The sequence below is a fragment of the Nilaparvata lugens genome, chromosome 4, assembly GCF_014356525.2.
Source record: "Nilaparvata lugens isolate BPH chromosome 4, ASM1435652v1, whole genome shotgun sequence".
In the NCBI taxonomy this organism is placed as follows: domain Eukaryota; kingdom Metazoa; phylum Arthropoda; class Insecta; order Hemiptera; family Delphacidae; genus Nilaparvata; species Nilaparvata lugens.
Window position 1 is genome coordinate 18,357,189 of NC_052507.1, and position 130,457 is coordinate 18,487,645.

Here is a 130,457-nt window from a genome sequence, read left to right on the forward strand (position 1 = left end):
GCTCAAGTAAAATCGAATGTTATTCATGATAAAGAGAAATTATGTTATCTATTAAGCGATAAGAGAACCATGCAAAATAGTAATTCAACAATAATGAGAATTCTTTGGCAGAAATAAAAATTATAAAGCGGCTTGTTTATTATTGGCAGATTATGAAAAATAAAAGTTTGCATGTACATTTTGAGGTTATAATTCTTTGTTTTGTTCTAATGAATCAATCGATCTGGGATCAATTGACAGTTCTTTGAATCGATACCTAACGAATCAGCTGATTGCTCGATCAACCAGTATGAATTGAATTATAAGTTTTACTCACAAAATATATATTATATATACTAGGGAAGGTTTATGTAAATAGATAAGGACAACTATTATTGTTACACGAGTATTCATTGCAATCTCAAAAAGTATGAAAACCAAGAGTACACAAAACTCACATAAAAAATTAAATGTATATCATATTATAGCATCATATATCGAGATTTAATTATTAGAATACTCTCAGTCTATTACCTAATTTATTTATGTAAAAACTTTTTATTTATCTTTGTATAACAAAGTTGGAGAAACCCTGAATCTGAAGTAACCAATTACATTGAGTCTTACTAAGATCAGAAAGCCATTCAGAAGGAAGCTTATAAATAATACAAGGAAGAGATGAAACTTTTCTAGAAATCATTCTCTCTGGCTTGTGATCTCGATCCGTGAGGAGCACATGGAGATTAGGGCTTTTTCTTCCAATTAATTTTTGTTAAAGTACAAGCCAATCCCCTTTTTAAACGTCAAATATATGTAATTAGACTACTGTTGATTATTTGTGAACTCAGTGTTGCTAAAGAGTTCTTAACTGTAACTTATTCCCGTAAATATATTTTTTAATACTGATAGAAATCTATAATAAATCTGAACCATGCACGAGCCCAGCAGAGACGAAAGGACCTAGCTAATTAATTATTTAAAATAATCAATTTACTCTACAAGACCTTCAAGAACATCATTATAGTGAGTGTGCAAAATTTGTCTTAAATGAGCTCATTTATTGAGAAGGCCTTTAGCAGTGAATTGGGGAATTGATCAAAGCACTATATAAATTTATTCAAGTTTAAGAAATTCGCAATGTGTCGACTACTATCATATAAGTTATAAAAACTCTTTTATGAATTTATTGATTTATGTAGGAAGCTTATTTCCATGCACGGCACGAACTCATAAACCCTGAGATAGTAAATTGTTTTTTTTTTTTATTAATTATTATTTGTTCATTGATCAAAGTATGTCCTGTTAAATCTACAGACCGAACAGGTTTTGAGTTGTAGAATTCTGAATTGACTTGAAGTCCACGTATCAGTATTAAATATACCTATATATTTTTTAAAGCACACAATATTGTGAATGTTCATAAACTCTGTGATAATTATTCAAATATTAGAAAAGAATTTATTTAACGAAAATTATAGATATAAGAATATTTTATATATATTATTTTGTGGGAATATATTTTATGTTTTATGTCAGCATACAAGATCCTAGAAGTTTTTATTATTTCCTAACTCATCTCGTGATATACAGTTTGAGCTGTCTTGGTACCAAGAAATATTCGTCTGCAGCAAATAAAATCAGTGAATCAATTAATATTGATCTTATTCAGAGCATTTATTACTTATCATCCTTTGATGATAGTCATACTATTCAGCCAGAAAGATCTTACTGATAATTATATTAATAAGTCTACAGCATATCATATAAGGATCCAGAGAACTTAAAGAACTGGCGTTGTAAGTTTTAAGGAATTTCGAAAGAGTAAATTGGTGCATACCTGTATTCATGACGAGCGTTTTAAAAGTCAACTAGAAAAACCATAGTTGATCTTCATTATTCTCGATTGGATATATGGTTACTGGTAATCAGTCACCAACTATCTTTTTGATTTACTAATTGGTATTCTTCCAGAACTTCACGGAAGCAGCGGTAAGAATTATTGATCACCAGTCATTGAACCCTGTGGTGATTAAATATATTTGGAATATTCATGCATCTAATACTGAGCTAGAGCTGCGGTTTGAACCCAGCATATTTGCGAGCCGGACGGCCTTAACTTTTTGCAAATTTATTTGCAAAATAGGGATTTTAGCAACTGCTCCAGTACATATCAAATATACCGCACCATATATAAATGGTTTGCAATTTACCACTTTACACAATGTCGCCCAACATGGATGGCGAAAATTCACACCATTACACAGTCTAAAAAAATAATTATCAACTTTGTCATGAGCTGTTCCAGGTTATTCTAGCAAGAGCATCCTCATAATATTATCTATTATGTAAAATCCATTTGATCAATTCTCATTAAACTCAATGATAATTCAATTGCATGGATGCGATACTTTCAAACCACTGTTACTACAAAATTGTACTCGCCCACAAACATTAGGGTATATTTTTTACTTTCCTTGCCCTATTACCATAGGTAAGGAAAGTATTGCTTTCCGAAAAAAATTGAGGTACCCCAATTTCTAAATTTCTATACTACGTTCTATATACGTTTTAAGGTCCCCTGAGTCCAAAAAAGTGGTTTTTGGGTATTGGTCTGTATGTGTGTGTGTGTGTGTGTGTGTGTGTGTTTGTGTGTGTGTGTTTGTGTGTATGAGTGTATGTGCGTCTGTGTACACGATATCTCTTCTCCCAATTAACGGAATGACTTGAAATTTGGAACTTAAGGTCCTTACACTATAAGGATCCGACACGAACAATTTCGATCAAATGCGATTCAAGATGGCGTCTAAAATGGCGAAAATGTTGTCAAAAACAGGGGTTTTCGCGATTTTCTCGAAAATGGCTCCAACGATTTTGATCAAATTTATACCTAAAATAGTCATTGATAAGCTATATCAACTGCCACAAGTCCCATATCTGTAAAAATTTCAGGAGCTCCGCCCCATCTATGCAAAGTTTGATTTCAGATTTCGAATTATCAGGTCTCAGATATAATTTAAACAAAAAATTTCTAGTGGAAACGATTGAGCATGGACATCTCTTCAATTAATGTCCAGTAACATTTTCATCTGAAATTGAAAATAAGCTTGAATTTTGAGAAAATTCAATTGGAAATTGTTGGCAACTGTTGAACTGTTGATTCTATTAAATCATTCACTATGAAGAGATAGCAGATCTCGTGTGTATCCAGCGTTATTGACCTGTCACCAGCTGGCTCAGATCTTTGACTTGAGATGCGCGTTTACCCTAGCGTCAGGTGATCAATTTTCATAACGGCAAGGAAAGTTGTGTGAGTGCGCCACACCAGATTTTTCTTAATTGAAATATTATGAAATTGAATTGTGATACAAGTAATTGTGTTTATATTCGTACATGCTAGGACACAAACTTATGTAATGAATTAGCAATAAGATTTGTTCTGTTATTGGCTCGAGTTATTCTGAAAATAACAAGTTTGTTTGAAAAGTAGTTGTCAAGGATATCAAAAGCAGACTACGTATTTCTTCTTGCAGCATAGAAAGCCTTTTGTAGAAGTTTGGAATGGTCAGCGCTTATCAGCCAGCGAGCGCAAAGAGCGCTTCAAACTCGGCAAACAGAATGCACGCCCAATCGTCCAAGTCCAACTTCCAAGGAGCGCAAGTTCGGCAAAAATATAACTTTTGATTGTCGAAAGCGATCTTGAAAAAGCGAAGACCAAATCCTAAAAAATGGGACTCCGTTCATTTTGTTTATGAGAGAAATGCGAGACTCTGAACTTTTCTGACAGCTTTTTTCGAAGGCGAACTCTGGGAGAGAAAAGTTTTCTGTATAGATCCACCTTGAGTAGGGTGAGAGATCTCCAGCATCAGATTACGCATCGCAATGGCAGGCATCCTTCCAGCACTAATAGGATAAAAACTTGAATTAGCCAAGATGCAAGTTCTAAGCTGAGGTTGATGAGTCCGCCAAAGGAAGCTGGCTATTGGCTGGGCCTGACTCGGCTGGGTCAACAAGTTTTTTATACACGGCTGATTTCAGTAATTATCTGCCACGTCAAATTATTTGTTTCCGGTCGTCTTCAGTCACCTAATTCACACCAAAGTTGATGGCTGGATCTTGGCAAGACTTTTCAAAGCTGTTGATTTAGTTTGATTAAGTTACTGTTCACTTCCACCAGTACCAACACTTCCACTTGGTGCAGTAGCTGATTAAAAATGTTAAAGTTTTATTGTTAAAATGCTAACACAACAGCAACTTCTCAGACATTTTATTACTTAATTTTTTTTTTGTTTTGTGGGTCTCGTCATAGAATAAAACAATTCCAAGTTTTCTCTGGTCTCGTGTTTGGCAGCTCTAAGTTTCCTTTCCTATTCAATTCTTTTCATGAAAAGTACAACAGTCTCCCTTCCAAATCTGCAACTTTCCAATTCAAAATACAAATGTTCAAACTGTAGATCTTGTTTCATATTATTTTACAACTTATATCATTCGTGAAAATTTTTAACTCGTTGACTTGTTAAACTAGAGTTGTGAATTCGTTTAAGATCATGGAAATGAATCAAAATAACGTCTTAAAAAGTTCAATATTCGTAGAAAGCCTGTTACAGTAGTACCTTATGACCTCAACTGTTAAAGCCTGGTAATAAGAGTTGAACATTCGTCATCGAGTTTATTATAAGTATTTACACTGTAGTTACTAATAATATCAGTAATTACATCTAAATATTTCTCTATTTGTAGAGTCAGTAGTAATACAGAACTGAATTATTAATTGAATATACAAAAACACATTTCAGCACAATTATTACACCAAATTCATTCAAATAGTGAAGCACGTTCTGAATCATATCGACCAATGCGATATAATATGTCATCATGTGTCCAATATGCATTTAGCCATTTTTGAAGAATCACACAAAATTCAATTTGAGTCTTTTCTGTGAGCTCAATTATTCCAATGCATTATTATTATACATTCGATCTGAAAACAGCGGAGACATTACCGGTATGACTTCTGTGAGTATTAAGTTGATTGAAAACGCCAGACAGGAGTACAAACACAAGGCTGCTCGCAACTTCAAATGTCAAAGTTTAGTCAAGTTCGAAACAAGCCTCATTCTACATTGCATCTATTCAAATTGAATTGCTTTCCACCCTCTCTCATTCCTCACATTCTCTCTTTCTCTCTCTCATGTTCCACCACCAGTTTCTTTCAAGCTCTGCCATTCCAATTTCCCCTCAAGCTCTGTTAAGATCAACTTGGAGTTCTCGGTAACACTTTGTCATACACACAAACTGGTATTATGTATCACACTTTGTGAAATTATTCCGCTTCCGATCTCTATATCATGGGGATAAGATCACCTTAATCTCTTTTCAATGATCCAATTCCTCTCTCTTGTATTTCCTTGATTGAGATGAACAAATAATTACATAGTGGAGAATATAGAAGTTGATTTGTAATCGAGTTGGTGAGAGATTTCTACTTGGATAATCTGCCAGAGGTAGGTACCTAGACACACAGGTACCTGGTACCATAGAGGAGAGAACTCTCTTACATCACTGTTCAAGTACTATTTTCATTTATTTTTGACCGCATGAAGGAATTCCAATCATCTAAGTACCTACAACAAAGTTCTAATTGAAATTACACTTCGAATTCGTTTGAGTCAATTGGGAACAGAATTCCCGGAAATTTATAAGAAAGGCGAGTCTATACGAATACTGAGAATCATAATAATTTTCCAATGTATTCTCCAACGATGATGAAGGATCGTCATACGCACAGATATTTCCGACTCATGGGCCAGGTTCACATTGCATGTGTTTTAATATGAAAATTTATCGCACGAAATAATTACAAAAACTCTGGAACTATTAGTGCCGGTTGCAAAAAAGCCAGTTAAATTTTAATCGTGATTAATTTCATTAGAACCAATCAGAAAAGCCGTCTTATCAAAAAGGCCTTCTCTGATAGGTTCTCGTGAAAATAATAAAGGTTGAAATTCAACCGGCTTTTGTGCAACCGGGCCTTAGTCTACAATATTTCGAAGTGATGTGAGTGTTCACATCGCACACATAAACGAACGTCAATGGGTTATCCCATTTTATTAGAGTTACCATTATGGTCACACTGAAGAAGCAGTGACAAAATGAGTATGACTTTTGATTACTTGCTTTATTGAATTGAAAAGCCTGATGAATCCTTGCTAGAACTAATCTAGTACTTCTAGTGATCAGTTGAGGTTGGAATCGTCTAACAGTCTTTACTCCACTTTCATTGTTCACAGAATTTATGTTACCACTGAAAGTCATGCACCTACACTTTCAGTAAGCAGAATTATAGGCACATTTTCCTCAAATATTATTTGTATCAGGTTATAAACAATGGGAAATAGTGAAGAAAGATGTATTCATGAGATTTATCTATCATATTCGGCAACAACAAATAATAATTTTTTACCCACTTTTATCATATGATAACGCTAGGAAATACCACTGCTATTAACAGCAGCTTATAATTGACAATAATAATAAATTTATTGCCAATATTGACTGTGAACAACTTTAATATTATAGGTACTAGGCCTGGACTAACTATCCAGAAACACTGACTTTCATTCATGAGGAAGATAATAGAGGGCTTCTCGTGAAAAGTGAGGTGGGCTACTCACAAAGGAAGATTCTGGAGGGGAAGATCTGGGAGGGTTTACAGTCGATACGCAATGTGCTTATTATGATCATGGTGAATAATGGATGAAAATAAACCAGTTGATGATTATTTAGAAAAAAAAATTATGTAATGAGAAGAAATTATTTCGAAACGATGCGATTTTCATAGTCTACTGCTGGCCAATTTGACATTGTTCATTTAACATGTATATTTGTGTGGTTCATTCAATATTGACCTTAATGTGAATCAACTACTGTATGTCAATGTGAGTCACTATAATTCTCCGGTCAATAGAATTCAAAGACTTTTCAACTGTTTCTCTGGGCAACTGGACATCTTCTGGTTCTCTCGTGAAAAATTTCATAAAATATTAAACAGTCTATTGTGAGATATCCTTGCTCAGTCATATTATCGATTGTTCATTGCTGTATATAGGTGTGTATCTATTGCACTGAGTACTCGTAAGAAGGAAATTCGTACTTCTTACTCATTTTGTTGCTTCATTGGCAGGTATCAGTCCTCTGACATTCATTTGTTAGTTTTATCCATTCTTTGTAACATTTTAATTTTAATTTTAGAATCTTTTCATTTCTATATTCAGTTTTATGATAATTTTCTGGTATATATCTTTTTTTCTTCTCTTTTATTTCTATAGTTTTTTTAACAATATTGCAATTGTAAGTTACATTGCTCATTGTATTTCCATTGTATAATAATCTTGTATTGTTGTATTTGTGAAGGAGACACATTAGGGGTAACCTGTTGTCTCCATGAATAGATAAATAAATAGATAAAAAAGAATATATTTGGATTTGCTTAGCTTTACCATATTGATCACACCTTTTTTTAGCTGACTTATACACATTTGTAATAGAAGCCCTATAATGAACCAAATAGGGTTCGAACAAAGTATTTTTCGCAGAAAAAAACATCAGATTGAAAAAGAATTATTTTTGTTGAAATGGAATAAAGTTCACATTATATTACTAGTATCTGATTTTGATTTTAACATAGTAGTATAATGCTATAATCTTCTCAATTGATCGTGTTTGCAAAGAATGAAGGAGGGATTACGGTTTATTCAACTTTATAAAGTTGACCTATTATTTAGGATAGAATAAAGGGTACCTACAATTTCATAATATTTTCTTTTTCTTCATTGACACATCCACTGACAAATAATCTAAGTTTTGTACAATCGTAAGTTTTTGATTACATAAGTTTTGTCGTGGAGGAAACTCGCGTCTAATTTTGTCGATAATTTATTATGCAGGCCTGAAAGCTAGTAAAATAGCTGAGTTTACACCAAAGTTATTAACAAAATGTTTATTTTCAGTCCTAAAATTTGGTATACAAGTTCTTTGAAACAAGGTGCATAAACGTATTTGTAACGATTTTTGATAAGACCTCTGGTTTTTTGTAATTTAAAAAACCGCAGACCAACCTCCATCCAGAAAGATACTTTTTCGTATCTAGCGCCGTTATCTTTGAAGATACAGCCATTTTTATTATTCTAAAAAATAAAAGATCCTTGGATTAACATGTAATATTACATTTTTTCTCGATTGGAATCGAATCTTCAATTTGAGATCTATAAAACTTGATAGTAAATATCAGAGTAATCGATATGTGGACAACTTTTTAACTGAGAATTTATCGTAAATAATTGTGTTGCATTCCATGGTATCACCGAAACAGAGAAACAGAATTAATAGATTATTTAAATATAGATGATATATAAATTTAAATAACAGTTTCGAAATAAAGTTTTATTGAGAACAAATGTAAAATGTAAATTCTAAACTTGTAATTTATAATTTTTTGGTGACGTGTTCATGAAGTCATCACTGATTTTGAGGTGTGTCTACAAGGCTTTGCTCTGTACTTTGTGCTTTTCCTTCTCTCTAAAAAAAATGATGGCTGGTGATGTGTTCTGGTTTTGTGTTCTCTGGATATTTTTCTGTTTAAGTGAATTTATAATGTTTTAATTTGAGTTTTGAACAGTTTTATGGTGTTCTAATTTTGTATAATTTGTTTTGTGTGTCTACAAGCCTATAGCCATTGTATTCAACTATATAAACTGGATAAGTATTTTAACTTGTAATGATGCTATATTATGTTAAGTGTTGTTTTTATGAAGATTATAAGTTGGTTTGCTCTGAAAACTGGATTTCTCATTCATAAGCAATAGATCCATTCATAGTTTATCAAGAATCTACTATTTTGGAGCCGATAACTTTCCTTAGGTTAATAGGTAAAAAATGCTATCCAACCTATTTAAGAGAAATTGGTAGCACGGCAAACAATAAGTTAAGAGAAAATCGTGCCCACAATAAATATGAGTAAAAAAATTGGCTTTCATTTTTTAGAATAGAAATTGTGCCGCTCTAATATGATTGTGCTGTATTGAATGAATGGTGTGCTGTATTGGAATGATGAAGGAATTCTATCGACCTATTTTCAGATCAAGAGTTGTCAGCGGTAAACCTTGAGAACGTCTGAGCCGCTCCAAATCATACTGTATTTCTTAATTGAAGAAAACTTCTCACTGATGCACCATTTCTTCCCTTTCCAACACGAATTTCCCCTGTTTCATAGATGAATAGTTTCTAGACCTACGGAGCCGGCCGGAGGCATTACAGCTTTTGTTTTCCTTTTAGTAATTAGTATGAGATCGGAAACCGACTTGTGAGCATTAACATTCTGCATAGGCATAACAAGCCATAACATTGAATCCACTTTTTATGAAATGCATCATTAGCAACCTCCTGTCATTGTCACCAACAAACCCATCTTATTTAGAATCATTTTCCGTCTCACTATCGTCTGTGAGACGATTCATCGTCTACATTGCCTACTGCATATTCCATTTTTCTGTCAGTTGACCGATTTCTTATAATTAATTATTGGAAAAGTTGTAATATTGTAAATATGGGGACGATATGAAGGTACCTCCTTTAGAAACATTTATAAGTCCGGCGTCCCTGGAAACAATGTCTCTAGCACTTTCAATGGAGAAAATAATAGATGACATGGATAAATCTTCACAATATACTGTACTTTCTTAATGACCCTTCTAATTAGTTTGAAAGTTGTAGGCTACTCATGAGCGAGGTCTACTGTTCGCAGAACTACTAGTAACTTTGATCTAAACGCAGCTTAAAGTTGGAAATAAGAAAGAGACTAATTAAGAGTTACATTTGAAGTATAGCCACTACCTTCGTAAACAAAGTCATAGTGCATTCTGGTGACGTCAGCACAGGTAGGGCTACTCACCACCTCCAATAAAATACTAGCTGATGTAGATCAGCTGAAATCAACAAATGTGAGTTAGTGTTTTTATTGGTGTATGAGGTGGTGAGTAGCCCTACTTGTGCTGACGTCACCAGAATGCACTATGGCTTTGTTTACGGAGGTAGTGGTATAGCTCTCTATGGGCCTGAAACGTGGACTGTTGGTAAGGCTGAGGAAAAGACTCTAAATGCTTTTGAAGTGTGGTGCTGGAGTCGAATGCTCAAAATAAAATGGACTGACAGAGTTACGAATGAGGAGGTATTCCAGAGGGCGGTGGAAAAGAGACCTCTTCTGAATTTTCTCAGGGACAGACAACATTCTTGGATTGGACGACGCATTCACGTCAAATATTCTGGAAGGTACAGTTGATGAACAAAGGTGTCGTGGAAGACCCCGGCTACAGTATTTAAGACAAATGACGAAGGATCTGGGTGCTATGAGCTATGTCATAGCCACCTCTAATACCTGTATTAGAGGTGGCTATGGCTATGTTCAATGGGAGAAAGTAGCAATAGACAGATTTAGATGGAAGGCTGCCAACCAATCGAAATATTGAGCTGGAAGAAGCTATTTAATTAAAATGTTGATCAAATGTTAATTATTGGAATTTGATTTTTTGGAGGTTAGGGGGTTCTGAGAGAGGTCTGGTCCAGGAGGGCATCTTATTGTTATGGCAGAAAAAACAAAGTTCAACAGTCATATTTAATTTTTGTTACTTTTATATAAAATTGACATAATCTATAGCCTATACAAAAGTTCTCTAGGAAAACAATTATTACATACATTACATTGAACGATATACAAATAGAGAAATAATCATAGATATCTTGATCATCTGAAAAATAAATTCAGTTTAATGATAGCAGGACTAACATAGAAACTGAAAGTGAAATAGATCAACGGTACAATAGAGCCCTTGAAGTTGAAGAAACTTTCAGCGATTGTAATAGAAAAGTGATTAAAAATCATCATGGATATGTAAGCCTAATTATACATCTGAATCAAGATTTTTATTAATTTACAATAATATGTTGTTTCAGGCTACTTACTCCCATTATTACATTCTGAATATTTTCAGTATGAAATTATGAAGAATTCAAGATGTCGGCATAAACTACATGATGTACTACACAATTATGAAGCTTCTCCAGCTTGAGAAATGCTTGGAAGAGGAATTTAAATTTTCTGTTCTAGGTGGTGCCGCACCATGTGTTTTTTAATAATATTTTCCAACGTGAATATTATACTTATTTATGAAAGATGTTGGTGAGCTCAATAGAATAAGCAATTGCTCTACCTGTGATTATAATGTTACAAGTCTCAAAAATAATTTAGGTCTTGATGCCTCAATATATGTAAATAATCATATTACATGAAGTAAGTAAGTAATGAAGCAACTCAACAAATTCGATTTGTCGAATTGATAGAACAGAGTCGTAGGAACATTGAAAGAAATGACTAGAAAAGTATGCCACAATATTTAGGTAGCAAACAAAGTCAAACACTAAATTATAGATGATAGACAACAAATTTTATAAAAGATAGACAACAAAGTTCGATCATAATTCGTGTGGTATCAATCACAGCCATGAAAATCAAACGTTTTTCACCAGATTCTAAAAAACAACGGAAAAGTTGTAATATTGTAAATATGGGGACGATATGAAGGTACCTCCTTTAGAAACATTTATAAGTCCGGCGTCCCTGGAAACAATGTCTCTAGCACTTTCAATGGAGAAAATAATGGATGACATGGTTAAATCTTCACAATATACTGTACTTTCTTAATGGCCCTTCTAATTAGTTTGAAAGTTGTAGGCTATTCATGAGCGAGGTCTACTGTTCGCAGAACTACTAGTAACTTTGATCTAAACGCAGCTTAACGTTGGAAATAAGAAAGAGACTAATTAAGAGTTACATTGGAGTATAGCCACTACCTTCGTAAACAAAGTCATAGTGCATTCTGGTGACGTCAGCACAGGTAGGGCTACTCACCACCTCCAATAACATACTAGCTGATGTAGATCAGCTGAAATCAACAAATGTGAGTTAGTGTTTTTATTGGTGTAGGAGGTGGTGAGTAGCCCTACTTGTGCTGACGTCACCAGAATGCACTATGGCTTTGTTTACGGAGGTAGTGGTATAGCTATCTATGGGCCTGAAACGTGGACTGTTGGTAAGGCTGAGGAAAAGACTCTAAATGCTTTTGAAGTGTGGTGCTGGAGTCGAATGCTCAAAATAAAATGGACTGACAGAGTTACGAATGAGGAGGTATTCCAGAGGGCGGTGGAAAAGAGACCTCTTCTGAATTTTCTCAGGGACAGACAACATTCTTGGATTGGACGACGCATTCACGTCAAATATTCTGGAAGGTACAGTTGATGAACAAAGGTGTCGTGGAAGACCCCGGCTACAGTATTTAAGACAAATGACGAAGGATCTGGGTGCTATGAGCTATGTCATAGCCACCTCTAATACCTGTATTAGAGGTGGCTATGGCTATGTTCAATGGGAGAAAGTAGCAATAGACAGATTTAGATGGAAGGCTGCCAACCAATCGAAATATTGAGCTGGAAGAAGCTATTTAATTAAATGTTGATCAAATGTTAATTATTGGAATTTGATTTTTTGGAGGTTAGGGTTCTGAGAGAGGTCTGGTCCAGGAGGGCATCTTATTGTTATGGCAGAAAAAACATAGTTCAACAGTCATATTTAATTTTTGTTACTTTTATATAAAATTGACATAATCTATAGCCTATACAAAAGTTCTCTAGGAAAACAATTATTACATACATTACATTGAACGATATACAAATAGAGAAATAATCATAGATATCTTGATCATCTGAAAAATCAATTCAGTTTAATGATAGCAGGACTAACATAGAAACTGAAAGTGAAATAGATTAACGGTAAAATAGAGCCCTTGAAGTTGAAGAAACTTTCAGCGATTGTAATAGAAAAGCGATTAAAAATCATCATGGATATGTAAGCCTAATTATACATCTGAATCAAGATTTTTATTAATTTACAATAATATGTTGTTTCAGGCTACTTACTCCCATTATTGCATTCTGAATATTTTCAGTATGGAAGTATAAAGAATTCAAGATATAGGCATAAACTACATGATGTACTACACAATTATGAAGCTTCTCTAGCTTGAGAAATACTTGGAAGAGGAATTTAAATTTTGTGTTCTAGGTGGTGCCGCACCATGTGTTTATTAATAATATTTTCCAACGTGAATATTATACTTATTTATGAAAGATGTTGGTGAGCTCAATAGAATAAGCAATTGCTCTACCTGTGATTATAATGTTACAAGTCTCAAAAATAATTCAGGTCTTGATGCCTCAATATATGTAAATAATCATATTACATGAAATAAGTTGAGCAATGAAACAGCTCAACAAATTCGATTTGTCAAATTGATAGAACAGAGTCGTAGGAACATTGAAAGCAATGACTAGGAAAGTATGCCACAATATTTAGGTAGCAAATACGAAGTCGAACACTAAATTATAGATGATAGACAACAAATTTTATAAAAGATAGACAACGAAGTTCGATCATAATTCGTGTGGTATCAATCACAGCCATGAAAATCAAACGTTTTTCACCAGATTCTAAAAAACAACGGAGCATTCAACTTTTGGAATAATTTTATGAATTTTAACATCTTTGTCCCCTCCCCCCTTGATGTCTTCCTCTCCCTCCTTTTCTTCTCTGTTTGGCTTGTACGGATTCCTTGTCTTTGTTCATCAACTCGAGTTGGTAGAGATGCTTCTCCTTCGTTAATGTTGCTATTTGTTGTTCTTTCTCTTTCAACTGCTTGGCAAGCTCTTCGATTTTTTTGGCTGCACTAGAATTGTCTTTATTTTCATCACTGCAACAAACAAACAGTATTTAATTCTCTAATATTTTTTCCTGATAAATTCGATGCTGGTCAAAAGGTTTTTTATGTTGATTATCATTAGAACTAGTCTCAGAGACTAACCATTAATTTTAATTCCACTATAAATCTCACACTATGAAAAACTATAAAACTTTAGTTCATCCATTGATGACCCAAGTAGTTCTTATATAGTCTGCATACACTATCACAAATTGATTTTAGACTATTTAAAAAGGCTTCCTTCTCTTCAACCTCCTGGTAAGTTAGTCAAAGGGTGAAAGTAGCTTCATCAATTTCGATGAATTGTCTAAATTTTACTTGCACTATTCAATATAAGAATTGAACTGGATGAATTGAATGACTTCCTTATTTGATAACAAGGCTAAATTTGAAAAGTAATGTTCAAACTCCCACTCAACAAACCCTTATTTCGAACAATATTTACATTTTAATAGTCTAAAGCCACTTGTTTCAAAGCAATGGTCATTTTGAACAGTGCACGGGTGAAGGTTCTTCAAAATAAAAAGAGACCATAATATTTTGATCATGAAGAATTCCAAAGAAGTTTCATACAATTTGAAAAACCAAGTTACAGTGAATTCTTTCTCCGAATTAAAACATTCCTATTATATAATATTCTATAGATGTTGTCTCTTTAAACCACTTTACATCATTTTCTCTTCACAAATCTTGGTGATATTTCACGAGCTGTGAAATAATAATTGAAAGTTATTACTTGGCAATGCATACCGGTTATTTTGTTGTCAAATTCTCAGTTATGATGTAATGGTATGCATATCAAAATGGTGATGAGGGTTTCATGATAATTGAACTATTGCTGTCGAGATGTAGAACTCACAGCTTTCCTTCTCGAATTTGTGGAAGGTATATCCAATTATTCAATATTAAATAATTTACCAAATGAACCCTTAATTAAAAGATTTTTACAGGAGTATATAAGAATTATATGAATAAAAATTATAAATCCAAGTACCCTTTTAAAATCAGTGATTGAACAATTTGATAAGGGTACTAAGATTTCTAAAATATTGTATCCTCAAAAATTAATGCATTTTATAACTACATTTTTTATACAGTTCTGGACACCTCCATCTCAGCGTCCCAACAACTCAAGGTGCTAGAGTGGCAGAACCCCACCGAAAATCCGGGTTCCTTCATATCTATAATCCTCTATATTCTTCATCCTTACCCCTCACCTAGCCTTAATATCCTCCCACATGTAACGTTCATATTTACCACTTCCCTGTCAATTCTGCTGATTCAATTCATTCATATCACCATCATTTCCATTTTCAGCATGAATTTTCACAAATATGTTTTATTATGTAGGCCTATTATTATTGTAGTTGAATTTTCATCATAGAAGTGTTATTATTTTGTTCATTATTAGCAGTGTTTACCATAGGATTGTCAGACCTGGCAATGTAAGATGTATTAAATAAATATTAAAATATCTCAATAGGTACTTCTCTAATCAAGAACTTGTAAGTGCATACATGCTTGAAATTGAACATTGAAATCATAATGATAATCTATTACTTATTTTATCAAGTAACATTGCGTTAAACATATAATTATTTTTATATTGGTTTTCCTATTATGTAACATAGACTAGTTTGTTTCTCCACAATAAGACGTTTATGAATTATATTTTAGAGATTGGAAGAGGCAGGCAACTGAACGATTGAGAAGTTCTAACAAAAGCCATGATAAAGTGGCTAATCTAGAAATATGTAGCCTACTAAGTTAGCTTAATACGTTAGCCAGCAAGCTCTCCTGATCCGGGGTATTTAAATTTTGTCATTTCAAATAGTTTTGTATGAATTTTAGTTTTAAATGAATATTCTAGCACTATTAATTCTCAGTTGATTCATTTTTTTTTTCTGTAGGCTTACAATACTGTACCTTACTGTACCTAATACTGTACCTACTTAACCCTTACTTCTGTACCTTACAATACTAGTGTTTTGTGCCTGATGAGAACAAATACTTATCTTGGCAATATCTATATACATTTTTCTATTAACTTACAAAGTCTTTAAAAAATCTATAGAAATAAATATTGGGAAAGATGACTGAGATGATTGAATGCTTCTTCTGTTCTATGTTTATCGTTGCGATGAATGAAGGAATAGAGCAGGTAGATTGTGGCGTGTGAAAATATGTTTTTATTGGAAATAATATGAAAGTGAAGATATATTCGAAATAAAATTCTGATTTATATAAATATTTTTGGACTGGAAAATTATGAAAAGTGAAGACTCAACCATTTTACGTGATTTGAGTGTGTCTTAAGGTGACTTCTACTCTCTCAATCATGATTCGGTGATATTTTTGTGAATATTAAAAATGTATATTAGAACTAATAAAAACACTACACTTATATGGGCTACTTTTGTACAAATTAATAGAAACAACTTTTATACTTTTGTATATTAGAGGGTACTACAAGTTTTTTTATTGTTGTTATTAATTAGAACTAATTTATTTATCCTGTCAAATACAAACATTCCCGTTCAGAGCCCATTTGATTTAGTCTTTGGTTTCTAGGACAATTATTAAATCTAATGGAACATTGAATCTATGGGTTCAATAGTCCATGAATATTATAGGTTCAACGGTCTATAAATTGTGTACATTAGCTTTAATACGTGCCCAGGAAATCGGGCCATGAAATAGTAGTAATTCAAGTATTGCAACTGTTCAAGAAAAAAGTAAACAACTCAAAGTTCGAGTATTATCTATATAGTCCAGGCGCTGGCTTACATTGAGCATACATGAGAGAAGCAGAGAATTTGACTTCGGATTATTGTTAGGGGGTCTTCAGTGTATATGAAACTCGATGTCGTCACGTCCCAGGGTGATCGACAGCTTGGGGGGGAGGGGGGTAAGTTGTAAAAACGCGCGGTTATAAAATCGCCTGTCCTGCAGTTACTATTCGTAGTACAGCTTTTAATTTTTTCTCAATATCATGTACACATAACTGGCTTTCAATGTGGTCCTCTACATTTTTGCGATAAACCGCATAGTTTATCCGTAAAAAAATAAAATATCTCGAAAAATGTATTTTTTTATTATGGACTTTTTGTTATTTCTCGAATATTCAAGTAATCAGCCGACTTGGAAAATGCTCCCAATAAACGTTGTAGGCCGTTTCTTCCTGGATCCAATTATATATATTGTTTGGGGGTTACGATCATAGATGCGGCAGTGGGAGTGGGATGAGTAGCACTGTTACGCTGTGGCGCGGTCCTCCCCCATGATTAATGCGCGTAGTGGCCTGTCTATCACATCGCTCCTACTAGTCTATGCATTCAAATTATGTATTTCAGGAACGCTATTTTATGTATTTTCGGTCGCTGAACACGATTTTTCAACTCTCAAGTCTCAATAATTGATAATTCTCATCATCATATACTAATTATGGACAAAATTACAAACTTCATCTCATTCTGCAAGGAAACTAAGAAATGACTGTTTGAAATAAACGAAACTTGGGTTTCAAGAAATATATTACGTTAGAATAATGATAATATTTATATGTGTTTATGTTCTATTGTTTTTATCTCAAATTAATTTATTGTGATGCGCTGCAGGCTAAATAAATTATATTATTAATTGCACACTGGCCACGCTTACTTGATAATTATAGTGGTCAGTTAATTTCCAAGAAATATTTGTGGAATTTCTTAGTTCTTCATGGTGGAAATGGAATTCATCATTCATTCATTATCATAATGATTATGTTTAGTATGAAAATGTTAATCTTTCGTGAATCTCCAGTTTGTCGTGAACTTTTGAGAAATTATATCCAATATAATAATAGATATGTGTCAAAACAAAATGAAATGAAAATTTAAATATTCATTCATATTATTTCTAACAGTATTATTATAATGATATTTCACTAACTTTTGATTGATTCATCTATTATGGTATTCCCGTTCAGACTCTTTTGAAATGGTAACAAGTTATTCAGTATAAAAATTTGGGATTCGAATAGTTTTGGGCCATGCCTGTTATTCTTCCCCAAACATATTTAAATGATTTGTAATTTTATCCACAAATGAATGAATGAATGAATGTATGTATTCCTGTACGTAGCTGACGTATGGATTATTCCTTTATAGATTCTTGCATGTCACATTAATAAATCTTTGCCACAGATTTAGAAATCAAGTCTCGATGGTTTGGAGAGCATATTATTGGAGTGATTCTTTTACTCTGCTGCTTCTAATATGTTCACTACCTTTGTTTGATTTTAGACCATAGACATGAAAATCTATGTCCACCTGTATCACTCCATCTTTATTGAGAATTTTCATAACTCTTCTCATCACAAAGTTTCCATAATCTTGCAGCGTATTGAAGTTTTGAAAAGTTAAGTAGGAGTTGAATTCAGGAGAGCCATGTCATCATTATGCGAATTTGTCAACGATATTAAGGGATTTAGTCAAATCCACAACTAGTTTCACTTACAATTTCATGGGCCAAGTGAGATTAAGAGTTTTTTCAAATATCCATCAGATGTTGACAGAGATTGCGGTTATTGTAGAAATGCATGCTGCACTAAAACTTCAATGCTGAATTATCTTTAAACAGCTACCTAGTAAAAATACAGAGATCAGATCTTTTTGTTCTAGAATTAACTACGACTAGGATTTTTGTTTGATTGCATCGTGGAGAATGAAAGAACTCTGTTTCTTTTTATAGGTGAGAATACACTTTTACAATTTGCCACAAGTATGTTCAGATAAAAATCGTTGGAGACCGAATAACTATTTCTTTCTATACGTTCAAAAGTGAATCACACACTTCTTCACTTGCTTCCAGACCATTGATAACATTATGTAGATTCTGTTGTCCATCAGAGTCTTGAAGAAAAATGTTATGTTGTCTTGAGAAGGTTATGCTTCTGGAAATAATTCTCATCTCTTATTATTCTTGTTTTACTTTCGATGACTTTCTTCACAATCTCCAGTGATATCCATAATGATGTCATCATACTTGAACAGAATATCTTTGATGGAAGATTTATTTATATAGTAGCAGCCATTTTAGGAAAGCCTTTGAAGAACTAGCTATTCCAATCACTCAGTTTTGGATGATCGAATGAGGTTTTGCTCCAAAACATGATCAATTGTCACATTATTAAAGTTTCAAGGTTTCATTTGACAGAGAGTCAATGTATTGACTGTATAGAGTTAATGTTTCCTTATTGGACATTATTTTCTACTTCTATGGTATTTTTTTTATATATTTTATAGATATAACACAGAGTCCATAACATAGCTTGTGTGATTGAATGAAAAAAGTATGGGATCTTTTCTCGTACAGTTTGTATGTGCAATACCAGAGTCCTTCCTTATGAGCATGAATACAATTTAAGATAATTTAAACTATGTTACAATAATCAGTCATAAATTTCAAGTAGTCATGGATTTTGCATTGTGATTCTAAAAAAACTCCACAAATAGCTCCTGACTTCTTCCAAATATACTTTGACAATCTCTCATATTTGAACCGTTCATGAGTCCTTGTAGTTGTTTCATTGAATTGATTGCTTGCTCTCACACCATAATTATACTGATCTCCCCTCAATAGATTTCCAACAGTATTCTCTCCAAATATTTCAAATTCAACAAAGATATCTCCCATTCCACTTTCATTCAAGTACCACCCCAAGACAATCAGTCAAACTCAGCCAGATGAAAAGTATCTATTCGTAGATATAAGTTACAGAAATCAGTTGATAAAGCTGCGTTTACACCAAAGTTATTAACAAAATGTTAATAACTTGATCTCTATAGATTCTATTAGATTGAACGGAACTTAGCAAACACATATGTCCATCATGTGTATGATAAGTTATGTTCAATCTAATAGAATCTATGAAGATTAAGTTATATTAACATCTTGTTAATAACTTTGGTGAAAACGCAGCTTTAGATTTGTATTTCCTTTGTAATCAAATATTTAGTCATATCACATGGGAGTAATTGGCATTTAGATATATGACTCGAGATTTCTGCTCCAGCATTGTTTTTTCATCAGTTTTTTTCTTTTTTCAGTGGACTCGCTTACCTTTATTTTGAGTACCTATTCCTCTGTTTTCTTCCTTCCCCCCATTTCTCCCTTCCTTTTTTTTCCTCATTACTTCTCTTCTCTTCTTTGCCTGCCTATTACATGGGAAACCATAGTTGGCTAGGTACCTTCCTCTCTTTTTTTTTCTCTTCTCCAACACACCCAAACACTAAGCCCATTGTTTTTTTATATTTGTAACATTTTATTGTGTTTTATTTGTTTCGTAAATCTTTGTAATTTTGTTTTGTCTTGTTTTGTGTGTTTTTAATAAATTGAAAAAATTGAAATCAGTGTAGGTGTAAATTGTGTTGGAGCGGTTTCATAGATCAGATTACACCATTGCAAGACGCTAGCAGGGCTCACTCAATCCATCTGCTTTATTCTTTACTAGCAATAAGGAACCCGTGCTCCGCAAGGGTCTATTTTAACATAAACTTGACGTAATGAAATATTAAAGAATTGAAAATAGGCCTATAATCATCCTTGGTTAATTAAGAATCTATTTATTCAAAATTCCAAGTTAATCAGTCCAGTAGTTCAGACATGATGATGTGTCAAACATAATTTCCATATCCCGTAAGTGTGCAAGCCAGTTCTTTCCTTTATCATACATATCTATGTAATATGTTGATTGTTAGTGTCTTTTGGGGGTTTTCACATAACTCTATGCATTTTTTATGATAGAAAAACATCTACAATAGTAAACCAATTCTGTAATACCAAAGTGCTGTATTATTGTTATTTATTATTGTAAATTTCCGTTTAGTTTAATTATAGTGAGTATAGTGAGTATTTGTGCTTCAACTGTAAATTTATATTAAGAAAATATTTTACTCCTGTTACACGGTGCTCTATATGGGGTAGCCTATATTATTTGTTTAACTTACTCCATTACTTGACTTTCGCAATTCCAAGTGATCATTGAACTAAATCGAATAATTATTCACTCTTAATGGAATATCTGTTTTTTATAGACTGAGAAACACATATAGGATTCCTAACAAGATGGTTTATCATTATAATGTAATCATAAATAATGATAATGAAATGAAGTTTGTAATTTTGACCATAATCTGTATTATTATGATGAGAATTAGTTGAGCCATTTTACTATGAGCATACGGTGAAAGTCTGCTCCAAAGTAGAGTCACCTTTTTGAAGCATTTGCTTCAAAAGTTGAGCAAATGCTTCAGTTTATTCATACAATTTTGAGCGAAATCTTTTACTTTTGAGCAAATGCTCAAACTATTTTTTTGATGAGCATGAGCAAAAGGTTTTGCTCACGTTTAATTCATACAAAATGAAGCAAATGCTCCATATTTTAGAAGTATGAGAAAATGCTCAACTTTATCAATATGGCCCATTATTTCATCATATTTCCTTTCATTACCCAACAACACAAGTTATATGACAATATGATGTGTTAAATGAGTGAGTTATCGCATGTTATATGTCACTATCTAAGAATTAGATCCAACAAGCATGAAATGAAGAGAAGTACTGAGACAAATTATACAATGTTCTAATAACGTATTTCAACACTGCTACTTGATTTGTTGGTGGAAAAATAATTCTATAGTACCCTTTTTTTAAAAACCTTTTTCAAATAAAATAAAAACTAGTTGCTATTGTATTATTTTTTTAGATAAAGTGGGGTACTATGGAATTATTTTTCAAATGACAAACAATTTTCATAAATATTATAATATTATAATATTAGTACATATTTGCATGAAATGCACTGTAGTTGCATGCTCACCGTTTAGCTGATGATGCAATTGTCTTCTGCAGTTCTTCGACGTTGCTTTGCCAAACGCCTATTTCCTTTTGATGTCTCTGATGCATCTCTTCCAACTGCGACTGGAACGTCTCCTGTAGCTGTTGCTCCCGTTGTCTGCATTAAATTTAAAAAACAATAGATTAATTAATGATAAAATTGAATACAATCACAAAGTATATAATTATTATGCAATGCAAAATAATGTATATCGAGTTATATTCAGATAAGTAGTAAGTACTTGGTAGACAAAGGTTAACTGGATTTCAAAAATTTTCAGAAGTTGGATTATATTAATCCAAAAAATAGACTTTTTTCTCTATCAGCCTTCATTGAATTTTTAAAGAAGGCTACCCAATTTTCATTTTGGAATTGAAAACACAATAGATATATGTTGTCCTATTCTATTTGAATTGTTCACAAAATGTCAACACTTCAATAATGATGTTCGATGTCCACAGAATCATGGTTTCAACTTGAATTATAACACAATATGTTGTCTTCTTCTATTCTGATTGTTCACAAAATCTCAACACTTGGATAATGATTTTCGAGGTTCACAGCATCATGGTTTCAACTGAAAATACAACTCACGAGAATGACAGATTATCATTGGTTTCTTTCTGTCGATGGAATAACTAATCATCGTATTTAATAAACAAGAGATACCATAGTGTGCTATTGTTCCATCGTAAAACAATTCAAATTTCTAAGAAAAACAAAGTTCAAAATTAAAAATTAGAAGCATAATATTTGTTAAAATGAATATTGGTTTAATTTCAATTTATGCTGGATTGCATAAACTACGACCAATGTGAATATAGAACTAAGTATACTGGATGTGACCTTATTGAGATTGCATTTAATCTCGGTTTGTTAAACAATAGAGAAAATATGGTGCAGCCCAGCATTAAGTGAGAATGTTGCAGGATATCTACTGAAAGGGGGAAAATAAGTGAGTTTTTAAAATACTGAAACTTTCTATTATTTTCAATTATATAATTAGTATATATCTTGCATGAGATAATTCCTCTTTTGCAGGTGTTATCTACAGTGATTGTATATATTTTATATTTTCACACACTTTCAAGATTTGAATCATCAAGTTTTATAAAAATCTTTTATTATGAGAGTATGAAGTTATAGATTGCAATGACGATTATTCTTTACACTCAAATGATTCTATGATTTATTAAAGAATGTATTTGAATATAATTGGATGAAATCGTGAAATTTCACTCAAAGTATTATTTTGACAAGCTTCATTATCATTGTTTTGTAAATATACAATTGTAAGTACCAATCTTGGTAAGTACCAAGTTGAGTTCATTCAATCATGAGATTAACTAGATTGACATCATGAAAGCAAATTGAATTTTGATCCTATTAATTTAATAATTTTTCTAAATACCATCTTCATTTCATCTTCAATCATTTCACAACCATGAAAAATTATCAAACTATTATTCCAATAGATTATTGATGAAAATAAATGTTAATTATTACTGCCATTCGAATTTCGGAAAACCACTGTATTCAACATTTCAACACTCAACTAGCCTAACATTATTTTTTGAAATAATGATGGAAAATAATATCGAAATTCATTGTGGAAAACATTTATTTCAAACATAAAAAAGAATAACTATATCACTCGACATATTATCACAATACATCACAGTAAACATTTTGACAGTTTTTACAAACATTTATAATTCGCTAAACAAAATACAAAAATTTATATTAGACAATAGCCGTCTTATTCAACATGCATGAAGCTTGAAACAAACGATAACTAAAATAATTAGACAATCAATTAGATCTACTTTACATATTTTAAATCCATTATCACACGACACAGCACTCGATAACAATATTATTGAAAATAATCGATAATTTTCAATTATTGAAAACTTCAAGGAAGCCAGCAGGAGCACACAACACTCTAGAGCGACAGGCGAGAAGGGAGATATTAGACGAAAATAATTAGAAAAAAGCAAACCATTCTCCAAAAATGTATATAAAAATAATATGTTGCTATACTGGGAATTTTACTCAGTTGTGAATCTATTTTTCACATAATTTTTATGGGAGTTGAAAGCCTTGTTTGAATTTGTCTCAAATCAAAGCGAAAAAAATAGAAATTTATCACTATTCATTGAGGAGAATATTGAATCACTTGAAAGGAAAAAATATCCAAATTTGATACGTTTGATGACAATTTTGAACAACATTTCATAGTTTTACATGATAAAGTATTCGTTTCCCACATGTATGACAACACAATTTGAGTCTTGCTTGAAGTTTTCACAAAAAAGCACAAAACTCTGAGAGATGTCTCTATGATCACTTTTCACTGGGTTGCATCACTTCACAGACAAGGAAATTGACGTTGTGAGGAGAAATAGAAAAAATAGAGTGATCGAGGAGGTACTTCCCTCGCGTGTCGCTCCCGTGAGTGTGAAGCAAATCGGCGATTAGCTGACGATTAACTGTTGATAAGCTGACGATTAGCTGACGATTAGCAGCAAGGCCAACGCTAGTAAGAAAGAGAAGAGTGTGAACGGGTACGAGTTAAAAACGAGCCACGATAGAAACGGAAGTAGTAATACGGTCATAGCTGTCCGCATAGAACCGCTCTCGCTATTGCTATCAAACAGAGAAAACAGATAGAAACGGTACCAATTAGTTATCTTATGTGATCATGCATTATGGTACAGGAATCTATGGTTATTTGTACAATAATTCAAAGTTTGTGTCGCTTCTAAGTTGATTAGATTATAATAAATTTATTCTGTTGAGGTTAATATGGAGAAATTGGGAATGAAATACATTCTAGAGAATGGGAAATCGAGAGCATTCATTGAACAATTGTCTCTTTGAATTTCAGACCATTTTCAGCGATCCATAGCGAGCAAGCTTCGTTCATTGAATTCATATTGATTTAAGCTTGTGATTTATGTGAAGGCAATCATTTGAATTTATGTTGTTGGAGTGATTTTCAAGCAGCTATCAGGACATGAAATACATTTTCTAAAATGGGGAAGAGGAAAATTTTTAAGAAATGAGGAATGAAATTTCGTGTCTATAGGTCAAACTACAGTTGATTTTGATAGTTGATAGGACAAACTATAACAACTTGATTTTTCAAGTGTTGTACAAAATCATATAAAAGTTTCAAGCCTCATCAATATTGATTGGTTATTTTATCTTCACAGATAATTATTCTGCAATCTAATACAATATTCTATTATGCTACGGTATTAACCTATCTTTTCTATGATAGCCAATTATTAGCAAGCTAATACAAGGATATATTATTATAAAAAATATAATTGATTTTTTATGGGTATACTTCATTTTAGAATGGCATAATTAACTGAAACTAGTAGTGTATGGAGAAAAATATGAATAAAGGTAATATAAATAGAAATTAAAATCTTAGTACCCTTCTTTTGAATTATTTTATCACATGTTTCAACATTGATGCCATTTTCAAGTCTTGAAAAATAATTCAAAAAAAAAATAGTAATAAAAATAGAATAATTCAAAAAAGGGTACTAAGATTTTTATTTTTATTTCTATTTATATTACAAGTAGCCTTATACAGAAAAGAGACAATAAAGGTAGCCTACTAGTTTATCCAATAAAAACATAGATGATAATGATTCTGTTCGATGTGAATGGATTTCATAGGAATGATAATCATTAAATATTCTACGGTATGATACACAATTTCGCAGTTATATTATTATTTATTGTGTTTCTTGATCAACTTCTGGGCCATGGAAAATAGCGTAACAATAAGATTTAAAGCTTTATGAGGTACCTTATATCTGAATAATATATTTCAGGGATAATATAAGTCATATTACAAAGTATGTCAGATAGTCAACTAGAAGCTCTGCAGCATCAAATATAAAACTATAAGCAGATACCTAATTTCACTTCAAAGTATCTACAACTCACTCTCTTGTTGGTTTTCATCAGAAATCTCGAGTTTTAATTACTGTCAGTCATCAATGTCCACCTGCTGCTAAAAATAATAAGTTTAAAACCTACCGACATAAAATTGCAAAGACAAAATTCTACTATCAATTACAACCTTATGCACTAAGAATTCAATATGTGTTATGCTGATCCTGAATTTTAAAACTTATAATAAAGTCCGACAATAATACAGAATTATTCACTAACTGTACCTTATCTGATACTAATAGAATGGTAATTCCAGGGTTATTTACTTACATTGTTTATAATGCCCCATTACTACTCCCCAGTTAATATAGCCTTCAATTATCAGGAGGAGGAGCTATCATAAATATGACAGCTAGTGTTAGTTGATGTTAGCGTGTGATAAATTAAAGTTATTTGTCTATGGTTATCAATTAAGTGTAGTCTTACTAACTTTATTGCAGAAATAATTAATTATTAGTTTATTATATTATGATGAATAATTATACAATATAGTCAATATTATACATAATGATACATGATAGAAATATTGCATGTAAGCTGTAAAACTGCAGTGTAAATAAACAAACATTTTAAGAGCATGCATTCTTGATGCTTTTGATGATGCAGGCAAAATATGAGTGAAATGTAAAAATGATAAAAAAGTATAATAATTTACATAAGACTACTGTATGAAGTGAATTGTTGGAATGAAAATTCATTTTTTTTAATATTTCTGGATAAAATATACATATGGTTGATTCGAATATGTGACCCACCTGCTTTAAAAAAAAAAAGCTTCAGTTGTAAGGACTGTATTGCAGCATTGGTAGAATACCAATAAGCGATATGCCAAGCTTCTCAATCAGTTATTCTTATACTTTCATCATGAACACACATACATATACATTGACATCTTGGAAGACATCTTTATCAAATTCAGTTTGAGTGTTTTATAAACAAGTCGACTGAATTTAGTACAGTTAATGCATTACAATGTTATCACAAGTAATACTGCATATGAGTTGGTGGTATATTAATTGTAATTTTTTAAATATATGAATCACTTGAATATTCTTTAAATGCAGATACTACAATCAAACACATTGATAGTTCAACAATGTTCAATCATCAAATTAAGACTATTAATTATCCTAAAGTGAATGGAAGTAGCTAACAAAGCTGAATCAATGTTAAATTTGTAATATTTCGATTCAAAGCATGATGTGCTGGCATGAGTGTGATATTATGTAATATTAGTGCTGAGTAAGCATGAATTATTTGTTAGAATGTGGATGAGGAACAAACAGAGAATAATATGTACAGTTGTTCACATGGATTAGATGAAGCTGAAGTACATGTATGATTTTAGAACACACAATTGATTTTTAGAATAGGTACTGGATGTGGATAATCCAAATTTCAATATTTTTACATGATAGATCATGTTTAATCAGAAGTTCATAGCTCACCTTAATACCTCTTCTCCTTCCTTCATGACTTTAGTAATTTGTTGTGCTTTGTTGTTCACTTCACAGTTCAACACCTCCAGATTCTCCTGAAGTTCTTCAACGTTTGATTCCAAACTTCCAATGTGTGTAGTTTTTCCTGAGAGCTCCTGCCTCATATTGTTTAACGTGTCTAATAACTAGCAACAGACAAACCAATCTATTATTAGATAGAAACATTGTGGAAACTATCATCAATATGAACATAATGAGATATGATATGATATCATTAACATCAAACTCAAGAACATCACCTGACAAATCTTTCAATTTAGTTTACTGCAACATATTCCATACCAAACCTTAATCAATATACAGACAATATCGGGGCACTGAGCTCCGCTCTGGAGTACAAAAGCATACAAAATTTATTACGAAAGAAGAAATTATAATATATTTTTAGTTCATACAGAAAGGTTCTATCTAATCACAGTGGATTGAGATTAATTCCCAGAGGAATGCGAAAATTTCTCTCACAAACGCATGTTAAATTTTAATCCAAATCAGAGAAGACCATTTCATTTCACTAAGATAGCTAATCAGATTGGTTCTACTGGAATTAAAATTTAACCGGCTCTTGTACAACCGGCACTAAGTACCTGATTGAATGATTACAAAAGTTCAACAACAGAGTCATAACTTTGTCTCAGTTCCACACACATGCAATCGCTCACTCACTTCCATCATCAACAGACGACGAAATTATCAGCTATTTTTCCAAGGATGAATAAATCCTTTTCATGTCCTTCAGCGAGTTTTTCCAGGGATGAGACCAAGTGCAATCAAATTTTTATATTATAAACCTACTATGTTCTGAATTTCGTGAGAATCGTGCATTATACGGTAATGATAATTTTCATTTCCAACAAGATGGTGCCCCGCCGCACTATCACAGAGACGTACGAGCTTACCTGGATCAAAATTCGCCAGGCCAGTGGACGCAGGGGGGCAATCGAGTTTCCAGCACGCTCTCCAGACCTTACACCACTGGATTTCTTCTTATGGGGCACAGTAAAACATGAGGTGTACAAACCTAAACCACGTAACCTGGACATTCTTTGGAATGAGATTCCAACCTTGTGTAGAGAAATCTCATTGGACGTTTTGATACGATGTACAAAATTAGTGGCGACTCGTACTCAAAATTGTATTGATGCTGCAAGTCACCAATTTGAACAGTAGGCTATTTACATTTGTTATTTATGTTTCATTTACATTGGATTTTCAGCGTTTTAATTTTCTGAAATTCAACTTTGTAGAATTGTAAGTAAATTTTCTATGGAGGTTCAAAATGTGTATACCTTTTTTTGAAACACCCGGTACTCTCCATAAAAATCATATATTTTCAAAGGAGAGTCAACATTTCACTTCAACAGTTTTATGTGTCGAGTTTCATGCCTTCAAGTACAGTAATTTTAATTGGAAATGTGCATTCATTCTCTCACGACATGCTCTCAAAGAGCAAGCTTCACCAAGCAAAGGAGCCATGAGGCTACTCACACGACTCCACAAGGAATTCCAAATACTATCATTGATTTCTGCATTTGCAAAAGAATTCTGCAAACATAATTCCTGCGAAAAACAGGACATTAAAATTGTTGAGATTGATGAGAGAACAATTTGTGTGGAATTAATATTGGGGAATCCATCAACGCTATAACTTGGATGTGTTAGAAAAATTTGATTGAGTTCTCTGAACCACATCACTAAATAAAACAACATGGACCTTTCAAGGTGTGGAAACCAAATCTGAGATCATCAATATTGGTGGGAAAGTGTGAAATATAATGAAAATGGAAAAGTATTTCGATTTCTCTACAGAGAAAGCAAAAACACAGTTCTTGATTATTTTGGATTTTCAAGAATGATTGACATTTATAGATTGCTCTTTTATTAAATCGATTATAATTGGAAATATTAGTTTACTATTTACAATGTCATTTCAGTAACAATATTACAACCAATTTGCTCATTAGCAATATCAATCCATCATGGATCTGAATTTTCATTGAATTTGAGTCCTTGATATTATTTATTATGATCAGTTTATTTATAATGCCTGAGTTTTTAATGCTTATGCCAGCTTTAATAGAATAGAAGCTGTATTATTCATGTACAGTGACTGGAATACAATCGCATTTCTATTGCCAATCAGGAACAGCATTTTATTGGAGTCTAATCTCTTCTAGATTCATTGCATATGTTTGATGATGTTCAATGGAAGAAGCAAAGATACAAATTGTGCCAAAAAGTTAAGTGATGAAAGTATGATCAAGAATGGGCGGATTAGATGAAAATGGAAAATTCAAACACAGCATTCTACAATAGAATTTTCATCACAAGGTTGGGACACAATTTCTGTCTTAGCTACTTCCATTATATACCTAATATGAAAATGATAGAGAGTTCAAATTTTGAGAGTTTGAATTTTCTGTTAAGTACCTCAGTCTCACGAGAATCTCTGCCCTTGTAAATTGAATCGAGTTCGTTGCGGAGTTTTTCCATGCTGGTTCTGTGCTTCTGCTCGATCATGGCTATTGCGTCGTCACGCTCCTGCACCAATTGCTCCCACTGCTCCTCTGCAATAATACCTCATACTTAGCCAACAAATCCTTGAAAATGAATAGAACTTCATGACATCAATTCAAAATCAACATATTCATTGGAATGTCACTATGGCTCTAAGCTATGGATTCCCTGGGAGGATAAAGCTTCTAGAACTAGCAAATTCGTTTAGCATTAGGCCACGAGGCTGGGTCGCCAGTGGCACAAGATAGCCAACAAATGGTAGCTGATGTACAGCAAGCTGGGACACCAGTAAGAGACTAGGATTGGTGGCCGAGCTGGAGACCCGTGTGAGACACTAGCAAGCCAGCAAAACTAGTGTAATAAGCAAAATAAGAACTGAAGCCCCACTTAGTGTCCCAGTGGTGGCCTCATGTAATACGAACCTTAAGGCATTTCCACACAAACATGGTATCCATCCATCCTGCGAATATGACGCGCTAGTTTACACTGTACAATATTAAAAAAGTCTGGAGATACGAAATGCGCATTAGCTATCCACCTTTTACAATCTAGCACTTTGAACGATGGACAAAAGTCACGCGTCTGCGACGAAAAAGATGTCCGCTATGACTCACCATGGCGGTGTGAATTGGTGCATTTGATGAAAACATCAAGAGCTGGTTTTAAAACATCCTTCTATCCTTTGGAGTGATACAACGACCACGATTGTGTGAAATGGCCTTCAAGGTTTGAATTCATTTCAATTTCAATTTTATCGATGTCATGCATTGTACAATAATACAATATTGACACAAGTCAAATACATAGTCACATTGGTAAATTACATTGTAAAAAATATTAACATATTTAAATAACAAAAAATAATTCAATTCGCTGTCAAGATAACTAGAATCACATCATTTTAAAAATTTCTCAATCCAAAAAGTTCCGTTATACTGTAAAAGGATTTTTCGATCAGCCAATCCTTCAACTTAATCTTCAACAAAACTTCAGAGTCAATCTCAGATATAACAGGTGGGAGAGAGTTCAATATTTTCCTGCTCATGTGATTAGGACTACCTTGGAAAAAAGACGTTCTATGAGCATCTAGTCTTAGAGCATTCCTAGACCTCGTGTTGTACCCGTGTATATCCGATCCTCTAGCCCAGGAAGCTCTAGGTTTGAGTCCTTGTATTGCAGCCGCGAGTATGTATAGACAGGGAAGCGTCATGGAACAGTGGCCTGCAAGGGGTGATGGGAGGTTTCCCCAGCATCATCCTGACCAATCGCTTCTGTGCCTTGATTAGTTCTGTTCCATTCTTGATTTGCTATGCACATCTTTGTTAAGTGGAATACTACTACCAGTGCAGTGTTCTATCTCGATGGGAGCAAGTACTAAGAATAGTAGTATTACACTACATAATATTTTTGATCAAATATATTTGATATCATTTCATAAAAAAATCACCATGGAAAACTTTGATGCAGAATAAGAGCAGATTGAATTGACAAGTTTATCTCATATTTTTCCAATCCTGTGAATTATTATTGGTCATTACTTTGTATTACTATGATTATTCATGAAAATACAGAATTAACTGAAACAGGATGAAAATAGACAGAATAATGTTATTTATCTTAATCTTACAATTCATTCTACCACAATTTTCTGGATTAGGCTAAATTATCCAATATGGGTTTGAAATCACTTTATATCATCATCTTCAAGAAGCAAGAACTGTCAATTTCACCAAGTTAGTGGAGATTTAAAACTATGAAAAATAAACTTTAGCCTACACTAGTTCAATGAATTATCGTATCCCAATAATTCCATTGAAATATGAGAAAATGGTTGAATCAACAAACCTGAATTATTCGCCTACTGATATTTTGTAGGTAGTAGCCTACGTACTGTGGACAATGCTGTTGAGCTCCTACTTTGCCATGGGGATGAATAGTGATGATAACTTTTCGATAACTTATTAAAATTGTGATGAATATACTCACATGTAAAGAATATTTGATATTAATAATATTAAAGTAGTATTTTTTCTTTAATATAACTACCACCCTTCACTTTGGAAATGATGAGGATATGTGAGGAATAGGCTCACAATATGAAGAATCAAAATTATAATATATTACATTATTGCGTGCTCTGGAACGATTAGATTGATGTATTATTTTGACAAGAATTTGAAGTTATGACGTAATCAAAATTTTATAAAATGTCTGAGATATACCAAGTTGTCTGCGGTGATGTTCACTAAGTTGTTGCAGTTTTTCCTGTGATTCTCGGTGCATTTGCTCTTTGACGAGTTCAATGGTTGTGCGAGATGCACCAATCTGGTGTTGGGCGTTCAGTTCACATTGCTGTATTCTCCTGTCTGCGTCTTCCCGCACCTCAACTGTAACCAAATACACTCGAGTGAATAGGCTATTCATTCCATATTTATCCACTCTATAAATCTGAATTTCAGAATATACCGTAGGTACTTGATTTCCATCTAAAAATTATTAAGTTCATTGAAGGAGGTGCAGCCAATAGTTCTTATATGGCTGTTTTTCCAATTACTTGAAAGTATCATCAGGTGTTCCACAGGGTTTCACACTAGGCTCTATCCTTTTTATTATACATGTTAATGATCTTCCTGCAGCAATTAGTTCTAAAAATGTGAAACCATTTATGTTTGCTGATGATTTAGCTGTTTAAATAACAAATAACATACGGTAAACGAGATAATTGAAGATTGGACAGCTTTTAATTCATTATGTCTTAATAACGACAAAACTCAATTCTTGGAATTTGGATTTAGATTACAACCTGACAATGCAAAGTTTCTTGGTACAACAGTTCAAAGCAATTTAAAATGGGACTTACACATCAAACTATTATGTGGCAAGCTGTCGAAGGGAATTTTTATGTTAAATAGATTGAAATTCATTGTTGTTCAGTGTTTTAATTTCAGTGTATTTTTCTTATCTTCAATCTCTCTCTCTGATGGTCAGTGAGTGAACACGTGTGCAGTTCGGCTCCGTTGAAAAGCGTTATTTTTTAGGGTTATCTTGTTAAAATCGATTCGAGCGTTACATTAGTTGATTAAGTTTTTCACATAGTTTAATAACATATTTTTAAAAGTCTGATTTTCATTGTAATTACGCAGTAATTACAATAAATAGTATTACATAACCTCCAATTAGTTTGACCACAGTTTGGTTTATCTATTGCAACATGGTGAAGAGCAACGGCAAGAAGCAGGAAACTCCCACACAAAAGGCAGGTAGGCGTGCAACGGTACATGTGTCAACGACCCCTCCCTGTCAAGACACAACGCAACTGGCCGACGAAATTCTACAGAGGATAAACAAGGAAGTAAACCAAGCTGTCGCAGAGGCTTTCTCCTTCTTCCAATCCGAATTGGATCGATTGCAGGGTGAGAATAATCAACTTCGGCAGAGGATGGCAGCAATTGAGAAGGAGACAGAATTAAAAATCGACGATCTTGAACAATATGGTCGCCGTACCTGCCTGCGATTCTTTGGAATTCCGGAGACCAAGGGGGAGTCCACCGACCAGATTGTTCAGCGAGTCTGCAAGGAGAAGCTGAACGTGGAGTTGAAGATCGACGACATTCATCGTTCGCATCGAGTGGGACCAATCCAGCAGCCAGGTCAGGACACGGGCAGAGCAGCAGGCAAGGAGCGTCATCGTCCCATCATCGTGAGGTTCGACGGCTACCGGACGAGGCAGAGGGTGTTCGCAGCCAAGCGGATGCTCAAGAACACTGGCATCACCGTGAGGGAGGACTTGACGAAACACCGACTGGCACTCTTGAACGCAGCAGCAAACAAGTACGGGATAAGGAACACGTGGACAGTCGATGGCCGCATCAAGTACGCCGTCGGAGAGGGACCTGGACGACGCATCTACACCGCCGAGCGTCTTGCCGACCTCCAGTAAACACTTCACGGTGTTGGCACGTCATATCTTCCTACTAAAGGTGAGCTCTCATTATTTCAATTGTGCCTCTTCATGTAATCATCACTCTTCTCTCTTTTCATTTTTTCAGTCTTTTATTTTTTGTTGGACAATTGCCCTATAGATACCATTTTTACCAAATTAATTTTTGCTATTTGAACATATATAATACTGTTTTCATGGAAAAAATATAACTGGATTCTATGTTTACAAATCTTAAAATTAATTTTTGCTTTCTTGAACATATATAATACTGTTTTCATGGAAAAAATATAACTGGATTCTATGTTTACAAATCTTAAAATTAATTTTTGCTATTTGAACATATATAATACTGTTTTCATGGAAAAAATATAACTGGATTCTATGTTTACAAATCTTAAAATTAATTTTTGCTATTTGAACATATATAATACTGTTTTCATGGAAAAAATATAACTGGATTCTATGTTTACAAATCTTAAAATTAATTTTTGCTTTCTTGAACATATATAATACTGTTTTCATGGAAAAAATATAACTGGATTCTATGTTTACAAATCTTAAAATTAATTTTTGCTTTCTTGAACATATATAATACTGTTTTCATGGAAAAAATATAACTGGAATAAAGCTATATCAATTTAGTTATAGCAATTATTCATCTAGTATACTGAAACGTTTTACTGATTGAATCATCCAATACTCAATCAGGAAACTAGTTTTCCATTAGACATAACCGAATGATGTTTCCAGCTAATCCAATGTGTCACTTTTTATCTAACGATAGCATAGTACAAAAATAGAACCTTTTCCACTGCTGATAAAATTATGAAAATTGCTCCGAAACCTAAGTTCACTTTAATAATACATTTATAACCTATTTCGAATTGCTGAGTTTATAACGCTTCTTCCTCATCTCAGTTCATTGTCAATCCATAATCTATTAAATCCATTTCTGTTTATCAACAAAGCCTGAATCCAGTCTCCACATGTATATTACTAGTGTGTATAGTAAACTTACAGCAGGATTCAAGTTGACTTTTCGTGGAATTGACAACAATAACAGAAATAACAGTCATCGTAATAATGACGGTAAACTTATGATTGGCACTTCTATTGTGATTTTCACCATAGTCACATTCCAACCTTCTATTCGCGTATTCTATTTATATATCCGTTATTCTGTTTTCTTATATGCAGTATTACCTGTCTGTAACTTCTATAATTTCTTCTCTTCCTACCTCTTCTCATTCTGACCTCCCTCCAAATTAGCTCAATTCATGCTCAAAACTAGTTATACTGTATATTTTTAATAATATAGACATGCTTACTTCATTTCTATACCAGATCATTAACACTGTACTCTATGCTATCTGTATCAATCCCTTCGCTCTCTCTTACTCACTCCCTCTCTCTTTCCTTCGGTTTTTCTCATCCCTCCAATTTCATTTTCTTATTATCTATCTCATTTTATGCACCGGATATTTACTACTTTCTTCTAATATCTCTCTCTTCATCCACCTTTTTAGACAATAATCTTACATAATCTATGTGTATTCTCACACAGCTTAGTCCTCTCTTCACATTCTTCTCTCTAACAACCGTCAACTGCAATTTGAAATCAATCTACTGATTCATATTTCTCGTTCTTATTTTCCATCTCTCTGTAGGTCTGTACACTCTCTTTTAATTGTCTATCCTCTTAATGATTTTCATATACTTTCTGTACTTTTTTCTGCTGTGTTTCTGCTGGAGTTTTCTTCCTGTTTTCAGACCTGGTTCCTGTGACTTCTTGCACGCGCTCTCTCTTGCCGCCGCCCTGGCTCTCTCTCGCTCCCCCACCTGCTCGCTCCCATCAGCATCTACCACTGCAAACTGCCCACCACATTGGATTATCTGCTGGACTCTGACATGAATAAAGGAATCTGAATCTGAATCTCGCTCTACCTCCACTTGGACCCGATTCTTCCACTACCGGATACCTACTCGCTCTATCTCCACTTGGACTAGATCTCCCACTACAAGTTCTTCCTCAATCTTCATCTTATTCACCATTAGGATTATTCATCACCGGAACTCCACACATCTACATCTTATTGTGTTTAGTGAATTTTTTGAACTAGTGCTATAAATAGTGAAGGGAGCCGAACTGCCAAGGCATACTGAATGCACTCGAATCAAGAGACTTTTTCATTTAGGTTAAGTTTTATCAGTCTCATCCCCATTTTCCCCGTCATGTGTCGTTCTGAGGTCGGTTCACGATTGGTCTGCTGCTTCCATGATGCCTCTCACTGACACGTCAGCTCGCTCGCCCTCAAGTAGGTATGATTATTTCAATAATAGTAATAATGACGCAGGTATGTTTCTAGCAAATAAGCTCCACTCTTTCAAAAAACTTTTCAAGGCTGCTCACCTCAACGTACAATCCCTCAGCTGCCACATTGATGAACTCAGAGCAATCTTCCGTTTTCAGGACTTCAATATAATCGGAATTTCCGAATCATTTTTGAAGCCTAGTATTCCATCAAATTTTGTTGCTTTGCCTGGATATAATCTTTTCCGGAATGATAGATTAAATAAAGCTTGTGGGGGTGTAGCAATTTATGTGAAAGATGGTATCAAAACAAAAGTTTTAATCACATCTAAACAAGAGTATTGTTCAAGACCAGAGTTTATGCTACTTGAATTATCCTTATCCAGTACTGATAAATTACTCGTTGGTATCTGTTATCGCCCACCAAAAATAGGTCATTTCACAGATTTCGAAAGTGCCTTGCTTTCTCTTATGCCTTGTTATAACCGTATACTAGTTATGGGGGATATGAACACCGACTTGAACATGACAAATCGGAACTTTGACTACTTTCAACTGACTACAATTTTCCAATGCCTAAACATGACTATTTTACCTCTCGATCCAACTCATCATACTAATGAATCAGACACACTCATTGACCTTCTCATTGTTAGTGATCCCAATGAGGTTGTTCAAGCAGGCCAAATCTCAGTCCCAGCTATTTCTAGACATGATTTGATCTACTGTGTACTTTCCCATAAGATACCCAAGCCAGAACAGAAAATTATCACTTATAGAGACTTCAAAAACTTTGATGAAGCCGCCTTCCTGACTGATGTGGCTCAGACTCCATGGCATCAAATTGAAGCATTACCCTCAGTTGATGACATGGTCAAGACTTTCGAGAATTGGACTTTGACTCTGTATGACAAACATGCACCTTATGTGACAAGGAGGATTAATAGAAAACGACGAGTACCGTGGATGACTGAAGACATACTTAAGATGATGGGACGTAGAGACAAAGCACATAGAAAATTTAAAAAGACATTTGACTTGGACAGTTTGATAGAGTATAGGAGCCTTAGAAATAGAGTTAAACAGGAATTACGGAACTCAAAGATTAGGTACTTGAATTCGTTTATGACAAACAACAGACAAGACTCTAAATCACTTTGGCAGGGAATAAAAGAATTCGGGCTTGGCAAGCAGAAATCGAATCCACAAATTGACTTAGCATTGAACAATATAAATGACCATTTCGTTTCACACTCTAACCAACGCGACGAAGTTGTCATTGCTAATCATATCGATGATCTTGAAGAGCAGGTTACAAACTTAGATTTACCAATTACTGATCAATTTCATTTCCATCCAATCTCAGAAGAAGACACTTTCAGAGCAATTCAACGTATTCATAGTAATGCTACGGGTGTTGACAAAATTCCTATTAAATTTATCAAGAAAATGTTATTTGCTGTTTTACCAACCATTACATACATTTTCAACAAGTCTATTGAAGAAGGCATTTTCCCTGAAAACTGGAAGTTTGCTCTGGTTCGCCCTCTAAATAAAGTTCCATCACCCAATAAAGTTGAGGATTTTAGACCAATCAGTATTTTACCTGCATTGTCCAAAGTGCTAGAAAGACTCATTCATGCTCAAGTTGTAAAATTTCTAGACAACAATAGTAAGCTTCATAACTTTCAATCAGGCTTTAGAAAATTCCATTCAACTGAAACAGCTCTGCTTCGTGTCACTGATGATATAAGGTTAGCTATGGACCAAAGAAAATGCACCATCCTCACCCTATTTGATTTTTCTAAAGCATTTGATACTGTTGATCATACAGTCCTTCTGAATAAGTTGGCTATTCTTGGTTTCAGTCACAACTCGTTAGTTTGGTTTAAATCCTATCTATTAGGTAGGAAACAATGTGTATCTGTCGGTGACAAAAAGTCTACTTGGAAAAACGTTATGCATGGAGTACCACAAGGTTCAATTTTAGGCCCTCTCCTCTTCACTTTGTATGCTAATGACCTTTCTTCCATTATCAAATTCTCCAGTTTCCATACTTATGCAGACGACCTTCAAATATATTTAAGCTGTCCCATAACAAAAATTAACGAAACAGTTGGAATAATGAATCAGGATATCAATTCGATAGTGGAATGGACAAAGAAAAATGGCCTTAAGCTTAATCCCATCAAAACACAGCCCATTATAATTGGATATTCTCGTCTTATAAACAATATTGACTATGAATCGATTCACAAAATTAGTGTAGATGGTAATGACATTCCTTACTGTAGCTCAGTTAAAAATTTAGGCATTATTATGAATAATACTCTTGACTGGTCAGAACAAGTGAACAAAACTTGTAAAAAGGTATTCTCAGCCATGCATGCATTGAAGAAAATGCACGATATTCTCCCTAGAAACATTAAATTATTATTGGTTCAATCTCTCATCTTCCCACATTTAATGTATTGTAATTCTGTTCTTAACGATATGCAAGTCACTCTGAATGATAAACTACAGCGTTGCCAAAATTATTGTCTACGTTTCGTCTACTCTCTCCAACGCCATGATCATATCACCCCAGCCCACATTGCTAGTTCAACATTAAAGCTTCCCGATCAGAGGCTTTTTCGAATAGTCAAGCTTGTTAGAGATATCTTGAAATACGGTAATCCGAACTATTTTAAAGATGATTTCAAATTTGTCTCCGAAGGTAGGAGGATAGATGCTTCACATACTAGAACCGGAGAAAGTACTTTAAGGATACCCAATCATCGAACTACTATTTTCACAAAATCCTTCTTAGTCAGTGCCTGTCGTGCATGGAATGCACTTCCTGTTTCTATCAGGTCCATCGAGAGCCGAGCGAGCTTCATCCTGACTTTAAAAAAACATCTTTTGGAACAAATGACTGAAACTGTCCGGCCCTAGAACGATCACATGACAACCATCCCCCACCCATCCCACAAATACAAACCTTTAAACCTGTTATAGAACGAATTGTATATATATATATATATATATATTATATAAACTCATGTTATTTCAATTATTCACTGCATACTGCTGTATATTACTGAAAGTTGATTACCCTGATCTACTTTCAGCATACTTCATTTTATTAATCAATTATTAATTATTTGATCTTATCTACCTATATAATTATTTTACTTCATAAATTTTCTGTTTTTTTTTTTCTCTTAAATATTCATATTGATTAAAACTTTCACAATATTTCCATTAATAAATAAATCCTTAGTTTAAATAATGAAATTAACGTTTTGGTAGAGAGTTAGTGGGGAGGATATTTTTAATATTCTTTCCGAAGAATGGACATTGATATGTCCAAACCTCCGCCAATTTATGTAGATGCATAACAATATAATTATTATCTATAGTTATTATATTACAAATTGCTTTTTTCATATCATATACAGTTCAACAATTATTTTCTTAGTCTATAAAATGTAAATTCATCTATAACTTTGCTGTATTGTAAGCTATTGTATATAAGTGTATAAGACAGTATATATTGTAATCTACATAAATAAAGTACTCAATCAATCAATCAATCAATCAATCTCATTTGTATCATGGTGTGGTTGCCTGGGGAAATACGAATGTAAACAAATTATTTGTGTTACAAAAACGAGCAGTAAGGGTCATTGCTAATTTGGATAGTCAATTTCATTGTGTATATTCATTCAAAAAATTAAAAATTCTGACTGTACCAGCTATTTACATTCTTGAGTGTTTTATGTATGTAAGAATTAATTTAGCAAGTATTTCTGTGAATAGCAACGTTCACACTAGAAATTCTGAATTTCTTAGAGTGAACCAGTGCAATTATGCAAATACATTGAACTGCTTTAAGGAGTTTGGTATAAGAGCTCATAATAAGCTTCCTGCACATTCAAAGCTAGAAGTGGGTAATTTTAAGAGAGCTATAAAAACGATTTAATAGAAAAACGCTTTTAATAGAAATATGTCCACATATGAAAGAGGAGTATCTACTTTGAGGGTATTTTGTGCTGCTTGTATGCTTGTGTTTGAATTTGTATTTCTTTGAATGTGAATACTTTGTATTTATCATGTTTATTTTATGACGATGCTATTTAATGGTCATTAAATTATGCTATGCATTTGGTCGGAATTATTTTCTGCAATAAATAAGTCTTGAATCTTGAAATCTTGTTCCAACGGTATTATAGAAGTTTTATGATAGATTCTTCTACTATTCATCCTGGAATATTTTTCTTCTTTATACCGTACCTCTTCCTGTTGTTTACAAAAGAAAAACAAAACCTTTGCCATTCAATTATAACTGAATTTATTTAAAAATAGATAAGGTACTTATTTTCAATTATATGAATTATCTACTGAATAGCCAGCAGGCTCACCTTATTCCTTATTTGTCTGTTACAGCCTCCACCCTCTAACCATACATTTTATTAAGGTGGTAGCTTACCGTACTATGGGAGATAAAGCAGCTGACCGCTGGATCTTCTGAGACCTCCTTCCCTATTATCATCATCTTCATCTACTTCATCACCCATTTTAATCATAGACCTAACTCATATCCGTCTAGATATCCGTTTCTAGATAAGCTTACTAAGCTACTACATTCATAAACTTAAAGAAAGATAATTTAGAATTTTTTAAAAGAAAAGTAATACGATAATCATTTTGTTAGAAGAGAAAACAAATCAAGTTTTCCAGGATCAACTGGATTTTATTGAGCAGTAGAAAATTGTTGAAAATGAATGAATTTAGAATGAAGCCAATCACATTATTAGCTTACTAGGCTATTTGAAATAACTAATAGTTGAAATATCCGATACTTTGTAAGTTTTGGAGAATGAATAATTAATGTAACAAAACTATAATTACAATCAACTTCAAATGCAATTGTTATAAATAATTACAAACTTGTAAGGTATTACTTAGTTTGTGACTCAAAGTCGACATTCTGAATAGAATTAATTGAAATTAATATCTCACAAAATAATAAACGGCAAATAATTTCCCCACTAAACTCAAACAATTGATTCTATCAAAATTAATAACTTATAACCTATTGATATTTGAAAAAGAAAGTAAACAATACTAAAATGACATAACCTCAAATTTCTCAATTCTCTGGCATCAATATTACTATCGATTATTTTCAACTATCGATGATTGTGCATAAAATATCGATAGAAATCAACTTTCCACTATCGATGTTTTTGACTAATATATCGATATTGACATATTGTCATTTTTATTGGAAAATACTATTTTTTTATCTCTGCAAAAACAGAAACGACATCCCAGTGTATTTATATTCGATTTATCTATTTTGTCTACAACAATATTCACAGTATTATTCCAGAAATCCACTGTTTTTAGTTCTTGAAGTTTTATTAGTCATGTCAATTTATCGATAGTTTTTTTAACGACATTTCTGTTCGTTGATGCTCGATACTATCAAGGTATTGAATATCGATGTCAAACGTTCCAAGAGACCTCTGGTTTGTTTACCCCGCACTGATTGGATCTAGGTTTCAAAAGTTAAAATTGCTCGATTATAAATTAGACGTTTACTAGTTTTTTGATAATTACAATATTGAACTTGAAGAGAAAACAAAATCTTCAACAATTTGAATATAATATATTATAGATATAGTATTATTATCCAATACCGTATTGAATTTACTGTATCAAATTTCAATAGGAGATGATCTCACTGTCTCTATAAAATTAATGTCAGATCTATGAAACTTACCCAGCTCTTTTTCATGCTTTTGTTGTATCTTCTCTATTTGCTCCTGATAAGATAAGTCAATCTTATCCAGTTTTCTTCTTAATTCAAAGATGTCTCGGTCAGCTTTTGTTTGAATAGTTTCAAACTCCTGTATATAGTAGTCTTCTTTTTCGGAAAGTTTCGTTTTCAAGCTATCAATCTAGAAAAACCATTAAGAATGGGAATAAAAATTTCGTTATATCCACGCAAACCATCTATGACAACAAAAGATACATAACAGCGTATTAAGGCCCGCCGCAAATTAGACCGACGCTAATCCACGAAAAGCAACCCACGCCATGGGATGTTTTGTAAACCATTGCTAGGCTTCTCTAGACAACTGTGTAATACATGTAATGAATAATCCACTTGTCAGCTGATTATTAATAATTCTATAGCAATGGTTCACAAAACATCCCACGGCGTGGGTTGCTTTTCGTGAATTAACGTGGGTCTACTTTGCGGCGGTCCTAGATCTGATTAGTTGAGATTTTCTTTCACTGTTGATAATTTTTAGTGGAGTAGCCTGATAATATAATATCATTCTGTATCATGTTCCATTCTAATTTTTCACAGTAAATAGTTTTCATCAAAACTGTGTAAACTAAATCATATATCTTATAATGGAGTACAATTATTTTTCTCAGTCTTAAGAAAATAAAAAAATAAATGGTTATTTCTATAAATTTAATAATTCTCATCATTATTATCTCTAGTGATCTAAACCGCCGACCTCTATTTTTATTCCTTTTAATTAAAAAAATGGTTATTTCTATAAAGTTATAAGTTGATAATAATTATCATCATTATTATCTCTAGTGATCTAAACCACCCACCTCTTTCACGCAGGCTGTATGCTTCTTTTCCCAGGAAGTTTCAAGTTCTCTAAGTTTGTGCTGATGCTGGCTTTTCGCTTCATCAAGTGCTTGTAACTTTTCCGTTCTGTGATTTCGATCTGATTCAGTTTTTATTCGTTGCGTTTCTCTTCTCATCTTATCCTCCCACTGTAAAATATTACATTGAACAATGAAATTACTACCTATATAGTTGAAACTATTTATCCCATTAATAATTTACAAAAAAATACAGTATTGATTTGTCCTATATGGTACGACTGAACACCAATTTTTCATTTCCTTATTCATCATGAATTGATACCTAATATTGTAATGATTGGATAGTATATACAAAGACCTTAAAGAGATATAGACCCACAATGCCTATGCCTTCCCAATGCATAGTTCTTACTTAAAATTGAAGGCCGCCATTGGGGTATTTTAGCACAAGATATTATATATATATATATTATATATATATATATATATATATATATAATATTTGTAATACTATATAGTTCACAATGGCATTGGTGGCATTGGTATGTAATAATCTTATGGGTTGCCCCCTCAATTGCGGATTTCAATTCCAAGTACGACACTAGCGCTGCATGTGAGTCTATGCATCTTTAAAGGTCTTTGAGTATATATAAATATATTATAAATAATAATAACAAAGACAAATATAGCCCAGTAACGTTTAAAAATTGATTTCATCTTGTATTCTCATCATGTAGGTATTGGAAATTTTATCTTTAAGCTTCACTGTTTCTGTAAAATTAATACCAATTGAAATACCGGTATGGTATTTGAAATTTCACCATTGATTATGATGTAGAGACTTCTCTTGAAAGAGACGTTTCAAATAAAGATATTATTTGATAATATTATATAATATCATTTATGATGGGAATCCATTGGCTAATAAATGCGAATCCAATATTATTATCTCAATTTATGTAATGCATTCTACGAGTTCCATCTCTCGCGAAAAATGAGCACAGCAGCATAGACTTTAATTCCTTTTTTATTATGATCAAGTGGATCTTCACACACCGTACAAAATATTATATTATGAGAATCATCGGTATGAATAAGATATTAATCTATCTCGTTTTGAGCTTGATGAACATAATCGGGATATTTATGCATTTCATTGTTTGTTTTGTGGAAGCTTATGAATTAGGATAGAATATTTATTTTTTTTCAATTATCTACGTAGTCAACTTGTGTAGATCATCAATACTATTACTTATTAGTAAATTTAATGTATTTTGACAATGAACTTGATAGAGAAATATTTGTCAAATAACAAACTCAAAGTTAGCCTCATAAAACAATTTTTCAATTATTTCATTTCAAATAAACATTACAATTCAAGTCAGTACATTCAACATTAATGACCCATATATTCTATACATGAGAGTCAGAGGATTCACATTCTACATACAATCTAGTGATAGGATGTATTCTTTCAATAATATTGTATAGGTGCACTTACTTCAGTATTTATCTCAGTCTTTTGTTGATCCAATTTGAATTGATGTTTTCTATCTTTCTCGGCCAGTTCTCGGTAATGGATACTCTGGAATGCAAGGGAGTTGTATTAATTGTCTGATTTTCCTAATTTCATTTCTTCCGGCTCTATAACTGATAAAATTCATGGAATTGGAAGATTAATTAATATGTTAATTCTGATACCACTGTCAAACTCCTGTATTATTGCATATTATTCAAATTCTAATTTCGTTCTGTGATGGTTGCATTTTTTAAGTGCAGAATTAAAGCTGCATTGTTTCATTGAAAACTGAATAAATCCATCATTCCATTTTATTTGTCTACACACACACACACACACATATTCATTCGATTATATTGATAATTCATCCGAAAAAAGGTGAGCAGCGTTTAGAATGATACACTGATGACATTTTTTTCTATTTCAAGGGTTTCTAATTTCAGTTGTGGGGAGGGGGTTTACCCCTGATGAACAGAATGGGATTTTATACTCGTAAGACCCCTGTGATTCAGATACCTTTCATTGATAAATCCTAAATTGTACTTTTTCTATATGTCTTCTATGTGTTGAGGCAGAGTGGAGCCTGAAGCTTCCTTAATTATCCCATCAGAATGGTAACGAGATCATCCTATTTGTAGATACAATATGGATCAATCAATCATAATGATTATTATTTTAGATTTCACATTGCTGACATGATGATTGACTACACATGGTATAAATACCGGTATGTCACCTGCACAGTCGTAAGATGCGACTTCTCCTTTTCCAGTAGTTGTTTGAGCTGTTGAATCTCTTCATGCTGCTGCTTGTCGGAGTCCTGCAGCTGTTCCAATTGTCTAGTGGCAGTCCGCAAAGTTCGCTGTTGTTCAATACTTCGTTCTCGTAGATGATTCAGTTCTTGTTCGCATTGTTTCAAATGAGGGAGCTGTGAAATTACATCGAATTTTGAAAAAGTTCAACTTCAAAAGTCAATCTTGTTAATGAATTAATATAATGGTGTGAGGAATAAATAAGAGATAGAAAGATCATATTAGAGTATGACATCAGTATAATGTATATCACTGAATCTGCAGTAGGTAGTCAATCGCTCACAACTATTTGGGCGGGTCAAAAAGACATCAATAATACAAAACTTTCACAAAAATTAAAATCGAATTCAATTTTATAATGACTTGGATTTATCTATCAATGCCGATTGTCGAAATATTTGTGATCTGTGACTCTTCTTTTCAATAAATGAATTTTTTACTTCTCTTTGAAAAAAACACCTAAAAGTTTTTTCCATTGAATCTTCAATGATACGCTACGGTATCTATTACAAAAGTCTGAAATATTGTTCTATTCACCTGTGAATAGTACGTACACCCGTATACGTATAGGAGAAATTTCAATCCTTATATCCAACCGAAATAGAATCAAACTCCTAATAGATTGGAATAACTATTAGTCCTTGAATGCTTCTCGGTTTCAATGAGAAAATTCATTACTGATCTATTTTATTATATTATGTTTATCCAATTGTATATTCAAATGAGGAATGCAGTTTGAAATTTGATGAAGCCTTCCGTTTCATTCAATTTTCACTTTGTTGTATGAATTGATAAAAATAATTTATTCACATTGAAATGATTCTTCGATTTCTAATTTTGATGTAACTACCGTAACATGTAACTACTCTGTAAAATCATAGAATTTACATACATGTTCATGTTATGTTTATTGCTCGTGTACGTTTTTTCAATAGTGGTATGATGTACTGCTGCATGCAGTAGAGCGTTTTTGTGATAACTTGTTGCAACTCAATTTATTGTCGTACCTCCTCTGAGTACGATATAAAAAATAATTAATATGTTAACTATAGTAAATAGTTCAATGCAGCTCCTTGAAAAGACTATAATCTATCATGCTGTTATGAGCATGAGCTGGTTCAAATAAGCCATCTGAAATCATGTTGTAAACCTAGCTGTTTCTTGCCATCATTTCTCCCATTACTCCCCCTCAAGGGTTCATGAGGTTCTCTTATTTACAGAAAATAAAAAATACTAAATTTTTAAATACTACATCTGAGTCACCAGAATATAGAAAAGAATTTGAGCAATGCAGTTGCATACTCACCTGAGCTAGTTTCCCTTCGGCGACTGTTAATTTTCCCTCGACTTCTCTGACTAGTTGCTTTGAGGTTTGCTCTTTGTCATCCAACCGCTTCTTACACGCCTGCTCCACTTCTCTCAGTTTCCACTCGAAATCGTCCAACATTTTCTGCTCCCTGTCGATGTTGGCGGATCTAAGCTTCTCGAACTCTCTTTCATACTTTTCTTGCATGGCTAGTTTTTCTACCATGGCTTCGTCAAGAGCCTGTAAAACCATCAATCTATTTTATTTATTCATTCAATTTTCAAATAAATCCTCATTCAAAAAAATGAACAATTAAATACATCCCAAAAAACAAATACAATATTGTTTCCTAATTTCTAATATCTCTGTTCCCTATAGACTACCAATTTATGTCAAGAACAACAACTTTCGAATAAGTGCTACTCACAGAAAAAAAGATAATGTTATAATAAAGATTTTCTGCACGTGATATACCTGAACTTTGATAACACGAGAAACGAAGTACGTTTATGACGAATAATAACTGTCACACCTCATAAATCAGACTGAATTATCAAATGTTTCCATCTTATGAATTTTGATTGAAAATGTTTTATTTAAAATATGAGATAATAAAAATGATTATAATATATACTTAACATATTATTTTATGAACACCTTTAAAATATTTTGCGGAGCATTTGAATTGAAGAGAGCTGGAAGATGGCGTCATTATTGATTTCATACTGCATTGAATTGATGAGGATCAATAATGAAGATGACCAGTATTATGATTACTAGGAGTCTCATTAAGTATCATTAACAAAAATAAATGATGAATAGATGTAGCTTCAAACGCCAATGTGTGAAGTGAATTAACAGTGCTGATAAAATCTGATATATCTTTTCAGGTCGATGAGTAATATTCATTCATCTATTAGCATTGTTTTTGAATAATCCTCATTGGATTCCAACTCAGCAAGTTCAGTACACTCAAATACAGATACTGTGATTGTACTGTTCTCATTTCCCAGTCCCTTCAATAATTTATGATACCGTACTTTCGTTTGTTGTTGAAATGTGGCGTGTAGTGTTAGCGATATTTAAAGGCGCAAGTTTATCTATTACGCCACTTAGGCGATCTGGAAGGAATAATTCGAGGATGCGCAGATCGAGAGAATCTTATTAACCTTGTAAGAAGGTTTACTATATGGTGTAAGAGATTTTGCTGTAAAAATGTATGCTCTTATAGACGGCATTTTTAAAAACGTTTTCAGAATAAGCATTTATTGATCCAACTTCAGAAGCTAATTTTCTTCTTGACCGATATATGATAGAAAAAATAAGAAAAACTGAAAGGCGAATACCGAATAGCACTTAAAATAAATGAATCAATATTGAACTTATTGAACTATGCTATTCTCTATTTTGGTAAAATTTATATTTTATAAAAATGGAAAGTGGAATATGAAAATAAAGTGGAATAAAATATTAATTTTACCGAAATGGAGAATAGCGTAGTATAAAAAAAAGTATTTCTTCATTGGATGTGCTATTTTGTATTTAACTTTCAGCTTTTTTTATTTTTCCTATCATATCTGTCAAGAAGAAAAGTAGCTCCTGAAATTGGATTGGTAACTGCTCTTCCTGAAAACGTTTTTAAAAATTTTGTCTATAAGAGCATGAATTTTTTAGTATCCAAGTATCTAAGTAACTGAAGTTACCGTGTAGTAACTGCAGTTCTAACTGGTACTGTATTCATAATTCGATACATGGATGAAGGCCTTACCTCTTGAGCTACTTTTCTTTCCTCCTCGCTCTCAGCTAATAACTCATCAACTTTCTTTTTCAACTCATCTCTCTCTGCCCTGGTTGCCGATAGAAGAGCTTCCAATTCTTTCACTCTCCTGGTCAGCTCTTTACCTTCATTCTCTAATTCCATCACTTTCCAGTAATCATTCTCGTTCTCGATTTCTGTGAAAAAATCAGAATGAAAAGTATTTTCAATTAAATATTTCTATTGAAAATATTACGTGAAGTATTATTGATGAATTCCTGTAAAGAATAACCAGGATACATTCTATATTCCATGCTTTCAACCCTCATCTGATATTATATAAAAGCGAATAATATTATATATATAAATCGACACATAGATGTTAAATGTTCTGTGTAACTTGAAATTCTGAAATTCAAAAAAACACAAAGTTGAAAATTTTCCCACATAGAGGTAGTAGTTTTTCTTAAGTCATGATTTTTGGGTAGTGTTGTGGTCAGAAATTACCCTAATGGTGAAATTGTGATGGAAGTTGAAGGTGTTCATGCTAAATAAATTAAATATTCTCTATTATCAATTCACATTACAGAGGCTATGCTACATGTTCCAACCTCTCTATTTAGAAGTCAAGTTCCCTAGAATATGTGTGGAGTATTTATTTATAAATAATTGTGTGTGAATACGTACATTATTCAAGCGCATACAACAATAATACTCCATTTCCACTCAATTGAGACGCTACTTGTATATTAACCAATTTTGAAGAACCCTTCTTGTTTTCGAACTTTATACATCCAACATTGGATAACAAAAACAATGATGAGTATTTCAGGATATTAGCAATATTATTTCATCATATCTGTCTGAGGGATTGAGGGGGGCATCCTCTCATTGAGCAGCAAAATAAACAATAATGAATAATTATGTTATATTGATATTGATTTGAACTATGTATATCAGAATGATCTACATAACATGTAATCAGAATCATTTTCATATACAAATTCAAACGTCTGTTTCGAATTATTTTGAAACAGTGATAAATGTTGAGTTGTGTGCATCAGTGTGATTCTACAAATGTTTGACTCAAAACTTCTAAATTCGCTTGTTATATAAATTGAAAGGGGTGACTTGGATTGTCTTGACACACTGACCAATTCTAGTCAAGGTTGATCTCATTAAAGTGAAATCACAAACTTTTCAACAAGAATCAGGCTACGGCCATCAATATAATGGGTGCTCTAACTGGAAGACTGCCAGTTTGTGTAATTTAAACAAGGGTCTTTTGGTTGATGATCAATATACTAATTATTTGAACAGCCACGAGTAAATTGTTCATCTAAAGCTTATTCGTCTCGTTTCCAGGAACTCTATCATCTTTGAACCGGAAATGTCAACTTTCTGTGGTTGAATCAAGATTCCTGGAACAAAAGGTATTCACAAAGTTCGCAATTGATTCCTGACTTCCTCCGCAATTTACAGAACAGTAATTGAATTTGGAGCACCATAGCTCGCTTCTTCAATCTTTCCAAGGATAAGGAAATTCACAGTAAAGTTAGAATTACACCTTTATTATTCCCAAGAACAGTGATGATGAATCAACAAAAGACAAGTAGAGTGGAATGGAAAATTCAGTTTTCTGGAAGAAGTTTACAGCCATTGACATCACATTCTAGCTTACAGCTATCCAAACAATAATTTATTTATTTATCATTTACAATCAACTTGAGGACAAAGAAACTTAAGGGAATAATATTTCTCATATCAATCAATTTGAGATTGATGAACGAATTGCTATGAATGGGAGATATTGTGAATGCTATTGGAATTGGTAATGTACTTTTTGTTATTGAGAGATAGTTTCATGCTTGTGGTTTCCCAACAAGAAGAAAGTTTTTGAATTTCTGCATAACTTCATGTTCTCTTGTATGACGCATTTTCTTACAGTGCTCCACCATTGGCAAAATTGAGGTTCAAATGCTCTATCCTCTGGAATGAGAAAGCATTGTACATAATCAATTGTTACAAATGTTTTTAATGGCAAATATTCAGAAGCACTCATAATTATGAATTATCCATATAATCATCCATTCCAATAATGAAGTAATAATATAGAATTCACTGATAGAATTTCTACGTCAATTTTCTTTGAAGTGATAAGTGGATATGAACATTTGAAATTAATTATTGTTTCCACTAACCTTAGATTAACAGAAAGAAAAGATGGTATTAGCAGAGAGTAACGTTTCAGTTTAACCCAAGATGTGTCTGTTCATGATGACTTACCAGCCTTTTGCCTCAATTCCTCGGTGAGATCAGAGTTTTTTTGTTTGAAGCTAGCCAGCTCCTCTTCCAGTCTCTTTAATTTTCTTCTGACAAATTCAGAATCCTTGTAAGCAGCAGAAAGTTCAGCTTGCAGTCCTGAGAAAAGAGATTGTTCCTTGAAATCACTCCCGAATAGGAATCAAAACGGGAAATTATTTTTTATCGGACAGATGATAGCGATATAACCGTGTAAGCCATGAGTTGTTAAGTTAGACTGACTTGGAGCTAAATGGCCGTGAGTGGTGGGAGATGTTACTACAACAAAATTTGTGTTGAGCTATTTTGAGATGATTTGAGAAACAAGAGTACTCTATGAAGTTGTCTCTTAGACAAGTATTTAAGAGTTGGAGAGGTTGTTGGCACCGAGAATTCATGAATCATACCCTTCCTTATGAAAAGGAAGTGGTTTCAACTGTCACATGTCTTTAAGTTTCTTAATAATTCTTGGATAAAAAAATACAAGTATAAAAATTCCAAGTATATTATTATTATATCACAAAGTATAATAATTTTATAATCTTGTGAAGTTGAATGTCACAATGGATTAGTGAGGTACTGGTATAATGCGCACAACAGGTGAAAACATTGGAACTTCTTCTGAACTTATAGTCAATTATTTAGTGAGAGTTTGTCACTGCACTTAGCCAGCCTCTCAACATAATATATAGTTTGAGGAAAGAATGGTTTGACGTTTTTTAAACTATTGAAATTTAATATCCGAAAGGTTGTGGCATATTATTCATCCTCTCATTCGGAGAAGAATGAAGATGGCGGATGATGTCAGTGATGAGGGGTAATACTTAAGAGAAAAGCACAGGTAATGCTGAGGTAATAGCTAAGGTAATGATGAAGAGAAACCACAGGACAGAGAGGAATGGAGAAGGAGGAATCATGTTAAATGGACCTGCCCAAGGGCAGAATACCGATCACGATAATGATGATGATTCGTATCTAATTTATCTAATGCACTACAAAATATCATCTCCTCTTAAATTTCTCCTTGGTCAATGTCTAAATATTGAAATTTAGAAAAAATGAACTTCTTAACAACTATTCTGTTTAACATTGCGTGGAGATACTTCAGATCTATTCTAATGAAAACTCACTGATTTTCTTATAGAGGAACAAGTTTAGTTTAAATTGACTTAACCAGTTGAGTTGATCTCTTCATATATAATCTTACGAGAAAGCTATTGGACTATTGAAAGTCAGCGACACTTAGTGACAACCTCAACTTACTCTCCATTCCTCCTGTTTTAGCGATTGATTCCCGTTGTAAGTCTTGAACTTGGACTCTCATCCTGAACATTTCCTTCTCACTGTCATCCAATTCTGATTTCAAATCAGCCATCTGTTTCTCTGCCCGTTTCTCTGCATTGACAAGATGCTCCCTGCAAAAGTCAACGATTACCGATATCAGATTATGAATAATAAATAATAAATAAATGGATTGCTATCTCCAATTCAATACTCACTGAATTAAATCCTCACTAGTATAAAGTACATAATCAAGTAGGCTAATCACTATTCAAATAGGTTAATAGTTCGACAAGTGTCACCACATTCTAACATCCATTACAACCATTGCAAATTAAATGAGAAAACCTTCTATCCTTCTATTAGTCTACATCCACAGCGATATGAATGGAATGATAAACTTTCCTAAATTTTCTGCTTAGTAAAGGTGGACTGAATCTTAGTTAGGAAATTACACAGGCTCGCGAATAAAGAGTTGCTTGTCGATGAAAATGGAGTGTAATATATGGGCAGGAATTCATCCATTCATGATATTCTGAATATGTTTCCGTATTCCATGAGGTCGAAGTATCGATGGTTTGGGAAAATCTGAATAGGAATTCCACGCTTATGGCACATTCTTCAATATTCGAGAGTAGTACAGCACCATCGATTATTACACTCACGCTCAAAGTATCTATACGTGAGGGAAAAATTCAAACGTAAGCAATATTTTAATATAATATCATATCATGCTCAAAATTGTATTTTTTGTTCGTTTGACGCTACAATATATTGAGTTTATGAATTTATTTTCGTCAGTTGATTTCTTCAAGCAATCTAATTTTGATTAGAATCAAGAATCAAGAATGTTTTACTCTCACAAACAGAATAATTGCATTGACAAAAGTAACTCCATAACAATACAGTAACTTTGATACTTTGTAGTGAAGTACACGTTATATATATTATAATATAACAAATTGAAATACAAATAGGCTTCTTAAATATTTTATCCATGGATAACAGTTACAGACCAGCATTTCCTCGATTGAATAAAATGCTTTATTTTTCAACCATCCTTTTATTTCTCTCTTAAAACTCTCAAGATTACAATTCCGAACTTCCAGTGATAACCTGTTGAAAATTTCCACTCTTATTATAGCAATACATTTTTTGTGTTTTGGCAAGCCTAGCACGCCCCAGATCAATCTGACTACCTGACCGAATGTTATGCTCATGAATGCTTCCTCTCAAATTGAAAAGATTAGAATTTTGCTTTACAAATATTAAACAATCCATAATGTAAATACATGGAAGTGACAATATACCATTGTCTAAAAAAGGCTTACAGGACTCCCTCATGCCCAGATTAAATACAGCACGGATAGCTCGTTTTTGACACAGGAACACCTCTTTTGCGCCACTAGAATTTCTCCACAGCAATGTACCATATTGAAGGTGAGAGTGGAAAAGTGCGGAATATGCGTTTAGAGTGAGACTAATGCTAGTACAAGATCTCAACTTCCTTAATAGAAATACAACCCTAGATAATCGAGTACTAGGTGCATCAGAATGACTTTTCCAAGTAAGTTTCGAATCAAGGTTTATTCCCAGAGGTGTCGTCCGATGAGCGATTCGGCAAGAAATAGTCCACTGAGCGAACCATTGTTCAGAATAACAATAAGGATAGGCAGACGCTAAGAATGGGAGGACTTGAGTGTCATTAATCATCAGGAACTGTGACAGGAAGGCTATAAATGGGTAGTGTCATGTATATTCGCAATACCATTTATTGATGATAATGATTGGATCAGAAATTTAGAACCCACCACCCTCCAAAAAAAACTCCTTAAGGCTGTGCAAAGGCTAACAATAAACTTTCTATTGTTGATATTTTTCAAAGTTTTTCGATTTGTATCATCAAGCTATCAAAATGAATAAGTTTTCTTGTGAAAACATTTTTTTCCGATCATTACTTTCTGAGATATGAGCGCCTAAAGTTTAAATTTTTGGGACAGAATATTTCAAATTCGGTAAGAGATAAATCGATGAGATTTAGAGGATAAATTCTTCATGGTATTGTTGATCTAGTTAGACAGATATTTTCTTAAAATATAGATTTTTGAAAAAAATATTCAATTTACTAAAAATTACCAATTTGATAGTATTCAACTTTGAAAAATATCACCAGTAGAAAGTTTATTTTTAGCATTTGCACAGCCTTAAGGTGTGAGGCTAAAGGCTTTTTGAAAAAGCTATTCCATTTCCAATAAATGACTGAATAACTAAATTCCAGTTATTGATTGACAATTGGATAACTTTATCAAAAATTTATGAAGGTGGGAGGTGGTATGTACTGATTCAATCATCATCAATATAATATCGTATTGCGAGTACTCACTTAAGCTTGTGGCCAGCCTCTGTCACTGTCCCTGATGATTAATGATACCCAAGACCTCCCATTCATAGTGTCTACCTATCCTTATTGTTATTCTGAGCAACGGATCGCTCAGCGGACTGCTAACCCCCAAAATTGCTCATCGGAAATCACTCATCGGACGTAACAGACGTTTAACAGACTTTTGTTGACACTTCACACTAGAGCTAGAGGTTACAGTTTCAATTTTGCTCTCATTGACAACCAGCCCGTTGCAGAGAGCCCGATGTCAGCTCCATGAACTGTTCTTTATAATATACAGCAGTATGATATATCAATTGAACAACAATATCCATGTTGTATAAAGAGTACAATGATGTTATCATTTTTTTAATTTCCATGGGAAATAGAAAACACAATGGAATGCACAGGGTTCAAAAGTGGACCGTTTCAGGATAATAATTCACATTGTATCATATTGCGCACTTGTAATTGAAGATGTAGCAAAATGCTGCTAATAATGCACTTTGAACGAGTGTGCCCTTGAGCTCGAATTTGTATTTTAGATTCAGTTACCGTTGCCGCGTCTGGCGTACATCCCGAAATAAAGCAGTAGTGGGCCACATTAGCCGGCTCATTAGAGTGAAGCTCACAAAACTCGACATTTAGTCATTAATTTTTTCCACCTCTACCCTGAAAATAGCTTTTGTTGAAATTGTAACGAGTAAAAATGCTTGATAAGGTTTTGTTTCATTATGAATTTTATATAATAAGATTGCTCTTCTCTGTACTCGAGTGAAATAGTGCACGGGTAAGGGGACTTGACTCGGAAGTATATATATGTATTCTACTGCTCGATGATCAAGCTTTCAGTCCACTAGAAATTGATGATGGTTTAACAAACGTGACTTTCCCTCTAAAAGTACTGACTTTCTATCAGAAAAGGTTTAATAGTTTTAAAGCTTGAAGAAAAATTCCAAGTCGCTTCATTATCTTCTCTTATGGGGAGATTTCAGTCGTCGCCATGAATAGAGCCAATATTGTGCTCTTCGTCAACTACCCATGACCTTATCAACCCGAATCCAATGACAGGATTGATACAATTCAATGTATTCCTTCAATGGAATATACATTTGACTATCCTCTTGATTTATTTTCGATTGCATGAAATGCTAGAGACTTCTGATCTTCTGATACATGACTTGATTGTAAGAAAAAGTTTGAATAGATGTGTGGGTGTTTGAAGATCAATTTCAAGTAAGTACCAATAAGTAATTTATTCAATAAAATAACTTATCTTAAAGAAAATCTTATCTCATGGGGAGATTATGACCTATCAACCTGAATCCAGTGATAGGAATGATACAATAATTAATTATTGTATTCCCTCATCAAAATCTACATTTGACTATCCCATTGATTCATTTTCCATTTCATGAGTTGCTAGAGGTTTCTGATTTCCTGATACATGACTTGATTATAGGCTAAGGGAATTCATTTGAATAAATTAATTAATTACTCGGAATCAATCAAATTGATTACATTCTGGAAACACAATACAACAAAATGCGGTGTAGGGGGAAATCTCATTCAAATACGCGTGAATTGAACAAATTGAATGGAATGATGGGTGGGAGCTCAATCACCGTGAACTGAAAAGATGATGACGCTGTTCCGTCAACCTGTGTACAGAATTCACTTAATCTTGAGAGAAGAAAAGTAAACTTGTCAATAGGCTCCAGCCTATTGACAAGGTATACAAGAGTATACCCCTTCTTTGAAGGGGTTTTCTCACTCATGGTATGAATGGTAGAAGCAATCATACAAATTTAAGCAAATACGAACTCTATGTGTGACTTTAAATTTTTCCTCAAACTTCACTGTTCAGGGAATTTTCATTGGCAAAACAATTGCGCACTGAAGAAAGTTTTTACCCGTGATTATTGAAACCTCCTATATATTCTGGAGTAATTGAAATAATCAGTATTATAGTAATAGTTTTGGAGAAGTGTACTAGTTTATGATGTAATATGTCCATCAAAGTCTTCATCCTTTTATTTTTTTGCCAGTTGCAATAATGGATTGAACTATTGGAAGTTTCTTGAGAACTATTCCTTGAAAAATTCATGAACTCCATGAGAATTCATGAATTCGATGTGTGATATCTCATAATGAGCGTCCCTCCAAGCTTTAGAATCGAGAATATTCGAAAAATTAATCTATAAAATGAATGGATAGCTCTTGAGTTTTTTATTATTGATTATTCATACTATCAATTCATAGCTTCTGCTTAATTTTTACAACATATTGTATGTATATGCCTACACTCCATCACAAAGAGATGAACTGATCATAGTTTTCAAGACGTCAAATTGATAAGACTCCATTATTCAATATATTAATATTATATTTGACAGTACCGGTATGTGAGATTGTGATAGAAACTTATTTGATTCCCACCCTATTGATAGTTTCTCTCGTAAAAATGGAAGATTTATCCATTTTTGCAATGCAGAAATGAAACAAGCATAATACTTAAATGCATCTTGGTACTTGAGTGGTGTATCGTGTCAATGTATTGATCGCAATCTGAATTCATCAAGAGATCATCGTCGTTTTTCCTCATTATTCTTGTCCTTGAATGACAGTCTGAATCGTTCATGAAAGTTTGATTGTTCCCATAAGTTGAACGTAAATTCATTGTTTGAAAGGAGAGGAAGTTTTTAACGTGAACCTTCCTTGATCTTAATTCACAGAACCGTTACGAGATCTGCTTTGGAAGTTCAAACACTCTGCGATCTTTGTAAGGATTCATCATGTTCAAACTCCCTTTCTCAAACGAAGTCTCTCTTCTTTTACTTCTTATGAGTGTAATATCCCAAAGAAACTTCGTATTGAACTTCATTTAAGAGAGGCAACACAACAGGAATGAATTATTGTTCCATAGAATTCAATAATCTATTATTTCTATTGCAATCAGTTAAAGCTTATTTTCTGGATGGCCAGTGGAGGAGAATATTACTCTATTTCAATGGTCGCTAAACTTATAAGCCTGGTGAGCTAGAATAGCATTTTTATAAATCTTCTAGTGAGCTACCAAAAAATATTAGAATGAACAAAGTACGGTACGCAAAATTAAATGTTCACACTTTTATTGCCTAAAAATACATTTCTAGTGTTAAAATCTACTTATCTCGTAGCAAAAAGTATAAAAAAGTTGAAATGTTCATTTCAATGAGAGCAGTGGAACTCTTCTTGGTCATTAATTATTTTCATGATGTTTGAAGTGTGCGTTGTAGCCGCCAAGTTGTCCAAATGTTCATCAATCAGTCTGTTCCTATATCGATTTTTTATGAAATTCCATACTTGAAAAAGATGCTTCACACAAGTAGGTAGAGCTAAACATAGCTTTCAACCTCAATGCAAGTTGAATAATATTTGGATATTTTTCTTTGGGGACTTGAGGCGAAATATTTCCAGTTGAAGAAAGTGATCGTTTTGAAAATCCACAAATTTCATTTTAACTGAAGCCTGATCTTCACCAGAATGTTTTACAACACAAGCTGCAAAATCTTCTGCATCGATCTCTAGAAAAGGAGAGTAGAAGAATATTGTATTTCCAGTTGAAGAAAGTGATCGTTTTGAAAATCCACAAATTTCATTTTAACTGAAGCCTGATCTTCACCAGAATGTTTTACAACACAAGCTGCAAAATCTTCTGCATCGATCTCTAGAAAAGGAGAGATGATGAATTATTGTACCATATTAGATATGCTTTTAGAATCTTGAAATCGTTGATCAAACTGCTGTCTCAAGTCTGAAAGAATTGTAACATATTCATGGTTATTACTGCGGTGCTGTGAAGGATTTTTTTGTCATTGATTCTCTTCAGACGGGGAAAGGGATTATATTCAATTTCAAACTGGAAGACATTTTTTTCCCACAAGTCGAGCTTCTTGGAAAACGATGTTACGTACAGTTGAAATCATTCCACCGATGTCCTTATCTTTCCCTTGAAGCTGCAAATTTAAATCATCCAACTTTTCAGTTATATCTGTGAGAAATGAAATATTTTGTAGCCATGTTTCTCAATGCATGGTTGCCAACCCAAGCACTTCTGTGAGATACCAAAAACTACTCTACGAGCTACCGGTAGCTCGCGATCGACTGTTTGGCGACCACTGCTCTATATTCTTAAAATTTCTATGATAATATTACCGATTTATCGGTGTCTCATTTATTATAATTGAAAAAATTGATCAGTTTCTCACTTATTCCTCATCAAATCCTCCTCCTCCTCCCCACCACATAATTTGTTTCGTTAAGGTTAACATGTAAAGAACAGAAGAAGCTAGAGATCGTCCTTGTAATTCCACAGAGACTGAGATCAACAGATGTGTACGGACCAAAAAAAACTCTCTCAGAACGCAGCTCAACTCAGTTAATTACTCTTTTCTTAGTCCCTAATTGCAAGAAAGAGGAAACGCTATTTCAATTTGTAGAAAATGTCGGAATGGCCTCAGACCTCAGAGAAGCATCTCTCGTTTCGAATTAGGGATTAATTATCATTGGAGCCTTATTTTGCGATATTAATCACCAGCACTTCTGAAGAGCTTCTCCCCGTTCCAAACATCCAAAACTGAGAATATTTATTCAAGTGACTTATTTCCATCTCTGAAAATATAAAATGGGGTTTCCAATAATGAGAGTTTCTGTGACGAGAAAAGGGCTTGAAATGCTATTATAACTCTGATATTATTGAGGGGGATTTTCCAGTCACTGGATATAATGAGAATCTGATTTTTTCACATTTATAGATTGATGAATATTTGGGTGAGAACAAAACAACATTCAATCAAGCGTAGATATTCATTTAATTTTTTATAGAGAGTTTAATTTTCGTGATTGAACAGTACTTGAAAATATATGATATATAAAATTACCAGTCTCAATGGTTTTTGGGATTGTACAAAAGAAGGTGAACGGATAATGAGATGAAAAAACAATTTCTACTGAGAAATTACAGAACATTGTGAGATGGAGATAGATAGATAGATAGATAAATGACTTTTATTTACACTTTACAATAAAAGTGATGTGGGCGGAACTGAGGCAATAGAAGCCCCCTATTCCATTTAACCCACGATGATAAGTTACATAAAAATAATAATATACATTACAATTTGAAATTAAATGATAGTTAAAAATTATAAGGAAACAACTAAATCAATTCACTACAAATTGAATAAATTAAGAGGAAAAAAAGAGAAAACTAAAAGCAAGAAATCTTAATAGTGAATAGTAAAACCGCCTAGTTAAGCCCTACCCCCCTGATCCACGCCACGACAGCCGCACTGAACCGGCGTTGACTGTCGAGCAGCCTAATATGAGCTGGCAGTGAATTCCATAATCTAATCGCACTAACATGGAATGACTCATTATATAGCTCAGTTCTGTGAATTGGAACGGACAATGAGCAAGCTCCGTGACGCGTTCAGGAGAAGAGAATCGAGGAGTTAAAATATCTTATATTGTAAAAACTTCACTTATATGGGTTACTTCATTCAACTCAATAAAAACATGTAGTACCTTTTCATTAAAACATAAAAAAAATTAAAACTTGGAAAAAAATCTGGTGTGGCGCACTCACACAACTTTCCTTGCCGTTATGAAAATTGATCACCTGACGCTAGTGATCCCGCGCATCTCAAGTCTTCTTATAAACAAAGATCTGAGCCAGCTGGTGACAGGACAATAACGCTGGATACATACGAGGTCTGCTATCTTTTCATAGTGAATCATTTAATAGAATCAACAGTTTGCAATTGGATAATCACATTTTCTCGAGTTCCGTGCTTATTATTTTCAATTTTAGGTGAAAATGGTATTCATGCTCAATCTTTCCACTCAAAATTTTCTGTTTAAATTGTATCTGAAGCCTGATAATTGGGGATCTAAAATCAAACTTTGCATAGATGGGGCGGAGCTCCTAGAATTTTTACAGATATGGGACTCATGGCAGTTGATAGAGCTTATCAATGACTATTTTAGGTATGAATTATATCATAATCGTTGGAGCCGTTTCCAAGAAAATCGTAAAAAACCCTGTTTTTGACAATATTTTCTCCATTTCAGCCGCCATCTTGAATTGCATTTGATCGAGATTGTTCGTGTCGGATCCTTATATTGTAAGGACCCTAAGTTCCAAATTTCAAGTCATTCCGTTTATTGGGAGATTAGATATCGTGTACACAGACGCACATACACTCATACACACACACACACACACACACACACACACACACACACACACACACACACACACACACACACACACACACCACACACACACACACAACACACACACACACACACACACCACACACACACACACACACACACACACAACACACACACACACACACACACACACACAACACACACACACACACACACACACACACACATACATACATTACATACAGACAAATACCCATAAACCACTTTTTTGGACTCAGGGGACCTTGAAACGTATAGAAATTTAGAAATTGGGGTATCTTAATTTTTTTCGGAAAGCAATACTTACCTTACCTATGGTAATAGTGAAAGGAAAGTAAAAATATGAAACATTAGAAAAAAATTTAAAAACATTTTAACGACCAGTTTCGACCATTGGCCATTTTCAAGTTCAGGACTTGAAAATGGCCGAAGGTTGAAACTAGTCGTTAAAATGTTTTAATAAAAGAGTACTACAAGTTTTTATAATGTTTTTATTAATTTGTCTTCTATTAGTATGATAATATCATATGATACATTGGAAACGAGTAATTTTCTACTGCTTTTTTTCATAGAAATGGAGTAGAAAAAAAGTAGCCTACCTACCTATGTTTTCGCCATTGTTCTAAAAATACCGTATAATTACTTGGATTTCCCAATTATTTGTACTCAATGGTTTGATTCATTTTAGAAGTACTGGAAAACACTCTACAAAAAAAATTATCATGAAAGCTTATAGAATAATTGTCTTGTTTGTAAACCATGGTCGTGTACCAAATTAAAGTGTAGAAAACTGACAACATCTATGTGTTTTTATTTCATCATGTCTTGTTTGTATTGTGGGTGTATGTGATGTCTGGTGCGTGTATGTCATTGTAGAGAAGAATAATGCAATATAGCTTTTACCCTAAAAATATTGAGGAATAAAAGCATTCAGATCCGGAAGACCTATTTGAGAGTTCTTTGTCTCCAAGTTGTAAGGGTGCCTCCACCAATTATGTAAATGGTGGGGAAATGAAAAACAAGAAATGATCGTACTGGTTTTGATAATTAAAACAAAACAATAAATTATTTGTACAAAAAAATTAGAATTATAATTATAAATTATGAAATAACAATAAAAATATGAATATTTTCAAGGGCTACTCGCTTGGCTGCTAGTGAAGATTAAATTTGTTGTGAATATGGAAATTTTAAAACAATGACTCAGTAGTCACCTACCTTTATGATAATGGCCCCAAATTTGGCATCCACTGGTTAATCGCGACGTTAATTATTAATGAAAAATAAATAAAAAACTGATCTAATGAAGTGGGTTCAGATCCCCTCCTATTCAATAATACAATTCTCTTTAAACTGCCCGAACTGTGACAGGAAAACTGTATTATAGAACAAGAACAAAATCTATCCCCTTCACCAGAACAGCCGGACTTTAACTCCCAGTCCTAACGAACGAGCTCACACACCACTAGTAAAATTTTTGGGTATTAATATATAACTCAGTCAATGCCAACATGAAGCCATTTCAAATACATATTTTTATCAGTCGCACAAGCCGAGCACGTTTGTTTTCAAAAACAAAAGAGAAACTACAATAATTTTGATAACAAGTGAAATAAACAATCTTTCTGTCGATGACAAACCTGTTCAAAGGCAGAAACACCGTTCATTAAACTTTTCGTAAAATAAAACTCTAAAATCCTGATCAATATGAGATAAATATATGAATCATATATATGTCCCATATGACCAGGTGACAAAGTCTCACCTTCAAGTTGGTGTCGTCGTTCGTTTAGCACGTGTTTTTTTAGTAGTCACACTCTATTTTGAGCGCCATGCTGCGTCCGATCCACTCTGACTATTTCGGTTGCATGTTTGGAGACATCTTCACTTTGACGTCACAAAGAGGCCTACTTCATTTCGAGCTTCTCAAGAATGGAGGAGCTTCGAAAACTTGCATTTTATCTATTCGATCGTATAATGGATGGGTATTCGATCAATGGATGTTCAAATGGATAATCCAATACTGTTCCTCATCCACCTTATGAGCCTGTGTTGCATTATTAATATCATTTCACTTCATACAGTCAAATTTTTCCTGTAATCTTACTTGATAAATAGCATTCATCTACTTTTCATGTACCAATCAATTATGCACTCAATATAAATGAATAATTCACTAATTCATTATCTGGATTATCCATTGCATTGAGCATAAAATGGAACATTGATAAGAACAATATAAAAACTTGTATGTAGTACCCTTTATTAACACGCGAGTAGTCGCACGGACTTGCAGAACGTCAGTGGTCGCGTGTCAGCATTTTGCCATAGGGGTTTGCCATTAGGTATACCTCCATATTTGGAGCCATAAGGGTGGCTCCCTGGGCTGTAAACAGTTGGTTTTGACAATGCTCTTTCAATATTTATTAATTTTAAATCTTTCTCAACGTGTTTTATGTTATTATATACTATTAAAAATAGTATATAATATTAAATAGTATATAATAACATAATACATGGAGGAGATTCCAAAAATACATAGCCTACTACAAATTTATTGTTAGAATTTATCATTTTTATGGGTTGAAATAATCTACTCATGAATGGAATGAATATATATTCCTTCTTCATTTGACTCATTTTTCGACATCTAGATAGAATAACAAAATAATGAAAGTTTAAATCAGAAGATGGAATATAAAATAGGAAGATAATACCTATATATTGAAATCAGTCAACGTTCATTCTGTCATCCTCAAACTGTTCAAGTACTCAAACAGTTCAAGATTGTCTAGAGGACAGTCACAGCGAGGATTACATGAGCTGCTTACCTTGGAAAACGATAATTTCCAAAGCTACATACAAGAGTTACAATTGTGCGGCAATTTGCCGCGGGCGCGACTACTCGCGTGTTAAAAACTTCAAAATATTTTAACGACTAGTTTCGACCATAGGTCAATTTTAACTTGAAATTGATTTTAACTTGAAAATGACCTTTGCTCGAAACTAGTCTCTATTTTGAATTTTTTGATGAAGGGTACTACAAGTTTTTATATTGTTTTTATTGATTTGAACAAAAGTAGCCCATATAAGTGAGGTGTTTTCAATGGAACATTGATAATCCTAAGAAACACAATGTACACAATTGAATTGAATGCACAAATGTTGAAATGATAGAAAATTTTATTCATAGATGAAAAATAGCAGTAATATCAATGAGAGCGCAATCTCACAGTTGTAGCAGTTTCTTAAATGCAGCAGTTTCTGAGAAGCTGATGAGTCAAGGATGACTTCTGTAACCGTTCATGTTCAATGGTTTCTTAAAACCTTTCCTTTTTCTCTTGATATCACAGTTCCCGATACAGGGTACAGGCTTCTTCACTCCAGACGTAAATTGTTTGAGAAGCTCTGTTTATCATGTAGGAACTGTTCCCTGTTATCCCATTTTCCATAGATCCCACGACTTTATAATATATCTGGTCTTCGGATGGAAACTACTATTTCAACAGTTTTACAATTTTGAAGGTATATTATTTTGTGAGCAGAGAACCATAAAAGAGACCAAGTTAACATGAAAATATTGAATGGAGAGCAGAGATACCAGTGGAGCTTCAATTCTCAGAATTCAAGCTTAACATTCAATCTACTTTGAAGTTCATGTTATTTTATTCTACAATTTTTTTTCAAGTGCTCTACACACTGAATAATGTATAGCAAGTTCTCTGGTAGAGGAAATCAGGCTAGAAATCCCAGAGAAACGCATGCCAGTTTTCCACCTGAAAATTCATTTCAGTTGGAATTTGAGTATTTCAGTTGAAATTAGAGTGAATTATTATATTTCAACAGTGATGAACAGAGATTCTGTCAGGCTCATGATCATGAGAAGGATAGATTTCGGCGGTTCACAGTTACATTCAGCCCTTTGATAGCTGAGACCAGATTCTATTTGCGTTCTGATTTGTGGAAAGGCTGTATGAAGACTGATAGAAGTCGGAAGTAGGAAAAGCTTAGGCTCAAAGAGAGAATCATGGGTAAGAACATAAACGGGAGGAAATGCGATTGAAATGTGTGCACGTGGGTGGTAAACAAGAGGAATTGAGTGCTTAGAGAAGAAACGTGCGACAGAGATGGAGAACGTATCAGATCTCAGTGGAAAACTGAAGCTCTGAAGGAAGAAAAGAGGTGGGCCAGAAAAAGAGGGAGTAAGAGAGGGTGATAGAGAAAGAAAGAGTAAGAGAAGAAAGTATAGAAATGCTCGAGAATATTGAATCCCCTTCTCATACCGTTGTAGAGAAGACCTCAACCTTGACATTGTGACCATTATGATCATTTGTGGCAAACGAAAGGAAAAGTTATTAGTGTGCATCATTGTATTGCATACTTGGTGAATAACTGTTGAGAACAAAAATCAATATTATACATATTCCTGTTCTGAGAGTAAAGATTTTTTGATCTATCTAGTGTGTTGATCTATGAGTGTTCTTCATATCTCTTGAATAGTATTGAAGCTACAATGCAAATGACACTAATGTAATAACATTGAAAGATGAAATAATAAGGTAGTCCTTGTGCTATTTTTCTTCCAAATTTATAAGTGACAAAGTCCAAGATAAGGTTAGAATTCCACGAGTACAATTTTTATGAAATTTTAGTCCAAAATAAACATTAAAACTATAAATTTTTAATTTAGATGGCTTGAATTAATAAATTAATTAGAAATATTCCACTCAATTGCCACTTGTAATAATATTGAGTTATTTAAGAAAATTTGGCACCATTCAAGAAACACCAACTTGAAGTTCCCGAAAGATTGAATTGAACCACTCTACTACAGATATCTCTATGAAATTGATGTTTCAATGATGTCAAATGCCTAAACATCAATTCAATTCCAAATATTAATGAGGTTAATGAGATGGATGAAGCATCTATCATGTCAAAACTGATTAATCCAACTGTTGAAGCTATGAAATACCTTTAAACTGATTCCATGAGTATTCCAAATTCCTTTAAGATAAAGGTAATGTAGTATCTAGCATCTCAACGGCCTCAATCGCAATTAAATGCGATATCACTGTCGAGACATGATTCAGCGTCGTTTTGGTATGGTTCAGGATCAACAATATCAGGAGTCTCAATCATTAGCATGTGCCAGAGCAATACCAGCAATGACTTGAATATCAATCCGATAGCAATTGCATTCAAATTAATGCAATTGGATTTTGGTGAGATTGATTGTAATCCTCAGAGTAATAATGTGGTAATTGATAAGGCGATAATCGTTATCCAACAAGCTGAGATATAACATTTCTAGTATAACTTTATTCTTATTAGTGGAATTGATTCATCTGTTAATAGTGCAAGTTGTTTGGGATTCGAGAGTATTCATTTTAAATTTGAAGTTTCGAATTTCAGAGACTACTTGAACTTGAGATCCGTAAATCGTCATGCTTATTTCTACTGTTCTTGCAGATATTCATACAAAACAAAATAAAACAAGTAATGCAGCAGGTCTCACCAAATACTTTCGTTGGTTCTGTATATGCAATCATTGGCACAACATTTTCTACACTAGATGGGATATGGTAATATTATCGAATGAAATGTAAAACGATGAAAGATCTCTTGGATCATTGTCCAACAATAACATTAGTCACATAATAAATTATTGGCATCTTCAATCAATCTGACTGCCAACTGAAAATAATGAAATTGCATAGACGCACTGACTCCACAAAGACAATCTATTTTGTTATGAATTCGTATATAAAAAATAAAATGATTCATTATTGAAACGATTTTTTTTTGGGGGGGGGGAAGAGAGAAATTTATTCAGGGTTCAATATTACAATTGATTTGTTCTTGAACAAAAGTTTTAAAGTCCACATAAAACTCCAGCTTTTCTTTATTTCCAGGGTTCTCTGAGTTTTCATTTCGTCCATCAGAAACAGATACTATCTATTAGTTCTGTGAGAGAATCGTACGGTGAACGATCAAGACTCAATTCAGCTCTGAACAGTTTTCAATATAAAAGGAATGCTGATTCATCTCTATTCCCAACCGGTATAGGACTATTATATTCAATTTTGGAGTTAATTACTGTTTATGTTGTTCTTTCAGAGTTTCAAATTCCTAAATAGTGGGTTGACAGAAGTTGATGAGCACAGATATCCCCATAATGCGAAGCTTACTGCTCGAGGAGAATCTAAATTACAAGCATCTAAGCTTTCAGGAAACAATTTGTCTTGCAGCAATCAACCATCCAAGCTGTAAGAACCGAGAATGTTTATTCTACAGAGTAAGGGAGTATCACCAACTCAATATCTCATGCTTTATGGATTCAAGCTCAGTAATAGGTCACTGGAGACCGCTTCTAATAATCTCCCCATGAATAACGACCCATTCTACCACTTTCTTCCAAAAATGATTGATTGTCATTCATATTGTGAATATGAATCAACTTCAATATTTCTTCTTAAGATAATGTTTTACATCCGGATTCAATAACTTATAGCTTATAATGATGGAGAGGAGATGCGTTATTTAGGAATTGGGCTCTGTTGAGAAACAACAGAAACTAATAATTTTCTCTATCCATTGCTCATAGCAGTAATGACTGTCATGGTTAGCCTAGCCATAATTATATTGTTAGATTACATCAATCATCACTTGATATACCATATCATCACTATAATAATATTATATTTTATACCAAATTATACATGAGATAAGTATTACAAGAATTATTGAAGAATAACTAAAAGTGGTTCCCCTGACTTCTCTGGACATTCTCATCATGGATGATAACTTTTCATAAAGTGGTGTTATTAGTTATTACTATAACTTGCAAAATAAAAGTTTATATCTGGAGAGTTGAAATCCCATATTTTGGGAAAAAGGGAGCTTAATTATTGGAAAAAAAACTTAATAATATACTTTAATTGAATAATAATATACCATTTATCATATGATAATATATTATGGAAAAAAGGGAGCTTATAATTATTGGAAAAATAACTAATAATATAACAAAAAAATAATATTTGCATACCCAAATAATTGATTATCTAATACTTTTATATGTTGTTAGAAGTGTTGTGAGAAAATATGATTCAGGCTTGAAAAATTTAATTTTCTTCTAAAGCATGATGGATGAGGGTTATATGCATGTTGAATTATCAGTTTCTAGGCTTCATTAAGCATAAATCTGTCTAAAAAGGCAGTATATTATGCGTCAGTAGTTGTTAATAACGATGAGCTGAAAAGCTCTGAAGAAAATGTTCTTACTTTGTTCTATCGAGCATCACCGCTTGGACTTGGGCAGCTGTGTCTCTCACGCAAGCCGAACTCTCTCCTTGTTGCTCTCCATCCAGAGGTTTCTCCTTATCCACTAAGAAGTCGGATCTCTCCATAACCGTCAACGGTTCTTCGCTATCATCATCATCGTCGCTGCTTTCTTCATCCCCATAAATCTCTCCACAATTCTCTTCCGTTTCATTCTCCTCGTGTCTTACAAATCCGTTTTCTTGCTCCTCGACTGATTCTATAATAATTTTTGGGAGATTTTCGATACCCGCTGGTTGGAGATCGGCTTTCGTGCTCTCACTGCAGCTTCCATCTACCAAACATCCATTATTATTCTCGGCGACGGGACACAAGTTTTCCACTTCACGAATCTTTCCAGCGGCACTCTCACTGTGTTCCTTTTCCGCTTCACTTGTCCGGTTACCTCCGCTGAAAACCGACTCCGTTAAACCAGCAGATTGAATTGATTCACAATCGCTTACTTCAGTCGAAACCTCCTCTTCAACTTTTGCTCCATCGTTTCTCCCCATCGAAATACACACAGACACTTCAAAGTCGTTACTGAAGCAAGAATTGCCCATCGAGTCATGACCAGAGTTTAATCCTCGAGCATCAGCCACGTTTTCCACTGATGATTCGTCATTTGTAGCTGGCTCACTCTTCTCGCAAACAACACTTTCGTCCTCAGATTGAGAAGAAGAATTGTCAGGAAAATCAGTACTCAACTTCACTAAAAGTTCGTCACAGTTGGGAAGTCTTGAACCAATATCAAGTTTACTGCCAAACTTGATACTATGATTAGTAGATCGATTTGTTGGATTTGACGAAGACGACAATTCCAGAGCAGTGTCAAACTTTTTCCTACCATGACAGGTTTCTGAATCCTTATCATCCTCTGTCTCTCGACTTTCAGTATCAGTGGCACTACTACACGAATTTATGTTTCTTGTGTACTCATCCACTATAACTCTTTTACTGTCTTGTGGGGGATTGAACTTCACCTCTCCCGATATAAGAGTAGAATTCGGATCAAAATCATCATTGTTTTTGAAGAAAGCTGAATTTCGGGTTTCAATCACTACATCCTCACATTCTTTTTCACAAGATTGTTCAGAGATTTCACAAATAGATCGTACATCCGGAGTGGATGTCGCTGCACTATCGATATCTGGAACAATTTTCTCATCTGAATTCTCTTTTGAGTTCACAACATTCTGTTCATTGTCAATTGGTGAACATTTTTCGTTTTTCATACAGTCACTATAACTTTCCAAATCACCAGTAGCTTTTTCACCGTTTACAGTTACTGAAGGCTCAACCTTGAAGTTCATCAAATCACTAGAAGACCTCTCTCCGTCTACAATTGGCTTAATATCGGATTCCTTGAACTTAGAATCTGAACCTGTATTATTGATGTTCAGAAGAACAGGTTTCACATGGTTTGAGGGATTAGCATCAGGTTTCATGTCTTCTTGGTCACTGTCAGGTACTTTTCTACCCATAATATCACTGTCCCCTATTATCTTTTGATCAGTTTCTTCCTGTATATTATCACATTCTTGTAGATTTTTCTCCATTTGGGGGAGTTTTGTATCCTCGAAAATAGATGGAAGCTCAGCTGGCAGAGTTAGTTGTCGAGGACGATTGTCGTCACGAGACAGTACAGGCGTGTTGGGAGCAGTCTTGAAAACTATATCGCTGTCAGGTGTACTCTCCTTCTTTTTCCGCTCATTGGACGACGCACTTTCCCAGGAACCGGTTCCGCGCAGCAAATCTGAAACAGTTGGCGAGCTTGTTGAATTGCTTGTCAAGCTATCTGCCTTTCCAACAATGCCATTCGCATTTTTATCCAAGTGCAAGAATTCTGTCCTGGCCGTGTTCGATTCAGCCTGTTCGTTGCCACCAATCGTGTTAAGCCCTGGAGACGAGCTCTCAGATTTACTCTCAGTATTACCCATCACTTTCTCTCCAGTAATCTTCTCCAAATTCAAACTCTCACACACCTCATCTCGCTCTCCATTACTGGTCTCTCTTTCTTGTTTGTTTTTCGTCTCTTCTTTTGATTTTGTTAACTGTGTACCACTTTTTCCCGAGCTATCCGTGTGATAATTGGAGGCAACAGTTTGTTGTTTTCCTTTTTTATTTTTGTTGTTCCCTCTCGTTGAGCAATTGTTATCTTTCGATTTACTTTTTTTGAAAAAATTGAACATAACTAATAACAAAAGATTGGAAGGGATGAAATGGAATGAGAATATGAACCTGAAAATCTCCCTCTCTAGAACAATTCGAATTCTTCCCAGAATCTATCCTATTCCGATTACTTGGTAATGCTTCACAAGAGCAGAAACAACATTCCGTCGATTAAAAAAATTTGATAGAGATAATTTCCGCACTGTTTTTTCAGCTTTACAGACATTTACATAATTGGTAGCCGATCGTTCTACACAACATTAATCTTATAATTTGGAGGATTTTTCCCATAATCGTTAAATAAGAACGTTCTTTCAGCCCTACATCAGCATTATTGGGATACTGTTTCTCTCACAAATTTAGATTGATAGATCTAAATGAGGTTATGATACTAATTCTTATACGAGTAATATCTATGATGTTCATCGTTTCAAATGATTGTCCTGTTTAAAGCCAGAAAGTATTGAAGATATTACATTTGCTTAGTATCTCTCATGTTCTTCTATACTCCTTGATTATAGCCTTCTTTGTGGAATTCATGGGATGGTTTTTCATGTTTCCAGTTATCAATCACTGCGAAAATATGTTGTATACATATAGATGAAAATTCAATTCATCTAAATGGACTACTATATATCCTCAATCAATTATCTTCAATTCAATTTTTAAATCATTTGACAATCCAATGAAATAAGTTTCAAATTATTCTGAAACTATCTTAATCTCTCTTTTAACATTCACCGTTTTTCTCTCTCAGTCCCTCGAACTTTTTCATCTGGAACCGACATCATCATAACGTTTCATATTTATTCCATCTTCTCAAGACTATACACACTTTTCAGACACTTTCTCTCGTTCGTTGTCTCACCCCTCTCGCTCTTCACCCCTCACATTCTTCTTCTCTTTGTGTTAACTGTTTCCCACTGTTATCCACTCTCTTAATTCATGTATCCTATCTCTCACAAACACATTAACACACACACAGTCTCTATCTCTCTCACTCTCTCTATCACTTCATCTTTAGCTCTCTTCTCTTGCTTTACCATCTCTTTCTTTGGTCAGGCTCGGTCAGGCAAATCGATACAAAGATAGAACAAACTCAAGTGACGAATCTCCTTCCGCCTTCTGCATCACTTATTTTGCGTGAGTGTAAGTGAATGTGTGTTTACGCTCACGTAGTGCAACCAAGATTTATTTGTCTAGAGCAAACTGCTGAAACGACTGGAATTATAAATGATCCGCTACGATCTCTTTCATCCGCCCTCAGCTTACAGCCAACACATATGCTCTTGACGCTTCAGGGATTCGTGCAGATGGCTCAAACTCTCTCACAATTCAGAATAGTTTGGGTATATAAAGCAGATTCGGGCTCCAGAGGAATTGAAACTTTGAATAGTATTTGAAAAGATGCTTTTTTAACGAGTACCATTACTTAGTTGTTCAATAAATTTTAATTTAAACTTAGTCAGATAGACCTGTTATAGCATGATACTCGCCACCAATATACTCCCAATTAAATATATTCTCAATAAGTACTCCCAATATACCCCTAAATACTCTCAATATATTCCATCTCTCACCGCTTATCAAACTTATTTAGGCCCTTCGAAAAATCCAATCCTGGAGCCGCCATTGATAGAATAGTTTCGGTCAAACTTGAATATTTGATGTGAGATTTGTATTGAAGAAGGCTCATTCTCTTAGACTTCACTGATTGAAAAGTTACATTGATTTGAGGACTGGAGCATACTCTAGATAATCATTTCTCAACGCGGAAATTACAATGAAAAATAAATTGAGGTGGAAAAGTAATTTTACAAATGTTGTCAAATCCACAAAAATTTAGTTTATTTAAAAACCATAAGTTACTCGAGTTTCAACGCCGTACTTGACATCATCATAAGTATGGCGTTGAAACACGAGTATAGTTTTGAATAAACTTACTTTTGTGGATTTGACAATATTTGTATAATTACTTTTCCACCTCATCATGGAGAAGTTCCACAACATTTCTGAAAGCAGTGTACATTTTGAAAAATAAATTCATCATAAGAGGACCTTTACTTTATCCCATCTGGAAATGTCTTTGAACATTATACAGATTTCATAAAATTCCTATTAAAGAATATCTGAAGAAGAAGTCTAGCTTCAATTTGTATAACTGTTCTAAGTCTTGAGAGTCTAGCCTCCGCCAATGAAGGAAGAGCTCCACCTACATTGGTCAACAGATGATGGCCAATCAAAGGGCTTCGCGCATAATATGTATTTGGCTGCTCAATGTTTGAGCTTCCTGTTTCATAAAGATTGATAATGGTGTAACAACCAAAACCAGTATTTCATATTAGTGGTTTTGACAGTATGAAGTCGTTTTCATCGAATATTATGAATATTTACAACAAAATTGTGTCTATGGAGACAACATATCGATTAGACTTGTTTAGTTTTGTTTAATTATAGAATTATACTTGTTTTATTGATTCTCTAAAAGGATTTGTTTAAAAATGATTCTCTTGTGAACCTCGCAAGTATTAGATTCCGACCGATTTGGAACGCTTCGGATTGGATTCTGATGATCATCGATCGTTCAGAAAATCGAAGTGGAACACTGAATGGACATGGCTATACTGCTCCATGCCCCAGACCGAATTCATAAGAGTGAGGCCGGAAAAGCCTACAACTTGTAGTTGGAATTCCATATCTAGCAGACTGAACGTTCCGGTCCAGTCGGGTGGAATCTCCTGTACAGGAGATTCTGTACAGAAGCGATACAGAATGATCCTGTACAGATCAATAACTGAGAAGAATGTGTAGGCAATTTCAGTTGTCAGAAACTCTATTTGCAGAAAAAATATGTGCATATTCACTTCACAAGTCTGTCGTTCACTCACTCACTCAATAGCCTTTTTCACTTTTCCTGGCTTTTATGCTCGCTTGACTTGGCACATGGAAATGAGCTTCAAAAGTAGAGCGTTTGACAAGTGCTCAGTGGTCAGCACATTCAGATAAGAGCCCGAAACTGCCGAAGAAACGTATCCAGTTTTGCTTTAGAATACATCTAAATTCAGGATACATTTTTTCATTCTATTGTATATTATTTGATATCTCGAACTTTCAATAAGTTTCTTCTAGTATCAGAGCATAGAGAAACAATATCCCATTGATATCCCATGGTATAGGGCGTTTATGTCGCAACTTTTACTGTTATCTCAAGGTGATAGTCCACTTAGTTCTTTCCTGTGAAGCTTTATGACGCTGGTAGTCTCTCATATTGTGCCGTTCATACACTCTTACCCCAACAAAACAGTAAAAATCGACAATAATCGACAGTAATCGGCTTTAGATAACAGTAAAAGTTGCGACATAAACGCCATATACCATGGGATATCTACTTACACTATTGTTTCTCTATGATCAGAGTCAGTGACCGGTACAGAGATAATATGAATGCCATGATTTCTAATAGGACTATTACCACTCAGGCCAGCCGTTCCAGTATGAATAGAATTAGAACTCATGGTAATGATACTCTCACTTCACCTGACACGTTCACTCATCCGACTGAAGTGGGAATCAGTCTTCAATCTTCAATTCATACAAAGCCCAAGTACTCTACGAGAAACGAACTCACAATAAACTAATCAAAAGAACAAAAGTTATTTGATCAAAAGAATGAAGAGTTCATGGGAAACTCCGTGAAAGCATGGAAATAATGATTATTTAAATTATGAATTATTATAAATTAATCAACAGCACCTATTGACAGTTATTGCGTACTGATGACAAAATCGGAAGTCAGACAGAATCCTGCATAGGAGAGGGATATGACGAAGATATGGATTAAGACGGAAGTTTTTCCTCCAGATTTGATTGAAATCGCTAGTGAATCAAGACTTGCAGGAACAATTTGAATCTCTTGTTGTAGAAAAGCTTCTGAAATAGTAAGTGATTCAACCATTCAAATAGCTGTTGGAATAAAATAATCCAAGCGCACTAGCAAACTGTCTCCTCTATATTCAACACGATTCCAGTTTACGATTTTCCCATTTCTCCCTTCTTAGAATCCAAGCTTTCAAAGCTTTCCATCTTCTTTCCCATTAATTTTATACAACGCTCTCCACCATAACGATTCTCATTTCTATAATTTTACTGTCTCATTATAATTTTCCAATGATTGTGGATGAAGAGAGGTGGAGATAGGACAATTTTCTTAAGAACTCATCAGCTTTGCAATAAACTTGTTCATTAATCTTAGCTCATGAAATTTGTGATAATAAATTAACTATGGATCTCTTCATAAGTTAATTGACTAGGGAGATTTCATACAACATTCTCATTCGAATAGATTAGTTAGATAGATCAGATAGATTAGATAGATTAGTCTCATGAAGTGAATTATGTAATCGATTTTCAATGGGTTTGTTGAGAATCTAAAATTAACGGAATTTGAAATCTGAATACTGTATCAAATGTAAAAGACATGTTCACATTGAAAATGGTTGTCGTGGAAATTGATGTATGCACTATTTGAAGGAGAGAATTCGACACTACAATTTCGTAGATTCGATTCTGTGAGTAACAAAACTACATTATATAAAAAAAATTGGAAAAGCACACACACAAACGTTCCTTTTAAAGATACAAAAGACTGTGGGAGATATAAATTCGAGGTACAAACGTTCTATGGAAGATGAAAAAATGTTCAACAGAGTTAAGTTTGTTAGTTTGATCAACTAACGATATAGGCATCAGATCAAAGACACAGGGTTGATAAAGCAGGGAAGGTGAAGGCAGCTCAGCTCACCCGTATCCAAGCGCCTCCAAAAAGCCAAACATTGTGTCATTGGGCGTCGGCGTCGGCGTCACTCGCGGTTGAGGGTTCGTGCCCAACTGCGTATCGGTTGCGAAGTACTGAGAGCCGAATTATCCGGGTCAAAGCGACCATCGTCACAACAGCCAACTACTATTCCTGCATTAGGGTCAACCTGCACCGTCAATCTTCTCTAACAAGTTCAAGCCCAACTTGACAAGTACTGGCCTCGCTTTAGCAACTATGTTCTCAAGTCATTCCAATCGTAGTTCAAGTAGGCTTTCTCAGAGAAGTACCCTGACAGAATTTCCAAATCATCTAAAATCGTCAGAAGTCTTCCAAGTTACAGTTGAGATTCTGTTGAAAATATTTTACAGATTCTGTTGAAATATAAGATTACAGTTGAAAATATCATCTCCTTTTTGTGAATTTCTTTCGCGAGCAATTTTATATTCATTTGAATGAAAAATTTCAAAGGATAGGAGGAGATCACAAAACCATTATGAATTGATCCTTGAAAAACAGTTTGGTTTTTCAAAGTTTGATGTGTATCATAAAATGTTAAAATTATAATATGATCGAGGGCTATTCTTTCCAAATAAATCATTGATTGAATATAGCAAACTGTTGAAACTATAAAAAAAAATAATAGTAACATATTTTTATCACTCCATATCTCTTATTGGCAATTCTTGGAAATGGTGAAAGAGAGTTGGATGAAGTTTCCTCTAGATATTTTTTTTCTGTAGGCGTGGAATAGTGCGATTTGAAGCAACTCAATTCATTTCTTCCATGATTTCAGTCTGATAGAAGGGTTATAGAAAATGCTTATCGCACTTTTATATCTATGTTATTATCTTGAGAAGGAAAATTCACATTGAATGAGGAAACTCAACTGTACAATATAATCAATTTTGTATCATAATATAGATATATATATACTGTAATCGTCATTTTCCGGATCATCCTTCTACTCCGAATCTCCCTTCCTTATTATCAGATCGAAGTCAGTTAAGCTGGAAGAGTTTCAAAATGTTACAAAATCAAATAATATCATTGATGAAGAGATCATCGTAATGTAAATGGAAAAATCAGGTTTTCCTCATAGGAAAAATATGATCGGAATGAGTGATTCGATGTTCAATATCCCAACATCTTCCAACTAACATCACAAAACTGCACGTTCTGAAGGATAATTTGCTGTTGAAGATGCACTAATTTAACATGCATCAGCTACTCCGATATTGATTTCATAATGATGATTCATATGGTAAGACATTCCAATATTCTTGTTTTCATAATTTCTCAGCGGGAGTATTCTATTACAAAACTATTGGGTTCTTGGAAAAAGATACACGTGCAACAGGGTATAAATTTGTTTATATCCTGTAAGTCTGGAAACAGAAAGGTTTCCACGAATCTGAAGAAATACGAGTGAACTTTCTCGCTACAATGAAGCTAGAATGAATTTTGCTTTTCAACGTGTTCTTAAACATTGACATTGTCCAATCATGTATGTTAGAAAACTGCAATTCAGGTAAACTTTTATTACGTTTGAATAACGAGCGTCTGTCTATTCAACACTAGTCAAATATTAAATTCCTGTTATTAAATCCCACACTATAAAAAGCTACAATTGAGTAGCTGTAAGAGAAACTTTCCTAACGTTTAATTCAATCCTCATATTATTCCTCGGAGATTTCAAATACATCACTCTCCAATACTGAGAATAATTAGAAAAATCAAATACTTGTAATTTTCAGCCAGGCCACAATATTTATTTTTATAGCGGTTTGTAATTTCAAGGAAAACAGGTTTTGAATAGCGAGTACTTGTTGCCCTAATTATATGCATGAGACTATACGTAACTTCAAACTTGTTATGAATTCACTCAACTTTCAACTAATTCACTAAAACTATACTAGTACAAGCGGAACAGTTTGCGTTTCGAAACTAACTCAGAACCTCGGAAGTCTTGTGTGAACTATTTATTACTGCGTAGCTGACTAGCTGTCGGATCGATTTGACTCCAAAGTGTTCGTGAGCCGTAAATGAAACTAATTGAGCAATCTGTGCTTTTGCAGAGAAAATTTTATAGAGAAGTTTGCAAATCGTTTCATTTTCAGTGTCGACAAGTTAGTTGAAAGGTAGTAATGACGGTTTCCAGTTATTCATCATAACAGTCTCAACATTTGAATTCAATAGAGCAGCGATCGCAAACTTTCTTGAAATACAAGGCCAATTCACGAGTATTTGTGATGTACCTTTATAGAACACAATGTATCTCGAGTCCGATTTGAGATGTGGAATTCGAGATGATTTGGGATTTGCAGAGGATGATGAACATAGATTATTGGATTTAGATGAGCTAATGAGATTTATAAAGGCCCAATTTAATTTCGATTGAATTTTTCCAGTATTCTGGTAGTTCATCGTATCCTTCAAACGATTTCGCAACGGTGTGGAGGTGTTTGCAAAATAATAAAGTTATCTGCTTTGTCAAATGACATACAACAATACCTAAACAATGTTGACGTTATAACGTGAATGCCACTATGAAAACCTCCATCGCTTAGTTCCAAAGTGCTTTGGGAACACTGATATTATATTTTCAACTGCCCAGATATTATCTTAGAGAATTCATTGCACTACATGGGACTTTTTAATCAGAACGTCAAATAGAAGGTGAAGAATACGAATTTCATGAAATATGATAACATTACGATCATTGATGTGATACGCACAGTGAGGATAGAATGTAATATATTCTATACTCTCTCTTACATTCTGTACACTCTGGATACGCATTGATTCATTGCGCGAAATGTTATTATGCCATTTGTCAAACATGCTAGAATCAGCACGGAAACGAATTTCGCGTAACGTTTCCAAGAATCTTATTGATATAAATCAAAAAATTCCATCTATAGTTGAATCGTCAATATCTGTTTGGCAATGTTTTAAGTTTTTAAATCAGTTGGTGACAACAATTTGTAGAAGATGATGTTAAGAAAATACATTTTCAATCGTCTCTGTAATAATAAATTATTATCCAAGAGTCTTCGGGATAACATTTTTCCAACGAATGAGTTTCTAATAGTGTTGGGGAGAGGGCTGTATCAATTTTGTCTGTACTAATAAATCAAGATCGCTTGTGGCCAGAATTAATGACTGTAGCGAGTAATGTAATTGCGAAAGCGTAGGGTGGTTTGGTTTCCACCTGATCGGAGATTAACTGAATTGTAGATTTTTAGCTCAAGAACAACAAAAGACCAGCGTTTTCTGTTCCCCTCATGTGTGATGAAAATCGAGAAATTAGTTGAGATCTTCCCTTGACTCATGATGTGATCAAAATGAAATGGGCACATATTTTCAATATGATGCAGACTCTTCGTGGGACACAGTTACAAATATTATACAAATATTAAATATTCTTATCAGTATTCCATTACTCCTAATAAACCTTAAAAAATTCTACACAAGTCTCCATTAAGGACTGTAGTGATACGTTATTTTTGAGAACAAAATAAGCACTGATTCATGATGAATTTCAAATTCCAAATTCAAATTTATTTCACACTCATCAATCATGTACTGATAATCAAAATAGAGTCTATCATGACAAATACAATAATTCAACCGAAATTCAACAAGAGATTGTAAGTGAACAAACCACTGGCATAAGATTACTCTTGCCTCTTGTTCGCCAGTACTTGGATTTATCTCATATTTATAATCTAGTTTTTTCTATGAATTCTACTACAATGAATCTCCAACTACTTCAATCAATTTAGCTGCCATTCATTTTCCAATAACCGATTTTCATCACTCGTATGCAACTCATTAGCCTCTGGTAAAGGACAAAAAATTAATGACTCACCACTCAGGAATTTATAATAATTCTCTTCAGTTTGAGCTTCAGGGAGAGAATTACTTTGAAAATTGAATATCGATCCTATTATTAAAATAGAGCTTGCAATTTCCACGTGTCATTCACAAAATAAAGAGACAACTTCCCGCTCCCATTCAGGCGATTAGATTGTCTACTAATCACACGGATATTAGACTCAGGTACCGTGAACATTGATATATCTCTATTAGTGTCGATAAAGTATAGAAACAATCATTATAGCATTCACCCACGCCAGCTTCCTCTCTCGGCTCTTCACATTTCTCTATTTTGAAAATGCTGACGATCAAACTTTGATCTCAGAGATGATCAGACAGATTCCTTCAGTATCTCAAATTCTCATGGTAGCCTTTTTTGAGGAAGGATTTTCACTCAGCTAAAAGAAGTAAGTACCTCATCAATTGAGCTGCTATAGCTTCAACCCACTGTTGTCTGTTTTTATTACTCCCTGCGTCAAATCAAAACGAATCTTTCAATGACAGAAAAAACAAAGTGCAATTATGTGATAAAATTTGATAAACCTATACAATCTCAACAATAATTTTTTTTAATAATATTTCTGATCAAGTTTGTAGAGTGAATGTTGTGGAACTTCTCCATAATAGAAAAGACTTGATTAAAATAAGAATAAAGTGGGTGTTTTGACAATATGTCAAGTCTCTTCAATTAGCCTCTTATTTCCGAGTTTGCTAGACAGATAATGTTGATTCAACTAGTCACTTATTATTTCTATAGATAAGTTTCCGCTACAATGAAAGAATCCGAGATTTTCAGTGATCACTCTTTCCGCCTCAGTTGAATCCGTGGGCAGGAGTAAATGTCAAGACCAAGGAGAAAATGGATCATTTGAAATTTGTTCGAATTTGCGTCATGAAAATCATCTCAACGGGGAAATCCCATCCAGAATTATTCCCTTTCTGAAATACGTAGCCTACAACACTTGACACAGGATCAGTGCTGCCAAAAAACGATTATTATCGAATTCGTTCCCTCACTCTCCTCCTCCAACACTCCTTAAACAATTTTTCTATTCTATCTCTTTCTTACTTTTTCTCAAATTTTCATGCTGTTCTCTCTCTTTTCTAAGCACCCTTCCTCTTAATTATTCACTCTCGGTATGTCTCTCTTTCCTGAATATTCTCACTATCTTTCTCAAACTTTCTCTCACTTTGTCTCTCTTCCCCTGTTCATTGACTGTAGAGCGCATGCGTTCCACTCAGTTTCCATTGCAGCACGAACAGAGCAGTTTGTTGTGCTATTTGTGTTCAAGGGTGCGATTCAAAAACAACGTTTTAATTCGTCGCTTATAAAAACAACGCCTCGCATTTACGTCACACGCCGGCTAACGATCTTCAACAGCTGTTTTTCTTCATCGATAAATTTGACGAATGTTGAATATTATTACGTTCAACAAAAATATTCCAGCAACAATTATTTTGTAAATACATTGTATTTACTTTGTAAATAATGAACACCAAACATATTCCAACAGCAATTTACTTTGTGGGTAACGAACTGCATTTCATTGCGACTGAACTGGGGAAAAGTTTCTCTTTCTGCTCGGAAATCCATAAAAATGGTAAACTGCTGAATGGTAAATCACATGAAGTGACTGCGAACAAAAACATAATTATTATTAGTATCGCTATTCGAGATTCCATTCAATATTAGTAGAAATCCAGAAATCTAGAATTGTAGATAAAAATGACACTCGGACTACTTGAACCATACGAAAAAAGCATGCTTTCCTGGTCATGCATGACTTTTGAGGTACATAATAAGTTGTTAGTGAGGAATCCGAAAAATACAGGTTTATTATGTTAATGGTCACTATCATAATAAGGAAAAGGAACAGAGTAAAAGGAAAAGAGTAAAACTGAAACTAATACTGAACCTAATACTTCATACTAGGCTACAGATTATTGAAAAAGGGTTCAGTATACATTGTTTTTCATAGTATGTTTAGAATAACATAATATTGAGTAGATCATTCATAGAAAAAAATAATTCTTTAATGATATTGAATTAGGAATAATACTAGAAGTGATGAGAAATAAAAAATGAATAATATTCATATCAGGTTTTTTAACCTCGCAAGGACCTTCCTTATTTCTATTGTATCATTTAATTCCAAACTCTGTACTATTATTCTAATGTAATTATAACTTTCAAGCTTTTCATCTTTTGTTATTATTATTGAGGATAAATACACTATTTTTTTGTTGATATTATGAAAAGAAGGATGTGCTAAATAAAGGCCGCGAATGTCAATAAAGTTCAAGCCAAGCTTCGAACTATAACTGATTTATCAATTCAAACAGTTAAGATTACAAAGAATTACAAAGCAATTTGCAAGCTGATCCAACAAATTTATTACTAATTCCAAATACTGGGATATGGAATATTGCAGATAATTATCACTGAAGTTCATTAACATACCATATTTAGAATATTGTACGGGTAACATCAGTGATGCGGCATTCACATGTTGAATAAAATAATAATATAGCCTACTAATTATTTATGCTCCAATTAAATTGGATTTTCACCAATCCACACATGTCCAGAATAGAAAACAACTGCTGATATTATATTTAACTGCCAGCGATAGCTTTTGTCCAAAATGTTGGAATATTTCTCTCTCGTAAACTCTGTATAATTATATGCTCAGAGGAATGGTGGAAGTAATTTCGAAGCACTATGGAGGAGAAAATAGATTTGTTCTACCGAATCCTGTTCATGAGAGCCTATGAGGTCATTCATAAATTATGTAAACCATTATGTATTTTATTCAATGAGCGTAATGTATTTCATATCCAATTGAATTCATTTTCTACTATATCTGGTAGCTGAATATCATACTCCACTTGTTTTAATATGATTTTCGAATAATGGAAATCTGAGCATGACACTTCTATTTTGTGATGCGCTTGAAGATGATTTTTAATAATGCATGTACAGCTAGTTATACAGTGAATGTGCATACAATTCATTGAATAACGATGTATCCTCCTCTGAAATGTTCAATTCTATTTACCTCAAGTCATGCAATTGGAACCGTATTCGCGTAATATCAATACGATATTGACACCAAACTGATGAATTGCATGTACTAGCCTGCGATAAAATAACACTGATTTTGTGAAGGAAACTGACAATTTCGTAGTCAACTTGTTTGATAGAATTGCTAATTTTTCGCTTCCAGAAATGTAATTCTCATCGGACTGAACATCAATCACCCCATTGAAGTGCAAAATCAATTGTACGTTTCACTTCAACAAGTCTAGTGGTGCTTGAAGCTTTGACCGACTGACCTATTCGAGGAGAGTACAAGTGATCTGGTTTGAAGATATTATTCGTTTGCCTTCTATTCCCTATCCATTATCCTTGAAGTTCAATTACCAAGGGGTTTTCAACTCCGCTATTCGAATGATCTATTTATTACCCGGCCGATCTCCGATTCATTCACCTGTGTCAAATGGTCAATGAAAATCCCAGTGACCTGGTGAACTGGCTCTGTCAATTCTACCCTACCCTTTCTATCAATTTTTTATCACAGATGAGAGAAGAGTTTCATAGAATCAATTAAAAAACTGTTTCACAACACTTCTGGTTTGTCGATGCTTGTTATAGAATGCTTCAAAAAAGTTAATTACAACTCTGGCTTTAACTAACATATAATTTTCTATAGAAAGTATCACTTTTCTCATCATCATTAGTCAGGATGAGAATGTGATAGAATAAGAAAGAAATATGATATTTTGATAACAAGTGTTACATGTTTCGTCATTATTGATGGAGATAAGGGTGAAGCCCTTCAAAAATGGTAGTTGACTAAAGTTGTATTCTCCTATAGACCGCATCTCGTATTTGACAATCAATTTTTTTTTATAGTTGTATTCTCCTATATACCGCATCTCGTATTTGACAACCAACTTAAATAACTCTGCAATGATTATGACAAGACCAATGAACGACTATGAAGTTTGCTATAAATTATTAGTTTATTAGAATGCAGAGTATTGCACTCTGCATTAGAAGGTGAAGTTGATAAAAGTCTGACTTTATGATGATCTAGAATTGAGTGTTGAGAGTCAGGTTAACCCTTTAAGGTTCAATTATAACAAATTTAAACTATAAAGTGGGAGTAGTAGAAATGTGAGTCACATTATAATATGATATGGCTGAATCCTGAATGAAGTGGAAAGGACTTAAGAAGATGGGAACTTTTTATCACGTCATTCTATTATGAGAACATTAAAAGAGGTGACTGTATTGAGAGATGATATTAGAAGATTTCGATTAAGAAGTTAACTGAAATGGATTTACAAATGATTACAAGAGCAAATTTCAACTTCAAACAACTGTCATCATGTAACAACATGTAACACTTATATTATAATTTGGTCCTGGATAATATTTGAACCTTGATCCATAGAAATACAAATCTCAATAGTGATCATGGATAGGAGCGATAATTATTGAGACTCAAGGAAAGATTCTAAATACAGTTCACAATTCCTCCACTATAATTTCATTGAAAGAGAACAAGATTTTGAATGTTATCATATCTCCAATCTTGTTATTGTAGTATATTGTAATTGGAAAGGTTCAAAAACATCAAACCGGAGATATGAAATAATGAACAACACAATTATAACAAGATCATCCAACTTTTGTGAAATAGAAGTTTCAATACTGATTATATATGATTATTCTGATTATACTAATAAATCCCAATTGAATTCGAGTGATGTACTGAATTATTATTATCATTATAAGTGATTTCAAACAAGCTAAACATGATGTATTGGATAAGTTACACAGCTGAATGAGATTGTGTTGGAATAGTAGGGGAAGAACAACATTATTTGCTATGGTAGCTCACCGCAGATGCACTTTTCAGCGGAAATTTATCGTGTAGTGGTGGCGAGTGAAGAGTAGAGACCGGATGTTCTTTCGAGCACTCACCTCACTGGCTACTGACTAAATTCGAGCTGCTGTGACGCTCTTTGTGGGCGGAAAATCTAAACAGATCACCGACAAATGTTGAGATGCTCGTTTGGCCACTTGCATCACTGCATCAATCACAACGGAGCGATTGTGACCTTGATTGTCTCTCGACATTAATGCCATACTTTGTAAACAGCTTGGAACAATTCTAGATTCTAATGTGGCTATGTCTTCAATTCAAGCCTTGAGAATATGGAACAAGACAGACAAAAATACCATTCCAATTTTGAAGTTCTATTCAATTTCTTGGTATTTAAATGCAATACAAATTTTCTACCAGCAGCTCTATGAAAAGATTGAAATATATATCTGAAACACATTCAAAACAAAAACCAAATCGAACAGAGAAATTATAATGTAACAAAGGAGAAGGTTTTTGGAAGTTAAAGAGCCTAAAATGAGTGTTGTAACAGTCATTAGAGTTTGAAACAGTTAAACGAAGTGGTTCTATTCAATTGAGAAGTCAACTAATTTGTCAGGAAAACTGGGACAAGAGAAACCAATAAACTATTGGTTTTCTTCGAGGTATAGTATTTCTCTAATAACAAAAGTTGAAAATCATTTGTGAAAAATTTGGATTTACGAGTACGTTTTGATTTAAACATAATCTTCTTGTTTTTCGACCAGGGTTGAAAAAAAGTTTTTTTAAAAATACAGTAATGACTTTGAATAAGTGGGTGGTGATTGAATACAATTATTATATATTTTTCTTACAATGATTGTTCTATAATGTTAAACTTAATCCAAATAATATTTTCCTAGATAACTTGGTTTTTAACATAGTAGCATATAATAGAACGTGGTCTTCTTTTGTACTAGCTTGAAACACCATACCAAAGCTTATTAAATAATATTTTGCATCCTATTAAAATATGTAATAAACACCAAGGTTTCTCATTGGAATATTTATTTTCACTCATCACTCCTGTGATGAAGAGCTATGCAAAAATCAACCTTCAACACAATGATATTCGGTACAATTCAAAATGATACTTATATTATATTCGTAATGAACCTGCTAGAATATTTCTGTTGTATTTGTCCAAAATGTACAGAAGTGTCCTCAAAGGATCAGAATTTCCAATTTCCCGAGAGAAACATCATCATAGAATTAGTGAAGTAGTTTGTCATGCTCAACGTGTTCTCAAAGTTTCGAGAGATGAGGAAAAGATAATATATATATATCGCAAACACCAGAGAACAAGACCGAAGATGAATTTCATGTAGCTTAATCCTTGACATTTATTATTTATTGGTTTCCAACCGCAGGTGGAGCTGTGGAGATCAGGGGTTGAGTATCTAGGGAGGTGAAATTTATGGTCCAGTGAGTCCAAGAACCGTGTTAAGGCCAAATTTATCACACGCTCATGCGAGATCTTCTGCCCACCAGTAGTAGCCACAGCAACTGAGCTATAAATAAGGATATTATTATATTCTAATTTCCAGCAAATATCTTGTTTTGGCAACTTTCCCTCGTGATCTCTCAATTTTGACTCAAAATGAACTGTTCTCGAACACTTAATGAAAATGAATGAATTTTAATATTAATACTGTTATTCGAAGTGTATCTCCAATGGTTTAATGAAATAGAGTTATAGGAAGGGACTAAACTTACTTCCTGAACTTTTCATGTCAACTTGTAAGTCTCTGTTCGTTTACATGTACAACATTTCCGTTCAAAATTTACATGTAAGTGAGAAGGAGAGCTGTATGAAATATTTCGTGGAAAAATGTCTCGTTGAAACGGAATAGAGATGACTATAGCTCACACTAAACAATGATAGATCGAAAGAAAAATAAGTGATGCCACTTGAAAATGGCATCAATGTTGAAACATGCTGTGATGAAATAATTCAAAAAGGGTACTGAGATTTTTATTTTTCTTTCTATTTTTATTACAAGTATCCCTATACAGAAAAGAGATAAATGGTAGAACGGTATGGATGTAATAAAGAGGTGCTTAGACAGTTTTGGACAATTTTCATGTCAACTTGTCCAATGTCTCTCCAACGTTTATGTTTAAAATTTATATGTAATTGAAAAAGAGAGCTGGTGAAGGGGAACTGGTGTGTGTACATAAAAGTCGGCTGATCAGTTCTATAAACTCCCCTCCCATAAATTCACATGAAAGAGTCCACAAATGACTAGCAGAGAATTAATTGATGAGCTGTATAAAATGTATTTTTTACGTAACATGTTTTTCACAATCTAGAAGAAAGAAAACTGAAGAGCAAGGAACTGTGAAGAACCGTGTATTATTGAAAATAATAAAGATCTAGAAAAAATCCTCCACTGACAATCAAATCAAATCAAAATTTTTATTCACAATACAAACAATTGAGGTCCTGCCAAACCCGAAGATTTTTCGGCGGGTGCCCAGTTACAGAAAGAAACGAGTTACAAAAGATAATAAACTCTAAACTCAGACAAAATAAAATTAGACTTCAAAGATTTTAAGTATAAGATGAAAGAAAACAAATAAAAATTGTAAAAATAAAATAAGAAAATGTAAATGGAAAAAATCGTCTTCCATGATTCAGTCATGGGGATAGAGTAGATTACCGTCATACGTCATACTTTACATACATAGAGAATAATCAATATTGTTTATTCCTTGAAAATATTGAGCTTTATTCACACATTTTAAAAAAAAGTATGTATGAATTTCCGTATTCAAACTTCTCCATAGCATCAACTTAAAAAGCAGAACTGATAGAAGAAACAGAAGCCCGGATTGAGTTAAAATTGTAAATCCGATTCTCTAATCCAAGCTATTCGGAGGCGAGAAATCCAGGCATCTAGAATATAATATTTTTGCTGTATATACTCGTATAAGAGCTGTAGTGGTGATTGCATTAACACAAATCTGGTTACGGATGAAATAGAAAACTCTTCTAAACACGAGGAGCTTCGACATTCAGGTAGCAGGAAAATTAATCTTGAGATCTCATTTTCATACAATAGGATCAATTATTTCAATCATTCATATTTCACGGAAGAGCATCATCTGTTCAAATATTAGAATATTCAATGTTCCTTTTTAATGTATCTATCTATATCATTTAATGGAATCGATATCAATGCAGTTTGATTATTGTGTAGGTTATGTCAAACGCGGAAAAAGCATCCCATATATTAAGAGGGTAATGATTTATATCCTGAATAATGATTCCACTAAATGAACCATTGCATTTACTGAAAAAACTCTATTTGTAACATTGGTGAAAATAGAGGTGAGTTCTCACTGAATTCACAGGTTTATTTGGTTGCTAATTCTGAACTTCAGAACAGGCACTGACTTTCGCCCGTTCTATAATTATTATTATGTGTTGAAAAGCGTACATTCTGTTCAGTGAGGTCACCATGATTGAACAGAAGGGTCACCACTGGATTCGTATAATCGGCTCCAGGGTTAATTCACTGTGGAGCTCGTTTATCAAGAGCTGCACTAGAAACAGTGAGGCCTCATTCTGTGATTAGCGACATAAATCGAGAATCCTTTCAAATTTGGACATGTGTAATTCTGTCAGTTCTTGGAATACTTCCATTCAATTCTGTAATTTCATGAATATTCAAAGGTGAATAACTCATGCAATTCTCCAATTCATTTTGATCGATGAGTATATTGTGTACATCATTTTTCTTTTTGCCCATTCGAGTTTTATAGTTGATTATTCAATAATTTATTACTACTATGTGAGGGATTAGTAAGATTTATCGTGAGATAGATCATATGATTCTTTCTACCCATTTGAGCTCCATAGTTAATCATCTATAACAAGTATTTGAGGGATAAGTAATATTCTTCATAATTATATTATGATTATCGTACAATGAATCATGAGATTTACCATGAGGGAATTTATTTGATTAACTGAGAATCTGATTATCTGCCATCTCAGAACCATATTTTTTAAAGACTTTATGAAAATAGAATAGTGTTTAGCTGTTTAGTGGACTATATACCCGTTCTAAAACATCGAACGTCTTGAAAATGTTTTCTTTCCATCAACGTTAGTAGACAGTTAACCATTATACTACCCGTTCACTAGTAGTTCTGTGAACAGTAGACCTCGCGCTCAGTAAGTCACATTGACCTGTTGTTATGTTTTCTCAAAAATTAATGAATAATTTATCAATTTAAAATTACAAGAAAAAATCCTAAATAAACATAGAGCTTTCTGTGCTATCGTACCGTGACGTGCCGTCCCGGAATGTGAGTGTGAGCGCTGTTATCAGATCTGGCTGCAACTATCTACAAAGTTGATGGAAAGATACATTTTCAAGGTGTTCGATGTTTTTGAACGGGTAGTATTGTAGTCAACTGTCTACTAAAGTTGATGAAAAGATACATTTTCAAGATGTTCGATGTTTTTGAACGGGTAGTATCATAGTCCACTGGACAGCTGATTTATGATGAATAATAAATTCTAAAGTCTAATTTTTACGGTAATATTCGCGTTCAGAGGAGACTCCTTTTCCTTTTGTATTATCCTTGAAATGCAAAACACCGTATGAATACGTCGACGCGAAATTCAAAAAGGAACATACCTGTCAAATTTCATGAAAATCTATTACCGCGTTTCGCCGAAAATGCGCAACAATATAAACATTAGGAGAAATAATGCCAAACCGTCGACTTGAATCTTAGACCTTAACTTCGCTCGGTCAACTAGATCCCCCTGACACCAGTTCATCTATTATGGCAGATAAGAGCACGCTCAAGACTATACTAACAAACATCAAGATGACTGCAGATGTATTGGTTGCCATGGAAACGACTGCTCGCTGTGCAGTAGATCACATGACCTACTCCAACCTTCAAGGTTAAGGCAAGCTGTTGTGATTGTTTGCAAACTGTCATGAGGTTATTGTTATCGTGCCAGAATCAGTCAACAGACCAGAACTTATCTTAGAAGACAGATTCCATGAGGTATCGATTGCGAACGTCACTACATCTCGTCATTGAACCATTGCGGCTTCAAGTTTTTTGAAGTTTGAAGTTTATTCTTCCAAAAAATACATTTCATAACAATAACAACAACCCCTGAGTTATCATAATTGATTCGGAATTATTGGCTTTTATTGCGTATGTACATCACAAACCATTCTGGTCAAAATAAATTATTGACAGCGACAAATTAAAACAACTTATATATTGAAAGAGGGGATGGCAGACACAACTTTCCTAGCCGTTATGAAATTGATCACCTCACGCTAGTGCTCACGCGCATCTAAAGTACACTATTCAAAGATCCGAGCCAGCTGGTGACAGGACAAAAACGCTGGAGGCACACGAGGTCTGCTATCTCTTCATAGTGAATGATTTAATAGAATCAACAGTTGCCAACAGTTTGCAATTTAATAATCTTATTTTCTCGAACTTCGAGCTTATTTTCAATTAAAGGTGAAAATGTCACTGAGCATTAATTGTAGAGATTTTCATGCTCAATCTTTTTCACTTTAATTCCTTTGTTTGATTGAAGCCTGATAATTGGGAGTCTAAAACCCAACTATGCATAGATGGGGCGGAGCTCCTGAGATTTTTACAGATATGGAACTTGTGGCAGTTGACAGAGCTTATCAATGACTATTATAGGTATGAATTCATAAAAAAAACTTTTTTGACACATTTTCGCCATTTTAGCCGCCATCTTGAATTGCATTTGATTGAAATTGTTCGTGTCGGATCCTTATATTGTATGGACCTTAAGTTCCAAATTCCAAGCCATCCGTTAATTGGGAGATGAGATATCGTGTACACAGACTCATACACACACCCACATACAGACCAATACCCGAAAACCACTTTTTTGGACTTAGGGGACCTTGAAACGTATAGAAATTTAGAAATTGGGGTACCTTAATTTTTTTCGGAAAGCAATACTTTCCTTACCTATGGTAGTGGGGCAAGGAAAGTAACAAGAAGTACCTTATTAATAACAACAAACCAAAGAAAACCAGGTCACTCAATTAAACTCCTATTATATCATACACTGTCAATGAAGGAGAATATTATCCCACTGAATTCCAATCAGGAAGCAATTGATACTCTCCCTGGTATCTGCTGCCCATGAAAAAGAAGGGTGCCGCTTTCATTGTAATGAAATTTTTAATTATTGAAGATTGATTTTTCAAAAATTGAACTGCATCACCAAAATAAAACTGAACCTTGCATATGAAAATAGACTGCCTCTTGAAAAAACCTTTGGCAATGATTTTAACATTTGAAGTATAAATAATTTGGAGCATCTGCTTGAAATAATACAAGCATTATTGATGTTCGTATATCGATACTCACACGCCTCAGAATATTCTATGTAGAACGCATACCCTCTTTGCTTAGGCAGTAACTCATTTGGTGTTACTCAATGTTTTGTGTGGAGTTTTCAAGCCAAGAAGGTAGGTACTTGACTACGAGTTTCTGTACGAGGAAAAGTTTTGATTTCTTTCTGAAAGGAACACCCGAGAACGAATCGCCCCTTAAGTGACAGCTTGGAAGTGGAAGTGTGGTTTGGAAGTTGTTCTCCCAGAAAACATTCTGAAATAAAATCGAGTTCAGCTTGTTATTTCCAAAAGTTGTTTTCGCAGACAAAACCTAAACAAAGAAGAAACTATAACCTAACCCACACAAAATTGAAGTTGATTGAATTTGCTACGAATAAAATCGATCACTCATCCTATTTCTTGAGTGGTAATTCTTCTCTTATGAAGCTGTTGATGTATTGTATCGAGTAGACAATAAAATTATAAGAAGGGAAGGAGGAATGCATTAGTCTGGAATCTGTGCTGTCCCATAGTTTTGTCAAGGTCAGGAAGGAGTTCAAATAAAGAATTCCATCAACAATCATCCCGTTGAATCATTTGATTTATTGATTTATTAGTGATCAATTAGAGCATTGAAATGTTTAGTTTCCAGTTTAATAATAAAAGGTGACAATATTTCTAGAAAAATCTCAAAAAATCAGGTTAAATCCCCAGGTTTAATCCTTGTTTAGAAGGTAAAGAGAGAGGACAACAATATAAAATATTTTTTTCAATCGCTAAAAACAAAGAGGAATAATAATTTTGCATTAAGATTTCTATGCAATTACTAAGTACAATCATAATCAGAGAACCCAAATCCATTTCAATTCAAATGGAAAGACATCTATTAATATTACCACATATATTGACAATATATTGTCACAGTAAATCCGGTTGTGACTATAAAAGAAGATTTAGCCTATTGGAGTCTTCGTAAACTTTTCTGGGATAGGAAGTTACTATCATAGTTTTCGTATCCTAATCCATGTTCCTCATTTAATCGTATCCTACGATACAATTCAACTACAAAATCGCGAGTCACATGTTATAAGGCTACGTCTTTCTACGTCACTTTTATAGCGCTTAAAATGAAATTGTTCTCATTGTGGAACGTGAAATCATACTATGTGTTATTGAAGTAGCCTTACCATAGTAGCCATTAAATTCCAGTAGCATTCGTTTCCTGAAATCAATTGAAGCCATATCCAGCACTATAACTTTATGAAACCCTCCAGATTCATGAAAACTCATGTATTAGCCATGTAGCCTACAATATACGAGTTTTTTATATCTCTAGAATACGATCATTTGACAGTTGGAACCTGAAAACCAGGACTAGACCAGGATACAATTTCATGCATCGGAACTATTTGTCATTGAACTTTATCACTCTTCGGACAGGTAACTCAAGTTTATTTGCTAGGAAAGAACTTTCATAGTACTGTACATGTACGGATGTTCCGAATTCTGAAATAACTGAGTATGCTGTTTTACAGAAAAACATTCTTGGATAGATTTTTCTCATCCATTTACGCATGAAAAATTAATACGCATGAATACCATTTATATTGTAATATCATAAATCAATTTTGACTCAAGTTCAAAGAAAATGGTTTCATTATTTTTGGTAGTAATTGAGCCCAGGAAGCGCTGGTAACATTAATTTGAGAACTCTGTATTTTTGGATATTTTCTCAAGCACCTGCCATCCAAAAATATCACCTTTATCACATTTATATCAGCTTCTCGATTTTTGAAGTGAGAAATTTCAGGCGTCTAGAATGGTCATGCAACTTCCATTACAAAAAGAAACAGTAGTTCAGTTAGTTTAGATTGTGGATCCTATTATGAATTTTATTATTCGTCATTTGATATAATGAGTAAATAATAATTTAGAGAAACTTCACGATTTTCAATGAAAATTGTCAATTAGAATGATGTTGAGTATCATTTGCAAGTAGCAAGAGTCAAAACAAAACAATTTGGACATGAAACATTACAGTATATCTCCTGAGTAATAGGATGTGGTTGTGACCCACTAAAGGGGTTTCCACCACTGAATTTCTCATGCGCATTGTGGTTGCTTGGTTGGCAGACTGACACTTTCTAAGTGCGAGACAACATCCTTGTTTTCGTTGAAAGGAAACTTCTGCAGGTGCTTCAGCCTGAATTAGAAGTTTTGGAAGACGTTTTGAAATACTCCTTTTGTTGGGGGAATATTGAAAGTAGAAATCTACTTGAACATTCCGCTCAATCTATGAAGATCAGTTTTGCTCAACTCGTTAATGGAAATACTTGAATAATATCACTTATTAATAATTCAACAATTATTTAAAGTGGTATTTGGATACATAAATTGCATTCGAAGTGTGGTTGATTCCAAAAGAGTTTTTCCACTTGAAAAGGTAATGATATTAATAATACGGCAGGAAGTCTCAATTTCATGTTATGAGTTGCAATCAACCTTTATAGAAGATTTGACTGGATTTTGTTTCTTGTATAATGTTGAAGTGATCGAGACTTACAAAAATGAAAACTAGAAGACGAGAGGAACAAGATTACTCCAAATATGTAATCTCTGAGCTCTTGTAATTTCTGAGTATATTACAGAGATTGTGACGCTGAAACACCAATTATAATAATAGAAGTATTATTTGTAATGATCTCGTCGAACAAAAAAGAGTTCTGTGCTATACGGTATCAGTTATGAGATCGAATCATAGACTTCTATTGAGTATTCAGATATCAGGTATCTGGTGTGTGCTGAATTGTAGGTTCTTGCATTTGATTGGTTGAGACTGATTAAAAGAAGATCCACAAAGGAAAGAACAAAGTTGTTCTTCCTGCCTCAAAAATAGAGAAGTGAAAAACAATTCCCTTTTCCCACTTAACTTATGTTGAAATTAATTTCCATAGATACAGAGCGGGGGGGAAGTTCTGTGAACTATTCATTTCACATTCTATGTGAAAATTTGAACTTTCCATTTTCATATTTACCTGTTCGTTCCTAACATTCGCAGCACGCTATGGCACAACCAATAAATTTTTGAGCAAATTGTCTCTATTGTATTACTGTTGTGTCTATTCTTCTATTGCTAGTCGATGTCACTCACAGGCACAGTTATAATACGGTCAATACAGAGACAAATTGGCTGTTCAGAATCGGTGACAGTGCGACGGGAACGGAGCTCTGAAGTTGTTTCCACAGTAGAAGTTCGAATTAACTCTAATACATCTAACCAAAGATTAAACCATATTCCTATCTCCTATCATTAAATAAATCATACATTTGTATCAGAAATTATATTATCACATTATATTATCTGGGTAACGCATTTTATACAGTTTATAGAAGTCCGCAGATTCATTTTATTCATTTTATGACTCGATGAATTTGTACAATTGATATTTTATAAAATTCTCACCTTTTTTCCATGCATGCTGAACATTATAAGTTTTGATAAGTTCCATGATTAGTAAGTAGTACTTGAAACAATCAGCCATATCGATTTAATTCAAACAATGTCTTCAGGAAGAGTTATTGACCTTGATTTTAAACTATTTTCACCATGAAGAACTTCTTCAATGTGATTTTCTCACATCATTTTCAAATACTGAATTATTATTTCTTCTAGAATTTGGAATAACTGATTCCAATAATGATGACAAAGTGCTTTATTACATAAATCATTCTCACAAAATAATTTACTGATCTCTGCTGTATCTGAAAATGCATTCTAATATTATTGATTTGATTATCTTGCAACTGCAAGTGAGTTTCCGATTTAATTCAATGATATGCAGAGACAACTTCTTCATAACATTAGTTGTTGATGTCGGATGCCAATCTGTGACAGTTCTGAGAGCTGTTGGCACCAAATTAGTATGTTCTCCCCCTCCCTCCGGCCGGACACGCTCTTCATTACAATGCCGCCAGCTTGTCTCTAACCTTTGATCAAGAACTGCTACTTAAAAGCGGCTCGGCCCCTTCAGACATCTCCTGAAAATTTTAAACGCTCGTTCCTTGAACTTTGTATTGAAATTTTGAATCTGCACTTGTCTTATCCCTTGAATAAGAGAACACGACGCGAATAATTATTCTGTTTATACCATCTGTTGTGTCATTAATAATAGTAATGCGTAGTTTGCATTCCACTTGATCTAACTGAGTACTAACAAGGAAACAAAGCTCTCTCTCTCTCTCTCTCTCTCTCTCTCTCTCTCAATAGCTGACTTTCATCATTTTTTAGCTCTTACCAGTTAAAAAATGTGTATAAGTATAGAGTGAAAGGTGAATAAGTATTAGCTGCAAGAGTAATTCGTTTTCATATTGGTTTCTATTGAATGCATGCAAAAACATTGCGAGGAAATAGTTACAGTTCAATTTTTTGTAAGCCATTGTGTGCAATGAAAATCGTTAACTTCGAACCAAATAATATAATTCCAGATTAAAATATAACACATCATACTTAAAATATTTTTTCATGAGCATCATGAAGTCAGAGAATCATCTCTATTGAAGTCAGAGGTCATAATAGTATTGCAATATTATGTTCCTGAACTTTGTGATGGAGTGATAATTTGTCTTGTGAAATATTCTATCAGCATTATTATTCAACATTCTCTGAGTTAAAGATTTTCCAATATTGGAAATTGCTTCTGGTTGTTTCCTAAATTCCGGTCCGGTTTATGTCCTTTTTGAAACGTGTGAGTGATAGTGAGATTCCCCTAAAGACGTTACCAGCGTCTAGTAGAGTAGTCCAATGGTGGGGCCGCCACCTTATAGCATCTGAACACACTCTGGGCTTTCATTCGGAGATCCCAACTCCTAGGCTCCTCTGCCTCTTCAGCCGTTGGGAATTGTAGTTCAAGCTGCAGAGATGCGTTCTCTTCGAAGTGTGAAAGGTTGCACAAAGTTAGACAGATTCCGCAATGATGACATTAGAAATGAGTTAGGAATATCATCATCAGCTGCACAACTAGAAATGAACAGATTGAACTGGAAAAACCATGTGAAACGAATGCCAGATACTAGGATACCAAAGACTGTCATAAAATACAGATTGAACTGGAAAAACCATGTGAAACGAATGCCAGATACTAGGATACCAAAGGCTGTCATGAAATATAGACCCTACGGTAGAAGGGATATTGGCAGACCTGTGAATAGATGGTAAAATAAATAGTTATATCCTTTGAAACAGGAACAGGTGTGTACGCCTAATCCTGGAAAGAAGAAGAAGAAGAAGAAGAAGAAGAAGAAGAAGAAGAAGAAGAAGAAGAAGAAGAAGAAGAAGAAGAAGAAAAAGAAGCTTCGGGTTGTAAAGGTGTAAAAGGGCTGTAAATTCTATCACTAGAAACGTTTCTTCTCAGAAGTTCTCTATCATGAATACGTCAATCCTTGAGAAAAGTTCAGGTTGACAAGGGAGACCTAAGACCCGTATAATTTTAAAGTTTGAAGTACTTATAAGTTGAGAGACTACCATGATAGCTTTGAGAACATTGAACATAGCTGAAAAATGATTTTGGAAAACGGTGGCCTATAGATGTATAAATCTGTCTAGTTGCTTTTATGAATAACAACTTGATGCAGCTTATTGGAAATCGCTACGAGTTTGTCTGTTTCAAGGGAGTGATCTCTGTCATTATACAATAAATTTATATTTCATCCATTGATAAACGAACATAAATTTGGTCTTGAACTATTCAGATGTTGCCGAATATATAAATGTAAAATAGTACAATAGACTGAATACCTGCCCCTATTTTTCATGAATATTATAAGCTCTGAAGACCTTTGAGAAATCTCTCCGAAAATCTTATTTGCTAAGAATTTCCTCAATAGAAATAATTTACTCTCAATTTCAGCTTGTTCCTTGATAAATGCCTGACTATTCTGCCATGCAATGTTGTTTCTTGTATAATATGAGAAGGGAAACTCCTTCATCTCCTTATTCAAACGGAGATTATATTAAGTTTAGTATTTCAAGATATCATAACAATACAACCTTGCTTCATGGAAAGAGCCTGATGGAAGATGGAAAATACCGTCTCACTCTCTCTCTCTCTCGAGCCTGAAGGAACGTATTCAGACTTCCTACTCCGGCACAGTAGCTCTTCAATAATAATTATTCTGCTCAATGGAATGAGTTTTTCTGTGAATGGTTTGGTAGGGCTGCTATCTGATATTCTCTTGAGATCTCATTACAGTTGAAAATTACATAATAATTTAAGATTCTACTTGATAGTGGATGAATCTTTTGCTTCATATTGTTTGCTTCTCCTAGAACAGCATTTTAATAGCAGACTCAAGAATCTCTTTTATCTTCAGCCCTACATTAGTTTCATACACCTGTCTTTAAAATAATTATACTAGTATCCTGAGCTTTATGATTATAATAGACTCTCGTAACAGCAAACTGTTGAGGAACTTCAAATGAGAAGAAACTGGAATGAATTCGGAATGAGTGTCTATTCAATCCTATAGTCTACAATTCATTCTTCAAGTATCACTGTGGTAGATAAGTAATACAATACTTATCATCTGCTAGATACTTATAATACTGGTAGATAAATACTTCAATCAGATTATCAGAATCTCCTTCGATTGAATAGTTCAACAGTGAGAGATGCAGTATTTCCAGTGTTGTTGTAAAGGTGATGTGATGAATATCCATATTGGATGAAAATTATGTAATACTGTCAAAACCACTCATTTTTAAAAACAGTTTGGAATACTGTTAATTCGATTGTTACACGTTCTTTAGAAAAATAGAAGCTGCATTGAGCAGCAGAATATATATTATGATGGATTGGATGTGGAGCCCAACGATTGGTCATTACTTGGGTGTGGCCAATGATAAAAGAGCTCAACCTCCATTTCTCTACAGCTAATGGCCAATTGTAGAGCTTCATCAATATTATATTATTCAAATGTTCAAACTAGAAACTAGTATCTCAAATTATTTTTATGTATTAATGGTATTGACAATATCAATATATGAGTAGTTTCTATCAAAGATTACAGTACTTTATTCATCTATAATAGCGCTAATGGAACAAATGATGGAGTATGTGGAAGTCTACTGAAATGTTTTAATTGGGTAACTGATCATGTTTTCTGGGGACTAAAACTAAAGTGAACAAAGTTCACTATCTAAAAACATGCTTTTGGATAATTACATAAATGGAAAAATTCCAGGACTGTCGAAATACCTTCTTTTATGGCTTTTTATCAATAATTGATATGATAAGTGATAATCTACTAACGAATCATAAACACTGATGACCTCCTAAGCTTTCATCAACGATGTTATTCCCAATAAATATATTATCTTATAGATGAATATCAATAGATAGCCAATAATAAAGCATTCATTCATCCTTTTTCTGTAGAAGATCCATATTACTTAAAAATATTATTGTGTGATGTAATTGACATGATATGATTGTAGAAGTAGACGAAAACACATAAAAAGTGTAATAGTGCGACCCAAGATAATCTGTCAAAGAGCTATTTTCGGTGTCTGGTTTTATTTCGGGTTTGTGGTAGAGCATCAAAGAGCCTTTTTTTCTAATGACTTCCACCTAATTGGATGAGTAATTTCAAATGTAAGAGCTGTTTAGAAAAATTATACTTATCGTGTTAGGTCAGGCTTCAGCTATTTCTTCTCACATTTTGCAACTATGAAATTTAATTAAGAGAATAATTAAGGATACAAAATGCTCAATGCGGTTTAATTAGAGGTAATTGGACATTGCACATTTCTCGTTTCATTTCAACGTTCATAATTTCTTCTTCAATTGTTTTATTTCAAATCAAACAGAAACTGAGGAAATCCTACATTTATCAAAAAATATATGAGTTCTGTATTGATTCAACTTGAAGATTCTCTCAATATGGATTGGTTCCTTATTTCGGAAATATTGTCAATAAATCACTCATCTATCTAATGAAGCTTGGTATGTCAAATTCACACAACTAACAGACTTTTCTATTCCAATAAAATAGAACAGTTTATTCAGATCTCATTAGTCAAATTCATCCAGATGAATCTCTCAAGTGTGCAGAACAAAAAATCATTACAAACAAATTTGTAGAGTTTAGATGGAAGAGCAACCATATCATGAAATCATTCCAATATGCCAAACTTGTAGATATACATACAATAGTAAACACATACTCTCCATCATATTCACTGCCTGTTGTCGAAAGCAAAGAGGAAGAATAGACGAGTTACATTGTGCCTCTGATACAAGAGTGAGTTGGAAGTAATATTAAATTATTGATAAATACACGATACATTGAAAATTACGATTGAATTATCCCAACTCATAAAAACAGTAGAATTTCAGTAGATAATGATAATGATATCATTTAAAAAAGTTCCATTAAAACAGAGTTCTTGTAATGAACATGATATGGAATTTGAGAGTTCCATCTATAACTAGTTGGATATGATGATATAATAATTAATGGTATATGAATATCAATTAGCTTGGTACCTAATTCAAACCTCATCTCAAACTGTAGGTATATTGTGATTATTGAAATTATTTTTTTCATTACCCTCACAGTCCAATATGAAAAGTGAGGCTTCTATGATAATCCAAAAAAGAATTCAGCTGATGGAATATATCAAACCAGAAATCATTTCAGATTTGGAGTTTCAACCTGAAAGTCCTCAATTTCCGGCGTTAACGAAAAGCTTTCAGAATTCCACTAAGTTTTAATGAAAAACTCTCTAGACTCGAAATAACTCACTCTAAATAATAATCACAACACTCATTATTAAATGTTTGAATGGGAAATCGCCATGAATTATAGCAGGAAAATCCAACTCACCAGTAGCCCAGGAAGCTGGAAATGGAAGGTGCATCCATATCCTTACTTCCGTTTCTTTGCATTTCCCCGACGATATCCTTGGCCACCGCCCCGGGGTCGCATCCTTCTCCTCCGTTCTCCTCCTCTTCCTCCTCTTCCTCTTCACCACTATCACTCTCCTCTTCCTTTTCAACTTCCTCTTCCTCCTCGATGGTTGGAACTGCATCGCTGTCCCCGCCGCCCGAGATCCGCCATCCTACACGTTTTCGCCACATTAATAATTGAAAAATTCGCCCGCGCACTAATCCCAATCCTGTCCCAGACCCAGCACAATGTCTAATTCAGTTCTGAATAAGAAAGCAACTACTGGTAGTTCGAGAGCTACGAGATCTGTGGGCCTCAGATTCGTATTTGGCAAGCGATCTGCTTAAAACCCTCTCCCTTCTCTTCCTCACAGGGTCAATCATATCTCTCTTCTGTCGCACGCTGCTCACACAGCTGTTCTCTTGATTGCGATATCATCTGTTCAGCTATTATTTTGTCTGAAACGACGTCTGAATAATGGAAAATGCATCAAACCTGGCTCATCGAGGGTGATTAAGCCCTGAGATCTTTACTTGATCCAAGTTAACTCATTTGAATAAGCACACATCTCTGCTGACTGAATTCCACGAAGCCTGGCTGCTGATTTGGTTCTATTCAATAAATTTTTTCGTATATTTTGATTGATCAATGCTACAAGTTATTATTCTCTTAATAGATGAATTCTGATAATTCCAATTTTCCTAGTGAAGTTTCAAAGTATATGAATGGAAATGCCTTATGTAGAGAAAAATTAATAAGGTATTCCGGCTCTCTCTAAACACTCACTGGTGATTCCTGTGAGATTCACATATTCTGAACAATTGGAAAGTTTATAAATTTGATATTCCAACGGAAATTTAGCATCTGTCATTTCAAAAGAATTCCATTGAGATATAATAATCAAGAGTTCATTAAAATAAAATATAATAATTTGTACAATATTTTTAATTTAAATACACTGAACAATAAAAAGTCAGGAATAAGAAGAAGGAGATTATTCACAATAGAGCAATCGAGCTATCAAGTCCTCTCTGTATTTGAAGTTTGAATTTAATTCAATTAAATGAAATGTATAAGTGGATGATATGTTTGGATCAATCCTCAACTTGTCAATTTTTAGGTAAAAAAAATGATTGTTAGTTCTGGAGAAAGAGATAAAATTATAGTATCAGAAGAACCATATTACTTTTCATGTAACACCCTAGAAATATAAGAATAACAGTATCATCATAAGAATATTCACCTATTTTGAGGACTATTATAATCGTACAAAACCTGGAACTTGAAAATTTTGTTCGATTATTATGTTTTCTTTAGAGTGATATTTGTGCACTAGTGCAAGTGATTTCAAACCGAACCCTGAGTATACAGAGCAAACTACAAGAGTTATATTGTTAGATTAATTCCTTGGTCGTTTATCACAGTACTCGTGTTATAGAGAGCATTTATAATAATTGAATTGATGGGACTTTGTTTATCTTCCTGGCAACAGACAAACTGCAAACATACAAACTCCATCACTATGATAATGGATGTATCATCCTGTGGTGGAATAATGGACTCCGAGTATGCTTCTCTTAATTGACAATATGTAACGTTGGATTCGGGCTGGCAATTTCTATTTGAGCAACACCAGCCTGTTCGCTTTTCCTGCTCTCAGCAGAGAACCACGTTTCCATTGATAGAGCACACATGTGAATGAATTCTGCAAGATTGATGAGCTAATCAAATTCTGATACGTTCAGTTTGCCGGTATGCAGCACCAGAGTTCCAATGCCTGGCACATTCAATTTCTACTCCATCTGAAAAGACTCATTAGTTCTACATCGTGAATTGTCACTTTGATTTCAATCTCCAAGTTTCTCACTTGTATATTTGGGACGGAGTTTCATCCACTATTCAAAGAACCTGTTTAATAAACTGCTCTGTCTTCTGTGGAATAATAAAGGGGTATTTCTCGAAATATATCACCCTTATAACTTGGTTGGCAGCATGTACGTCTTGAGACAAAATCAAATTACAAGCGTATAACTCGCAGATTTATGAATATTCGCCCTCCGCAGCCTCCTGTCATTCATCTGCCTTGTATGAGTTGTCTATTTATCAGAGGAATTCCCAGGGTTGACACAATCAGCCGTGGTACTCGTGTGGCATTTACGTAGGTGTCATTCAATTAAGACTGCCGTTCACACATGCCAAGACGCATGACAAGTCGCAAGTCACACAACCAAAATGTATGCTTCCTTGAACTTGAACGGCCCTGTGTATCATTTTAAATTTGAAAGTTCATTAGTTACGAAACATTTAGGTATAAGAAAATTCAGAAAATATATAAAACTCTGGTTTGTAAAATAACATCATAGTACCCTTTTTGAAAAGTTTTTAATACAAAATTACAAGGATATTGAGGAATATACTGCCCTCATAAGCAAGAACGCAGTATCTACTGAAGTAACCAAACTGAGAAAAATGAGGTCAAAGTTTGAATTGTGTTTGAAACCACTAAAATAGGTTTAACCTCATACTGTGGATGTATATAGATATAGTCCACATAGAAAATAATTTTTAATAGTAAAAATCCTCAAAAAAAAAGTTAGGTCATTTAAAAAGCAGATACTGCGTTTTTACCGGGCAATAGCATCTCTTTAATCATGAGTGTGCTAAGCAAAAATGCAGTACTGCGTTTTTCTCTAGTATAAAACCACCAACATTTCATTCCAATACTTTAGTAAAAATGCAGTACTGCGTTTTTCCTTAGTATAAACCACCAACATTATACCAACTTCTTGGAAAAAATGCAGTACATTCAACTAATTTTTGTTGAAACAGAATTAATAGTTACATTTATATCATAATTTCAAAATAATATTAACAATTTTCAGTTTCTGTGTTTAACTAACACATCTTTGGCTAAACTAGAGTAGCAATCTATGACTGAAAATTTTTAATATAGTGAAATTTGAAAATATCCATTCTGTTTTTAATTATGATGAATAGATTTTACAAAATCTACATAAGTTCTATGTATTTTACTGATCATTGTTGTTTGAAATAAATGACACACAGAGATTTGATAGTGACAAAAACTATTTTCCAATATTTTAATGTGAAAAAGTAATATAGTACAGTATTATTATTTTATTCAATAAAAACTAAACAGTGACTTGTCAAAAATTATAAAAATACACTAAAAAAAATCAATGTCATTCATTCTTTCTTCTATAAAAGTTCAGTGTGATTCCCTATTAATTTAGCAGATATGACAACTTGTAGTTTAATGATAAATTAGTCTGACAAAATGTGTTCCAGAACTAAGAAATATTAGCTGATCATCTTTCAAACAAATTAAATTGTATTTGTTACAACTTTGTTCCATTACATATTATGTTGAGTGGAATAAAGAAAAAACTAATAAAATGATGATATTATACTTTTGAACATGGATGAAAAATATTAAATTGTTACCAACCTTTTTTAAAACTTCAAAATAATATATTTTAAAATCACAAACATGTTTCGAGCAATTAGGCCATTATCAATGTCATTGAAACATGTTTGTGATTTTAAAATATATTATTTTAAAGTTTTAAAAAAGGATGCTATGATTTTTCATTTTTATCTATTTTGACAAGTAGCCCCATTGAGTATTTTAATTATATTGTTATCATTTCAGCAAACATCCATTTGTAGCCAGAATTGTCTTCTGTTCGCAGGCATTAAGTCACCAAGTTTTTTGATTATATCATCTCTTTTTTCTTTTGGAAAACCGCATGGTCTCTCCAAGTGGTTTGGCATTTTCATACCTCCTGTTTACATGCAGATTTCTTCAAAAATCTAATTCATGGAAATCCTCCTGGTCATGCGAAGTTTTGTATTTTAATGTATAGGAATCGCGGACTACCTTGATGCATGCCATGTCCCTTAGATAATGTCTTGTTTCTTGTTTTAACTTCAATTGCGAAGAGTGGTCTTGCCAAGAGAAGAAGTCGGCTGCCTGCATGTTCTTCACTTCTACATGTGCTTTACATGTTGCAACTGCTTCTTTGAAGTCGTCAAAATCGTAGGTTCTGATTTGCTTCTTCAATGCAGATTCAACGCAATGATGGAAACTATCTGCTGCCATGAAAGTATGCCCGGGAATAAAATAACAAAGTGTTATCTCTTTTGCATTTATTCGGTCACTATTCACCAAGAAAACTAAGAACGAAAGGAAGCACCAACTTTTATTTTGTCCCGCACAATTATCGAGCCAAAGGATGATGTTCTCTGCATCTCTCTGTTTAATAAAAAATGCATAAAATGTGCTCACAATGTCTTCTTTTTTACGCCCACTTATTCCCTCATGCCATACGGTTGCAAATGTTTTATGCTTGGACTTTTCACCAACAGGTACAAAGCTCTCATTGTAGGCAACAAGACGTTTTGCAAATAATACTGCTTTGAAAGACTCCATCCTCGGTAGCATTATCACTTTTTGTAGATCTGCAGTGTAACACACAGTATTGTCGTGGTTTTTGTACAACCTAACATGTTCTTTATACAACTCCCTTGCTGTTTTAACTAAATCTAGATGAATCTTCCATTCAGAGCACTTTGTACATTCACTTTGTAAATTATTTTTCTTATGAAGATGTTCAATTTCAAAACTTTCACACGTTTCACACTCTTCATTGCCCAAAACAGCAAATGAAATATTCTTTTTTCCAACTTCCTTCCTATAAAAATCGTATGAAACTTGAATATTTGGGAATTTCATGAGAAAGTCTTTGTGCATCAATTTTATATTGACATCGCTGGGAAGATAACGTCTCAGTGGTGCATGTTCCCGACGGTAATGTGAGATCACTGGGTTGAATGATTCGATGTGTTCACAAACCTCTTGTTTTGAAATACAATTGGCTGGTGTAGCTCTACCTCGCATATCAGGTTTGGGTTGCAAAGAGGAAGCAGGTGTCATATTTAAAACATCAAAAACAAATCTGTCATTTTTCTTTTCATAACCTAATGTAGTTAGGAAGAATGATTTGCAAACCTGTTTGGTCTGTCCTTCACTGTTCTTTAAAAAGTATTTATATGTGTTTTTCCTTGATTCTCTTTCTTCAATATCACACCCACTGGTTCTTCTTTTAACAGATAGTCTTTCACACATATTCAGCACAAATGATTTCCGTTCAGCATAGGCTAGGTCCCAGAATTGAGAATTAATGTTTACTCTTTCTTCTTCTGAAATATTTTTTCTACATTGCAATCGACATGATTCAAGACACCCTTCACGAACTTTATGTTTATTTTTCAATTCATTGTTCTTTTCCACTTTTCTCTGTAAAACACTTTTCTCAAATTTTCTTCGTTTTCGAGGAATGCCCTGTTTTGTAAAGTTACTTGCGGAAGTACTTGAGAAGTAGCCTCCTGAGATGCATCTAATTCAGATATTAATACCCCTTCAGAAGAAAGATCATCAGTAACGTTGGTTGTATTCAATATAGGTACATCTACACTAATTTCAGTCCCATTGCACAGTTCCTCTGTATTTACCATCTCACGAAGGCCACTACAATCATCAATGCTGATGACTTCTACTTCAACCATATCATTACCAGATCCAGATGCAATACCAAATTGTTCAATAAAATTTGAATCTGAACTATTGTTAGCATCAGCTTCTAGTGTGGGTTGAAGTTCAACTTCATTTTCACTGTTGTCTTCTTTCACGAGATCCATCATCAATTTGACACGACTACTTATACAACTGTAGTTATTCACATTCATTTTCAGTTTTTCGGCCTACACATTACAAACTTATTGAACAAAATTCACTTCACTCAAAACTCTCAACACTCAGCTTCTACTACTAACAGACAGAGAAAGGCAAACTTTATCATCACTGATGAATCTTTTCTTCATAGGTTAAGCAGCTGTCTTAAACACTGTCAATTACTGCAAATAGCATATGGTCGCCTCTAATATACTAAGCAAGAACGCAGTAAGTGATGTTGCTAAGGAAGAACGCAGTATCTGAGCTGTAGATACTGCGTTCTTCCTTAGTACATTGCAAATACTGCGTTTCTGCTTAGTAATAAGAGAAATATCATGTAGATACTGCGTTTTTGATGCCATTATTTCTTAAACGAAAAGAAATACTGCGTTCTTGTTTAGTTAGATGGATAGAGCTCGTCGAGCTGAGAATTTTGATATATATAACTCATTTTGTGAAAATTTTGTAGATACTGCGTTTTTGCTTAGTAGGGCAGTATACTGATGGTGATACATAATAGAAGACTGACGAGCACATCAGGGAATGTGTAATGTAACTGAATATAATATAAACATGAACAAATAGTTAATTAATGGTAATGAATTATTATTCAAAATATGAAGATATCATTAATCATTGATATGAATTTATTGTGGAAATAAGAATTTAGGTATCCGGAAATATAAAACAATATTTGCAGCAGAATTCATACATGGAGTATGGATTAGCTCCAGAATGTTTCTAGGGTGAGCATATAGCGGAAACAGAAGATATGAGAATGGTGGTGAAGGGGGTAATAGAGAAGAAATGAAAAAAGTACAATGGGTATGAGTGTGAAGCAAGGAAAAGTATGAAAGAATGGGAACAGCAGCTTAAATTATTGAATGAAGTAAGAATTGAAAATGTATTACAAGAACCTTGTTACAAACCAAGAAAAAGAAAGTACAATGTAGAATGTAGTATGTGCTAGATATTTCAAAACTAAAAATATTTTTTAATCCTTAAAATTATGGATTTTTATTAATGATATTCTCAAAAATATCAATACAGCGATGTTCATTCTTCCATAAATCTCAATAATCACAGTCTCATGGCCGATATCGGTAATATTGCTGAACTGGGAATATTAGAATCGGATGATCTGATAATAACTCCCAAACACAATCTGAATTGTGTGGAGTCGCAGATGCCCGAAATCATAATCGCTGTAATTAAACGTTCAATACCGCTTCGGGCATAATTAGGCTATCAATAACTACATACTATCATGCTTTTTTGTAATTTTGAATGCTTCACAGTTAAATATAGTGGTAATCATTCATTGGAATGACATCAACCATGAATAATGAGATCCATGTATTGAGCGATTCCGCGAATTGAATTTCATGAAAGAAATATTCTTGCTGACGTTACATTAGTTAAGTCAATCTCCATTATGATTATAGAATTCAATTACACAACAAATCAGGGGTTGATCATTTTTCAGTTGGTGTATTTTTCGAAATGAACCTTGTCACGTTATTTTTTTGCAATAACGGGTTGCCCTGTTTATTCTAAGCATGAATAATAAAATATATAAGCCTTGTTGTGGTTCTTAGAATATATATAATACCAATTTCCTACTGGCTCGCCCAGGAGCTCCCGCAGTTCTCTGCTCTTGCCGGTTACTGACGTCGGCTGCTCCAACAGTTCACAATTTCTGTGACTGATTTGTCGAAATCCGCAAGTATAGATGCAAGAATTTGCACTGCTGCAACTTAATGCTATAATTTCGAGATTCTTCTGGTCGTATTTAATGATATTGGATAATTTATATAAATCATAAATCTCTGGAACGTATTATTTCCAAAGATTTGATCATCAATGCTGTATATCGCTGTCCTAACCAACTTATTCGGTGAAGAATATAGTCGGATGGTGATCTTATTAATATTTCAATACTGGTAATTAAATAGATTAAAATGAGATTGGTCATGCATAGAGACAGGGAAACAAATAAAGGATACACCATAAAAATTGGTACAAAATATATCACACAAATATCAACAAATAAATAAATATAAATGGAGCAACAAGTAAAAGAGTAAAAATAAGAACAAATATATATATATATATATTGACAAATATCACAGATTAGCTCACTCATTAGGTTTTTTGCTTTTAGCACGAAAAATTACCATGTGCTTCTTAAATCATCAATTCTATGCATCTAGACTATGCAGCTCAGTTATCGACTTGCTGATGCTTGTCGATCAAAATCTCATATACCTTCTCTCCAATTAATAAAAATAATTAATTAATAAATCACAAATCTCAAATATATTAATATATATATATATATATTGTCACGTTATTTTTTATACTTAAATAACGATTAGCCTCCTGCTTGGCATCAGTCGGTAGAGCATGAAATATTTTAATATAATTATAAAAATTAGGTCGTGGTTTTTAATAGGATACAGTCTCATAAAAATCTTTATAGGCCCAGGTATGAGCTTCCACTATAATTCTGATAATTCATTAAAAATAATATATATATATATATATATAATATATATATATATATATGGTACTTATCCTATAGTATTGAGGATAAAATAAATTGCACACCATAAACAATTTGATACATTATTAACAAATATTGCAAAAATAGATCAGGGCAAAAAATATAGAGAGCGATAAAAAATATAATATAAAAATAGAACAATAATCGAAATCAATAAAACATCACAGGCTAAATACTATTCTCTAAATTTTATAGCACGAAACGTTACCATGTGCTTTTATTTTATAATCATATGCATCCTTTTGCATGTAGCTGCGATATTAGCTTGCTAATACTTGTCGACTTGGACAATTCCATTAAAAATAGATTCCTTAAAATCAGCTTGATAAATTGGCAACCAATAATCCAAATATATATATATCAAATTCTATAGTATCTAATAGATTTCTTTGCATTGAATATATATTTTATCTCAGGGTGCAAGATTCGGCACCTGACGGAATAAATAGAGAAATTCATCTAGTGAATCAGAGCTACGACAAACTATCGCAAATTATATTGCAGAAATTAAAGATCATATGAATATGTATTACTAGCCTAGATTTTATACTTCTTTGATTTATAGAACTTCTGATATGTACTGACACGTTACTTTTCTAATAAAATACCTTTAATACTATATTTACTTGCACAAGTATTTTTTACTAGATTCTTAAATTATTAGAAAACCCTTTCGACGAGCTAGCTTTGATTCTCATGTAGTTTCGAAGCACCTCTCATGGTGGCATTTGGCAGGCGAGTGTTGGTTCTCCTTTCTCAATTTTACAATTCTCATTTCCGATTTCTAAATTTACATAAAATTTGAATATCCTAGTCCTCCACCATTCAAGGTTCAAATAGACCATACTAAAATATTAAATTGTTACTTATGTTGTATGTTAAATAATTTATTTGCCTTCGGGCCATATCCAAAACATAGACTATACAACAATTTTATACAAATTCTATTTATTTGTAGAAATATATACAAATATTTTTGAATCGGCATACTATTGCCGCCTATCAATTGCCATTATGTGATTGGTGCATGCAAATTATTTCAGTATTCATGTGCCTGGTAGCCTGGTTTTTTAAATATGCTCTCTACATGCTAGTTAATTTTTTATATGTTATTATTTGTTTCATGCATCATAATAATTAGCCACGTGAGACCTTTTATTCCTCAAATTGCATACCGTTTTGCCACAATAAATTTCTGCCAAGGTGTTTGGTCAGATTCTACGTTGCAGGGCTCGGTCGATCGTTAGGTCGCCGATCACTAAATGTTTATGCCTAACCTCAACCTTCAATATCTTATATAATATTATATATTAGCAAAAAATTATCTCAATTCCACTTAGGCTGTTATACAGTTTAGCCAGGACAATCTGATATTATCTAATCTTTATGTTATCTCTTTGGCGATATTAGCCAGTTACTTCACTTAGACCTATAAATATTTTAGCTAGGGATTCTTATTTATCTATCCAAATTGAATATGTTACATGCGCCCCTGGATTTGAATTCAAAATATTTGAGAATCACAATGTTTTTAATGAAAATCCATCCTTCAACACATCGATATATTCCATACTTTGTCTACAAAATATACTCTCAAATTTTTATCATAGTTCGCAGATCTATCTGCTGCGCCTCCCTTAGACCTCTATCAAATACAATAACAAATTCTCCTTATCAACACAAAAATATCATAAATATAATCTCCTAGACACATTCCTCCTTACAACACTTAGAACATAGTATTTTTAAATTTGCCGCTTGCAAGGCCGCCAACCTAACTACACACATTACTTGATTCTCTTAAACAAACATGGCATAAACTAATGGTAATAAATATAAAACATATGAATAAATATATTAACATTGATAAATATAATAATAATAATGATAAATAACGTTTTTGGGGTACAATATTTTTCTCTTCTTAAACATATGTTGAGCGCTACATACATTCAATCTAGATGGCTTTGTTAACCTACCAGTTCTGAATATCTGCTTTCTGACGTCATATACTTTGGCTTTGCGTTCTGCAGCATAAAACTAACCTTATTCGTCACATTTTTCACATTTAAGGTAATTTGCTTGATTTATTTTTTACTATCCCCATTTGTGTCTTATTTTATATGGTGTATATTATTTAATTACATAATTAAAAATTATTCTTTTGCTTGTTGCAGGCTTCGGACAGTTGGGAGGAATAAAAACATTGGATTGTTGCCATGCGGTCTGACTCAAGATTAAATTTATCATGATAGGTCAGTAATTCGTTTGATAGTGGTGTTTTCCTTGATTACTTATCATATTTATTTCAAATTCGATGATATTTCATGTAGAATTGTTGCGGTTTTCCTGTATCTTTTGGCTTTCTGCTTGTAGCTATACTGCTGTAGTGCGTTCAGTTATCTGTTGTCCGGTTGTTATTTATAGATGAGGCTGTCCTGATGATGATTTATCCTTCATAAATATAAAACCTCGGTATCTTGTATACTTTTTCAAACAATTCCTTGATTCATTAATGGTAGTTCCTTTCAATCCATTCTTTTTCCAATCATCAATAGTAGTTTCATTTAATAATAATAATAATACAATATTTTTCATCCTATCCACAACACAGTCTTTTATCCATATCACAGCCATTATAACAAACATTACACACCATATCAAAACATTTATCATTTCTTTAACAATATAATCTCTCAACATATAGCCAGGTACTTCCATTTTATCTATATTATTTTTTAATTCTTCCAATTTTATTAGCCACCGTTTATCCTTTATCAAACTCAATACTGTGGAGCGTTTTTTAACGGCTTCACATATGTAGAGTGAATCTTGTACTGAATCAACGGTGTTGAGGTTATAAATTTTGTAACTGCGTGCATGGACGCTAAGTGTACACCAGACTGATTGATTCACTACAAGATTCAATACAATTGTCGGAATCGCGGGAGGCCTAAACGCTCGCTCACCCTTGATTCTTCTAATGACAGATTGTATAGTGATGAAATTTTTTTAAGCAGTGTAGTGATCGCTAAACACTGAAGACGGATATCTTAAAATTGTTACCTGTGAAGAATGAGCATATAAAATCATACAGGTCGAGCAAAAATCCCGATGTAGATAATTTACAGGACTGCGTCTCTAATAAGTTCCGAAGATTAAGATAGGGTACAAGGACCAGATATTGTTCGGAATATATTTCAAGAACAGAGTCTTGTCGGGTTTTAAGCTCTATTGTAGGAAACTATATGATCTCTGGCTGCATCTGCTGTACAATTGATGTGTTCGCTCCTAAGTCGAGGTTGGTAACAGATAAAAGCTGATATATGAGCAGGTAAGGACAAAGAATAAATATCTCGATCTGACCCCACTCGCTACATCCACTTAGACCTGTTCCAATATCCAGCTTAATTCAATATTTCAATGATCGTATTCAATCGGTTCTTGATGATATAGAACGTATCAGACACAATAATTGACAGGCTTAAGAAATAATCGAACTCAGAAAACGAATTAACAAAAATTGAAATATATTATAATAAAATATATGATCTCACAGTGCAGATTCAGAATATAATTTACAGATTGAAAGTGATTTAACATTAACAAAAATGATTAGCAAATTTCTTGTACTTGCATGATACCATGCGTGATTCGACAGAATTTTACAATTGATAAAATTTAACAGTTTTGAAAAAAAAATAGTGAAGAATGAATAAAAAATGTTTTTTAAAATTGTTCGGGGTCGTGGTTCTGGCAGCGGAGGATAGCTAATCAACTACAAATTCTTAGAAATTCTATATGAATAAATTCTAGGCTCTTAATGCTAAAGCGCTTGTCGGCGTGGCCAATAATTTAACAAAGAAAATTTTATATCTTTCTGCACTGAAATATTTTCGAAGCGTAGATTGGGGCCCCTTTAAACTTATAACTCACGTGAAATTCCTTGGCGGTCGTGGTTTTCTTTTTTAGATCACAATCATTTGGTCAGCAGCAATCCAGGCTTCGGTCTCAGCACGTGGGGAATTTTAATTTAAATATCTCCTTCACCAAATCAATTAAGGGATAATTTAACTTTAAACTTTTAATTTATCGACTGATGAAAATAGATTTACAAATAACAAATAGATTAGCCTAAAATATTGGCTCACAAATAGAACATATAAAATCGAACGAAAATCTTACAAATAGGTCTTGGTAACTTTAACGAGGTCTGAATGGTGAGGATTTCAAAAGGGAAGTGAAGTCCTTTTCTCTAAGCTTCTTGGCTAGACCTTTCTTCTGAGAATCTCGGTGTAGTAGATTTGCATAAAAATTTGCCATTGGTAGAACGATTGTGATGTAGACATGACGTCAGTGGCAAGCAAGAGAATATAATTCCTTCAATTACGATAATAATTCAATTTATATAATTCATAAAACCACTTAAGCACCTCGACATAGTTCCTCTTATACAATGTATATGTGCTAGCGTATATGATAAGGCAGGTTTGTTGTCTGATAGTAGATTAACATGTGTTGCTTTCAAACGATCACCTTTTTGGTGCTATTTCTATGCACTATGATTGGCTTAGGCTTGCCAAAGAGATTTAATTACCATGTGGTTCAGTTGAAGTAATAGTTAATAAATTAATATTCTTATACAATTTTCATTATGTTTGAGACTGTTATAATTAATTTCTGCTGTCTTTATCAATAATATAATTTCATGCTATGACCTAGTTAGTTACAATAAGACTTGACATTATAATATAATTTCTTAAATAGAAATAATTTCAACAACAATACAACATTCTATTTTTTATTCGAAATTCTTGGTCCTTTATTGATAGTTTTATAATTTTTAGAAATGATATTATACCCTGCATGAAACTGGCATGACATTTGACAATACTTTGAATCAGTCAGCTGCGTTTGGACTGCTTTAAAAACATCTGATCGATAGTAAACAAAGTGTAACCTCAAAATTCAATGAGCAATTCATAAATAATTCGAGCTTTATTTGCAGAATAATTATAATTTTATTGAATAATTTTCTAGAAAATATTCGGTATAGAACAGTACTCTTATCTAATATACAGTTACTGATAAGTAAGCTTTATCGCTCGGTCGCTAACTATTCCTTTAGCAAATTCTTTCATTTTAAAAGGTAATCACAATTTTCTCTCTTCTCATGAGATCTATTTGAAAGATTCATCACACAAAAGCCCCCAGGATATTTTAAATAGGTAATTGGGAGACGAGTCGGAACAATGACTATTTGAAAAATCCGATATTGTGATGAATACACCATTTCATCTCCTTACTTCTACGAAAACTCCACACTTAACACTGAAAACGATATATTGTGCACTTTTGGCTACAAGAAAATAAATAATTGATTGTTCCTTCCATTGGATACAATCGAAATACAATAATTAATGAGGTCTCTTTGGATCCTTCATTAAAACAACTCCACAACTTCCATTCATGGGTGGCTTATCAGCAGACCCACAACTATAACAAATATACAAAATTCAACATATTATCCTCTTAGGATTCGAACAGTATTTGCAACAAATATAGATTTTCATCATTTTTCATGGTTATTACAAGTTTCGACTCTTTGTTCTGGCTTTTACATAAATTGGGTGAGAGTGTGATTTAACTTCGGTGACTTGACAATTGAGTACCGTTTGACTCAAGCAATTTCTTTTTTACGCTTAGTACGTTGTGTACAAACAGGGTTACACTTGAAGTGATTTTTGACTTTTATCAATGCTGGTTACAAATATTATGTTTTCAAGATTATATTTATCAATTTGAATTACAATTCATGATCTTTTGATGCAACAATAATAAATTTCACATTTGAAGGTAAGAATTTCATTTTCTTTTGAGCTTTTTAGAGATACATTTATATGACATAGAACATGCACATTTCATGCAATTTAACATAAATATATATTTTTGGTTGCGTTTTTTACTTATAATTTCACATTAAATAATAGGTTACAATAATTAATAACGATATTGCTTTGATTCCATTAAAATTGACTCTATGATCTCGCACACATTGGTTGGTGTGACGGAGAAAATTATCGAACAGGCTTTGGCTCTGAATAGATTTTTCTATCGATTCTGCATTTCGAGGTTAGATTCACACATTTTTTCAAATAAACTTTGTTTATTTTCTTTCCTCCTATTCACTACTAACTTCATCTGATTTCTAATTTACAATTATTCTCTGCCGATAATACAATTCCTGTTTCTATTTTTCAGATGTGCGGATTGTACTAGGCGATTCCTCCTGTGATGACTGTAGCATGAGGCAGATGGCTTGATCAGGTCGGTAAATTTTTAAAGTTGTTTTCAGTTTTTATTTTCTTGACCTAGAGTTGATAATAATTTCTTCATTTAATGTGGATTGATAATATTTCATATTAGCTGAGATGCGGCGAAGTTTAGGTTATGTTGATTAGGCTACAGTAGAAAGATGCTAGTCTGCAAAGATATGATTCGATGGGTAGGCTGTGATTATGAAGTGTTTGATACTTGGTGTATTCCACAAATGTAGTTTCTAGTTGATTGAAAAATTATTTCTTCCTTAAGCCCCCATCTAAATTTGATTTCGGTATTATTCAAGGTCCAATTCCAATTTGCAACTATCCGTTTTATCAAACTTGGCTTAAAACGAATGTGCCTGCGGTGTAAATCAATCCTCTCAAACTCGTTTCCTCTTTGTCGGCCTGTAACATGCAGTTTGATATTTTCAAACCTTACATGCCGGTGGTGTCTGTGGGTTCTTCTAAATAATATTTTCCTTTTCTGCATGCTGGTGTACAGTCGGCTTGATTTTAACCGGACATGACTGCGGTGTGAATAGATTCTTCTTAATATTGTTTTCCTTTTTTCTTGAATGCTGGTAAAAGATTTGATGTAGGATTTCAGCCTAACATGACGGCGATGTAGATAAACTCTATTAATGCTTCTTCTTTTCCGTTGAACTGCCATTTTGCTTGTGTGTTGTTTTGATTTATAGGTTTCCGGTTTTGGTGGTGATTTCGATTTGTTGTGGGTTTCCGTTTTACTTCTATTGTTTAGTGAACTATCTTCATGAGTATTGGGTTTATATGTTGCAGGCGCTGTCCTCGGTGGATGGACGGTGATGTGGGCGATCGGCGGTCCGGGCTAATCTTCAACTTGACGGGCAACGTCCTTGGGCTCCTGGTGTCCGACGCGCGGGGGTACGAGCTGTCCCTCTATGCCATGAATGACGTCCTCAGCTTGGCGGGCGATGTCGTCCGGCTCCTCTTGGCGTTCTGCGCGCGGTGGTACGGGCTGTCCCTCTATGCCATGGATGACGTCCTCAGCTTGGCGGGTGATGTCGTCCGGCTCTTCTCGGCATCCTGCGGGGGTGCGGTGCGACTTCAGTCTTGACATTCTTGGTAGGTTGGTCTTCCATACATGTGTCATGTTCGCTTGCTTGTTTGACTTTCACCTCCTTCATTGTATCCTTTTCCACATGTACATGTTCCTTTAGGCTGACTTTGATGTTAATTGTTTTTGTATGCATATCTTGGGATATCCTATCTAATCGATTATTGGTTTTCCAAAATTGATTTATCCAGACACTCAGCTAATTTTTTGATGGTATTATCGGTATCATGGAATGCTCTGTCCATTCGTTGACTCAACTTCTCCAAACCCTGTTCATTTACCTTCTTTACTTCTTGAACTTCCCTTTTCAACTCTTCCTTTGTTTGGTCGCTTTTTTCATTTAAGTTGTTTATTGCTTCTTTTGTTTGTTTGTTGTCTTCTTTTAACTCTTCCTTTGTTTGTTCGTTTTTTTTACTTAGATTGTTTATTGCTTCGTTTGTTTGTTCGTTCATCTTGGTTATTGCTTTCAGGAGGGTGTCCATATCCATTGCAGGAGTGGGTGCATAGCTAATGGTCATCTGCTGGTTCTTCATCCGGGCAACGGTGCGAGAAATGGGAGTTCCTGTTTCTGGGGCGTCGTCGTCCGTATGCTCTCCCGATGTTTCGTCCTCCGGCTCTTGGGCTGCCAACGGATCTTCCACTAGAATGCAGCTCTCCTCCACCTGCGTCGAAGATAAATCATCCAGTACATTGGGATGGAAATCGGCGGATGCGGTGCCAGATGTGGGTGGCGGTGAACAATCGGGTGAGATGTCTTCAGTGTCTGACAGACTTGGATTGACCTGGTCGTTTCCTGCCATGGTTTGCGAGAAAATAATGCGACAAATGTGTGCGGTGAATAAATGTGGAAATGTGGATGTGATATATAAAATAATTAATAAGAAATCCAATAGAAATTGTTATAGCTTCGTAGTGAATGAAATGCAGAAAAAGTGATCTAACAATGTGCTCAGTGATGAAGTGAATCAAATTAGCAATATCGTTAACATAAAAATGATAATAACATACAGGATACAATGGACACTTATGCGGTAACGAAGGTACGTCTCTTATAATTTATTACTCTTATTATTATAAATATTTTACTCTTATAATTTCTTGCCGCAATTATATATAGGGCTAGTATTCTTTGCAAAATTTTATACAAAAGCAGCAGTGTTCTGCTTGACTTATTCCGCAATATATCTGTGATTTGATTTTACTTCCCTCTTTATGCTTTAAAAATTTTTTTTAAAAATGTAGATAACTTCAATCCTCTTTTCCGTAAAATTTTTATAAATTGCTTTGGCATAGACCTAATGCTCTTAAAATAATATGACCTTTCTTATGGTATTTCTTATACCTATGACTTATGATATGACCAATCTTCGAATAACACAATAATAAAATTCTGAGTTCGATTTTTTCTCTAAAAAAATTCATCAATCGATAAACTTCTTTTCCATTCAAAAATTGAGTATGGCACGTCTTGCTATTTTATATAACAGTGAACAGTTAATATTAAATTTGAAGAAATTCACAACCATGAATTTTTCAAAAATTTTCCCGTTGTCAGCGCTATAGTATACTGAGCAACTAAATAATCCTCGTAGTCGATTATCCACCTCTTCAATGCCTATCACTGTTGGGCGCCAAAATCATGTGGAGCGTTTTTTATCGGTTTCACATATGTAGAGTGAATCTTGTACTAAATCAACGGTGTTGAGGTTATAAATTTTGTAACTGCGTGCGTGGACGCTAAGTGTACACCAGACTGATTGATTCACTACAAGATTCAATACAATTGTCGGAATCGCGGGAGGCCTAAACGCTCGCTCACCCTTGATTCTTCTAATGACAGATTGTATAGTGATGAAATTTTTATAAGCAGTGTAGCGATCGCTAAACACTGAAGACAGATATCTTAAAATTGTTACCTGTGAAGAATGAGCATATAAAATCATACAGGTCGAGCAAAAATCCCGATGTAGATAATTTACGGGACTGCGTCTCTAATAAGTTCCGAAGATTAAGATAGGGTACAAGGACCAGATATTGTTCGGAATATATTTCGAGAACAGAGTCTTGTCAGGTTTAAAGCTCTATTGTAGGGAATTATATGATCTCTGGCTGCATCTGCTGTACAATTGATGTGTTTGCTCCTAAGTCGAGGTTGGTAACAGATAAAAGCTGATATATGAGCAGGTAAGGACAAAGAATAAATATCTCGATCTGACCCCACTCGCTACATCCACTTAGACCTGTTCCAATATCCAGCTTAATTCAATTATTTCAATGATCGTATTCAATCGGTTCTTGATGATATAGAACGTATCAGACACAATAATTGACAGGCTTAAGAAATAATCGAACTCAGAAAACGAATTAACAAAAATTGAAATATATTATAATAAAATATATGATCTCACAGTGCAGATTCAGAATATAATTTACAGATTGAAAGTGATTTAACATTAACAAAAATGATTAGCAAATTTCTTGTACTTGCATGATACCATGCGTGATTCGACAGAATTTTACAATTGATAAAATTTAACAGTTTTGAAAAAAAAATAGTGAAGAATGAATAAAAAATGTTTTTTAAAATTGTTCGGGGTCGTGGTTCTGGCAGCGGAGGATAGCTAATCAACTACAAATTCTTAGAAATTCTATATGAATAAATTCTAGGCTCTTAAATGCTAAAGCGCTTGTCGGCGTGGCCAATAATTTAACAAAGAAAATTTTATATCTTTCTGCACTGAAATATTTTCGAAGCGTAGATTGGGGCCCCTTTAAACTTATAACTCACGTGAAATTCCTTGGCGGTCGTGGTTTTCTTCTTAAGATCACAATCGTTTGGTCGGCAGCAATCCAGGCTTCGGTCTCAGCACGTGGGGAATTTTAATTTAAATATCTCCTTCACCAAATCAATTAAGGGATAATTTAACTTTAAACTTTTAATTTATCGACTGATGAGAATAGATTTACAAATAACAAATAGATTAGCCTAAAATATTGGCTCACAAATAGAACATATAAGATCGAACGAAAATCTTACAAATAGGTCTTGGTAACTTTAACGAGGTCTGAATGGTGAGGATTTCAAAAGGGAAGTGAAGTCCTTTTCTCTAAGCTTCTTGGCTAGACCTTTCTTCTTAGAATCTCGGTGTAGTAGATTTGTATAAAAATTTGCCATTGGTAGAACGATTGTGACGTAGACATGACGTCAGTGGCAAGCAAGAGAATATAATTCCTTCAATTAGGATAATAATTCAATTTATATAATTCTCAAAACCACTTAAGCTCCTCGACATAGTTCCTCTTATACAATGTATATGTGCTAGCATATATGATAAGGCAGGTTTGTTGTCTGATAGTAGATTAACATGTGTTGCTTTCAAACGATCACCTTTTTAGTGCTATTTCTATGCACTATGATTGGCTTAGGCTTGCCAAAGAGATTTAATTACCATGTGGTTCAGTTGAAGTAATAATTAATAAATTAATATTCTTATACAATTTTTATTATGTTTGAGACTGTTATAATTAATTTCTGCTGTCTTTATCAATAATATAATTTCATGCTATGACCTAGTTAGTTACAATAAGACTTGACATTATAATATAATTTCTTAAATAATAAATAATTTCAACAACAATACAACATTCTATTTTTTATTCGAAATTCTTGGTCCTTTATCGATAGTTTTATAATTTTTAGAAATGATATTATACCTTGCATGAAACCGGCATGACATTTGACAATACTTTGAATCAGTCAGCTGCGTTCGAACTGCTTTAAAAACATCTGATCGATAGTAAACAAAGTGTAACCTCAAAATTCAATGAGCAATTCATAAATAGTTCGTGCTTTATTTGCAGAATAATTATAATTTTATTGAATAATTTTCTAGAAAATATTCGGTATAGAACAGTACTCTTATCTAATATACAGTTACTGATAAGTAAGCTTTATCGCTCGGTCGCTAACTATTCCTTTAGCAAATTCTTTCATTTTTAAAGGTAATCACAATTTTCTCTCTTCTCATGAGATCTATTTGAAAGATTCATCACAATACGTAGTTCACTTTTTTGTTGCCCATGCACGAATCCATAGTATTCCTATCAGTTCCGTTTTTGTCATATTTCTTTGGCCTATTCTTCCGGTCATATCGCTGAACATAGCCTTTGAAGCGTATGTGCCGCGGATGTATGCCGTCGATCCTCTGTCCTCCATCCTGGGTTCGGTCCGGTGTCTTCTTCGGGCGTTTGAAACGTGCATGCGGCTGGTATGCGCGCGCACGGTTCCTCCTTTGTCGCTTCTTCCGCCTCCGGGCCTTGCGGTGCATGCTTCTTGTGTCCCGAATGCCGTCCTCTCGTTCTTCCATCTTGGGGTCCTTGGGGTGCCTCGGTGGGGGTCGATTGATGCGCGGGAGCGGTGACGGTCTCCTCCTGGCGACTGTTTTTATTTATTAGTGACTCTTCGGTGGGGGGTTGCTCTCCGGTGGGGAACAGGATACTTAAAATGGGTTGTTGCTTACGGCTGGTTTTAATTGCATGGTGGGCAGCGGTTTTTTGTGGTAGGCTGTCTTGAATTGGTTTCTGTTTTTCTACTAATATTTTCGGTAAATAAATTTCTAAAGATGGTGTGTGATGTTGAAATATCTTGCTTTTCTTTGTTTGTTTCATTGGAGCTTGCAGGCGTTATATCGGGGGTATCATATATTCATAATTTTTTAGCTGTAGTCTTCTCTGTGTTTGGTGGTGGGTTATCTTGTGTTTTTTGTTGATTTAATCCTGTTGCATGCGCTAATGTATAATTTGTACTTATTTGATGAGGTGGCGGTTTGTAATTTCTATTATAATTATTCTGAGTGTAACCATTATTTGTGTTAAATCGATCACGGCCATAATAATAATTTCCTTGGTTGCTCTGATGGGCGTAATGATTAGTTGTGCGATTTTGAAAATTTTTATTATTCCAGTTACTATTTTGTTTGTACTCATAGCAGCGTTCAAATTGAGGGGCAGATCGGGAGTGATCATATGATACCGGTTCATAGTTTTGGCTGGTATACTGATTACTTTTTGAGTTATGTTGATTCTGTCTGTATCTTTGGTCTGATCGGTGGTTTGACATTGCCATCACAGACTGTATGCCATATAGATGATTTATTATCTGTTTGCAATCAGTAATGGGTTGAGTGGCGAGTGCCATTCTAACTTGATATGGTAGCTTCTTTAGAATAATACTTGCTAATGCCGAAAAGTTAATGGGCTTGCTCAATTGAGAATTTTTGAACTGTAGGGCAGTGACGAAAGTAGTACATGCACCGTCTAAGTTAGGGTTGAAATTGCATGATATGATGTCCGCTAGCACGTCCAACTGTTTATTTCTGCTCCAATACTGTTCAAGGAAGACAGCTACAAACTCATCCAATGATGTAAATTCATGGGCTCTACTCCGAAAGAACATCAGGGGTTCGCCAATTAATAAACTAGTCAAACGAAGATGCCACATACTCCAAGAGGTAGGTGCAAGAGTTTGTACTAATTTTATCTGATCAATGAATGGTTGAGGTTGCAAATGGCGATCAGTATTATCAAATTTACCCAGTCCTTGCAATATACTATGTGAATTGATGTTATCTGCTTGAATTCCTTGAGGTTGTTGTTGGATATAATTTTCTAATACTGTTATTCTCTCCTGTGCCATCTGCCATTGACTATTATTTGTAATTTTATTAGCATTTACTTCTTGATCTAATTGAGTCAGAGTGGATTTTTGAATTAGTAGAGTTCTATTTGAAGCCTTTCAGGTTTCTGTGTTCTGATTGATACTACCTTGCAGTTGGTTCATTTTTGTGGACATATTGATCTGTTTATTTTGTATATCTTTAATACTGTTTATATTTTCATCAACTGTGTTGTTAAATTTTGATTGGCAACAGTAATTTGTTTGTTGATTTCTTGATGGCAATCGGCCTTAATGCTAGTTGTTATATCCTGAATAGGTGTAGTGATTTGTGTGATTAAGTTATCTATCCTTTCGTTTAGTTCACAGGTAACCGTATCCAACCTTCCCGATAATCCTGCCATAACTTTATCCTGACTTTCCCTCTGTAGATTCATCATTGCTCTTAATTCTTCTCTATGATTCTCTACTTTACTCTCAATAGTATCTAACCGCCGTTCTACTGATTGTATGGCGTCTGCTGTCTCCTTCATGCCCTGTTCCACTGTTTGCTTGTTTGCCTCTTTTATTGCCGCATTCTCTTTTTTAATTTCCTGCATCATGTTATCCATTGTGTTTTGTAACATAATATTGAACATACTGCTAGTTTGTTCCATTATTACCCTTTCAAATGGATTTAGCTCTGTGACAATATGAACTATGACTGAAAATATACTTTGTTTGCTCAGATGTGACTTGGCCTCTGGAGATGCAGGTTCTGCAGGCTGCTCCTCGCCCCCTTCAAAGTTGATCTCTGCTATCCGTTTATTCAATGGTGTGTCAGCGGCGTCGATTCGAGTGGATGATAGAGGTTGCAGACCTTGTGGATCGAAGACTATCGACCCGACACTCCTTGGTTCCCTTTCTCGTGGTGTATTGGCATCTACCATGGTGGGGTTTGATGTGCTGGGAGTCGACAAAGTGGGATCTGTGCAACCGCCGTACATATATGAAACTTCAGAGTTTGCGGGAGTGTGATTCATTATGTCAATATGATAAATGCTAATTAAAAAAGTGATGAATAATATGCAAAAATGCTTAAAAAGAGACACAAACCGGGACTTACAGTGAAACAGTTATGTGCAAAGTGTTTGGATATCCGAAATAAGGTATTTATACTTAAGTTTTTTATAATGCTCCAGCGCTCCAATATTGAATATTGATTCCTGACTAGTTTACAGACTGTGACTTATATTCCAACTGGCTTATACATAATATATTCATGACTAGAAAGTAATAGCAGTTTAGGCTCATAAAATATAATATCTCTCTCTATAAAATATATTTTCTACAATAACAATAATATAAAATTTTCTTCAAAACATATAATTTCTCTTTATTTAAAGCTATTGATTCCCCAAAAAGTAATACAAAAATTAACCCACCTGTTTTCCTCAATACTCATATATCTATTGTTTTATTATCCATTCATGACAAATTTCAATATGACTAGACTTGTCTTTAATTATTATCCTCAATATAGGTCTTGACTTAATTTCAAATAATTATTTAATGAGCTCAGCTCTCATCATCAGTCCCACGTTGGTACGACATGTTGTGTCGTATCCGTGGCCTATCACATTGGGCGACATGTTGTGTCACGTTATTTTTTATACTTAAATAACGATTAGCCTCCTGCTTGGCATCAGTCGGTAGAGCATGAAATATTTTAATATAATTATAAAAATTAGGTCGTGGTTTTTAATAGGATACAGTCTCATAAAAATCTTTATAGGCCCAGATATGAGCTTCCACTATAATTCTGATAATTCATTAAGAAATAAATATGTATATAATTATGGTACTTATCCTATAGTATTGTGGAATTAAAATAAATTGCACACCATAAACAATTTGATACATATATTAACAAATATTGCAAAAATAGATCAGGGCAAAAAATATAGAGAGCGATAAAAAATATATAATATAAAAATAGAACAATAATCGAAATCAATAAAACATCACAGGCTAAATACTATTCTCTAAATTTTATAGCACGAAACGTTACCATGTGCTTTTATTTTATAATCATATGCATCCTTTTGCATGTAGCTGCGATATTAGCTTGCTAATACTTGTCGACTTGGACAATTCCATTAAGAATAGATTCCTTAAAATCAGCTTGATAAATTGGAAACCAATAATCCAAATATATATATTAAATTCTATAGTATCTAATAGATTTCTTTGCAATGAATATATATTTTATCTCAGGGTGCAAGATTCGGCACCTGATGGAATAAATAGAGAAATTCATCTAGTGAATCAGAGCTATGACAAACTATCGCAAATTATATTGCAGAAATTGAAGATCATATGAATATGTATTACTAGCCTAGATTTTATACTTCTTTGATTTATAGAACTTCTGATATGTACTGACTCGTTACTCTTCTAATAAAATACCTTTAATACTATATTTACTTGCACAAGTATTTTTTACTAAATTCTTAATTTATTAGAAAACCCTTTTGACGAGCTAGCTTTGATTCTCATGTAGTTTTGAAGCACTGAGGGCGCCCTATCACTATTTCAATATTTCTCACTCTCGTGTTGAAATTTTCTTATGGGCTGCTGATGTCGATCCAACTCCTGGTGGTCCTGGACTATGGTAGCCGGAGTCATCTCTTCCAAGGGGTTACAAAATTATTTTAAAAAATGAAAATGACTTTTGCTTTGTAAGAGCATCACAAAGTCTTATGAGAAATTTAGTAATTTAATCTAACTTTAAATTTCTACAAGTTATAGCAAGGTATTACGCTCTATAATATTTAGGGACCTCTCATGGTGGCATTTGGCAGGCGAGTGTTGGTTCTCCTTTCTCAATTTTACAATTCCCATTTCCGATTTCTAAATTTACATAAAATTTGAATATCCTAGTCCTCCGCCATTCAAGGTTCAAATAGACCGTACTAAAATATTAAATTGTTACTTATATTGTATGTTTAATAATTTCTTTGTCTTCGGGCCATATCCAAAACATAGACTATACAACAATTTTATACAAATTCTTTTTATTTGTAGAAATATATACAATTATTTTTGAATCGGCATACTATTGCCGCCTATCAATTGCCATTATGTGATTGGTGCATGCAAATTATTTCAGTATTCATGCGCCTGGTAACCTCCTATTTCCTGGATACATTTAATTATTTTTATTAGGTTCTTTAAATATGCTCTCTACATGCTAGTTAATTTTTTATATGTTATTATTTGTTTCATGCATCATAATAATTAGCCACGTGAGACCTTTTATTCCTCAAATTGCATACCGTTTTGCCACAAAAAATTTCTGCCGAGGTGTTTGGTCAGATTCTACGTTGCAGGGCTCAGTCGATCGTTTGGTCGCCGATCACTTAATGTTTATGCCTAACCTCAACCTTCAATATCTTATATAATATTATATATTAGCAAAAAATTATTTCAATTCCATTTAGGCTGTTATACAGTTTAGCCAGGACAATCTGATATTATCTTATCTTAATGTTATCTCTTTGGCGATATTAGCCAGTTACTTTACTTAGACCTATAAATATTTTAGCTAGGGATTCTTATTCATCTATCCAAATTGAATATGTTACATGCGCCCCTGGATTTGAATTCAAAATATTTGAGAATCACAATGTTTTTAATGAAAATCCATCCTTCAACACATCGATATATTCCATACTTTGTCCACAAAATATACTCTCAAATTTTTATCATAGTTCGCAGATCTATCTGCTGCGCCTCCCTTAGACCTCTATCAAATACGATAACAAATTCTCCTTATCAACACAAAAAATATCATAAATATAATCTCCTAGACACATTCCTCCTTGCAATACTTAGAACATAGTATTTTTAAATTTGCCACTTGCAAGGCCGCCAACCTAACTACACACATTACTTGATTCTCTTATAATTGATTCCTTTCAAACAATAATTTCGATGTACAAATTTTCTGGGGCTTATATTTTATTGTTATTCCTAGGTCTTAATATAAATCATTTTCCATATATCAGGTACAATTTCTTTCTTTTGCTAATGGTTCTTTGGCTTTAGGTAACTAGCATTCAATTGAGGTTTTTTCAGTAACAAACATGGCATAAACTAACGGTAATAAATATAAAACATATGAATAAATATAATAACATTGATAATATAATAATAACAATGATAAATAACGTTTTTGGGGTACAATATTTTTCTCTTCTTAAACATATGTTGAGCGCTACATACATTCCATCTAGATGGCTTTGTTAACCTACCAGTTCTGAAAATCTGCTTTCTGACATCATATACTTCGGCTTTGCGTTCTGCAGCATAAAACTAACCTTATTCATCACATTTTTCACATTCAAGGTAATTTGCTTGATTTATTTTTTACTATCCCCGTTTGTGTCTTATTTTATATGGTGTATATTATTTAATTACATAATTAAAAATTATTCTTTTGCTTGTTGCAGGCTTCGGACAGTTGGGAGGAATGAAAACATCGGATTGTTGCCATGCGGTCTGACTCAAGATTAAATTTATCATGATAGGTCAGTAATTCGTTTGATAGTGGTGTTTTCCTTGATTACTTATCATATTTATTTCAAATTCGATGATATTTCATGTAGAATTGTTGCGGTTTTCCCGTATCTTTTGGCTTTCTGCTTGTAGCTATACTGCTGTAGGCCGTTCCGTTATCTGTTGTCCGGTTGTTATTTATAGATGAGGCTGTCCTGATGATGATTTATCCTTCATGAATATTAAACCCCGGTATCTTGTATACTTTTTCAAACAATTCCTTGATTCATTAATGATAGTTCCTTTCAATCCATTCTTTTTCCAATCATCAATAGTAGTTTCATTTAATGATAATAATAATACAATATTTTTCATCCTATCCACAACACAGTCTCTTATCCATATCACAGCCATTATAACAAACATTACACACCATATCAAAACATTTATCATTTCATTAACAATATAATCTCTCAACATATAGCCAGGTACTTCCATTTTATTTATATTATTTTTTAATTCTTCCAATCTTATTAGCCACCGTTCATCCTTTATCAAACTCAATACGTAGTCCACTTTATTGTTGCCCATGCACGAATCCATAGTATTCCTATCAGTTCCGTTTTTGTCATATTTCTTTGGCCTATTCTTCCGGTCACATCGCTGAACATAGTCTTTGAAGCGTATGTGCCGCGGATGTATGCTGTCGATCCTCTGTCCTCCATCCTGGGTTCGGTCCGGTGTCTTCATCGGGCGTTTGAAACGTGCATGCGGCCGGTATGCGCGCACGCGGTTCCTCCTTTGTCGCTTCTTCTGCCTCCGGGCCTTGCGGTGCATGCTTCTTGTGTCCCAAATGCCGTCCTCTCGTTCTTCCATCTTGGAGTCCTTGGGGTGCCTCGGTGGGGTCGATTGATGCGCTGGTGCGGTGACGGTCTCCTCCTGGCGACTGTTTTTATTTATTAGTGACTCTCCGGTGGCGAGTTGCTCTTCGGTGGGGAACAGGATACTTAAAATGGGTTGTTGCTTACGGCTGGTTTTAATTGCATGGTGGGCAGCGGTTTTTTGTGGTGGGCTGTCTTGAATTGGCTTCTGTTTTTCTACTAATATTTTCGGTAAATAATTTCTAAAGATGGTGTGTGATGTTGAAAAATCTTGCTTTTCTTTGTTTGTTTCATTGGAGCTTGCAGGCGTTATATCGGGGGTATCATATATTCATAATTTTTTAGCTGTAGTCTTCTCTGTGTTTGGTGATGGGTTATCTTGTGTTTTTTGTTGATTTAATCCTGTTGCATGCGCTAATGTATAATTTGTACTTATTTGATGAGGTGGCGGTTTGTAATTTCTATTATAATTATTCTGAGTGTAACCATTATTTGTGTTAAATCGATCACGGCCATAATAATAATTTCTTTGGTTGCTCTGATGGGCGTAATGATTAGTTGTGCGATTTTGAAAATTTTTATTATTGTAGTTACTATTTTGTTTGTACTCATAGCAGCGTTCAAATTGAGGGGCAGATCGGGAGTGATCATATGATACCGGTTCATAGTTTTGGCTGGTATACTGATTACTTTTTGAGTTATGTTGATTCTGTGTGTATCTTTGGTCTGATCGGTGGTTTGACATTGCCATCACAGACTGAATGCCATATAGATGATTTATTAGCTGTTTGCAATCAGTAATGGGTTGGGTGGCGAGTGCCATTCTAACTTGATACGGTAGCTACTTTAGAATAATACTTGCTAATGCCGATTCGTTAATGGGCTCGCTCAATTGAGAATTTTTGAACTGTAGGGCAGTGACGAAAGTAGAACATGCACCGTCTAAGTTAGGATTGAAATCGCATGATATGATGTCCGCTAGCATGTCCAACTGTTTACTTCTGATCCAATACTGTTCCAGGAAGACAGCTACAAACTCATCCAATGATGTAAATTCATGGGCTCTACTCCGAAAGAACATCAGGGGTTTGCCAATTAATAAACTAGTCAAACGAAGATGCCACATACTCCAAGAGGTAGGTGCAAGAGTTTGTACTAATTTTATCTGATCAATGAATGGTTGAGGTTGCAAATGGCGATCAGTATTATCAAATTTACCCAGTCCTTGCAATATACTATGTGAATTGATGTTATCTGCTTGAATTCCTTGAGGTTGTTGTTGGATATAATTTTCTAATACTGTTATTTTCTCCTGTGCCATCTGTCATTGACTATTATTTGTAATTTTATTAGCATTTACTTCTTGATCTAATTGAGTCAGAGTGGATTTTTGAATTAGTAGAGTTCCATTTAAAGCCTTACAGGTTTCTGTGTTCTGATTGATACTACCTTGCAGTTGGTTCATTTTTGTGGACATATTAATCTGTTTATTTTGTATATCTTCAATACTTTTAATATTTTTATCAACTGTAGTTGTTAAATTTTGATTGGCAACGGTAATTTGTTTGTTGATTTCTTGATGACAATCGGCCTTAATGCTAGTTGTTATATCCTGAATAGGTGTAGTGATTTGTGTGGTTAAGTTATCTATCCTTTTGTTTAGTTCACAGGTAACCGTATCCAACCTTTCCGATAATCCTGCCATAACTTTATCCTGACTTTCCCTCTGTAGATTCATCATTGCTTTTAATTATTCTCTTTGATTCTCTACTCTACTCTCAATAGTATCTAACCGCCGTTCTACTGATTGTATGGCGTCTGCTGTCTCCTTCATGCCCTGTTCCACTGTTTGCTTGTTTGCCTCTTTTATTGCTGCATTATCTTTTTTAATTTCCTGCATCATGTTATCCATTGTGTTTTGTAACATAATATTGAACATACTGCTAGTTTGTTCCATTATTACCCTTTTAAATGGATTTAGCTCTGTGACTGAAAATATACTTTGTTTGCTCAGATGTGACTCAGCCTCTGGAGATGTGGGTTCTGCAGGCTGCTCCTCGCCCCCTTCGAAGTTGATCTCTGCTATCCGTTGATTTAATGGTAGGTCAGCGGCGTCGATTCGAGTGGATGATAGAGGTTGCAGACCTTGTGGATCGAAGACTATCAACCCGACACTTCCTGGTTCCCTTTCTCGTGGCGTGTTGGCATCTACCATGGTGGGGTTTGATGTGCTGGGAGTCGACAAAGTGGGATCTGTGCAACCACCGAACATATATGAAACTTCAGAGTTTGCGGGAGTGTGATTCATTATGTCAATATGATAAATGCTAATTAAAAAAGTGATGAATAATATGCAAAAATGCTTAAAAAAGAGACACAAACCGGGACTTACAGTGAAACAGTTATGTGCAAAGTGTTTGGATATCTGAAATAAGGTATTTATACTTAAATTTTTTATAATGCTCTAGCGCTCCAATATTGAATATTGATTCCTGATTAGTTTACAGACTGTGACTTATATTCCAACCGGCTTATACATAATATATTCATGACTAGAAAGTAATAGCAGTTCAGGCTCATAAAATATAATATCTCTCTCTATAAAATATATTTTCTACAATAACAATAATATAAAATTTTCTTCAAAACATATAATTTCTCTTTATTTAAAGCTATTGATTCCCCAAAAAGTAATACAAAAATTAACCCGCCTGTTTTCCTCAATACTCATATATCTATTGTTTTATTATCCATCCACGACAAATTTCAATATGACTAGACTTGTCTTTAATTATTATCCTCAATATAGGTCTTGACTTAATTTCAAATAATTTTTTAATGAGCTCAGCTCTTATCATCAGTCCCACGTTGGTACGACATGTTGTGTCGTATCTGCGGCCTATCACGTTGGGCGACATGTTGTGTCACGTTATTTTTTATACTTAAATAACAATTAGCCTCCTGCTTGGCATCAGTCGGTAGAGCATGAAATATTTTAATATAATTATAAAAATTAGGTCGTGGTTTTTAATAGGATACAGTCTCATAAAAATCTTCATAGGCCCAGATATGAGCTTCCACTATAATTCTGATAATTCATAAAAAAATAAATATGTATATAATTATGGTACTTATCCTATAGTATTGAGGAATTAAAATAAATTGCACACCATAAACATTTTGATACATATATTAACAAATATTGCAAAAATAGATCAGGGCAAAAAATATAGAGAGCGATAAAAAATATATAATATAAAAATAGAACAATGATCGAAATCAATAAAACATCACAGGCTAAATACTATTCTCTAAATTTTATAGCACGAAACGTTACCATGTGCTTTTATTTTTTAATCATATGCATCCTTTTGCATGTAGCTGCGATATTAGCTTGCTAATACTTGTCGACTTGGACAATTCAATTAAAAATAGATTCCATCAAATCAGCTTGATAAATTGGCAACCAATAATCCAAATATATATATTAAATTCTATAGTATCTAATAGATTTCTTTGCAATGAATATATATTTTATCTCAGGGTGCAAGATTCGGCACCTGATGGAATAAGTAGAGAAATTGATCTAGTGAATCAGAGCTATGACAAACTATCGCAAATTATATTGCAGAAATTAAAGATCATATGAATATGTATTACTAGCCTTGATTTTATACTTCTTTGATTTATAGAACTTCTGATATGTACTGACTTGTTACTCTTCTAATAAAATACCTTTTATACTATATTTACTTGCGCAAGTATTTTTTACTAAATTCTTAATTTATTAGAAAACCCTTTCGACGAGCTAGCTTTGATTCTCATGTAGTTTCGAAACACTGAGGGCGCCCTATCACTATTTCAATATTTCTCACTCACTAGTTGAAATTTTCTTATGGGCTGCTGATGTCGATCCAACTCCTGGTGGTCCTGGACTATGGTAGCCGGAGTCGTCTCTTCCAAGGGGTTACAAAATTATTTAAAAAAAATGAAAATGACTTTTGCTTTATAAGAGCATCACAAAGTCTTATAAGAAATTTAGTAATTCAATCTAACTTTAAATTTTTACAAGTTATAGCAAGGTATTACGCTCTATAATATTTAGGGACCTCTCATGGTGGCATTTGGCAGGCGAGTGTTGGTTCTCCTTTCTCAATTTTACAATTCTCATTTCCGATTTCTAAATTTACATAAAATTTGAATATCCTAGTCCTCCGCCATTCAAGGTTCAAATAGACCGTACTAAAATATCAAATTGTTACTTATGTTGTATGTTTAATAATTTCTTTGCCTTCGGGCCATATCCAAAACATAGACTATACAACAATTTTATACAAATTCTATTTATTTGTAGAAATATATACAAATATTTTTGAATCGGCATACTATTGCCGCCTATCAATTGCCATTATGTGATTGGTGCATGCAAATTATTTCAGTATTCATGCGCCTGGTAACCTCCTATTTCCTGGATACATTTAATTATTTTTATTAGGTTTTTTAAATATGCTCTCTACATGCTAGTTAATTTTTAATATGTTATTATTTGTTTCATGCATCATAATAATTAGCCACGTGAGACCTTTTATTCCTCAAATTGCATACCGTTTTGCCACAATAAATTTCTGCCAAGGTGTTTGGTCAGATTCTACGTTGCAGGGCTCGGTCAATCGTTAGGTCGCCGATCACTAAATGTTTATGCCTAACCTCAACCTTCAATATCTTATATAATATTATATATTAGCAAAAAATTATTTCAATTCCACTTAGGCTGTTATACATTTTAGCCAGGACAATCTGATATTATCTAATCTTTATGTTATCTCTTTGGCGATATTAGCCAGTTACTTTACTTAGACCTATAAATATTTTAGCTAGGGATTCTTTTTTATCTATCCAAATTGAATATGTTACAATATATATATATATATCAGGGCTAAAGGTTCGGCCTCTGTGATGGAAATTAGATAAATCAATTTA

The 130,457-nt window shown here is 33.8% G+C and overlaps 1 protein-coding gene across 15 annotated transcripts; it reads right to left on the reverse strand.

The window, feature by feature from the left end:
- Positions 1–10,631: 10,631 nt before the first annotated feature.
- LOC111055047 (golgin subfamily A member 6-like protein 22) lies at positions 10,632–98,948 on the reverse strand. 15 transcript variants are annotated; one of them, XR_005571164.1, is made up of 16 exons: positions 67,493–70,023; positions 51,550–51,701; positions 50,272–50,406; positions 47,998–48,182; positions 46,230–46,469; positions 44,848–45,039; positions 44,094–44,177; positions 42,593–42,760; positions 41,739–41,916; positions 31,937–32,101; positions 29,628–29,764; positions 28,686–28,757; positions 27,150–27,325; positions 21,706–21,840; positions 13,567–13,832; positions 10,632–11,553 (listed from the first exon to the last, which is right to left on the reverse strand). XR_005571164.1 is itself a non-coding variant. In XM_039426842.1 (16 exons), the coding sequence occupies exons 2-16, from the start codon at positions 69,085–69,087 to the stop codon at positions 13,619–13,621; spliced, it is 3,828 nt and encodes a 1,275-aa protein (XP_039282776.1). In that variant the 5' UTR covers positions 69,088–69,284; positions 83,306–83,430; the 3' UTR covers positions 12,642–13,618. The 15 variants fall into 15 exon arrangements, 12 of the variants coding, with proteins under 12 accessions (XP_039282776.1, XP_039282778.1, XP_039282777.1 ...); XM_039426842.1 differs by lacking the exon at positions 10,632–11,553 and adding an exon at positions 83,306–83,430 and having other exon boundaries at positions 12,642–13,832; positions 67,493–69,284; XR_005571166.1 differs by lacking the exons at positions 10,632–11,553; positions 28,686–28,757 and adding an exon at positions 25,693–25,756 and having other exon boundaries at positions 12,642–13,832.
- Positions 98,949–130,457: the final 31,509 nt, after the last annotated feature.

Bases quoted from the DNA above. Each gene is read 5' to 3' on its own strand.
- LOC111055047 (XM_022342212.2), bottom strand. From the start codon at position 69,720: ATGTTCAATTTTTTCAAAAAAAGTAAATCGAAAGATAACAATTGCTCA. The intron at 48,183-50,271 runs GTAAGTCATCAT...ATTTTTTCACAG, and splicing joins GGAATTGAGGCAAAAGGCTG to AAATCGAGAACGAGAATGAT. The intron at 29,765-31,936 runs GTATATCTCAGA...GTATTATTGCAG, and splicing joins ACATCACCGCAGACAACTTG to AGGAGCAGTGGGAGCAATTG.